This window comes from Argiope bruennichi, chromosome 5 (assembly GCF_947563725.1).
Source record: "Argiope bruennichi chromosome 5, qqArgBrue1.1, whole genome shotgun sequence".
In the NCBI taxonomy this organism is placed as follows: Eukaryota; Metazoa; Arthropoda; class Arachnida; order Araneae; family Araneidae; genus Argiope; species Argiope bruennichi.
Window position 1 is genome coordinate 21,906,214 of NC_079155.1, and position 109,377 is coordinate 22,015,590.

At 28.6% G+C, this 109,377-nt stretch overlaps 1 protein-coding gene across 7 annotated transcripts; it reads left to right on the plus strand.

Annotated features, from left to right (window-relative positions):
- Window positions 1-40,304: 40,304 nt before the first annotated feature.
- On the plus strand, window positions 40,305-98,940 carry LOC129969372 (retinal-binding protein-like). 7 transcript variants are annotated; one of them, XM_056083920.1, is made up of 15 exons: window positions 40,305-40,426; window positions 40,504-40,705; window positions 67,303-67,333; window positions 71,725-71,796; window positions 74,973-75,048; window positions 75,183-75,226; window positions 79,391-79,453; window positions 81,728-81,821; window positions 82,902-82,996; window positions 86,508-86,580; window positions 87,366-87,446; window positions 89,252-89,338; window positions 90,919-91,025; window positions 95,057-95,369; window positions 98,731-98,940. In XM_056083920.1, exons 3-15 carry the CDS (start codon window positions 67,331-67,333, stop codon window positions 98,835-98,837), a joined length of 1,215 nt encoding a protein of 404 aa, XP_055939895.1. In that variant the 5' UTR covers window positions 40,305-40,426; window positions 40,504-40,705; window positions 67,303-67,330; the 3' UTR covers window positions 98,838-98,940. The 7 variants fall into 7 exon arrangements, with proteins under 7 accessions (XP_055939895.1, XP_055939898.1, XP_055939894.1 ...); XM_056083923.1 differs by having other exon boundaries at window positions 40,403-40,705; window positions 90,922-91,025; XM_056083919.1 differs by having other exon boundaries at window positions 40,404-40,705.
- Window positions 98,941-109,377: the final 10,437 nt, after the last annotated feature.

Sequence of the window (109,377 nt, forward strand, 5' to 3'; positions counted from 1 at the left end):
TTCTATGTAATCTTGGAAAACAACAAATGCAAGCCCAACCTTATTGTTAATTTTACTACCATCTGTAAAACAGACAACGGGAAAGTTGTCTTCAATATTATTATGATAACTAATTACATTAAGAGGAAATCTTTCAGCAGGATGGGGAAGTTCAGAAATTTGAAGGAAATCATCTAGACTCTTATGGGCCAGGTTCTTCGTTGCGTTCTTGAATTCATTACTATGGTTTATAAAGATGTCAATAGGTGGAAAGCCGGAGATAGAAAATACAGCTTCGTAAGATATCGTTCGATACCCAGAAATAACTCGTAGCAGTATTCTCCTTTGAATTTTCCTCAAGAGCCGACAATTTATTTTTTTCTTTAGAGCAGTACCCCAGACTCGAGAGCCGTAACAAATAAATGGTACAATACCCTGTTTGTAGATGAGGGATGAGACATTAGATTTGAGACCAAAACTATTTCTAGCAACTCTACTAAGACCAAAAAGAATTTTTTCACATTTATTTGAAAGATGTAAAATATGTTGCTTCCAAGAGAATTTACTATCAAGGACAATTCCAAGATATTTTAATTCCTTCACATAGCAAAGAGGAATTCCATTAAGGGTGAGGTTATTATTACGAACGTGGTTCTCTCTCCTCTCCAAGACCATTACTTTTGACTTGATGGCGTTGAACTCTAATTTATGGTTCTTTGCCCAGTCCGATACAAAATCAAGAGTAATCTGTGCTTGTCCGCTTGTATCGTGAAATGATTTTCCCTGAAAACAAAGAAGCAAGTCATCTGCAAAAGCAATCGTTTCAAAAGAAGAGAAAGCTGCGATTTTTTCCAATAAATCATTTATAATAATATTCCAGAGAAAAGGCCCAGAAACAGATCCCTGAGGACACCCTCTTTGTAAAACCCTCTCCTTTGAGGAGTGACCTAAGGACAAGCTTGCAGTTCTATCCTTCAAGAAGTTAGAAATGACGGCAAATAAATTGTCAGGGATGTTTGCTCCTTTTAATAGATGCATAATAGCAGGCCACCAAGCATTATCAAAAGCACCTTTAATATCTAAGAAAACCAGGATTGTATGAAGGTTTTTCTTTTTTCCTTTTAAAACAAATTTATTAAGGTTTAACAAAGCATCTTCAGTGCACTTTTGAGGCATAAAACCAAACTGATTTTTATTGAAATAATTATCTTTATGCAAACGCCAAGCTAATCTGTTAATAATAAGTCGTTCAAAACATTTACCGAAAGTTGACAGTAAACTGATACACCTTAGGTTCTCTAAATGCGGGATACAGACATCATTATTTTTGTGAATCAGAATAACTCTAGCTTTCTTCCAACAGCGTGGGAAAATCTTGAGACGAAGACATGAATTAAAAACTTTTAAGAAAAGATCGGGGTGCATTTTGTGTAATTTCTTGATAACTTCGTTAGGTATAGAGTAAGGACAAGGAGACTTTTTTAATTTCAATTTACTTATAACAGAATCAATTTCGTCGATGGTAAAAGGTGGATCATTCGCTACGTTAGTATTTAAAAGAGCGTCGTGTCGTATTTTCTTATGACAATCATCATCATCATTCTCATTATCCTCAGGAAAGGAATGAGAAAGAACAGCATTTATTGTCTCTTCAAAAGAATTAGTTATGGTTCCACATGGAAGAGCTATTCCACTGAGTTCAACTCTTTTCTGAAATTTCTGTTTTATTCCGAAGGTATAAATTTTTTTTCCACACATTAGTTTCATTAATTTCCCCTAAAAATTTCTTCCATGAGCTTATTTTGGCATCCAAAAGTTTTAAATTATATTTATTCCTTAATTCGTGGTATTTATTCTTATAAATTTCTTTCAAAGTGACATTTTTACATTTCTGAAATCTCCGTCTTGCAGCATTAACATGCTTTCTCATGCAATCGATTTCTGTTGTCCACCAGGGAACACTGTGCAATTTTTTCTTTTTAATCGGAATGGACATTTTACAATACTTTTGGATAATGGAAATGAGCTCATGACTTTTTATTTAATGATGATATTATTAGTTAATTAATCATTATTTATTTATTCATTTACTATATTATATTAATAATAATGCAGCTCTATATATTACAAAATTTGAATTATTTAAATTTTGTACTGAAATTACTAAAATTATCTTAATTTAATGATATAATATCATTATATATTAAATGAATAAATAAATAATGACTAATTAAATTACTATATTATATTAATAATAATTCAGCTCTATATATTACAAAATTTGAATTATTTAAATTTTGTACTGAAATTACTAAAATTATCTTAATTTAATGATATAATATCATTTTATATTAAATGAATAAATAAATAATGACTAATTAAATTACTATATTATATTAATAATAATTCAGCTCTATATATTACAAAATTTGAATTATTTAAATTTTGTACTGAAATTACTAAAATTATCTTAATTTAATGATATAATATCATTATATATTAAATGAATAAATAAATAATGACTAATTAAATTACTATATTATATTAATAATAATTCAGCTCTATATATTACAAAATTTGAATTATTTAAATTTTGTACTGAAATTACTAAAATTATCTTAATTTAATGATATAATATCATTATATATTAAATGAATAAATAAATAATGACTAATTAAATTACTATATTATATTAATAATAATTCAGCTCTATATATTACAAAATTTGAATTATTTAAATTTTGTACTGAAATTACTAAAATTATCTTAATTTAATGATATAATATCATTATATATTAAATGAATAAATAAATAATGACTAATTAAATTACTATATTATATTAATAATAATTCAGCTCTATATATTACAAAATTTGAATTATTTAAATTTTGTACTGAAATTACTAAAATTATCTTAATTTAATGATATAATATCATTTTATATTAAATGAATAAATAAATAATGACTAATTAAATTACTATATTATATTAATAATAATTCAGCTCTATATATTACAAAATTTGAATTATTTAAATTTTGTACTGAAATTACTAAAATTATCTTAATTTAATGATATAATATCATTATATATTAAATGAATAAATAAATAATGACTAATTAAATTACTATATTATATTAATAATAATTCAGCTCTATATATTACAAAATTTGAATTATTTAAATTTTGTACTGAAATTACTAAAATTATCTTAATTTAATGATATAATATCATTATATATTAAATGAATAAATAAATAATGACTAATTAAATTACTATATTATATTAATAATAATTCAGCTCTATATACTACAAAATTTGAATTATTTAAATTTTGTACAGAAATTACTAAAATTATCTTAATTTAATGATATGATATCATTATATATTAAATGAATAAATAAATAATGACTAATTAAATAATAATATCATCATTAAATAAAAAGTCACACCTGTAGTTAAATAAATATGAATCTTTAACACACTGAGACTATTCGAAGTTTACTGAAACTATTCAAAAAGTAACTTATTATTCAAATAATATGTAGCATGTGTGAAATTGTAATGTATTGTATGTAGCATGTGTAAAATTGATTATAATTATAATAATTATTCATTAATAAATTCATTTATAGGAAATTCAAGCTACTTAATTCAGATAGCACTGTAGCGATTAATGTGGTAATATCTTATCTGAAATGATAATAAAGGAAAATGTGTGCATGTATGTGTGTGGTGTTCAACTAGGCAGATCATTATTGACTTATAGCTTTCAGATTTTATACCAATATATTCTGAAAAAAAATTGCGATTCATGCTTTTTTTTTTGAAATTTTAATTAATGAATAATAAATGTAGATGTATTTTAATTCGCTTCTTAAAAACATTCATGCACAAAAGTGTTTATTACGCCTTCTAAAATTCCAAAACTTTTTTTATATTCACGTAAATTAAATTGCCATGCAAATTTTTCCAGAATTGTAATTGTTCCATCTTAGAGACGCCTTTCCCCTATTTCAGCTGTAGTCATTAGGAAACCGGCGCATGCGCAGTTTCTGTTGAACTTTGATACGCTTCTTTTTTATTATTTTGTGATTCAGAATTTTGTTATGTCTAATTAGAGATGTAACGTAGAACGATGTTTCTCTGTGCTCGTGTTCGTCAATAAATGTTATTCTGTGTTTTATGATATATTCGATTCATTGAAAACTAGAAATAGATTTTAGATGTAGATCCTAAATAATTAAAGCCACATAATAGAGTTAGAATGGCGCGATTACATTTAGATTTATTTGATGAAAGTTTTGGCGCCATATATATCAATCATTTTTTGTCCTAGTATAATCTCTTGTCTACTACAGAGCTTAACTACTCGGCAAGCACTGTATAATAAAAAATATCAACCGTTGAATCAAAATTTTTAATAATACTTTCTGCATAAATTTCAGCGATACATTTAATTGTAATAATAAAATTGAAACCATCATTTTATTAAACAATTTATTGTGAGATTTTTTTTGAAATGTGGAAAGCTAAAAGTTCTATTTATTGTCCGGTCAATTTACATAAGTAATAAGAAAGGGTTGTTACAGTACCATGAATATTTAGAAGACAGATGACCCCGGTATTATTATGAGGGCATAGGTCTTGACTTCAATATCAAGTATCATTTAACATAAAAAACAGAACAGATATAAGATTATTAAAAGGGCCCAGCATTACTCACTTTACATTCTGAAGTATAAATTACTTTGTAGACTCCTATTACACTCTGAGTTTAAATTACTTTATTGTTAATCGTGAACATGATATTATGCATCAAAGTTCTAAATGAAATTAAACATAGCCAAGTGCACAAGTGAATCAGTTAGGAAAAATTTTAAACTATTACCAAGTAATTTAAGGAATGTTCTGTAAATCGGAATCCTTGTTTTTTTTTTTTTTTTTTTTTTTTTCAAATACAGACTTTTTCTTAAGTTTGCCTCTTGCGGTTGATTTTTCTCGAACAGAATAAACAAAGCTATTTTACTTATTGAAGTCACCAAGGTTATAAAACTCTAATAACAATATACCCTTCATATCATCATTTAAACTTTGAAATGCATGAACTAAATTAGGAAAGTTATAGAACTTCTTTTCCGATTGAAATATATTTTCTTGGAATACAATCAACTCATTTTGTTGCATAATACTTGTCATTGTTTGTCCAGAACATTCATTTCATTATTACCCATTTATTTGAATTTAATTTTAATATTATTTCACAGATTCTAGAATAACAATTCATTCATTCAAGAACGCTTCAATATTTTTTACATCTGTGACATCATAGCGCCTGGGGCACACATTTAAGATACGCCAATTACTCTGAAAACCCGTTTATTTTCTCTACAAATGACTGTTAAATATACAACATGAAAATTTTGACATGTCCTAACTCTTTGATACGTCAACATATGAATAATAAATAGAGCCAGTTTACAATAATACTTAAATCATGAAATTCAAGGTCGGGTGTGACATGTCGTAATTACGCTGATATAATCAATTGTTCTCCTGACTAATGTGAGAGTGAAACTCTCCTTCCGAACTATGTTCCTGTTTGTAACTTAATTATTTATGACTCGAAGACTCAAAGATATTCATTTGGAGGAAAAAGAAAAAAACTAATTTTATGTTAGGTAAGTGGTAAGCCCTGCGGGGTCTATTGTATTCAATATCATTTTGCTTGACAAATGCAAAACAAAATAGTCAAAATGGTTTTCATTGACGAAAACAGTTTCTTATAATCAATTATTAAAGAGAGTTACAAAGAAAATTTAAATGATCTTAGAAGCTAAGCTGTCTCACAGACAAAAACAACGTCTTCATTTTTCAATGTACAAACATCGGAAAAAAATATGTCAAAATGCGAAAAAAATTTTATGCTAATATATTTTTCCAATTTCTGTCAAAATAAAAATAAAACTTGTGAGCTTTGTCTCTTTAATTTATTCATTAGCATCCATTGTTGGATAAGGATTACAGAATTTTTTTTTCCAAACAATCAACTCAATCTGAACATCAACAATCAACATTTTTACTCAATTAGATGCTTTTAATCATTGATATTAACTATCAAATTGAAATGCTATCTCCAATGGTAACAAATCAATTTTATTTCAAATTGTAATGGCATCTATTTAGTTAGCTTTATCCATTCGTTGTAAATCAATTTCTTTTAGAAATTGAAATTTATTTCCAAATATATTGCCTACTAGCCGCCTTTGGCGACCAGCCGGTTCGCCAATCTTAATGTTCGTTTAAATTTTAATAATTAAATAGCTTGAACTTGCGATAACGCGCCAAAGCTGGCAATCTTTATTATGCACTATAATTGAACATCTGCTCCTTTGCTTTTGAACATTTCGCAAGGCCGTTGTTGGCGATTTTTAAAAATTTCGCCAAGCAGGGGGTTAAACTCTGGTCGTACCATTAAATATTTTACGCAATTCCAACTTTAATAGATTCTTCAGCAAAATATTTTAAAACTTCAAATTTTGATAGTCATATAATTCACTCATAATATTATAAAGGCCTTCAGTCATAACGTAATATGTATCTCTCTCATTTTCTGTTAGTTACCGTAGAATTTATGCTTTAAATTAAAGTGTAATTGATTAATCTGCAATTAATATAATAATATTTTTTACAGAAACAAAGCATTTTTTTTAAATAATATGATTACTGATAATAGAGTCACTGAGCGTTTAAACTTTATGAGCACTAAAGAATATCTTTCTTAATTTATGTAATATCTCAAGAATTTGTCAACAAAATTTTCTCAGATTCATCATGAACAGATCTATTAATTACCAATGTTTCATTTTAAACACATCAAACACTAAGAAAATAAAATGAATCGTTTAAAATAATCGGTCGAAAACAGGTTTAAAAAAAATACTTAAAAAACGATGTACTTAAAACTATAAGCATATACAAAAAATATATATAACTAACAGAAATACAATTTAATTACAAAAGCATGCAACTAACCTAAAAATATTTTAAATCATTGAAAACAGGTTAAAAAAAACTACTTAAAAAACGATGTACTTAAAACTATAAGCATATACAAAAAAATATATAACTAACATAAATACAATTTACTTACAAAAGCATGCAACTAACCTAAAAATAATTTAAATCATCCGTTGATAATGGTTGTCATGGCAACATTCAGAACATAAAACGCATGCGTGAATTTTCTTCGCTACTTACGGTAACGCAAATGCGTGAATTTTTCTACGCCAGTTGGGGTAACGCTATGCAGATTAGACATTTTTAATTTCCTTTATTCTGTGTTATTTTAATTCAAAAGTACTTCAGAATGAATCTGAAACATGGATTAATTAACAATGTTTAATTTTAAAGGCATAAAACATTAAGAAAATAAACGGAATCGTTTGAAATAATCCGCCGAAAAACATTAACCCTAGCCTCATTACTGTTGGAAGGAAAAAAAAAAAGCTTTACTCATTTGGCGGAAAAGTTGGCGGTGGGGAAAATGGAAGATTTTTTTGGCGGGAAAGTTAGTTTTTAATTAATAATTAAAATTCTAATTAAAATTTCAAAAAAAAGGGACCCCAGGTGCACATTCCCGACCTCTAAGGTATACATGTACCAAATTTGATAGCTGTATGTCAAATGACCTGGCCTGTAGAGCGCCAACACACACACACACACACATTGAGCTTTATTATAAGTATAGATGAATGAATCGTTATTTGCAGGTACTCAATCTGCGAAATGTAGTGCTTGATTAGAGGTGCAGAACCTGAAAATTTAGCGTTATTTACAGGTACAGAATTTGAATATAAAGGGTTCTTTTCAGGCACAAAGCCTGAGATAAAAAGTATTTTCAGGCACTAGACCTGTGAATAAAGCGCTATTTGCAGGTACAGAACTTGAGAATAAAACGTTATTTAAAGGCGCTTTATCTACAAATAAAACTTATTTACAGTTACTAAGCCTTAGTGAATGAAGTGTTATTTGTATTTGCAGTAGTATTAATATATCAAAATTAGTATATTGTATAGTATTATTGTATACAATCTTCGAAATGTATTGCTTGATTAGAGGTGCAAATCCTGCAAGTTTAGCGTTATTTACTGGTACAGAATTTGAGTAGAAAGGGTTCTTTTCAGGCACAAAGCCTGAGATAAAAAGTATTTTCAGGCACTAGACCTGTGAATAAAGCGCTATTTGCAGGTACAGAACTTGAGAATAAAACGTTATTTAAAGGCGCTTTATCTACAAATAAAACTTATTTACAGTTACTAAGCCTTAGTGAATGAAGTGTTATTTGTATTTGGAGTAGTATTAATATATCAAAATTAGTATATTGTATAGTATTATTGTATACAATCTTCGAAATGTATTGCTTGATTAGAGGTGCAAATCCTGCAAATTTAGCGTTATTTACTGGTACAGAATTTGAGTAGAAAGGGTTCTTTTCAGGCACAAAGCCTGAAATAAAAAGTATTTTCAGGCACTAGACCTGTGAATAAAGCGCTATTTGCAGGTACAGAACTTGAGAATAAAACGTTATTTAAAGGCGCTTTATCTACAAATAAAACTTATTTACAGTTACTAAGCCTTAGTGAATGAAGTGTTATTTGTATTTGCAGTAGTATTAATATATCAAAATTAGTATATTGTATAGTATTATTGTATACAATCTTCGAAATGTATTGCTTGATTAGAGGTGCAAATCCTGCAAGTTTAGCGTTATTTACTGGTACAGAATTTGAGTAGAAAGGGTTCTTTTCAGGCACAAAGCCTGAGATAAAAAGTATTTTCAGGCACTAGACCTGTGAATAAAGCGCTATTTGCAGGTACAGAACTTGAGAATAAAACGTTATTTAAAGGTGCTTTATCTACAAATAAAACTTATTTACAGTTACTAAGCCTTAGTGAATGAAGTGTTATTTGTATTTGCAGTAGTATTAATATATCAAAATTAGTATATTGTATAGTATTATTGTATACAATCTTCGAAATGTATTGCTTGATTAGAGGTGCAAATCCTGCAAGTTTAGCGTTATTTACTGGTACAGAATTTGAGTAGAAAGGGTTCTTTTCAGGCACAAAGCCTGTGATAAAAAGTATTTTCAGGCACTAGACCTGTGAATAAAGCGCTATTTGCAGGTACAGAACTTGAGAAAAAAACGTTATTTAAAGGCGCTTTATCTACAAATAAAACTTATTTACAGTTACTACGCCTTAGTGAATGAAGTGTTATTTGTATTTGCAGTAGTATTAATATATCAAAATTAGTATATTGTATAGTATTATTGTATACAATCTTCGAAATGTATTGCTTGATTAGAGGTGCAAATCCTGCAAGTTTAGCGTTATTTACTGGTACAGAATTTGAGTAGAAAGGGTTCTTTTCAGGCACAAAGCCTGAGATAAAAAGTATTTTCAGGCACTAGACCTGTGAATAAAGCGCTATTTGCAGGTACAGAACTTGAGAATAAAACGTTATTTAAAGGCGCCTTTATCTACGAATAAAACTTATTTACAGATACTAAGCCTTAGTGAATGAAGAGTTATTTGCATTTGCAGTAGTATTAATGTATTAATGTCTTTAATGTCTTTTTTTATGTGAAAAGTCTTTTTGTCCCTTGAAATATAAGTTTCGTATAAATGTTTTCCTGAGCAGAAATACATTAAGACCTCCAATTTATTACAGATATGAATTTTATTTCTCATTCATAAAACGTGATCGTAATTTATTACAAATTAAAGTTGTTTAACCCTTATCGTGGCAAGATTGTTTTTTTTTTTTGAAGAAAAGCAAAAAAAAAATTGTATATATATGTATATATAAAAATGTGTAAGAACAAATATTTCGGCATGTGTATTTTATAATAAACATACATATTTCGGGGTACAAACATAAAAATAAAATAAAACTTACCTTTGATAAATCTGAGCGGCGCATCTTGACGGTTATTTTTTACAACTGATTTAAAATTATGACAGATAAACTACTATTTTTATTTTTTAAGTATAAATAAACGTCTAGAAATGTCACGTGTTTAATAAAACTAAGTTAAAAATTATTTTATAGTGGTAGTATATCTTTATAAAATTGTATGTATGGTATACTATACAAAATGAACATAAGGGTTTTAATGTCATTTTTCCTTCACTGGTATGTACTTTTGAATAACTTTTAAACAGCTTTTTGAGAAACCCGTTTTATTTCAATCAATGTTTCTTTATTCGAAACAATAATTAAAAACGTTGCTGTAAAAAAGAACGATTTTAATGTGCTGAAAGGTTTTGTCTATGTGACCTTGGCATAAAGATTATGTGATTCACGATGAAATGATTGTATGACGGAAACTCTGGTCTATTAAAGATATTTAAATTATTCATAAAGAAAAAATATACTGATGAATACTATTTTAAAATGTATTGTTATGAGATCATCTAAATAATTAGTAAAACTGATAAAAAGTATTGCATAAGAAAAATGGTTGGTTATTCATAGAAATTGATATTGAAAGCATATGAAATGGTTTTTGTAAAAGAAATCGTGACAAGATGAAGTATGGTGGTTTCAATTATTTGACAAAACTTCTGTACCTAAATTTAAATGCGTATGTGATGGGAGATAGAAAGTATTTCAGCTTGCCTTCTAAACTGTAAGAGCAATTTCCATGAAATTTTGTACACATGTTTCTCTTTAGCAGATTCAAAATGCTTCGAAAATAATTATTCTAATTCAAATCTTTGGGAATGATGCGAGGAGTTAAGTTAAATATATTTTTGTTAATCTATCTTACCACATGTTTCCCTTATAATAAGAAAGAGAATTCTACAGAGATATTTAATGGATGCTGTATGGACTCTAGGTCGATTTCTTTGGACATAAGCGAAAATACAAGACGATCATTTTGCGATTCCGCTTTAAATTTGGCGGCCTTGGTGACGAAAATGAATTTTCTTTGAAAGGCAAGAATTTTGACTCTATTTCTTTTAGAAGTCAAGATCTAGAGATTCTTCTGGAGAATTCCATGTGTTATCACACTCTAACTGAAAAAATTTTAAAGTCAAAGCTCTCATTCTCTCTTTGAAGTTGTGTTCGCAGAACATTCTGTTGTTCTTCACTCTGAAAGCTTTTTCGAAGTAATGATTTGAGTTATGAGTGTAAACAAATGTTCTTTTTAGTGTAAGCTTAATGTTTTTGATACCTGTGTTAGAGGTGTTCGTGGAATTGTGCACCGTTTTCCATTATCCAGGGAGTTAGAATTTCACTGCAATTCCCTGGGCCATTTCCTTAAAAGAATCTAACAATAAGATCCATGAAATCTGATTCGCATTATTTAACCAGCTGAACTAAAAATATACTAGGAATGAATATATAACGAATCTTTATCATTATCACTACCCAAATTCATTAAATAATGCTTGTTCAAAATTCTGGGAGAATTTCGAAAAAGCTTGAATATTTTCTCATTGTTCAACTGAAATTATTTTGAACGAGGAGTAAATCACTTATTTTTTGGGTTGAGTAGAGACAAGACGTTCAAAGATATTTAACAAATGGACGAATTAGAATGCATATTCTAGGAGCTTATGAACAAAAATGGCCCAACATGTGAAAATAATAAGAAAATTATCTGAAATGCACTAAGCCGAATAATGAAATAAATTAAAGCCAATTATTATATTTATAATTTGTGAATTATTTTGAGAAATATTCCAACATTATAGGAGTAATTTAATAATCATTACGTTATTTACATAATATTTTTTCTTGTTTCCTTAATGTTTCGGAAAGTGAAGCACGGGAAAATGCTTATTACTAAGCAGATAATAAGTAAAAATTATTTGTTAGTTGCATCTCATCGTAGCAACTTTATCTTGAAAAATTTCCGTAACTCAGGGAAATTTCAAACTAAAATTGAAAAAAAAAAATGAATTTTTGTTCCTGTAATGAAAAAAATGCTGCATCAGAGAACGAATAGAAATTGGCTTATAAATAAAGAACAAATATCTTTTATGTTCTTATACAGTTCACAAAACCTCTCGGCAAGTCCAAAGTAGGACTGAAAGTCAGAATTCGTCATTGCAATAGGTAGAATTACTAAGGGATTCTACATGTTGCAATATTTATTTTTTTTAGGTAATCTATTGAAGTATCGAATAAAAACTGAAATATCTAATCAATTTTTATAAATTTTGAATATCCAGTATCGATTACCACAAAAATTGCTGAAATATATAATTTAAACTTACTTCCGATTTGAAGTAGCGTTAACAATTGCAATTCATAGATCAAATGCTATCACTTTGCTACAAATTTTCAGAAACAATGCAATAATGGCAACAGTGAATTCAAAACAGAATAGTGGTAAGAAGATACCTATTGATAGTATTATAGAACTAAATTTTATTTAGAAATTCAATCCTAATTTAAACATTTGCAGCTGTGCGTTTTATTCAGCAATTACTGAATTATTCATTTCAAAGATTGTAATTGAAAGCTCTTGAATGGTTTGCTGAAAATGCGCAGCTGAATACTGTTGAATGCTAAACAGTTGGAATAATATAACAATGATAATGACCCTTATTCAATTCTCCATCGTGTGTAATCATTTAGAATATAGCCCTGCACAAAGTGAATTCAAATCAAACCATTCATCTTAATCAACAGAAATAATCAAATGTTATTTTATTACAGAAAAAGATTTATTTTCGTGAAATAGAGTTTAGAATGAAATTTAGTGTAATTGTAATATGTCTTTAGAAAGTTCATTCATAAATATATTAAATCGCAATAGCTAGTCAATTCCAGAAAATAACCTGAAAACTTTTGACAAAACTTCTGTAAGTAGAGCTGTTGTCGCCGTTGAGCAACCAGCATATTAGTTCCTCTTTGTATCCGCTAGTTTCTTCATTTAAAATTTTTCCAAAATCGTTTGAATTAAATCAACGATTTCCAAATAGTTTTAATTAAAAGTTGTTCATTTTTAGGCAAAAATAATTGTTTATTATCCTAATAACTGAATTATAATTTCAATTATAAACTGAAAATTAATTATAAATAGAGAAAAGGTTTTTTTTTATGTGGTTATTTTCCAAAAATATTTATTTTAAATTAGCAATTTGCATATAATTTTAATCAATATTATTTAAATTAAACCAGAGATGTGCAAATAAGAACGATCATTTTAATTAAAAGTGATCGTTTTTTTAATCTAAAAATTATTGCTTATTCTCCTAATAACTGAATTATAATTTACCTTTTAAACTGAACCCCCGAGGGGGGCATCTCGAAATGAGGATGAGATGTTTCTGGCATGGTGGTTGGATCTAGCCACCCCAAAGGATACACAAATAGGTGGGGATCTGGCTCCTCCCATCGATGATGGGACGTACTTCCTTCAGGGAGGGTTGTACCGTGGCTGCTGATGGCCCTTAGAACTCAACCACAGTTCCCGCCAGTGTTGCTGTTGCGGCGATCCAGTCATTCAGCCTTAGGGTTTAAATGCGTGTGCTTTCGTGGCGGGTCGGACAGTCAGTTGGTTGACTTACCTTTTAAACGGAAAATTAATTATAAATAAAAAAGAATTTTTTCCCTTTTCCTTAATTTTTCAAAATTATTTATTTTAAATAAACAATTAGCAAAGAGTTTTATTCAATATGTTACTCATCAGTAGCTATAGGCATTTAGACTTCAGAATATTTTAACTAACAGCATTATATTGAATTAATTAAAGAACGATACTCGACACTCCAGCCATAGAAAAAAACATAGAAGAAAAGGTATTTCTGCTAAAACTTTTTAGAAGAATAGAAATTGTTGGACTGACGAATTTTGAAATATTGTTTAGGTGGCTTAAATTTGAGGTATGTATTGTCTCTTGCTGCTGTATTCTAGTCTGTTCCGGTCTCAGTTCCTCACTTGGGTTCTTGCTCATATTGTTTCATTTCATATAAAGAGGTACGTGTTATCTTTAGTACGTGGAAGACCGAACATCCCTCTATAGTATTTTTGTTTGTTTTTGGTATATTCGTGTTTTTTCGGAGAAAATATTTAGATACGAATCACACACTGATTACAAATGAATATTTTTCATTCTTATTTACATATGAACTGGCCCTTTAAATAAAAAAAATATCGTGAATGCACTTAGTTTATCATGTTATTCGAAAAAATCTGCTATATTACAGTATTCATTTTACAGTTTATCTATCATTACTTATATTTTTGAACTTATTTTCAGTTTTTACCACGGTGAAATCGGGTCTTAACGCAATGCAAGAACCACAAAAATTAACGAGATAGGGCTATATGACACTGTATATATATATATACAAAAGTATTAGAATCAAGTTAATAGGAAAAACAAAAAAACAAATAAAAATTAAACCAAAAAAATTATAAAAAATATAAAAAAAGAATCCGGCCTGAAGACTTTACCCTCACCCTCAGGCAGGGATTCAAAGAAAGGGATTTTTTCTGTGAGGAAATACAGACATTGTCTAATAATGATTCCTCGTGACCCGAAAATCCCCTGAAATTATGCTCAAGAGATATACCATTTTAACAGAAAGGAAATACAAAACAACAAATTAGAAGAAATGAACCACAACAAAGTAAAAATACAATAACAAAAATAAGAATAAAAACAAAAAATAGCACTAAAATTAAAAATTAAAAACGTAAAGGCCAGTACATACCATCAACAGTCAAGGAAACTTTAAACTATCGATTTGTGATTCCCTGTTTTTAAAAAACTACCGGTAAATTATGTAAACAGATGTAGGCACCCAGCGCCATCTATTGAGTGATCCAATATGCAAAGAAAGTTCTATTTTTATTTAAGCCAAAGGATTAATCCCAAACCATACCTTGTTTAATTAAAAAATTGACAATACAGTAATTTCTAGGAAATTCATTTTTAATTAAATTTTTAAGGAGGTTGTTTGATGCTTCAATATAAGAATTTTTATTATTGCAAACCCTTTTGATCCTGTTAACTTGTGAGAAAATTAGATTTTTGAAAATTTTAGATTGGAATGTTAGTTACATAGTTTTGTTATTTTAAAGTTGAAAGCATCCCTTTTATCGTATATACCAACTATTGTTTTATCATTAGCAATTTCAATTTTTAAATCCAGAAAGGTAGCCTCAAGTTGATTTTTATTTGTATCTTTTAGAATTAAATCTTTTGGATAGCAATTAGTAATAATATTAGTATTGTCGAAGTTAATCAAAAGTAGGTCATCAATATATCTCCACCCGTTTATTAAATTATATTTAATTATTTTTTTTCTCATAGTAATGCAAACGGGTGGAGATATATTGAGCCATTTTACTACAAACGTACACACACACACAGAGAGAGAGAGAGAGAGAGATTAGAGATTTCCGTAACCTATTCATCTCATTGTTACTTTTTTAAGTATAAAATTTCATGGCAAATTAAAACTAATTGAGCTATGAAACGTTGAGAATCGCTATGTTTAGTTTAATATTTCAGCAAAAATTATGGTCTTGTGTGGCATTTTAAGAAATCATTTACAAATTGAAATGATGCATTGTTGTGCCTTTTAGCTTAAATTATCCTGGAATATTTCATATGATGTAACAACTAACTACCTATTATTTTGAAAATTATGTCAGTTGTCTGATTTGCCATTGTTTAAAACAAGATAAAAATATTGCTCTGTTTAGGCATTGAACGGAAAGCAATATTCTTTTTTAAATATGATAAAAATCTTAAACAAGCATTATTTTTGTATGAAGAAATGTTTAAAATCCTTTAATCATATAATACAATGACTATTTGAAATAAGTAAGAAGAAGCAAAAAATAGATTAATCAAAACCAAAACATTATAATACCCTGATAGCTTAAACTAGAAGTTTCAAATTTAAAATGTTTAACTTTTCCTCTTTCCTGTTTGTAAAAAGAATCGGATTAATCGAATTTTCTCCAGCTTCCTGATTCAGCTGTCTGAAGTTTTATGTTCTTGAGTGTTCGCATGAAAATACGCTATGATAAATGATTTTTTTTCTAGTTATCAGTTAATCAGTGAATTCAATATTTTTCTTTGATTTCATGCAAAATAAAAACCGCTAAACAATGAAGGTAAGAAAACGCTAGAATATATTCTGAATTATAAAGCAATATTACAATGCATAATTATTCCAATTACTGTAATGCATAATTATGTTACAATAATTCATAATATTGCACTTTAAATTTCATGTTACGTATTTACTAACTGTTTTTGTTGATAGCAGATTCGATGAGATTTATTGATTGGGTTAATTTTAATTAAATCTTTTATGCATCATTATATTTATAGATAGACAATCAAATTGCTTCAATTAATAATTCGAATAGAAATTTAAGAAACATTATTTTAGTAATCCTGAAACTTTTTTCTGATAGCATCTAAATAAAACCTTGATAAAATGTGAATACTTTTTCCGATACTTTTCAATGAAATCTAAGCCATTGTTTTACTTATATTAGTTACAATAGATGGCAGCACATGTTATAATTCCGCTTATTACATTTATTAGTTCCAGCTGTTATGCAGAAAAACGCATGTCCGTGCAAAAACATCAGAACTAACAATCCGGATTTAAGAACTTATATCCTAACCATGTTTTATTTTTTAATTTTCTGCTAGATATGAGTGGCAAAAATGTTTGATATAATAATTATGCTTCGATTCGAAACAGGAATAAAATTAAGGAGACAGTTTCTTAAAAATTAGTAATCGTTCATATTAAGAAAGCAGTAGAATTTAAAATAACATCCATAGGCGATTTTTTAAAGGAATAAATGAATGATTAAAAATAGAAGAAAATGTTTGCTTTATTTTTTGCATATTAATACTTTTATCTTTATAATGAACTATGTACTCAAGAAAACGCCCACATCTGAGTAATTTATTGAAAGGAAATAAACATTTTCAGAAAAAATAAATCTTTAAATATCCCCCAAAAATTGATAAGCGGTTAAAAATACTAAATAAATTACATGTTCGATATGAAAACATAACAAATTTCAGTGGGGAGGGGTGGGTGACTTATTTCGTATATTTTATTTTTTTAATTGTCATCGATAATATGATACATATTCAATCATATATCCACTGTTATTCGGCTATATAAATTCAAATTAGTTCAATATATTATATTTAATTTTTAAGCTATTATGTTAATTACCTAAAAAAGTAAGATTAATTACATTATTTTTAGAGTTATTATAACTAAAAATATTGTGTAAACCTAACTGGATTCTAATCAGAATCACAAAGGCCATTTGAAGTAATCAGAGTAATTACAAAGGCAAATTGAAGTAATCACGAAAGTCATTTGAAATCATCACAGAATCTTTTGAAGTAATTACAGTAAAAACAATTGATTACGAAAGTCAAGTTAAAGTAATCTGTGTGATTGTGGAAGACATTCGAAGCAGGCCATTTGAAGTAATTAAAATAATCACAAAGGCCAGCTGAAGTAATCAGAGTAATCACGAAGGCCATTTGAAGTCACCACAAAAGACTTTTGAAGTAAGCCCAGTAATTGATCAATGTGAACAATTGATTACAAAAACAATTGATTACAAAGGTAATCACAGTGATCCTGAAGGCCATTCGAAGTAATCACAAACACCAGTTGAAATAACCACAGTAATTACAAAGGCAAATTGAAATAATTTCGGTAATCATAAAACCAGTTGAAGCGCTTCCTTAAAAATAAAAATTATATATTTCACTTACTTTTAACGGATTTAGTTGTATTTTCACTTTCTCCTATACAAAGTACACGAAGAGAAATTTTCACCCAGGACAAAATCTAGATATTTATTTATTATTTTTTTTAATAAATAAATATCTAGATTCCATGGAATCTTCATAGACCATCTTTTGATCTATATAAACGAAATCGTGTAAATCAGCTTAACGACTAAGATGAAATACATCCTTACACAAATCTGTTGTTGTTGTTGTTTCTTGTATCTTATGGCACTTGACACAGACAAGCCCGCTGTTACGAAGACAGTGATATAAGCCGGAGGGGAAGTGCCTCTTGTTTTTATAGTAGCACCAACTAGGCCAAGAGTACGATTTAGCTACTCAAGCATAACTCCTTAGCTAGCACAACCCCTATTTACAAGAGGGCACATCCACAGATAGAACAATGACTCCACTACGCAAAAGAATGCATTTTAACGACATCTTATCACCTAACGAAACCATCAGCTAACCTTCAACAGGCCTGGTTCTCCAGGGTAGCAGATAACTTTCTCAGTAGGGCCAAGATCAGAAAAATGGTTCAATTCCTGCATGAAGAGTCACAGCTGTTCAGATACTGACCGCCACTCCTATAACATCGGAAAACCCATCTCACCACCTGCACGACAAGACTTCCACCCAGGCCCGGAAACTCCAACCACCAACGCAGCGCATCCTCAAGCTCAGACAACTCCATTCAGCCCTGCATAGCCCATGACATCCCTGCTCCAACCCAACCTAAAACCAACCATTCCTGCACTAACCCAGCCAAGTCGGCTCCTCACCAGTATAACCGAATTCAGCTCGCCTACTCCAATGCAACCCACTGCAGCCTAAAAATATTTAACCCAGCCAACTACAACTCAGCCAACATCAGCTCCACATCATCAGCCCAATCACCATTACCTCCACATCATTAGCTTAGCCATCTGCAACTCTCACTCTCCATGTCCACCTAACTGTTTAAATAATCGTTAAGATTATAGCCGCAGGGGCATGGAGAGGTGTTAAGATAGAACAATGGAAGAACAACCATGCCCAAACCGGGACTTGAACCCGGGACGCCCAGTTCACGGGGAAGACGCGCTACCCCTATGCCAGGAAGCCGGCAACACAAATCTTCCACCCAGGACAAATTGTATATAAATATTTCTCAATCTATACGAAGGTCTTAAATTCGAGTGCGGACAATTCCATCGTATTGACACATTCTACCTTGCCTCGGCGTCCGATAACTTTGTAATAAAAATTTGAGCAACTGTGGTTTTCATGACTTTGTCAAAGGACTACAATTTCTATGTTTTGGCGGAAAAGGAGAGGATAACACATTTATTAAGGAGTAGGAGAGAAAGTTTCGGGGATTCCAGTGCCTCGCAACTAAAAGCAAATATATGTCGATTGGGGATATATAAGGCAGTTAATTACTAGGTACCGAAAGGCTCAGATATATTTTGTGTGAGGGAAATATACATCTCAGAATGATTTGTTAAAAATTTTTATTAGTTGAATTTCAAAAAAAAAAGGCATCTTTTCAATGATCGCCTCCAAAAGTATTATTACGCAAAAAATTATTATTAAAACATTTTAAAATTTAAAAATAAACTTTTTACAAGATATTATATTTGTTTGTATACCACTAATATATATACAGTTATACCACTGTTTCCATAAAATCTAAGCTGCCTTCATCATTTCTAAAAATGTTTGATCACGTGCTCTTTTCCATTGTTTAACGATAAGGAATGAGGATTTTATTTATTCTTTCTCATTCCTTAATCATATTGTTACGAACTTTTATTTCCTCATTAGTTAATATACATGCCATTGTTCAGGATTTCTAATTTAAAAACTTTCGTTAAAAATGTTATAAATTCTTTTTATCGTGTCAAATAATTTCCATCTTCTTCTTTTTAAAAAAATTTAATGAGAATATCGATTGGGCTGGGTGATTTTTAAAAAGACCGACGATAGATAATTTTATCAGTATGAATAAACCAAATTAATAATTGTTAATTTGGCGTCTGACGTTGTCTAAACAATACATCTGACATAATTGTTAATCGGCTTCATTTAAACTTTCTTTTTCGATCTTAATCCAGAATTTTACTAATATATTTAAGAAATAGTTCTTCGTTAGCATATTTGTTCTTTAAAAACAAAAAAAATGAGCTTCAAATAGTGTGCAAATTGTTTCTGTATAAATAGTAAAAAATGCTGCCCAAAAATATTTTAAAAAGTAAAACAAAAGTACAAAAAAAAAAAAAAATAAGTAAAGGTAGAATTTTTCGAAGTCACCAAGTTTATTTTGAATAATTGAATATTAATTTACTACTGTACTTTGAAAATTTGGCAATATTCTTTCTCTTGTTTTAAATGTTTTGTCTTGGTTCGATTTGGTAAAATTTTTAGGGGGAGATAATTCATCGATTTAATTAAATTTATTGAACTTGTCATAACTAAATTCAAATAATATTAAAAGGATGCAAATAAAATATTGTACAAAACTTCAACATTTCAAAAGGTGCGTGAAAATTAGATTATAAAATTTCATCTTTACAAACCAAAATGCAGCCAGTTAAATGAAAGTATGTAATTAAAATCAGCCAAGACTTTAAATTATCCCAATAAAAGAAAACGCAAAACAAGCCGAAAGTAAATTAACTGCAAATGATGTTTCAGGTATTGCAACTAACCAGGCCTTTAGGTCATGACCTTCGAGAATCATGTCCCTAAGAACCCTCCTGTCCACCCTCCAAAGAATTAACCTAAAGTTTAACAATACCTATAAGAACTGCAGTTTAATTCATGCATGGACGCTGGCGTACTATACTTTAAAATAATATCTCATTTGCAGACTCAGTAACCAGCAAACAAGTTTTTATTCATAGGCTCAGTGCATGTACATACATTTTATTGGTAGAATCAGTGCCTTATTTATTCTCACGTTCAGTACCTGCAAATAGCGCTTTATTCACAGATTCACTACATGTAAATACGCATTCTTCGCAGGTTCTGTACCGGAAAAGCACTCTTTATTCTCAAGTTCTACATCTCCAAATAACGTTTATTCGCAGGTTCGTCACCTGTAACCAAGCAACACGTTTTGCAGATTCATCCACAGGTTCTGTAAATTTAAATAACGCTTTATTCGCATCGTACTAAGCACAAAATAGCGTTTTATTCGCAGGTTCTGTACTGCAAACAGCCCTCTATTCAGAGGTTCTGTGTCTGTAAATATGTTTTATTCGAAGTCTATACCTGCAAAGGACTCTTTATATACAAGTTCCGTATCTCCAAATAATGTTTAATTCGCAGGTTCTGCACCTGTAACAAAGCAATACGTTTTGCAGTTTCAGTGGCTGGAACATAATGCTTTATTCGTTCTGTAAATACAAATAATGCTTTATTAGTATCGTAATTCTTTATTCATAGGTATTGTATTTACAAATAATGATATTCTTCTAAAAGAACTTGTTTGGTTTACAATGAATGGATAGTCATGTCACTGACTCTCCCACCCGCCCGGAGGAACACGAATACTGAATGACCAGACAGCCGCAAAGCAACATTGGCGGGAATTGTGGTTGAGTCCTAAGGGTTATCACTGGCCATGGTACAACCCTTCCAGAAGGAAGTACATCCCGTCATTGATGGGAGGAGCCAGATCCCTCACCTATTTATCTACCCACCAGGATGGCGAGATTTAACCACCATACCGGAAGCATCTCATCGTCATTTCGAGGTGCCCTCCGGGAGTTAGAATGAATGGAAAGAGTTATCTAAATTGACTAACTGATCACGCACAATTTGAAATGAAATCGATTTTCTTATCATTGGTGATAGCATTTCAATACGCTAGTCGATTGCAATAATTAATTGGATCTAATTGACTAGCGTGTCTTGAAACTATGCTTTGATATTTCAAAGCACAGTTTCAAGTATACAAGTAACTAGTATTCTAATATTCAAAAACATGTCAAGTATTCCTATTCAATGTATTCAGAAGGCTTTTGAATATTTCGGCAAAAAAAAAAAAAAAAAAAAAAAAAAAAATCAACAATCTTTATCTAATAATTGCCACTAATTAGTAACTGCAAAGACAAAAGTGGCACTCTTTATTTTCTTTTGTCACAAATAGGAAAAATAGATAGTCATAAAAACTGTTTCTAATTCACATATTTTTCTCGGTGCTTTTACACTGAAAAAATAAAAAAAACATATTTTGTCTACGAGACAGTTTAGTTTTTCAGTTCATTTAAATTTCCTTTGTAACTCTACTTAATAATTGATTTTGAGAAATGCTTTTATTGTCAATGAAAATTATTTTACTATTTTCATTATATTTGTAGAACAAAACAATGTCAAATACAATAGAACTCGCGGGACTTATCATTTACCTTGTATAAAAAGGAGTTTTGCTTTTTCTTTCAAATGAACACCTTTCGTTTTCAAGTCGTAAATAATTAAGTTGCAAACAGGAACTTAGTTCGAAAGAAAAGTTTCAATCCACATTAGCTAAGAGAACAATTGAGGATGTCACCGTAATTGCCGCACACTGTAATCGACCTTGAATTTTATGGTCGAAGTGTTATCTTATACTGATTCTATTTATTATTCATATGTTGACGTATCAAAGAGTTAGAATCCGTCAAAACTTACATGTCATATCTTTAATAGTCATTCTTAGTGAAAAAAAAATGAGAGTAATTGACATAAATGTGTGCTACCCCAGGCACTACAGGTTACAATAAGTAGCATTGAACCAGAAAAATTTCGGGACAATTATCAGTATGCAGGTGGTTCAAATAATACGCATCTTCTCGCACCTACCATCTATTTTCTACTACTGTCGAAACTACTATCTGGGGGGGGGAATAATTGAAATTCATTTATTTTATTCTCATTTGATCCCGATGTCTTGCCAGAGCATGTTTTTATTTACAGACAACTTGAACAGTTAAAGTTACCAATTAATTTACGTAATGTGAGCAATTAGAACATTTTAGTTCCATTTTAAATAGTCAGTCCAAGAGCCATGCAGAATTCCCGAGTGATCTAGCATTACATATCATCTACAACCAGATGCCCCTTCCTACTAACAGAAGTTTCCCATAAGACCCTTTAAAACTCTTTTATGAAAAGAGTCCATTGGTGAGAGAGCGTTCGAAGAATGTATTTGAACGAAATGTTAAAGACCGTCTCATCATTGAAGAAAAACATCCTTTTCACTCCATCTCTGATCAAATCCCCTCATCCAAAAAGAAGAAAGAAATATGACATAAATTTAAATGATTTTCAAACTGGAATACAAAATATATTGATGTTCCTCAGTGACTAGAATAATTTAGTGATAAAGATACATCATATCTTGTTTGTGGAAATGTATTTCTCAAGATAAGAGTATGGAGAAATGAACAAATCGTTTGAAATAGTCGCATACTATTAACTGGAGATGTAAAAATCTACATAAAAAGTTTAAGACTTCGTCTGTGATATTTTGCGTCGAGCGATAAAAAGCTGTTGCTTAAGTAAAAAAAAAAGTTTATGTTTACATGTCAATAAATTGACTGCAAGAAGTTTTATCAAATTTTATATCAAAGAAATGTTTATATACTAGCGGGAAAGAGGATAAGGAAAAAGAAACCACATACGGAAATTTAAAATTTCCTTTATTTTGTTTATGTATTATTGCGATAACAAGGAATTTATTTAGTTGAATCAAAGATAACCGTAACAGATTTATAGCTTAGATGCTTATATACATATATTTTACAATTTTACATTGGCTATTTCTTTTAATTTAAAATTAGTGCATCAGTTTTCTGTTTTGGTGTCTTTTTTCAATGCTCCTTATATTCTATCTTATATTATATTCTCCTTTACAAAAGTGTTGTGTTTAGTAAATTTTCTACGAGGTATTCGAAGAAAGGTATTCGAAATGTGTGGGTTTTATTTTGTTAGAGAATGTAGTTTTTTTTTTTTGATGGGGGAAATGCTTAATGACAGGAACAAGTAACAGTCGGATTTAACAGGACCAACTCTAATTTTCTTATTAGCACACATCTTCAATTCGCGTTGTACTCTGTCTCAGGCATATTAATATTCTGGTTTTCCTGTTTTGACTTGGAATGAAAATACACAATATTTGTCGTTTAAGATTCATTTATTGCATTATATATATATATATATATATATATATACAGAGTGTGTCAAACACCTTGACCGCGGCTTTTATTCTTTAAATATTGATCATAGACATATACTGTAAATTACAAAGTTGCGTAAAAAAAGGTGCAAAATTTTATGAAATCGAATAACATTTTCAGGGGATTCAACTTTAAAAAAATACAAAATTTAAATTTTTATACGGCCCCGTACAAAAACATTCCCAATGAGTAAAATGTGCCCCATCCTCTAATAAGATCATGTAAAAAATTTCAGCATTTTATCACAAAAAAGTCTCAAAGATATGAAACTACATAAATGCTGACTTAAACCATTTTTCGATGCTTGGGTATGAGTTCGCAAAGAGGAAAAATCAAGTCGGATGTTCGTGTTTTAGGGTTCGTATACAAATTAACAAATGAAGTGATGATTGAATAAATAAATAATAATTTTGCTATTTATTGGTTCAAAGTATTAAAAATTTGTAGAAATAATAAAGGAAAGATTATATAACTTGTTCAAAATATTTTCCATCCATGAAAATACAGAGCTGCATTCGTCTGATGTAAGCTATGCTATTTATCAATGACAAAGCACAATTAACATAATATAATGACTCATCTGTTTAGAATATGGGACGCACCAATCAGAGTTATATATTTGCATATGCAAATATTTCTAAGTTGTTTTTTTTTTACAAGTTCATTGACTGTGCTATTTTTAAGTTATATTCTGTCATTCATGATATAAAATTTTAAAGCATTTTTCAGGAAGCAAAGATTTTAAAATTTGTCTTTAAAACTAAAGATATGAAGCATATTTTATTTTCTTGTGATGCATTCCTGCGTCGCCTCATTTGCACTGAAGCTGTAGATATTTGCATCTTAATTTGTGATTGAACCTTCAACAACTTTGTTTCAACATATCTTGGAGAGCTTTCATGAGAAAATTCTGAAATTTTGTACATGACCTTATTAGAGGATGGGGCACATTTTACTAGGTGGAAATGTTTTTTTGTACGTATAAAAATTTGCCCGTATAAAAATGTAAATTTTGAATTTTTAATAGTTTAATCCCCTGAAAATTTTAATTGATTTCATAACATTTTGCACCTTTTTTTACACAACTTTGTAATTTACAGTATATGTCTATGATTGATATTTAAGGAATAAATGTCGCGGTCAAGGCTTCTGAGACATCCTGTATATACACATGTATATCGTCAACTTTCATTTCTCAAGAAGCCTCAGTAATCCCTCTCTTCAAAATTGTTGGGTTTAGAAAATTTTCTTCGAGTTTCATTTCCATTTCTTTAGAGGAATGAAACTATATATTATGGAGCAAAATTTTAATGGCAGGAAATATTATCAGTCGGATTTAGTAAGACCAGGAATATATGGAAGATGTTGCAAATCATCCCAATCAAACTGCAGCAGTCAGCTAAGGCAACATAAAATTTTGCATTGCTTTGATGAAAAATGATGTATTTTTGGTTTGTCTATTTTAGCTGTTTTTTGCTACTTGTTCTTTCATTTTATCTGGCTGATTACAGTGTTTAACAAAATCGGTTGTTTTATCTTGAGGAAGGTAGCAGACTAAATCTTACCAATCCCATGAAATGGATAAATGATATTTTTTTCGAGTGAAGTCCATACTTCGAGACAGTTGAAGATTCCATTATCTTAAGAACAAGCGGCTTTTCAATGCACATATTGATACAAAATACAAGAAAAGATCTTTAAAATAGGTAGACAGATCTTTAAGAAAGGATATAAAGTCTTTAAAATAGGTAGATAGATATTTAAGAAAGGAGAGAAGATAATTAAAATAGGTAGCATAGAAGCTCTTTAAAAAAGATAGATATTTAAGAAAGGAGAGAAGATTTTTAAAATAGGTAGACGGTTTTAAGAAGAGACAGAAAATATTTAAAATAGTTAGACATATCTTTAAAAAGGATAAAATATATTTAAAATATCTAGATATATATTTAAGAAGAGATACTTTCATTGTCGTCGTAGAAGCAAATCATAAGCAAGATGCGGTTCATAATATCACTCTCTATCGATATGCGTGAAATTATCCTATCCTGATCAAGTGTACAGAAAATATTCTCATGTTTTCCAATAAAGCTCTTATCTTCCTACCTCCATATAGAATTGGGGACATTGAGTAAGATTGAAAATTCTTTGCATTGCATTAATAAGTGATAATTACCAAATCTAGAAATATGTATGTATATCTAAAATTTTTACTGAATCTATAGCCAAAATATCTAAATACTAGATGCCACTTTCTCGACTGACTAACATTAAAATTTGACTCAAGACAATTGCAGTTTTTAGTTAAGTCACATTAACGTCCTGTATTAAATCAATACAAAACTTATTTTGTGACAGACCTTGCAATTTTGAACTGTGGTCAAATGACGATGATGACACCCCCACATCAATTTTCCGCACCAGACCTGCGAGATGACATTTGGAAAGATTTAACGTGCACCAGACTCATGTACACGGTGGTTCTTCGGTGAAACTGAGTCTCGAACCTGGAACCCACCGATCCCGCAGGGGCATCGCGTCAGCTCGCAAAAAAACAGCGGTAGTCACAAAACAACATACTCATTGCAAAATTGATAGATTTAAGTCAGTGCATTTATGAGAAGCGTTTACATGCTTGCGGAAATACAGATCGACAGACGGTCAACTCTTTAATGGATATGATTTAAAATAAGTATCTATATTCTAGATAATAAACCTGTGCACCAAATTTTATCAACTTAGCTCTTTCCGTTTCGTAGTTATTGAATTCACCTGTATTGATACAACCAAACAAACTGACTTCCTGTGAATCGATTTCGCTCAAAATTTTATGGATATTTACAAATTTGTTCGCATTTCCATATACCAAATTTTAGCTGTTTGTTCAAAACATCGAATTCACAGAGTAATCGAATTCACAGACAGATTGACATAATGAAAAAATTGTGTTTTTCGGTCTCAGGGAATCAAAATCTTAATTAAAATTTGTCAAAATCTTAAGCTTTTATTTTAGATTAAAATGTTTTTTTCTCTACTTTGTATACTAGAAATTAATAGAACGTATAGATACCGCGTAATCCGAAACTGATATAGAACAGATGATGATTGTTTAGATGATGCGGAACAGACATGTTTTTCGACTGTGGCGTCATTTGATTTATCTCCATCAAGGAAGTTCATGTGCAGTATAACCATAATAGGAAGAAACCACCAAAATAGCGCAGTTTCGATGTCTATCTCAACATGATGATTAATAGCACTTTGTTGAGGAACTCTGAATTCATATGCGCGCAACTCGTCAAGTTTTAAATGATATATTTAGACACTTTTAACGAAATCGGCTTCATTATCCTCACTGATAATGAAAGCGTGGAAGTTAATTTAAGATATTTAATTGGAAATGAAAGCCATATATATTCCATTGTATTAGTTGGTAATGGAAGACAGTTAGTTACAAATAGATGAATTGTATTTTTGTTGCATTATATGATTTTACAAATATTTATTTAATATATGTTGTTAATAGACATTCTTTGAGTTAACATGATCATATAATAACATAAATATAATCGAAGAACTCCAAGGCTCGTTGTTGAAAATGTGAATATTTTTTCTTAAATAAAAGATTTTGCTTTTACTATTGAATTAATATAATTTTCCTCATAACTTATATTGAGGTATCCATCTCAAAAAGGAGTTAACAATACTTAGTAATGTTTCTAATATTAAAATATTATTAAGTACGAATGAAAAAAATTAGATATTTTATATTAGATATTTAAGCTAATAAAGTCTGTTTAACTTCCTCAGTTTGAGAATTTTTGTTTCTGTTACTTCAAAAGCTAGTCTTGTTCAAACCATTTTATATATTTTTCTTCCAAAATTAAAAGGAATAGGAAACATTTCTACTAATTTTTCCATAAAGGACTTTTAAAATAAAGTTTATGCAACAAAGTTTTATAGGCAAGTTACTTTCATAAATTATTTTTTTTAATCATCGTGTAGTTCAAATACTACCAAACTAAACAAATCTAGAAGAACGATCTAATCAAAAATAAATTTAATCAATATATTAATTTTTATTTAATTAAATTAAAAACAATAATATGATTACTTAATGGGAATTATGGAATACAAATTTTTGTAATGATATGATCATGTGATTTTTATAACAGAATCATAGAAATTAAGGCAAAGTAATAAAAAATCACATTTTAAATCTTTGAAAGACTCCATAAAAACTGAAATCGTTATATAAGTTTAAAATAGTTTCACTCATATTTTTTTCAAATAAAAAGATTATAATTGTTTATAAATACAATCACATACATCAGCTCTACTCTACTCTATCATTTGTCTTCTTATTTTAAGCAATTTTTATAATCGTTTATATTTTCTATCACCATAAGTTTCAATGGCAATGTGGAACAAATGATTGACTAGATTTAAGGTGTACGTACACACTAGAATATTTTTTTTTAAATTTTAACTTTAAAAATCCAGTTTTGTCACAGTAGGTCATTAATATATATTTAAACTTATTTCAGTGAGACAAAACGATATTACACTAATTACTAATTAATATTTAATAAGCTAATTAGCCTATTTTTTGAAACATGACATCTTAAATTCTAATTTCTACATACACACAATTCTAATTGGAAATTTTGCCTAATATGAGTCTTCATGTTGTCTGCCTCAATCAAGTTATAAAAATATATAGTTTTTTTTTCACAATTTTTTCATCAACGATGAATAGAAAAAGCGAGATATTTTTCTGTCATTTTAACTTTGAAATAGCTATTAAAAATTTATTTCTATGTATATATCTTTGATTGAGGCACCAAACATCCGCTATTTCATACAGATTATTTTGATATATAAATAATTGTATTTGGTTCATTTCTTGTTGAGTTATGATTGTTTGAATGAAGCAACACAGTAGAAAAATATCATTCTTCATAAAATGAGTTTAAAAAAACCGTAACTAGAGTTTTTAATGAAAGCACCTCAAGAAAAATAGTTATAACTCGAGAAATATTTCGAATATGGACAACATCTTGGTATCGTTTGAAAGCTAAAAGATCAGAGAACATTATTAAGCAATAAAAAAATATTCGATATTTTGAATGATTTACGAAGTTTCAAGTGTGTACATACACCTTAAACAAAACCAAAGAGATGAATATTGACGTATTAAATAAATTAGTGAATATGATGCTTACAGTAAAGCAAAGCTTTGGTACAGTACAACGCAAACAAATGTCCTTATTTGATATTTAAGAAATCCTCAAAAGGCATCCAAAATTGTTTTCCCCGTTGGCTTGTTTTTCATTTCGGTTTCGTCATTCTAATGCTTGCGAATGAATTTACAACTTGCGTCTCACTGAAATAAGATGTAAAACCTGTAAGTAAGAATTCGGTAAGAGCATCATCTTCAGCGTACTACTGGATGCTGGACTAGTCTCAGGAAGCACAGTGAGCGCACAAGACTTGACAACACAGATCACGAATGCATCCACTCACCCTAGTATAAACCACACCTTCAGTCATTCTAATCCATGCAGTTTACTGAATCAATGAAGCATTCCAATCATTGATCTTGACTTGAGTAGTAATAAACGCAGAGTGCAAACCTACCAGACAGCGTAGTGAAAACTATACCCTTAGATTCTAATCTATGCAGTTTATTGAATCTATGAAGCATTCCAATCACTGATCTTGACTTGGGTAGTAATTACCGCATAACGCTAACGTACCCAGTCACCCTAGTGTAAACCATATCCTCAGTCATTCTAATCCATGCAGTTTACTGAATCAATGAAGCATTCCAATCATTGATCTTGACTTGAGTAGTAATTACTGCATAACGCTAACGTACCCAGTCACCCTAGTGTAAACCATATCCTTAGTCATTCTAATCCATGCAGTTTACTGAATCAATGAAGCATTCCAATCATTGATCTTGACTTGAGTAGTAATTACCGCATAACGCTAACGTACCCAGTCACCCTAGTGTAAACTATATTCTCAGTCATTCTAATCCATGCAGTATATTGAATCAATGAAGCATTCAAATCATTGATCTTGACTTGAGTAGTAATAAACGCAGAGTGCAAACCTACCAGACAGCGTAGTGAAAACTATACCCTTAGATTCTAATCCATGCAGTTTATTGAATCTATGAAGCATTCCAATCACTGATCTTGACTTGGGTAGTAATTACCGCATAACGCTAACGTACCCAGTCACCCTAGTGTAAACCATATCCTCAGTCATTCTAATCCATGCAGTTTACTGAATCAATGAAGCATTCCAATCATTGATCTTGACTTGAGTAGTAATTACCGCATAACGCTAACGTACCCAGTCACCCTAGTGTAAACCATATCCCCAGTCATTCTAATCCATGCAGTTTACTGAATCAATGAAGCATTCCAATCATTGATCTTGACTTGAGTAGTAATTACCGAATAACGCTAACGTACCCAGTCACCCTAGTGTAAACCATATTCTCAGTCATTCTAATCCATGCAGTATATTGAATCAATGAAGCATTCAAATCATTGATCTTGACTTGAGTAGTAATAAACGCAGAGTGCAAACCTACCAGACAGCGTAGTGAAAACTATACCCTTAGATTCTAATCTATGCAGTTTATTGAATCTATGAAGCATTCCAATCACTGATCTTGACTTGGGTAGTAATTACCGCATAACGCTAACGTACCCAGTCACCCTAGTGTAAACCATATCCTCAGTCATTTTAATCCATGCAGTTTACTGAATCAATGAAGCATTCCAATCATAGATCTTGACTTGAGTAGTAATTACCGCATAACGCTAACGTACCCAGTCACCCTAGTGTAAACCATATTCTCAGTCATTCTAATCCATGCAGTATATTGAATCAATGAAGCATTCAAATCATTGATCTTGACTTGAGTAGTAATAAACGCAGAGTGCAAACCTACCAGACAGCGGAGTGAAAACTATACCCTTAGATTCTAATCTATGCAGTTTATTGAATCTATGAAGCATTCCAATCACTGATCTTGACTTGGGTAGTAATTACCGCATAACGCTAACGTACCCAGTCACCCTAGTGTAAACCATATCCTCAGTCATTCTAATCCATGCAGTTTACTGAATCAATGAAGCATTCCAATCATTGATCTTGACTTGAGTAGTAATTACCGCATAACGCTAACGTACCCAGTCACCCTAGTATAAACCATATCCTCAGTCATTCTAATCCATGCAGTTTACTGAATCAATGAAGCATTCCAATCATTGATCTTGACTTGAGTAGTAATTACCGCATAACGCTAACGTACCCAGTCACCCTAGTGTAAACTATATTCTCAGTCATTCTAATCCATGCAGTATATTGAATCAATGAAGCATTCAAATCATTGATCTTGACTTGAGTAGTAATAAACGCAGAGTGCAAACCTACCAGACAGCGTAGTGAAAACTATACCCTTAGATTCTAATCTATGCAGTTTATTGAATCTATGAAGCATTCCAATCACTGATCTTGACTTGGGTAGTAATTACCGCATAACGCTAACGTACCCAGTCACCCTAGTGTAAACCATATCCTCAGTCATTCTAATCCATGCAGTTTACTGAATCAATGAAGCATTCCAATCATTGATCTTGACTTGAGTAGTAATTACCGCATAACGCTAACGTACCCAGTCACCCTAGTGTAAACCATATCCTCAGTCATTCTAATCCATGCAGTTTACTGAATCAATGAAGCATTCCAATCATTGATCTTGACTTGAGTAGTAATTACCGCATAACGCTAACGTACCCAGTCACCCTAGTGTAAACCATATTCTCAGTCATTCTAATCCATGCAGTATATTGAATCAATGAAGCATTGAAATCATTGATCTTGACTTGAGTAGTAATAAACGCAGAGTGCAAACCTACCAGACAGCGTAGTGAAAACTATACCCTTAGATTCTAATCTATGCAGTTTATTGAATCAATGAAGCATTCCAATCATTGATCTTGACTTGGGTAGTAATTACCGCATAACGCTAACGTACCCAGTCACCCTAGTGTAAACCATATCCTCAGTCATTCTAATCCATGCAGTATATTGAATCAATGAAGCATTCCAATCATTGATCTTGACTTGGGTATTAGTTAAGGCAGAATGCAAACATACGCAGTTAACCTGATGTAAATCATATCCTCAATCATCCTAATATCCATGCATTTATTGAATCAATGAAGACATAGATTGGTGATCAAACATTGCAGTTGACTTAAGCAGTATTTAACTACAGGATCTGCTTGTGAGAATTCTCGATACAAAGGTTAGACATGGGAAGTACTTAACTACTGGAATTGCTTGTGTAAAGTCTCGATACACACCAGAGATTTTGGAACAACTGCTCGAATCACCTAGTTTGGGGGAAAACTGAACTACAGAGTAAATAGTCCATCAAGAGCAAGAGCAACTATTAAAAAATTGTGAAAGAAATACACTAGGTCACTACAGATTACTGTGGCGATTTGAATTGAGCGAGGATAGAACCTGGGACCTTGTGGTTCGCAGCCGAGTAACATGACCACAATACAAAAGCAATTGCTCGGTAGCGTATCTGTTAACTGGCTTATAAGCTTTCACCACAGACTCTCCCTCCAGTGAGTCGAACGATATGGCTGTTGAGTGGTGATGCATTAGCTGTTGATTCTAATGGGCCTGTACCCATTTGAGTAGTGCCAAGCGTTATGGCGAGCGTGTGTGGGTGAGTGGTTGCTGTTGCTGCGTCAAGTGAGTCTGACGACTTTGCGTTTCTACGCCAAGTGAATCTGACGACTTTGGTTTGCTGTGGGTAGATGGCGCCACAACAGCTGTACGAAGGTTGAAGGTTCATCTTTCGAGGTCACCAATGTAGCGAATTGGATTGAGCGAGAATAGAACCTGGGACCTTGTGTTTGCAGCCCAGTAACATGACCACAATACAAAAGCAATTGCTCGTGTAGCGTAGCTGTTAATTGGCTTATAAGCTTTCACCACATTACCGTACCGATGCTTTTTATAAATAAACTTTCAAATTAGCAGTCAAATACAACCTTTCGGTTTAGAAATATATGACATTCGACCAATTTTATTTCATGGTGCCCTATTTGGAGACCAGCAATCATTACCAGCTTAAGGTAAGTGTGAGTGTTATAAAATCAACAGTTAAAGTTAATTCCTTGTCTTATGAATTTATAACTTCATAAATAAATGACACATTCTATTTGGAACATTTATTATTATTTAAATTTCCATAATAATGTAAAGGTATTTGAGACATTGAAGCTTTTATAAGCGTTTAAATTAATTTAATTAAAGTTTTCATTTTAAGCCTTTTTTATATTTTAAATTACTTAATACATTTACTTTATTACAAATTTAAAATTCAATAATTTGATGCTCAAGTCAGCATCCCATTATCTGCAAATTATTTAATCCTAAATATCCAAGGTAAGTCAAACGTAAGGTTTTGCATAATGATCTTAAAATTAAAACTGTATTGAATCATATCAAAAATACTACTAAAATTTTCAACTAATTGCATCTAATTCGTATGAAGATTGGTGAGGATCTTTCTACTTACGCCCAAAACTTTTATAAAGAAGCAGATGAATCATTTTGGAATATTCATCCGGTGGTTTAATATAAATTAAGATGTTGACTGTTGCATGACTCATCTGTGATTCACTCTAATTATCTAATTAGGCAACTTCTTCGCTATAGCTAAGATGGGTAATCTAATTAGATGACCCGAATCACAAGCATAAACAATTGTGTTAAATATGCAAATGGAAGAGGTTTTGAATTTTGCATGAACTGCAAACAAAGTAACCTTTTTCTAATTTTTTTAAAATTTATTTTCTACCACCTGAAACGTGCGCGTTTTGATCACTTATGACTAACTCTATCAACTCTATCCAGATTGGTCAGAAGTCTACTCCCAGAACTTCTATAAGCAAACAGATGTAACAGTTTGGAATATTCATTCTTTTGTTTATCCTTAATTACGATGTTGACTGCTGTGTTAATCGCCTGTGAGTCACAGATTCACACCAATTATCTAATAAGATTATCTCTTGTTCGCTGATATTAAGAAAGGTCATCTAATTATATTACGTAAACAATGATATTAAATATGTAAAAGGAAGAGGTTTTGAATTTTAACTGAGTTGTAAATCAAAGTAAATCGAATAGTAGTTTTTCGAATTTATTTTCTACACACTGTGCGCTTGCTGATCACTTACAAGAAGATTGAATTAATATTAACTGCCCATTAATCTTTTCCTCAATTAAAGATCACTTTCTTCTTAGGCTCGTGTAGAAAATCCTTTTCTGTCGCTCGATATACACGTTTTCCTTATGTGAAAATTCTTCTGAGAAAAACTTTCTCTTTTCAATCAAATCTTTCTTTAATATAAAATTAAATTTCTCTTTTAATATAAAATTTAAAACTATGTTCGAATTCATTTAATTATGATGTACTACTTTAAAGTTATTGAATCAGTTGTACTTAATGACTTACACTACTGGTCAAAAATATTGCAAGTTTCAGAAATTTCACTTTTTTTTTTCAAAAATAAAAGTGATATATTTTAAAGTCAAAATGCTAAATTTGTCTAAAGGCAAGATATAATTAAATTATTGAACAAAAAATATTTAATTTCGAAAAGAATAAAATAGAAACAAAATGTACAGGTTATCAGTACTGGGATCCATTTTGGTTCCCCATAATAAAAAGAAAAAAAGATTTAAGGTTCTTTTGATTAGAAAAGATTAAAAATAGTTCATGTAATCTCTAAAGCATTTAATATTTGGTTAGGCCACTTCTCGCTTCGAGCAGCCATTCTGTTGGACATGGAATCCACAAGGTTATGCAACACTTCTTTCAGTATTTCATGGTGCCAAACTTTAATTATTATTTCTTGAAGTTCTCGTTTTGTTCTGGGATTATTCTCAGTTATTTTATTTCCCATTATACTCCATAATTTCCCAATGGGGTTTAAATCTGGTGAGTTTGCTGGCAATGCGAGAACATTAATAACCATGTTTTGTACATGCAGCATTAACCTAAAATAACGAATGTTTCGATATAAATGGCAGAACTGATCTGAAATGAAATTTAAAATTAATTCTAAAGTTTGTCTTATCTTTTCCGATGTATGGAAGGGTGCTAGATTTTACTGATATATCCATTTCTGCTTTTGAAACTTGTCACGAGCACTTCGAAGCAATTGATCCTCTAGCACACCAACATACTTGTGACCATTCATGGTTCCCTGTATAAAATGTAGTCGTCGAGTTGACTGATATGACATGCACCACCACACCATTAAGCTTTCTGGGTATTTTGATGTACGAACCAGGCATTCTGGCCTCATGTTCTCCCTTGCATTTAGCCAAACGTGGTCGTGCTTGTTAGACATTAAAGGAAAGCTACTTTGGTCGCTGAATATAACGTCTCCATTCCAAAATACTCCAATTTTTGTGCATTTTGGCCCCCTCCAATCGATTTTTCCGCATTGTTTTCATCGGTACTAGTTTTTTTCTTTGTCCTTGTGCTTTGTAACTAGCTTCACAGAACCTTCTGTGAACTGTTCTGGGACAGGCAATGGCAGACGTGGACTCATTCCATTCTCTTGTAAGTATAGCAGAACTTACAAATCTATTTTTACGGCATAATCGTGTTAATGTAGCATCAGCATGTTTAGAAGATAACCTCAGATGGCCTCTTCTAGATTTTTTATCTACAGCTCCTTCGGTTTTGAATCTCTTTATGAGGCGTGAAACAATCGAACTTATGAGGCGTAAAACACGATGAGCAACCTTAACATTTGAAATGTTTTCTTGATGTATCAAAATAACAGCCTGACGATTCTCACAAGTTAATTCAGATATTTTAAAAAGAAATGAACAGTTTAAATTGAAAAGCAATGCACAGCGAATGCACTTCGACAGCGCAACAAACGAAATGAAATCCTTCGCAGTCAGAGGGATTTTATTATAAACTTGCCGCCTATGGTGACCAGCCGGTTCGCCAATCTTAATGTTCATGAAAATTTTAATAATTAAATATTTTATGCAATTCCTAATTTAATAGCTTCTTCATCAAAATATTTTAAAACTTCAAATTTTGATAGTCAAATAATTTACTCATAATAATATAAAGGCCTTCAGTCATAACGTAATATGTATCTCTCTCATTTTCTGTTAGCTCCCGCAGAATTTATGCTTTAAATTAAAGTGGAAAGGATTAATCTGCAATTAATATAATAATATTTTTTACTGAAACAAAGCATTTTTTTATAATCTGATTAATGAAAATAGAGTCACTCAGCGTTTAAACTTTATGAGCACTAAAGAATATCTTTCCTAATTTATGTAATATCTCAAGAAATTATCAACAAAATTTTCTCAGATTCATCACGAGCAGATCGATTTATTAACAATGTTTAATTTTAAATGCATCAAACACTAAGAAAATAAACAGAATCGTTTGAAGTAATCGGCCGAAAACTGGTAAGCCTAGCTTCATTAGTGTGTGTGTGTGGGGGGGGGGGGACTGAAGCTTTACTCATTTGGTGGTGGGGAAAGTGAAAAGATTTTTTGGCGGGAAAGTTAGTTTTTAATTAATAATTAAAATTGTAATTAAATATTCAAAAAAGGAACCGCAGGTGCACATTCCCGACCTCCAAGGTATACATGTACCAAATTTGGTAGCTGTAGGTCAAACAGTCTGGCCTGTAAAGAACCAACACACACACACACACTGAGCTTTATTATAAGTATAGATTACTGGGATAACGCAATCGCTGCAGAAGATTGCTTCACAATGGATTTCGCAATAGTTTGAAATTTCTCCATCACATTTATACTAGAAAATATCGCTTTAAATAATATATATATATTACTTTTTGGGGACTTATTCTCGAAAAAATGTTAAATATCTCAAACTTGAAATACTTTTGACCAGTAGTGTAGATTTTACTGCTCATTGACTGATAATTTTAATTCTAATTTTTTTTTCACTGCAGTTTTTGGAAAATTCTACTTTTTTTTATTTGCACACTCTAACTATCATACAAAAAAAATTCCTTTAAATGTCACCATTGGAGAAAGAAAAAGAGAACAAAAATCTTTAGTTGTAATAAAGATGGATTTCAAAGATACAAGTATTTAGTTTTTTGTCATGATATTGTTCATAAAAATTAAAGTTTTTTTTAATTGACTAAATTTGTCTTGAGTGGTGGTATAAAAATTTTAAAAAATGCAACTTTTGGAAAATTAATGGGAATTTTATTTTATTAACATGGTTATATATATATATATATATATATATATATATATATATATATATATATATAAGTTATAAAGTTTCATGTACACAATAAATTCGGCATATGTAAGAGAAATTAAAATAACACAGATTTAACGTTTGATAATTTGACGAAATCATGGAGATGAAGTTTTTGTTCCACAATTTAAAGAAAATTAAATATAGACAATATTCCGGACGAATCAGCTAACCGCTTAAGACGAATAATTTTAAGTAAAAAGGAGGGTCCACCCTATTGTAACAAAAATTGAATGAGTAATGAAAATTTGAATATCATTGTCCAATTTTAGAGAATTATCTTGACCGTCTAAAACAAGATATGTCAATCATCACGCAGAGTTTGCTCAAGACTAAAACTATGAAATTGTTTATTTTCTGAAATAGTGACATTCAAATTCGGTCAGATTTGATAGAAGAAGCCAGAAATATTTTTAAATTTTTGTTTAAAAGTGCAAAGTCAGTAATATTTCACTGAATATAATTCTTTAGTACCAAAAGACTTCGTAATTTTTTTTCAGGAATACATTTAGTGGGCTGAAACAAAGCAAAATATTATTATTTATGTCTTTGTAATCCTTTTTGAAAGTAAAACTAAAAAAATAGATATTATAAAACCTTTACTGAATAATCGTTTGAGGTTTTACATAAAGTATAAAAATATATGTTGTAGAAAAAATAAGTCACCAATGCTGAATTATTCTTTTTTCTGAACTCTTATTCTTAAAAAAAAACATGTTTGGATTCACCAAAAACTATTTTTGTATCATTTTTTTATAACATTCGCGTTTTGATGTAAAGTTGAAATTTTATAGTAACTGATCGAAAATTTAAAAAAAAAATAATGATAATAATTCCACATTTGATAAAAAGAATAGTCCGTGGCTTCTATAATAGTATAAGTTATATGATTATTATTGTCTGAAGCTTAAAAATATTTTTTCTGAAAACGATATTACGAGATTAAGCTCATAAAATATTTAATTGAAAATTTTAGCGATCAATAATCCGTCACACACTACCTGATCCTCATACAGCTAGTAAATAAATAAATGCAATAATTGATCATGTTAATATTATTTTTCGTGATTTTAATGACAAATTCTCAGGAAGGAGATCATCTGTAAGTGTAGCATTTGTATGTGAACATAGTATCTAAAGAAAGTCCCTTGACGGTTTTCCGAAAGAGACAGTAGATTTAATTTGTACCGAGACGAAAAAAAAAAAGAAAAATTTGCCATCTATCGTCATTTCTCTGTCCAGTTTTATTATAAAACAATTTATTTAGCTTTAAAAGCTAAAATAAAGACAAAGCAAAACGCTTCGTTTCGGCGTTCATAATAAAATATATTCAGAAGAATTAAAGCACGAGCAACTTCTAGAATTTTCTAAAGCTGATTTTGCTTTAGCAAATCCTAGACGTGCATTATATATTATATATACGCGCTCATATTTTGCTTCAGCGTTAAAGTTCATAATAAAATGCATTCAGAATAAATGAAGTGCGCGCAGCTTCTAGAATTTTCCCATACTAATTTTGCATGTATTGCATATATATTATATATACCACCTCATACTTTCATTACAGTTCATAATAAAATGCATCCAGAAGAAATAAAGTACACGCAGCTTTTAAAATTTTCTAATGCTGATTTTGCATATAGTATATTATTTTATATAAGCTCATACTTTCGTTTTAGTGTTAAAGTTCATAATAAAATGCAGTCAGAAGAAATAAAGTACACGCAGCTTTTAAAATTTTCTAATGCTGATTTTTCATATAATATATTATTTTACATACGCTCATACTCTCGCTTCAGTGTTAAAGTTCATAATAAAATGCATTCAGAAGAATAGAAGCCCGAGCAATTTCTAGAATTTTCTAATGGTCATTTTGCATGCATTGCATATATGTTTTATATGCAGGCTCATACTTTCGTTTCAGTGTTAAAGTTCATAATAAAATAAATTCAGAAGAAATAAAGCCGAGAAGTTTCTAGAAACTGGCTGTTTTTGCATATATTCCATACATATTATATATAAACGCTTATACTTTCTTTTCAGCGTTAAAGTTCATAATAAAATGCGTTCAGAAGAAATGAAGCGCACGCAACTTCTACAATTTTCTAAAGCTGATTTTGCATACATTGCATATATATTATATAAGCATGCAAGCGCAACTTCAAAAATTTTCTAATGCTGAAAATTTTTGCATATATTGCCAGTATTTTTTCTTCTTCTTTACTTTTATTTAATCCTTTTCTTCGAGACCTCAAACTTTATTCGAAGTGTATTTAAAAAGTGTGAATGTATTTAAAAATTAGGCATACAAATTGTATTATTTTTTAGTGTGACGATATACAGCATGTTAAAAAAATTATCAGAGTTAGGGATTAACATTCGCTTTTTAGTCCCTAATTTCAAAGTAATTGCAGCTATCAAAGTACTGATTCGTCTAATTAATTTGCCAAACTAACTATGCCAATGGATATCTATGCCGATAAGAATTCTAACTAAAGTACAGCAAGTTAATTGAATAGCATTTAATGTTTGATCTATATAAAAAGATTTTAAGCAAGCAACAAATTTGTTCAAAATCAGTTTATAAGAGAAAGTACAGTTTTTTAAATTTCATATCTTAAATAAACAATTTTCTTCGGGATTATTCCATTCTCTTTAATAATTTCATAATAAGCATAATTTCATAAGAGGCATTCATAATTCATGATAATTTCATGTCATTCAAATTAAAGACAGTTTGACAGAAAGTAAGATTAAAGGCTATTTGTAAGAATTATATAATTTCTATGAGAAAACCTTTAATTACATGTTGCGCAACTTAGCAACTTGAAAAAGGATGATTTTTTGTAATTGAATGACACGCACATAAAGGAAAAAAACCCTACCAGGAAAGTGAATATCTATTTATGTCAGGAACGTATCAGGGCGATTACTGATGGGCATAATGATACCGATGATTTTTTTTTCTCGTTCTTTTAAAATGCAGAGAGAAGTGGATTGTTTTACGTAAAAGAAAAGTATGAATTCATTGTAAGTGATGTTCCATTGTTCTAAATTGATTTTGCATTTTCAACCCTTGTCAATTTTTTTCCCTTTATAATAAAAAGGATAAATGATTTCTGGAATTATCGATGGATCTGGCACGATTTATAACTGTGGGCAAGATCAAATGTGGTTCTTAGAAATAGACAGTTTTCACTGAACAGCTGCAAAATCATTGACAAAGAGCTGTGAGTATAAGCAAGTGGTATACCAACTACTGTGCATTACTTCGTAATCTTGTCATTGCAAAATTATTTTCTGGATTTGGTGAGTATTTCATTATATATATATATGTGTGTTATTATTTTTGAAAATGAGAAAATTTCTGAGCATTTCGTAATTTTTATTTAAAATACTGTAACTCAGTTTTATAAGTAGTGATATATATATATATATATATATATATATATATATATATATATATATATATATATATATATATATATATATATATATATATATATATATATCTTTATTTTTTAGTAAATATACTTATATTTAATAATATATATTATTTATTAGAAGGGTTCTCAATATAACAACTCATTAAATTAATTTTTAAACTCTATTTGTTAAAATTTTATTGAATTATATTTCAGTTATTAATATTGTTTTAATTATTTACTAACAGCCAGTGGCAACCAGCTGTTCACCCATTATTAATGAAAACATTGAATAAAAGTGCTGTTATCACTAAATTAATCATCTTTTGATTCTATTGTTTTGTATTTTGAAGAAATTTAGTACAATTGAGCTAATTGTCGAGCCTGGGGTTTCCGTTTTAGTATGCTTTTCCTTTGGTCCTTTTTAAACGGTGACCCATTAACAGAGCCCCATCTTTCCCAGCTTGGCTTCAGCTTGATTGAGAATTTCACCTTGAAGAAAGTCAGTGGAATACCACCAACTTTCAGCTTTCATATTAAAGCATAATATAAACAGTTTATGTTCTAAATCATTAAAAAGAGTATTAATAAAGAATTTTTTCAATAACTTTTACTGCATTTCGCTATATTCGAATTGTAACTATACTTTTCCACATGTGCAGTATACAACAAGACTGCATTGCGATCGTCAAAAATAAGACATCGAAATTTAGATGAATCTTCATGTTTTAGATTTCTCTTATTTGTGCTTTCCCCATTTTTTAAATGATTTTATACACAAATGTTGCAGCTTTTAGTTTAATTTTTGAAAAAAAATTATAACAGTTCTTTGTATCTTTGTGTGTGTGAATAGGTCATCTCAAAATGCATTTAGCTAGATATATACTAAAATTGATAAAATAATATTAGAATATCGTTATATCAATAAAACTATAAATTTATATTAAAAATGTTTCAATTGGATAAAAACTGGCAATCTATCAATCCATTCTTATGAACACCAACTTATTACTCAGAAAATTAATAAGAATAAATTGCATATGTTAAATGTTTTGTGACAAAAATTTCACTTGTATATAAAATTTGCACCCAAAGGAGAGGAAGGTGTTACTTAATGACAGGAAGGAAGTGTTACATTAATTACTTAAAATTGCTCAAAAATCGCTCCGTTTTGTTGAGTATACTATTAAGAACATAATATTTTATTAGTAAATTTCTTTTTAAATTACCACAGATTTAGAAAATAATTTTATCTAACTTAATTTATTTAATGATTGTAATGATTATTTTTTTTGTAAGTGAATTCTCACTTATTTCCTGGTGTATTAAAGTTTTGGTGGTAAAACCTGGTGTAAAACCTTTCTAAACTCATGTTTTATTGAAGATAATCTACATTTTTAGAATTTTCTGATAATAATTATAATACTGTTTTAATTAAATGAATTTTTTCATCCGTTCCATTGGTTCCATTGTCCTTAGTTAGTTTCAATAATAATAAATATCAAAATTAAAAGGTAAAAAAATATACTTAAAGTAATAAATTCTGCTCTTCATTATTACTTAATAACACTTAAAAAATTTTTATTGTTTATTTGTAGTTAAATTATGAAAATATTAAAATAATATTCTGTCACACACAACGAAAATGCATGTGTAAAATTTAAAGATTTTGATCACAAATTGTTCCAAAAACTGATACAAAATCTTTTTTAAAACAAATGAGAACTTATCGACAAAATGTGTAACTAGCAGATTAATCTAAAATATCTTGGGTTCAAACAAATTCAGTGCAATATTATTTTTTAAATGAAAACTTCTCTTAAAATATCGAATCCATGAAAATGGAGGAAAAAAAATTAAATGTATAAGTTTTAAACACAAATGAATATGAAATAAATAAAGAGGGCTATCATGAAAGAAAATTGTTATCGTGAAAGAAGTCTGCAAAGAAATACATATAAAAAACATTTCCGGTTTAAAAAAATAAATCATAAACCACGATTTTTATTCTTTTCTTACCATGTGCTTATAAAAAAATTCACTCGAAGAATCATCGATCTAGATAGATATAATTTCGTATACTTTCTTATATGATATTGTTGATTTATATGAAAACTGGGACAAGCGTAAAAAGTACTTATCTTTCAAGAAGTGCTTTTTGTAAATACCGACTTGAATTTCTTCACTGTGCATTGATAAACAGCAAAGTTTGTGAAGTTAAAATTATCAAATTCTTTTCGCAGCTGATTTTGATAAACTTAAGCAAATAAATTGAATGAAAACATGCTGTAGGTTTGCTTTTGTTTAAGGAATAAAAGGTAGAATTATTTTCTACTTTGTAGTTTTTAATTTAAAAAGTTATGTTTTGGTACTTTAACTACTGATAAAAATTACTTGCATTTACTGCTAAGTTCGATATCAATAAGATTTTTTTTTCTTTAGAATTGATTCTTTTGTATTTCAGAATATCCAATATGACGCTATTTTGCGATATTTTTCAATGTTTAAATGGAAAGATACAAAAGATTTTGTTTTTAATATCTGAGTTCGGATGCTGCATTGTCATAAATCTGATTTCATTTTCCGAAAATGGAGCTTTTCAGTATTTACTGAAGAGATTAGTGATGAAAATACATCTTACATCTTTAATAAAATAATTTTTCAATGTTTATGAACTTAATCTTATTCGGTATCAAGGGATAGCACTTCTTTGTCGTATGACTCCTTGCTAATTATATTAGTTATATATATTTGGCGGAGATTCACTGTATTTCGTTTAAATCTTATAATGACACCTTTGACAAAAAAATTTTCTACGGAATTCAAGTACTGAATTTACCATAATTTAAAACTTCAAAAATTGTAGCAATAAGAAAGGTACCAATTACTCTCATATGGCCTCCTACTAATCTCGAGTAATTCAATTGTAGAAAACTAGTTTTCTACGATTATTCAGCTTCGGAGTCGGAGGGTTTCAAATTTGAAACCCGATTCCACTAAATATTCTGCTCGTAGAGGGCTTGCAGCCCCAGATAATCTAATGTCATGGACGAAAAGTCCCCACGTTGATGTCGTGTGAATAGGGAAAAGGTGTCATCGCAGTTCTTAAAACAAAATTCAAATTACGAAATCCGTCCCAATAAAAAAAGATCTAGGGCTGATTTCAAATGGAACGTCAAAGTAAATAAACTAAATTATAATCTAGCGAAAATCTGACTCGAAGTGTGTCAATGGTCGTAATATCATCTACCCCCCCCCCCCGCGCGATTTGAAGCAGTATGATTGAATTTAGGATCTTTTTTTAAAATTGTTATGCTGAAATTAAATATTTTATTTCATTTTACTCTTTTCCGAAACCAAGTTTAGACACTCGCTTTCATAAGTGTGCAGAACATAGGATTTCCCGTTTAAAAAATTTCACTCTTTAATTTTTTATTTCTTTATTATTAATATAACATTATCTAGATTCTTAATTAATTTTTCTGAGTTCGTTATCAGGCGATACTACAAGTATGGAATTAATGAAACTAAAATTAAAAAATTAATTCAAAATTAAATTCTGCAAATATTAAAATGATTTATTATTAACACATCATTTTAATTATAAAAATTATCAAAACACATGAAAATGATTTTACACTTCAAAATGATCCTTACACATCGAAAATGATGTAGAAAACTATAAAACTTGTACTTCTTAAAATGAATAATTTTTCTCAGAAAATTCAATATTTGCACACGACAAATTTTGTGAAGTATTTAGGTAATATTATTTCGGGGAATATTAGATATTAGATAATTAAGTATTTCTTTAGTATTGCTTATGCTATATTAAGATATATATTTTTTGATATTGTTGATTTAAGATAAGATATAAGATATATATTTGATTTGATATTGTTATTATATTATATTTCTTTAAATACTTTTTATGGGATTAGTTAAATTACGAGATTAGTTTATTTCTCCTTTCGAAGTAAACCTAATGGAATGTGTTGCAAAAATCAAAATGTTCTATTATTAACAAGTATAACAACAAGTATAATTAAAATATTTCGAAAGTATTGTAACTTCACATTAAAAAAACCCTCCCAATGAAGTAAAAAATAATTATCTTTCTTTTTAGATGAAATTTGATTTTTTAAAACTACTTTTAAAATTTTCTACTACTTTTTCTAGCAATGTTTTGCTTTAAGCAGTATTTTGGACTCAACAAAAAATAATGTACAAAACTGTACATGTGTTTGAAGATGTTTCTAATATTAAAGTTAATATTATATTGTTGATGTTATGTATAATGCAAAACGAGATGATTTAGCACTAAATCACTATGCATGTTGTACATAAAAAAATTATGCAGCTAAATTTTATTGAAGGCATAGTTTTATTGAATCGTATATATAAAAATAAACAAGCACAAATGAATTGGATAGTCTATTTTAAACTGGAAAAAGACAAGATTTCTCCTTAATTGATGAAAAATCAATTAAGGGGAAATGGCCTTTTAACCCTTAACTTTGGAGGTGTGGTCTACGAGCCCGCATTTCATTGACACTGAAATTAAATTTTCTATTGAATGTATTAGTATGAAAAACGGCCAATATATTTTGCAGATAATTTTCTTGATATATAGATATGTTTTAGAAATTTTTCGAAATATATTATCAATGAAAAAAGTAAATGCGTTGCAAGAACCGTTTTCTTCTCAAATTACATGTTACAATAAATAATATTTTTGAAAAAACATATTACTTTTTACTTTTAAAATCATATTTATTTTTACGGTATATGAAGGTATACAGAAGACAATATAATATAAAATTCAACAATTATATGTAAAATAAAAAAAATAACAGTGGGTAAAATTGGCCCTTTTTTTATCGGCTTGTGTGACTTTCATAGCACGGTTTTCTAGGGCATTTTAAACATATAGGTTAAAAACTGGTATAAAAATCTATGAATAAATTTTGTATATATATCTCTTGGTATATTAATATATTTTATAAATTTTTCAAAATGCATTATCACTTGAAAAATTAATTATGTTTGAACATACATATCAACATCAGTTGAATGCGAGCTTTCATCGAAAATCTCTTCTGTACTATTATCCTTATCACTCAAATCACTTTCTGCTTCATTTAAAAGTGTCTGGAGCACTGCTTCATAATAGGATCAGTAAACTGGATAATATTTCGGGCCCAAGTTTTAGCGCCATCTACTAAGCCTTGTGTATCACTGGGACACTAACAGGGAGATGCGGTCTTAGAGACCGCGCTCGCAGAAATAACTGAATTATTTTAAAAAGCATCTGCTGAAATCGGTTGAAAAAGTGCACGTGTATTGAAGACCACAAAACAGGAAGCTACAGGGTCAATCCATTCAATTGAGCTAAAAATAGAATAGGGGTAACAGAAAATCCATCGCTAGCGGTCTCACAGACCGCAAGTCCCCAGTTAAGGGTTAAAACTCTCATTCCGACATACATTTCATTTACTATCGCAAACAAAAATCTAAACAACTTCTGAAATGCTAAAAGCACAGATTTGAAATATTGGCATAATAAGTAAAAGATTAAGAGCAATGAAATAGCTAATATAATAACAATTTTCTTTATGAAACTGTTTGAATTTTATTATATATATATATTAATACTCTTAATGTTTGAACAATTTTATTTATAAAACTGTTTGAATTTTACTCCTAAATCCATTTTTTAGGAAGTTACACATTTTTATATTTGCTTTTAAATCTTATATTCTCAAATTCTCATTTTTGGTAAAATTTTCTTACGAAAAACTTCCTAAATTATACTCTAATGCCTATTTTTCATTCAAATTTGGTGTATTAATTTTTCAATATGTTCTTCAGGTATTGAGACAGATAATAAGTAACCTATTCATCTAGAAATATTTATAGTTGTTTTAATGCTTCATAGTGTGAAAAAAATTCATGTTATTTAATTTTAATATAATTCCCAATATTTAAAGAATAGATAGAAACCCAGTTTATATTTTTTAGTTCAGGAACTAGGTAATATATGTCTTCAGCTGTCTGAAAATTTTTAAGGAAATCATTTGATAAACATCTAAACTAAAGAAAGCTTTATATCTCTTTTTAGCTAAAAAAAAAAAAAAAAAAAATAGGTTTTTTGGCAAAAAAGGGTATAAAGTGGTTTTTTTCCCTATTTCTAAAGGTACTTTTATCATATAGCTAATATATGTTGATTTCATAGAAATTTGTACAATCATTTTGTATGCAAAAATACAAAAGCATAAAATTAAAGTGTTTTTCTAAACTCATCCCGAATGTAATGATGAAACGAAATTAACCAAATCTAAGAGTTAATATCTAAAAAAAATATCCCAAAAAGCACGCAGCTATCACATTTGTCGTCCTCACTAATACAGAAAGCGACCAAATCCCATGTAATAGCGGTAAACAAATAATAACTTGTATAAGGCCTATGGATCCCTGTGATACTAAACAATTCTTTATGCATAGGTAGCATGCCTATAAATAACGCCACTAAATATTTTATCTATAAATAATGTTTTATTCAATACAATTTATACAATGCTGTTCTCTAATTTAAAGTTCATTATTCTAATTATTATGGAATCTTTCAATCATTTTTTTTTACAGTTTTCTCTCAGATGGCACCTCTAGTAGTGGATCAAATTTTAATTAAACTCATTGCCTTTTTATACATTTTCTTTATATCTTAATGCGAATAAAATAAATTTTACGAAAGAACAATATAAAAAAAATCATAAGATTATAAATTTTCAAATTTTTTTGAAAATGACTGAAAAATAAACTGCAAAATTTCATTCTTTACAAGGATAAACAACTTAATGAAAGTGAATCAAAATAATGGTTTTTATTACAAGATTATTTAATATTTTCATTAGCTTTGAATGGAAATACTATATATAAATATAACTATTTTCATATTTATATTTGCTATGAAACTCATATTCCAGAAAAATATAGAAATTTATTTTGGTATTGCCTTGACATTTATGCCTTCCCTTGATGTTTAAGGAAATTATTATGCGCATTTTTATCTATTGCATTCAAAAGATATCTCGATGTTGCGCCATCCAATAAGAATATTCTATGCATTTATTTATTTTTAAATAATCCTGACTTGAATTTAAATTACGTTATTGTTTAAAAAAAAGGAAATAAGTGGAAAAAAAAGATGACAAACAAATTGATATCATTATACTGATAACACATGAAAACTTTCGATCATGCAATTCTGTTTTCCAGATAATAATGATTTAAGAATAATCTGTTCCTGCAAAACACCACAATTACGAAAGATCTTCCGTTGAAAAGGTAATTTTGTATGTTTCTTCAGAATTTTCATGAATATAAATTGAGAGTTGTTAGTTATATAATACGCACGCAAAGTTATTTTTGATCGGTCGTACCAAGTGACATTCTTATCTGAAAGGCAAAAGAGGAAAACCATTCGAGAATTTTCAAGTGAAATCTAGATTAAAGATCGGATTCTTTTTCATCAGTGTTTATCGTTGTGGTATTGAATATTATTCAAGCTTTGAGAATGTTATAAAATATAGAGAATGATTAAAGAATTTAAAAAAAAATTCGAATTTATTGAAACAAATAATCTTTTTCTCTATGATGCAACTTACTCTTTTTAAGATTTTTAGCTTAGGATATTAGGAAAAAAATATTAAAAAAAAACATTTTTTTCCCATCTTATCATATAAACTACGAATAAGTATAAATTAAAATGTGGTTTCGTGGTGTTATATAATGTTATATAATATTTTAAAATTTTATGAAATATTAAATAACATTGTTTAATATTACGTAATATTTTATAATAATTTATTAAGTTGTTAAAATAAGTTTCTACATTAATAAAAAAAAAAAAATTCTTACATATTACACTTTTCCAATTTCAGAGAAATTATTGGAAAAATGCTTTAAGTAAAACAGATTTTTTTAAAAGAAAGAAAGATACAGTTTTTATTCTGAAAAAAAAATGATTATAAATCGATTAATCGAAATATTGTCCATCGCTAGCCACTTATTCGATATTTAGTACTCTGTGGCATTTACATCAATATATCGATTTTTTTTCGTTGTCCTGTTACGAATTCAGTGGTACTCGGGAAAGCCATGATTCTTGATCGAAAGAAATGTGAAACGAGTGGGGGCAATGTGTGGAGAATACTTTGATGTATGATAAGGCATCCCACTTAAAAACCGCCTGCGTCCCCTTAGCCGATTTCAGAACACTAGCCAAGTATTATAGGGCTAGAAAATCATTTTTGTCTTGTCTTTGCGCATAATCTGATCAGTTTTTCTTCAACGCTGGGTCAGTTATTAAATGTTAGTGTCTGAAGAACAATTTATTAAACACTAGTCATCTTAGGACATCAGTAGGTTCATTAGAGATATTGGTTACAGTTAATTTTAGACAAAATGTTCTGGTATAACCATGTCCATGATTATGCCAAATTGTCTGACATTAATGACATGTTATTTAATTGTTTTATTTAACTTATATTTAATGTGTACGTGTTCCTCTCTAATGGAGACAGTATCGTCTCAGCGTCATTACTGCTTCCTAAATTTTCAACAATGGAAGAAACTCAAGCGATAAAATTTAATGGAAGAATGAAAATGGCGTGTATGTAAGTTATTGTTAGAAATCAAGCAAAAAAAATGTCTTTTTTTAAATTTGACGAAATTTAGAAAAAATGCTCAAGATAATTAAATTTGTATCATTAAAAAGACAATTCTTTTAAATTTTAAAATAGCATAAAATTCATTTTCTTGCGATAATATTATTGGAAATAATCAGAAATTCAGCTTAATTTTTAATTAATTAAAATTCCAAAAATAAAAAAGTCTCTAATGTGCGCATTATCACCTTCTGCTCTGTTTTGTGGTGGAGTTCCAGTATGCACACACACACACACACACACGCACACACACACACACACACACACCCACACACACACACACACACACACATATATATATATATATATATATATATATATATATATATATATATATATATATATATATATATATATATATGCGCAGGCAAGCACATGCGCCATGCGCGCACACATACTCATATGTCATTATAGAGATTGGAAATTTATACCAATTTTAAGAGATCGTTTTATCCATAATTGCTTTTCTACAATTTATAAAAAAAAATTCACTGTGTATCTATTTAAACTATATAGGAACTTAAATTTGTGAATAGCTTTTTTCCGTTCATAAATATAAAATTTAATTTTGAAAAATGGGTGTTTTTTTATTATTATATTTATTTTCCAGTATTTGCTGAACAAATCATTATTATCTTCTGAGGAATTCTCATAATGTACTTAATAAAATTAAGTACCCCGTTTTGGATATTTAAACTATCTTGAGTGAAAAAAACTATTTACTAAAAATATCTAATTTTTTCACAATTTATAGTTATAAAATATTTTTAGTCAATATTTAAAAAAAAGAACGGATTCCTATTTCTATTAAATTGATATTCATGACTTTGAGAAAATAAAATAAAGTAATTTGAATGAAATTATTTTGATGTATAAAATTGTGTTGCAGATATGATTTTGGAAAAACCATACTAAGGAAATGACGCTTAAAGATTGAAAGATAGAGATGTTATGAAAATGAAACTGCTTGCTTTAGAACTGCTTATAGAATTATTTTGTCGCGTCAATAACCAAATGTGAAAGTAATAATTTAATGAAATATTATCGTTTCCATTCTTAACAATAATTCTAATTCTTAACCAATTAATTTATCAATAATTAGAAGGAAAAAAAAAAAACGTTGACAAAGTTAGAAAAAAATTTAATTTGTTTGTTTGTTTTATATTTTATTTGTATTTAAAAAAAATAATTTTTAATTTTCTTCAGCAAATGTTTATTAATACAGATAAATAGTTATAAATAATTTAATTAAAATATGAATGGTTAAAAATTCATCTTGTAATATGTCAAATTCTCAGAAAGAATGAATTGAATTATGAGTTTAAAAGCATCTACACATATTTTTTAATCCCAATTTTTTGCATGAAACGAAATTATATTGTGAAAACACACATGGAAATTTTGTCTTGTCGAAATTGAAATACTCTAGTTAACATCTGTTGTGTCATTAATTTCGATTTCACTAAGAATCTTTGGCAGTCGAATTGAAAATCGTTTTAGAAATATGGGATTTACGCACTTTATACCTCTTGCCGTTTGAAGACATGTTATCGTCTAAAATAACGTGAATTTTTGATGATTCATGATAATTTCAAATATATAAAGATTAAAATAAGCAATACATTGTCTAAAAGTTCTTGGAAAAAAAATGACTTTCCTCTTTTAAAAATGGGCCAAACTCAATGGACAATTATTAACATAAGAAGACAAGTATAGCAATTAATATTGTAAACAATACAAAACTCAGTAACCAATAATGTTTTCCTTAACTTCAAGCCAAGAATTCAGATGGCCTAATAGGAAAGCAAATATTAAAAGTAAAGAGGTCCTTGATTATCATATCTGTAAAAATAACTTCATATCTCACTAAATGTTAGTTCAATCCTTAAACAAGTTTCAGAGAATTTAGTCAAACGCTCAGATATAATTTTAAATTCAAAATTCAAAAATCGACATCTTCTATTTTAAAATGCCATGACTCTTTAGTTATTACTAGACGACGGAAGTTCGCACTTTCTATCTACATCCCAATATTTTTTTTTAACTCGATTAGAAAAAAATTAATTCACTTTGAGAAAGAATTACTCGACATAGTTTATAAATTGGTAATTAATCAGAAATATTAACATCAAGTAATGTGAAGAACTTCAATGTCAATCCTCACGAAGAAAAGAAATAGTGGAAATGTGATTCCCTAGACATTTTTTGTACACTGAAACGGCGTGTTCTATATTTAAATTTATTATCTAGTTCAAAGAAACAAGTTTGCATTTTTGGGCCACTTTCACTTAAACTCGCTGGATCAAAAATTTGATATAGATCTAGAATGTTCATTTGAAGATTTAATATTATTTGTCTCACTTGCTGCGTTTTTAGAGATGTTTATATATATACATACAAACAGAAAAAATAAAGCAATATCTACTAAATCTACTAAATATCTACTAAATGATTATCTACCCACTAAAAAGTATACTATCTACTAAATGATTATCTATCCACTAAAAAACGTACACTGTCTACTAAATGATCTATCCGCTAAAAAAACATATACTATCTACTAAATGATTATCTATCAACTAAAAAACGTACACTGTCTACTAAATGATTATCTATCCACTAAAAAACGTACACTGTCTACTAAATGATCTATCCGCTAAAAAAACATATACTATCTACTAAATGATTATCCACAGAAATGTATACTATCTACTAAATGATTATCCACAGAAATGTATACTATCTACTAAATGATCTATCCGCTAAAACGTATAATATCTACCAAATGATTAGTGTACTAATCATTTAGTAGATAGTGTACTAAAAATGTACAATATCTACCAAAAATGAAATTATGCAAAATTAATCAACCATATATAAATTTGATATGAAAAAAAACTCATATAATTCACCAATTCAGTTTAATACGTTTTGATTTATCGCATATGTGCAAGATAGACAGAAAAATAAACCGTAAACTTTTTGATCGATTTATTATACAATCTGTGACATACAATTGAGCATGACGGATTAATTTATTCAATTAATTATTCAAATTTTGAATCACTGCTTTCAGATACAGGCATAAACAGTTTGTCTTCGAGTAGAAAGATTTTCTTGCAATTTGTCAGAGATATGAAATTTTCTTCTAAATACTGCGTACTAAATTTGAATCTGAGATTTTATTGCATGCTTGAGCTATTGTGCTCACAAACCGTCAGTTATAATTCCAAACGTATATTTTTCGAACTCAAATAAATCCTTTTTTTACCTTTTGCTCTCAGAAAAAGTAATTCGATTCGATGCATAATTATTCATCTATATATAATTGTATATATAATTGTTTATACAATTATCTATATATATATATATATAATTGTTTTAAGTTGAATTCTCATGTTTATTTAATTATTTAATTTACATCTTCTTGATATTCTGCAGGTATTTTTAACAATCAAAATAAATAAATGAAACGTAAAAATAATGCACCATTTTGAATGGTGAGTGAGAGTCATTCGAGCGCAAAGGGTTAAAGATCGTAGTGTACAGTCAAAGCTCACTTAACGGACACCTTGAATAAAGAGTGATTCACGTAACGTCCGATTCGTATAACGATTGGCGAAGAGACACCGTGATGTCACATGCTGGATTAGTTCGTATTAGTCTGTCTTGTTTGGAAAAAATCGTTTTATCTAGAAAGAAAAGATTTTGACCACACATCTTAGTCCAGCGTATCTCTTAGAGAGTTCGCATGTGAAGCTTTAAGGTAGGTGAAAACATTGAAAAGTGAACGTTTTTTTGCAAAATCCTGATTTTTTAAAATTTAACATTCTTAATGTCCGAATAAGTTTCTTTATAAAACAGTTAGAATTTTGTTTCTAAGTCTATTTTTGTGAAGTTACACTGATTTTTGTATTTTCATTTTCATAGATTTTAAAGTTATTTTACATCTTTAGATGCCGTTTTCTCAAATTCTTGTCTTTAGTAGAGTTTTCTTTCGAAAAACCTCATAAATTAAAATCTAATGCTCATTTTTTGTTCCAATTTGGTATAATAGTTTCTAAATGTGTTTTGCAATTAGGAAACAAGTAGTCTATTCAGTTAAAAGTACTTTATAGGTGTTTTAGAGCTTCACAAAGTAGAAAAAAACAAGAAAAGGGAAAAAAAATTGAACATTACATGTTATTTATTAATCAGACCTCAATATTTAAAGAATGGATAGAAATACAGCTTCAGAAACTATTAGTTCTATTAGTTTCAGAAACTGGGTAATATATATCTTAGTTATTATCTGCAAAATGTTAAGCAAATAATTTGATAAATCTCTATATTAGAGTTTTTTTTTTTTTTTGCTTTAATCCTTTTTTTTATCTAAAAACTCTTCTTTTACGGTCCTCTTTTTTCCACGTTTTAAATCTTTAGCCACTTTTTGTATTTTTTGGTTTTATAGATGTTTTTTTAATCTTTTTTACACACATATTCAAAAATATAACTATTTTCGAACGTTTTTCAATCCATTCATAAAAATCATCTCGTATACAATCGACGAGATTTTGTCTCTAACTAAAATTAATGGAATTAAAATTAGAGGTGAATAGAAACGATATGGATGAGCTGGTGTAAGAATATAGCCAGAACTACCGATATGCTTGTGAAAACGCATTCTGTGTCACACCAAAAAGCTGCAGAGGAGATTTAGTCAGAAGTGGTATGAATAATAGACTCATCAGAGCAATAACCTTTTAGTGATATAAGGGAGATGCTGAAAGTGTGGAAAATTATTGCATCGTATATTACGAAGCGTCACCCTAATAATGCTGTGACTACACTAGCAACAAATTCTTATAATGATAAAGTTGCTTCTTCTTTTAGCCAAATTTTGAAATGTAGCCTAAGATAAATGTCTTTAGATAATTCTCTTATAAAAAATCCTACATTATAAATAATAAATTACATAATTATATATTAGTATTTTTTTTTTCGGAGTGGAACCCGTCGTTCTATTTTTTTCACATTATGAGTAAGATTCTAGAACGAATTATGCTTGTTTTGGCAGATTCTACTCTATAATATTTATATGCTTCATATTAAATGCCCTGATATGGTAAAAGTAAATGCCCTTACTTGCCATGCTATTAACAGTAAATTTTAATAATTAATAGCATACTTAACAATGAAAATTCCATTTTAAATGAAGATAAAAATGTTATTGGTAAACAGTTTAAATCTGAAATACATCACCGCATGAAAGAATATATTCGTTGTGTTTGATCTTGAAGTTGAGATAAAAGTTTGTAATATGACATAAACATGTATTTTCATCTATTATAAATCACAATTTTATAAATTTATGCTGCTTTTATCATAATATATAAATTCAGCAAATATCTTATCTTCTACTGATAACAATAATTTAAAGTCCATTTTAACATTTATTCTCAAAGAGAGTGAACACTCGATATTAGGGAAAAATATTCATTCATATATTTATTCAATTTGTAATGCAATATTTTTAACCTAGCAGACATTTTTATCCTAATTATTATTCACTGCTCGTTTGCGTTATTGTAATAAGTCTGGCTTAATGCGTGGTTCAGAATAAAAAAAGAAAAAAGGTTATAAGACAGAATTAACTCCTACCAGGAAAGAATAAGATGAAAATACAAATGGAAATAATATAAAATACGTAATACAAATCACTTTAATATAATAAATAAAGAGTAAAAATAATATATTTACAATAATAACCTAAGCAAAAATAATCCAATAAAAAACAACTCAGATTTAAGCATATGACAATATTTGATTTTTTTTTCTTGGACTACATCAAACAGCAGATGTTTGTTACATTAATTACTATTAACTGATTTGTCAAACTTAAGGCTAGCATATATGCAAGCTTTCAAAACATCACATCATAGTTGCTGAAGATATATCGTATCACCTTGATATCGTCAGTGTTTTTAGAGCGGTTTAAAATGAACACTTATAATTGTGTTGAACTTTAATTTGCGACTGTTATTTTAAATTTCCGATAAACAACAAAGTTATACTTTGTTTTGTGTTCTTTTAAAGTCCTGCAAAGTTGAGAAATAAATTAATAAGAACCTGGTATATCTTCTTTCCACTATGATCTCCCAGGATTCTATTGTATTTCGAAGAGATGCCTGAAAAGTTGGGATATTCATTTATAAAAATTTAATATATCTTCCTTCTATGATGGTCTACCAGACTCGTATCTTTAAGAGATGCCTACCAGACTCGTATTTTTAAGAGATGCCTAAAATTTGGGACATTCATTTATAACAACCTAATATATCTTCTCTCTATTACTGTGAAAATTTGGGATATCCATTTATAACAATCTAATATATCTTCCTTCCATTACGATTTCCCAGACTCATGTCGTATTTTCAAGAGATGCCTGAAAATTTAGAATATTCATTTATAACAACCTAATATACCTTTCTCCCATTATGACCTCCCAGGCTCCTGTCGCATTTTCCAGAATGCCTGGAAATTTGGGATATTCATTTATAAAAACCTAATATATATTTCTTCCATTATGGTCTCCCAGGCACCTGTCGTATTTTCAATAGATTTCCATAAGTCTAAGCTTAATCAAGGATTTATGAGTCCAATGCTAATATCTGTTTCTTGGTCAAAAGTTGCCCGTTTAGCCAAAGAATCGGCTATTTCATTGTCAATATACCTATAAGGAAAAAGTTAACAGAATTCATTCTAGATCGGCATACAATAAATCAACATTTGAAAGTAATTTGTAATAAACAGTTATGCTGACAATGATGGTGTGAAATATTTATGGGTAGAAAAGAAGGTGTGCGATTTTAAAGGAAATAAATCATAAGGCAGATTCAATGCACGAAGTTTCTACGCGTGAACAGAAGTGTGTTTTTCCCTTTTACGTATGATTAATCATTAACATGTCAACAATTATATAATCAAATGAAATAGATCGTTTTCCTTGTAGTTCATAATTTGTGTTGAGGAAGCACAGCAATCTTATGCTCATATGAATAACAATGAGTGCCTATTTGACACATGAAGTGTGATTTTTATCAACATTGTTAACTTGTCCATTAACGTTGTCGAACCACAATACTTCTTACAACTGTTAACAGAATTTAATTTTCCTTCTCTTCTCTTTTATTTTTTTCCTTCATAATATATGTCAAATTTCCATACTGAGATTTCATTTTCCTAATGTATTTAAAATAAAAATATCTCTCTCTAACCACAATTCAATTAAGAAATTCTATTGCTGTTTCATAATTCTCTTTCAATTCATACAGCATGATTTTTTAATTATTTTCATTCAACCTAGTCAAATTGCTGCACAATCAGTGACTTTAATTACTGAATTTTTTTTAACGTCAACTGCCAATGACTTTCTCAATCTAGAAGTGAAATTCCAGTGAATAATTTTAATTTCAAATGCGTAAAATATCCATTTCAAAAATATATATAAAAAATAAATCCATTGGAAATTTAATTAATTATTCATTTCAAATATATTGACTCATGATAAAAAAATATCATAATCACGCTCATTAACACAAGCCTCAATTGAATAGAAAAAAGCACCGAATATAATTTCATACCCTAACATTAAATCATTACATAATCAATTAGACACAAAATTACAACAATAAAAAATTTAGTAGCAATTACCATGCATTAGAATTACAGCCTTCCCCTAAACATTGGCCTTCTAGAGAAATTTGCAAAATTCTTTAATCATAATAATTAGCAATTGCGTACTTATAAATAGTCTAACCGAATTCAAAATTCCGAATGCCATTAGACATGATATACCATATTCATCATAATTCGTTAGTTTGAAGAGGTGTGAGACGCGTTAGGATAGAACCTGGGACCTTTGGATTAGCAGTCCAGTAACGATCCGATTATGCTAAAACAGCTGTTCGGGCAGAAGCGCTGTTACTGGCTTATATGCGATTCACCACAGTACTCTCCTTCCAGTGAGACGAACGATATGGCGTTGAGTGGTGATATATTGAGTAGTAGCTGTTGTCTTAATGGGCCGTACCATTAAGACAACAGCGCCAAGCGTTATGGCGAGAGTTTGTGGGAGCCGATGCGCCAAGTGTGTCTGGCGACTTTGGGGTTGCTGCATCACGTGAGTCTGACGATTTTGCTGCGCCAAGTGAGTCTGGCGACTTTGGTTGCGGGTAGATGGCGCCACAACAGCTGTACGAAGGTTGAAGGTTTAGCGGCCGAGGTCACCAATTTAGCGGTAAAGGACGCGTGAGGATAGAACCTGGGACCTTTGGGTTAGCAGTCCAGTAACGATCCGATTATGCTAAAACAGCTGTTCGAGCAGAAGCGCTGTTACTGGCTTATATGCGATTCACCACAAGTTCTTATACCTTGAACATACTACATCCAAATATGAAATACATTTTTATATACATTTTTAGCTAATATAATAATTCCTTTCTTCTTATAAGAAATGGTCTTTATACTAAAAAGAAATTGCTTCCATATATTGGACGTGGATAGAAATTAGTCAATTCTTTATTAATTAAATTAATTATAATTAATTAATTATTTATTAAAAACAGGCAAGGTTAAATGTGCAATTTTGGAAAATGCAATAATTCACTTCCTGTTATAAGAAATGGTCCTTATACTAAAAAATCATTTTCTTTAATTGCATGTAGATAAAATGAAAATTAATTAATCTTTATTCATGTCCATAACGAAAATCATCATTTTTTAGTGAGAATTTTCTTTAATTGATAAAAAAAAATTCCTGGCCAACGAGTAATTGGTTTAAGTAAAAAATTTCATAACATCTTTTTAGGTCCAACATGGGCAACATCCCAATTGTACAGGGTGCTTATAAATGTGCATCCCAACTTCCCAAATCTGTTAAAAGAAAACAAAATAAAGTACAACCTTGTTGTTTATCGGATATCAAAAATAATAATTGAAAGTTTAAATTTAACACAGTTATAATTGTTCAATGTGACCCTTCTAGAAATACGAAGAATACCTAGGCAGTATGATAACTTATCCTATAATGTTTTTTGAGTTCCTGGTTTAAAGCTTTGAAACGATGCAGATATACGCTTGTGACAATATTTGATTTTTTTTCTTGGGCTACATCAAACGGTAAGACGTTTTTCCACCACTATGAACTGACGTTGACAAACCTAAGGCTTGCATATATGAAGCCTTTCAAAGCAATGAAGAAATCTCAGATGGATTATCATTTCGCCTTGATATCGCTAGTGTTAGAGCTATTTATATTGAAAACATAATTGTGCTGAATTTAAATTTGCAACTGATTTTTTTTAAGATCCGTTGAAGAACAAAACTCTACATTGTTTTGTTTCCTTTTAAAACCCTGTTGTTTTTTCTTATGGCACTTGCTACGGACAAGCCCGCTGTTCGAAGACAGCCGATGTAAGCCTGTGGGGGAGCGTCTGTTGTTTTTATAGTAGCGCCAACAAGGGCCAAGAGTACGACTTATCTACTCACGCAGCACTCATTCGCTTGCACAACCCCTTTTTACAGGAGGGCACATTCACACATCTCACAGATAGAACAACGGAAGAACAACCATTCCCAAACCGGGACACCCAAATCACGGGGAAGACGCGCTACCCCTATGCCAAGATGCCGGCTTTTAAAGCCCTGAAAAGTTAAAATATCCATTTATAACAACCAAGTATATCTTCTTCCGTTTTGTTTCGCCAGGTCTAAGCTTAATTCAAGATCTTGGTATTCAATATTAAAACTATTTCTTGATTAAAAGTTGACCGTTTAGTCAAAGAATCAGCTATTTCATTGTCAATATACCTATAAAGAAAATAGTTACACATGATTCATTTTAGATAGACAGAAATTTTCGCCTACAATAAACCAAACATTTGAAAGCAAATTTTAATAGACAGTTATGCTAACAATGATGAGGTGAATTTCTATGGATAGAAAAAAATTGTGCGTTTTTAAAAGAAATAAATTATACTTGATTGAACGCACGGCGTTTTTAAGCGTGAAAAATAGTGTTTTCCCCTTATGATAAATCATTGACATGTCAACAATTATATAATCAAATCGAATGGATCGTTTTCCTTATACTTTATAATTTCTGTTGAGGAAGGGTAACAATGAATATGCTCATATGAATAACAATGAGTGCCTATCTGACACATAAAACGTGATATTTATCTACATTGTTAACTTGTCCTTTAGTATTATCGAGCTGCAAAAATTCTTGCAATTGTTCCCAAGATTTAATTTTCCTCCTCTTTTTTTCTTTTTCGTTATAAAGTATGTCAGATTTCTAAAAAAAGATTTCTTTTTTCAAAACAATTAAAATAAAAATCCCTTTCTTTAACTACTATTCAGTTAGGAATTTCTATTGTTTTTGGAGTCGTATATCAATCACTTTAACAGTAATGAAATTTTGCATAATTCTCTTTTATCTCGTAAGCAACATTTTTTAATCATTTTCATTCGACATTGACACATTTTCTCCTCTATCAGTGACTTCAATCGTTCAATTTGTTTGGACTTCAAATCCAAATATCTTTTGGAAGCTGCAAGTGAAATTTCGGTGGACAGTTTTAGATGCAAATGCCTAAAACAGGCAAAGTTAATCGGACATTTTTAGCTAATATAATAATTCATTTCTTCTTGTAAGAAATGCCCTCTATACTAAAATAATTATAATTCATTAATTCTTTATTAAAAACAGGCAAGAATAAATGTACATTTTTAGGTAATGCATTTATTCACTTCCTTTATAAGAAATGGTCCTTATATTAAAAAATCATTTTCTTTAATTGCATGTAGGTAAGATGAAAATTAATTAGTCTTTTTAATTCTAATTCACGATTCTTTAATTAAATGTAAATAGCTAAAAACCATGATATATTTTAATTATTCATTTGGAAAAATTTGAAATCTATCGACATGACATATAATTCTCAAATATCATTAACAATTTTAATAATAATTTAAATATAAAATTTTGCAGAGTGTTTCAAAATGTATGACACACATTTTAAAAGACGATGAAAGGCATATACTTACGATCAAATCACTATAAAATGGTATTGACTCCAGCAGAATAATGTGTATAGGTTGCTAAAATGCTATAAGGTTGCCAGTTGTCCCCATCTCTCACATTTAGATTTATCTTATTTAATCAATATCCCTATTTACTCTATCACTATTGAGCAATTTGTTTTCTAGGTTTCAACTTTTGAATTTTCCATACAAAGAAATATTTGGTTCTGTCATTAATGAACGTCGATAAAAAGTTTTATTATTATCAACCTACTTTTAACCATTTAAAGTAATTTTCAATTAAATATAATCATTAGATTTCTTTCATTTTTTATGTCATTTTTGTATTGCATCGCTTCAGGACATAATAGTACTAACCATATCACCATTCAATATATGGTTGGAAATCAAACAATGATAGCCTGAACAGTTATTTGAGTGTTTTCTAGATGCATATTTTATATCTTAATTTGCATACAAAATTTTTATAGCATTGCTATAATTTGCATAAAATGAAGTATTCTGTACATTGTTATTAATTTCTCTTCAATATCTATTGGTAGTATCTTTGGTGCTTAGAGGAATACCAAGGCGGTATTCCGCTTTTTCGGGTGTCACAGTAGATATAGTATCTATAATCTAAACTTTGAGTGTCTCAATGTCTTCAACTGGCGTTGCAAACTGCACTCTGTGTAATCTCCAAATTGACACTGAGCAGTAATGGTCGAACAGGCATGGAATCCAAGAACATATTAAATTTTTTCCTTGGTTGACATCCCTTTAATAACAATCGAATGTAAAATCACTATTTCTGCATTACTTACTCTGCATGTTGGACTAAAACAGTATAAAAATACTACAATTCCGTGAAAAATTTTTACAGTATTATTTTCAATCGTTCTTTTAGAATAATGTTTTGTAATACAATTAAAAAAAAACTTTATAAGCACCTTGAATATCATAAAGCCAAGTTGAATTTATAAATACAAATTTTTACTTATGTTATAAATCGTCATCTGTAACCATTTGGTCCATTCATATTTATTATTTGTAATAATTTTAACAATGTTGTTTTTAATGAGCAAATAAATTGAAAACGCTATTAATATTTTATTTCTTACTAATAACAAATTTAAATGTAGTAAAAAATAATTTCCAATGGAAAGAAAATAAAGTGTTATTTTTTTAGAAGAATAGCAGATAAAACTGGAAATTAAGTAACTATTTTGTAAAGAGAAAATTTTAGCTGCTTTTCTTTTTGGACGTAATGCAGATACTTCCAAAAAAAGAAATACCAAAAATTATATAAGATGCAAATACATCCAATACAACTTCTAATAAACAAACTTATGAAATAGAATAGCAACAATTTTAATTTAGATTATCATGAACTCAAAAATTTGTTGGTATATCAAATCTAAAATTAACAGAATCGTAAATTAATTATTCGTGAATACTTATTGAATCCACTGGTATCAGTAATAACTTATCAAAGATCGATTTCAATTTCTGGTTATATTATTGAAGCAAATCGAAATGCATTTTAATTTTAAGTAAAATTATCATTAAAATGGAAGAAGGCGATTCTTATAAGTAAAACAGTGCATTGATGTTATCATTCGAACCAATATTCATGTAATATTTAAACGATAATCAGATATAATCACAAAATTTCACTGAACATATACATTTTTGTAGAATAATAATAATAATTCTACTGGCCATCATTATTTAAATGCTTTTTTTATGTAATGTCTCATTATCTCTTTTCTACTGTTAATATCAATGCCTTTTATTTTATAAAAATATTCCTTCGACATGTGTAATTTGAAATAATTAAAAAAGAAAAAGAAATGCGTAGAATTTATTTTAATATCAATGAAAAGATTATTTTCCGCATTCTAAAACTTTTAAGGAATTGTTTTACGCTTTAAAAGAGTATAAAATTTTTAAAGCATAAGAATTAAAAAAAAATGCCAATATTCTATTTGGCATAATACATGATATAATTTATTTTCGAAAAAAAAAAGTGGGGGTGGGGGATGGTTGGGAGAGAAAGACTTTTTCTAATATTGAAACATTATCGAAACAATGTTATTTCTCATTTCTGAACCTAACAATCATCTCTCAACAGCATGGTGTTTTATTCTTCGTTCTTTTCTTCCTGTTAGGAGGAAACGACTTTTAGTGACCTTGAAGCGACACTAGTAGTAAATGGTGACCTTGCCGCGTCGGATGACATAAACGGTATTCTTGCTCCGACGATAGCGTCTGTTCAATAAATTTACTGATTTACAATAATAAATTATGAGCGCTACATGATACTTTACAAACCTACTTTAATATTAATAAAACATAACTTAAGTAGCATCTTTGGATTAAAAAAGTAATTTTTTTAATCTAAAATTTAATTTATTTTTTTTTAATTTCAAAACTTTTGCATACTTTTTAATAAAGGTGTTATTTCAGAGAACACTTTCCATGACATTGGGTTACCATAGTTACGAAATATTAACTTTTGGCGTGAATATAGCATTCTTGATCCTTGGCGAGTTTTTTGGAAATTAATCCCTGGCATGTGTTTAATAGATTTATAGAAATCGAATTTATGTTTTAGATGATTTTTACCTAAATTGCTGAAATAAAAATTTAACGCAGAACTGCATTTGTGGTCACAAAATCACATATCCAATTTGATATATTTAAATTGCATTTTTTTCGTTATGGCGTTTACATGTTTCTGAAAGCCCCTTGTTGGATTTCGCTCAAAAATATAATAAGTGCCTGCACTACAGATGTTAAATCTCTGTACAGAATCTAATTCATGTATCTTTCTTCGTTTCATATTGATCGTGTTAACTAATATTCGAACAGCCGGACATACAGACTTCTTCTGAATGTAGTTTACTTAAAATTTGATTGAATTCTACAATACTGGTCTACATATCGTATACCAAATTGCCGTATGCCATATATCGTAAAATTAAAAAGAGAGAGAGAGAGAAAAGAAGAAGAAGAAAACCTATCACAAAGCGGTTTTGAATTATCTTTGCCACAGCCAGACATAGTAACAAAAATGCTTTTTTCCAATTCAGGAAGGCCTAACATGGAGTTTCACCAAAATCGGGAGTTCGAATTTTTTGACTTTCTTGACTTTCTTTATATTCTCATACTTTATATTCGCATACCATATTTCGCATATAAGAAAGTAAAAAGAGGTAAAGATGACCAAAATTTGATTTAATTCTTAATAATTAATTTTTTAAATTTATAAAATATTAAATTAAATTACGTTTCAAAGTCCATATCTTCAGCATCTAGAGAATATCTGCAACAAATTTGGTAACTCTAAGTTCAACGCCCTGTTACATATAGATTGCTAAAACTTAGTGAAAGACAGACAGACTCTTCGTCTTCATAATATAAGAGATAGAGGGCTCTTATCAGAATTCTATGATTAAGATAAGCGACTTAAGTATTTGCTGTAAATACTGACATATATTTAAGAGAACGCGTTTGAAAAGTACTCGAAACTGATCGCTGTAGCTTGAATACAGATAAATATTTTTTGGTGCGAAAGGAGAAAAAGACGTGTGTCCTACTCTGAATTATTTGAAGCTTTATCCTGTACTTCTAAATAAGGAAAAGGGTTGAAAAAGAGATAAAAGAAATAATTTCCTTCGCCGGCATATAGAACGAGCATTTTTTCAGGAGACAGCCTTAAACTTTTATCTGGTATGTTTAAGTATTTTAATATGAAATATATATATATATATATATATATATATATATATATATATATATAGTCAAACTAATTTTTAAAAAAATATTGAAATATTGAAAATTACTAAATATATTTCAAATATTGAAAATTACTAATATATATTTTATTTATATTTAGTCTGTAAAATTATTTTATCAATTATAATATAGATCTCATAGCCAGCGAAGAATTTATACTCTATTCTATTCGATAGTGGTAAAATATGAAATTCATTATTACTACAATTTATGGAAATTTTAACATCCCTTTTTATTATTAGGAAGATTTTATAGAAATGATGAATTAAAAATACTGATTATACAATTTAATTTTTCGATTCATTAAGGACAATATTTGGCAAAAAAATATAGTTAAAAAATAAATTATTTATTTAATATATTTGAGACGATGATAACTTTTATTTTATGTTTTCATTTTATTCAATTTATTCTGAAATAAAAATTAAACTGATTTCGAAAACGATATTAAGTGTAATTGTGATTTAATTTCAATAATTCTTCTTACCACTGTGGAATACATTTTCAACACTATTTAAGTAATCCACAGAACATAGATACGATATGCCAATATATATGCACGCATTCGAGTCTTTAATGTATTTTAAATAATTAAAGAAAGAAGCATAAGCTTAAAAAAACGTTTAAAATATAGTTAGTATTTAAAAGTGCAATTTCACGAATTTTATCATTTTCTTATTTCCAAAGTTTACTAATATTATTATAAACACGGATAATCTCCCAGATTGTTTAAGTAGATTTTAAATTCCTCCCTGAAATCAATTGTCTATAATCTCGTGTATTTTCAAGTGTTTTTATAAGCCTTCGAAGAATGGGTTTTGAGGTAGGTGATTGTGTTGAAATATCAATCTTTTGCGAGAATATCAAACATATTTTCCATTTAATATTCTTAACTTCTGAAGAGTTTTCTATATTTAACCTTTTGAGCAGTTTCTGAATATGTTCTTTGACAATTTTTGTTGATCAATATATTTGTATAATACACGTTTCAATGTTATTTTACATTTTTGAATGTTACTTTATCAAATTTTAAATTTTGCTAAATTTTTAGACGAAACACTTAATAAATTAAAACCTAATGCATACTTTATGTTCAAGTTTTGTATAGTAAGAATTTTCAGATAAATTTTGCAGTTTTCTGAACTAAGATTAAGAAATATGTTCTTTTAAAAATATTCTACAGTTGTATTAATGCTTCACAAATAAAAAAAAAATATTAAAAATTTCTTGTTTTTAATCAGTCGAACACCAATCTTTAAAGATAATAGCCTATTTATTTGATCAGAAATTAAATAATAACTTTCTTAAGCTCTCTGTAAATCTTTGAACAAATCTTTTGGTAAACTTTCAAGATAGAAAGCTTTTACCTCATACTTCTTTCTTTTAATCAAAAACCAGAAAACACACAAACATTTTTTCCATGATCTAAAAAAATAGCTTTGGTTTTAAGATATATTTTTCTTAGATGGTTTTTTTAATCTATTATAAGCAAAAATTCAAAAGTATAAACATTTCATAGCATTTTTAGAAAATAAAATCATTCCGAACGTAATCGCATATCTTAATAAAATTACTGATGATTTCAATAAGTCATCGAAAAATATCAGAAACCACAATTTTGTTTTTGTCAATCGGCGCTGAATTTTGTTTTCGTCAATCGATGCAAGTTGACACATTTTAAGTTGTACATGATTGTTATAAATTAAATTCACTAATAGGATGCTCTAGAGCCACTTCTATGGTAACAAATGAAATAAAATTTCACAACTATGTAATATAAATCTTTTAGTTAAAGTATGTGGTAAAATAGGTAAAGTATATAATATTCTCTGTGGGGAAAAGAAAAAAAACCCTTTTTTATCCCCTTTATGTGCTAATATTGCACTAATATTAAATGGGTAAAATTAACTATATAAAATAATCAAAAGTGCATTAAAGTTATTTTTAATTTTTTTTTTTTGATAGAAGAAAAACTTAATTGCTCATTTGACTATTTCAAATTTTTTAAAATTAAACTTAGTTCTAAATATTTGTTGAAAAACGCTTCATCAAATAAGAAAGTAAGGTAGGTAAAAAAAATGTTGCTGAAGTTATTTTTAAAAACATAGTCCCCCCCCCCTTAAATAGTGGTTTTCTTTTGCAATACTTGTTGAATTCAGATTTCCTTAAAACGTCCTTTCACGCAAGATCATTTTAATAATTTGTTATTTTCAAACAATCTCTACCCCCCAGGATCACTAGAACAAACAAAATGCCATATTTGGCAGCAGTTTTATATAATTTTTACATTTATTTTTATTACTTTCAAAATGATATCACTCGATCTCACTGACTTGCAGCCTCACATTTTCTGTCCTTTTCGAGTCATTACGAAAATAATAAGTAGAAGAACAGCATGAAGGAAAATGTGCTGTAAATGAATGGAATGTGTGATTGAAAATAATAGAAGCTTCATTCAATAGGCGTAATATTGTTTTTGTTTATTTTTCACAGGACAGATATGTTATTGTTTTGTTTGTTATCGCTGATTGTATGAAATTATCTTTCCTTTTCCGCAATTCTAGGAATCGTAGATTCTGTTGTAGAGCATTTGAAATCAGTGAATTTTATAATTTTAAAAATAGTGAAATAAACTTTCCTTAATTTATAGAAATAAAACTGCAAATGTTGCCTTATATATTAGAGCGTTATTTCCTGAGGATAATCTCATTTAAAAAAGAATTATTTTTAACAGTAACCAACACTTACATTGCATAGATAAAAGTGAAATATTCTTTCGTTTGGAATCATTGAGCAAGCTCTGAAGCCATCTAAATAAACAAACTGATATGATACTGTATTTTTTTAATATAAGAGGAATTTAATATAATGATTTCATTTCTTTTAGAATTTGTGGAAAATTGGAAAGACTAATAATGGTAGGTACATTTTTTTTTCTTCTAGTTTCTTGATCGTCTGCGGAAATTGCAGTTTTTGTGGTCCATAAAACTTTGCAAGAATTCTGAATGGTGCTTTTCTAACATTTTAAAAACATAATAGTTTGTATATTAAGAAACGTAAGCTTCAAATAACGTGATTACAAGAAAGGCATATGATCTGAGAGATCACTGCTCCTATTATGAAATAAAGGGTGTCCCAAAATTAACGCAAGATTTGAATTTGCCAAAATTCATGCAGTAAAGTTTTGGAATTCCTATTAAAAAAGAAACATTTGACACCTGATAGTTTAAGATTAATATAAATGGCGTGTTACACTATAGAACAACGTGATTTAACTGTTGGACACTGTTTGAAAAATAATTAAAGTCAGCGATAGAACATGACAGAACAACGTGTTAATGAAAGATTTCAATTAAATAAAAAAAGTTTTTTTTCCTGTAAATTTTTATATTTTTATTGAATCTTAAAGAACACAGGATAGGGTTATGTATGGACTAACACATAGTGCAAATGACCGCCACGGCTTTGCTAGCACATACACACTTTTTTGCTAAATTTCCCATGACCATTTTGCATAAAAGTGGCTAAATTTCGTTGAATGGTTTCAAAGCGGTTGAATTTCCTCCTTCAATTCACGCGGGCTTGCGGACTTATTGGCATAGACTTTTGATTTTAAATAACCCCATAAAAAGATATCCAATGGTGTTAAATCACACGATCTAGGGGGTTTCTTAAATTTTAGAACTGTGGCCGCCAGACCTTCATTATTTTTGAAACAATGTTCAACAATTAAAGCACGTTGTTCTACAGTATAGCTTTTGTTTTTACTAACCTTAAACTATCAGCTGGAATGGATTTTTTTTAAATAGAGGTTGCCAACACTTTATTGCACGAATGGCGGCAAATTGAAGTTTTAACTTCTATTATTTCACCACGGGAGTCAGAGAAAAAAGCGGTAGGCGATGATCTTCTATAAAGATCTACATCGCGATAAAAGAAGAAACATCGCGAAGAGTAAAAGGACCAAAAAATTTTCCCTTCAATGATTTTACTAAGTGAATCTGACAGGAATTTCTTTTACACTTGTTGATTTAGGCAAGGAAATTTCAAGTATCTTTGAAAAGTATGTGCGAATACCTAGGAATTTGTATCCCTTCATTCCCGGTATGGGAAACATGGAATTAGCAGTTTCATTAAGTGCCCATTAGAATTGATTAAATAAAAAAGTGGGAATTAAATAATAAGATAACATTTTAGAATGAAATTAACATGGGCTAATCTAAGATAAAAATTAGGAAATTAATAACAATTTAAATTATGTAAAAAATATCATTACACACACACACACACACATCTATATGTGTGTAAATGTATGTACAAGCTAATGTTTTTTTTTTCGATTTTAATGAAATGGAGCACTACATTTTAGGACACGCATGTTCATCGTAAGTTTTTAAAATTCAAATGTTAATTACAAAAACAAACCTTAGTTATTTATTATACAAATTTTAGAAATTTACAGTAGTTCATACTCAAACTATTTTTTTTAACAAAAATGATTTTCATGTCATCTTAAAAATTACCTTTTCAATAATATTAATTTCATTTTCGTATAATGTATCTCTAATTTACCAATTATTTTGAATTTAATTTGATATAAATCTGCAAAATATTTCCTAATTGGTGTGATGAAATTCAAATGCATTTCATTGCTACATCAAACCCTAAAATCGAGAAATTTTGCAAATATAGAATACACAATAATACTCAATACACAATTTCCAATACGATATACACAATAAGATAGGGAATCGCTTTTATTAGCTTCAGAGTAAAATTTTCCCTAAGGTTGTATTCTAGAGTATGCATTCTTTTTAATTTAGAAATAATATTTTTCAGTATTATCAATCAGAAAAGGATAAATTTTAATTAGATTCATTTCATATTAATAGGTTTACAGCAGGAAAGCCGATTTTCCGAGCAAACAAGCTGGTCGCCAAAGGCAGCTAGTATAAAATATTTCAAAATGAGAGAAATTTATAGATTTTTATAGGATAATGTTTTCAAATTTTATTATATTTTTTTTCTAAAATACGCATGTAAAAAATAAGTGTGCACAGAATGAAACCTATGTAAATACCATACAATCCCATAATCAATGATTATACCCCGAGCCCGAGATAATTTTGTGTTATTAATTTGTATTTGTCTTTCCCAAAGTATCTAGAAAGTTTTGTTTTCTGTTATCATTTATTTGGATTCATTATTTATTTATTTATTTGGATATTTCAAGAAAACTTTCCTGATTTTTGTATAAATGTTGACCAGAAAATAGAAATTTTTCCACTGTATAAGGAAATGAGGGCTTTTTATTAACAAATTAATGATTTCAGGCTTGCATTCTTTCTGCAAATAGCAATGCAAAAATTAGACTGCTGACTGTTAATCTCACGAGCTCATTTTGTGAATACATTAACGAGCGCTATTTGGGTAAATGTAGCGTGGTTTATTTTTCCTATTTAATGTTTGCTTATAAGATAACTTTGAGTTATTTAATCAGGTTTATCTTTGTGGAAACCTCCCGAAAGTTGTAGTTTCATTCTTTTTTACTTAATTGGATATTTCTCAAAAACGTTTTCGATTTCGCTCAAGCACGTGATGTTGCTAATGGATCTTACTTCATTGTGAAGTCATTTATAACAAAAGTTTATATTTCTAATGAGACAGTGTTTTGTTTCATTTTTTTCAGTCTTTACATAAATTGGCGAATTTGCAATAAAATACAGCTTAAAACGTTATCGCACTAGAAGGTTTAGAATTTGATATTCGAATTTCCAATTTTTTCCTTGATTAAACTGATAGCTCTTTGCTAGTATAATATCAAAATATTATTAAAAACGCTATGTACCAAATTTCATCTATCAGTTTTGCATTTGTGTTTTCGAGCTTCCACATTCACCTACCCATGAATAGAAAAAAAGAGAATCCATGATTTTATAAATTAAGTTTTAAATCAAGTGAAAATCTATAATTCCGGTATAACATGCCGTAGTATACTCCATTTAAAAGTGTTTCATCCCAGCAGTTTGGATTAAAAACAGAAAAAAAATATCTAATTATCTATCTCTAAAAAATATCTATTACAATCGGTTATATCGATTGCGAAAAAAAAATGATGATTGAAAACATTCTTTTATACTTTATTTGGATCAATTGGATTAGATGCAAAGTTTTTTTTGTGTAAGATTTAATATGAAATGAGAAATACTAGCAGCCTTCAGTGCCTTGCTGTTTGCCCGTTGTATTCTTTACTCATATCATCCGACTTTAAATAAATGCCAATTTAGAGAAACAAAAGAAATTTTTATTTAAAATAGTAGAAAAAGTTAATATTTTTTTTAAAAAATTAAGTATATTTTGATATTTTTTTTTTATTATAACGCTTTTACTTTTTGTACTCGGTAAAGTAATTCGATGCATAGTTATTCATCTAATACAAAGATTTGTGTATTGCTCTAAAAATAAATATACATAATTGATTCAAGCCGAATTTTTTTTAAAAATCAATGTTCCTTTTTTTGACATTCTGTAGCCGTTTTTAACAAATTGAAAAATAAGTAAATAAAATGCCAAAATGATGTCTTGAAAGGTGAAAAAAGGCACCATCCTAGTGCAAAGGGTAAAATTATACTATAGACAGGTTTGTCTGCAAAGTGGTAAAAGAGATTTAAGATTAAAATTCGGGAATTGATCTAAACTGTTATTAAGATTCAAGGCTTTAATAATAAATTTAATTGTAAAATAAAATTTATTTTTAAAAATTTATTTTACAATATTTATTTAAACTGCTGAGTGGAGAAGACAAGATAACGTTAATGACATATTTAGAGAGTCATGATTTTTCATATAAAAAAAAACTTAATAAATTGATTGTTTTTTTAATTATATATATATATATATATTGGTTTATATTGTAAACAAGGACTACTTAAATTATTAATTCAAATAGTAAAGCGGAAGTTTTTTAAATAATTGGTATTTATTTCTTATCTTTAATTTGTATTTTTTAAAAAAAAATTCTATAATCAGTTTCTTTCGGTTTACTGGATGGTTCTATGTAGATTTAAAATTTATTAAATTTAAACAGCTAATTGATAATTAATTTTAGAAGCATTAAAATAAAGAAATGCTATCACAGAAGGATGTGAAATATAGGGTAAGCATATGCCCTTTAGGAGGTTGGAGTAAGTTAAATAGCAAAGTATAATAAATAATAATAAAAGATAGGAAAAATAAAAATTTCTTTCTTTCATGCATGTAGTGTTAATATCTAGTCATCAAATTAAAATAAAATTCTTTTATTTTTTAGGATTTATCTTTTGCCCTGGCCATAACGAGGATGGATAGCATCACCGAAGAAGAAAAGAAAGTTATTAATGAGGTAAAATATTATTTTTTTAACTACCTACTTATTTCTTATGAAACAATATATTTTAAATAATTCTTCTTTCTTAAAAAAATTATACAATTCTTAAAATGCATTTAAAAAAAATATCAAATGAAGAAAAATTTTCATTTAAAAAAGTGTATAAGATGCCTTTTGAATTGAGATCCGCCTTAAAGAATATTATTTTGTAATATAACAGGTTGTTGTTGAAGTAAACGATTATTTTATTATTTCAATTAACTACCTCGTTATTTCTTATAAAATAATATTTAAAAAAATAATTGCTTCTTCAAAAAAAAAAGTTATGGAGGTATAAAAAGTACATGCAAAGAAAACTATGAAATGAAGAACAATTTTTATTTTAAAAAGTGTATAAAATGCATTTTGAAAAAATGAGATCTGCTTTAAAACATAACATTTGTTGATGTGATAAAAGATTACTTGCTTCATTCTATTTAACTTCCTATTTATTTCTCATGAAATAATAATTTTGAAATAATTGCTTCTTTTTAAAAAAAAAAATGGAATTCTTAAAAGACATTTAAAGAAATAAATCAAGTGAAACCAATTTTAATTTGAAAAAGTGAATAAAATGCATTTTTAAATGAGATCCGCCTTTAAGAATATCATTTTGTAACATGACATATTGTTGAATTGTTGATGAGGTAAAATATTCGATTGTTTTTCTATCTAAATTTCTAATTATTTCTCATGAAACAATATTTTTTAATTTATTACTTGTTCTTTTCAAAAAATAATAAATTTATTAAAAATAAATTTAAAGAAATGCATTAAATGAAATATAATTTTCCATTCAAAAGTTTATAAAATTAGTTATAAAATGTGATTAGCCTTTAAAAATATGATTCTGTAACAGAAGAAGAATTCCATTGTTAAAATACACTGTCATGATAAATTGACATAGTGAACATGCTGCCGATAATCTATAAAACGCTGATTTTTTATTGAATGCCGATTCAATTTCTTGGCAAAATATGAAAAAAAAAATTTGAATAAATTATTTATTTTCCATTAGCTTTGTATGTAATATTTAGATATTAAATTAAATTGACTAATGCTACTATAATAGAATATAAGGATGTCATAATAAAATGTTGCAAAATAATAAATGTTTAAAAAAAATGTAAAAGCAAATGTTGTTTAGGAAAAATAATAAAAGCATATCATCAAGCATCCCTTATTTAAAATTTGCTAAAGAAAAGGAAAGTTATTCTAAACAAAGTTTATTCCATTCTCGCGAAGGGAACAACATATGATCCTACTTTCTGTATCAATATAGGAAATGACATTATTTTTAATCGTGAATAATATTATTTTTTTGTGAAACTTAATTCAATGTTACATTTTAAAGTCTACCAATTTTTCATTTGATATTGCACAGAATATCAAGGAAATGAGTGAAATAATAATCGTTTCATACATTGCCTGAAATCACTTAGGCATTCAACTAAATATCTGATTACAAACGTTTCCTGAATTTGACACAACAAATGCCAGTAGAAAATTCAGCGTAGAAGATTTTCTTTTAATGAGTCATACTTCAGATATCCTCAATTAGATAAGGGTAATTGCGGAATAAAACCTGAGTTTTACTCGGTATATTCCAACAGCATACTTATGAAATCGAAAACAAGCAATTCTTTGCTCAAAATTATTTATTTTCCCAAGTTTCTTTATGCTCTACGTCCTTTACTCTGTACACATAAAATATGTTATCCCAATTATCCCAGACATATTGGCGCATGTCATTACAGTTCTGTAGCATATTCAGTTGGAAATATAATTACATAAATAGTACTTTAACACATTCCCAGATGAAAAAAAAAATGAAAATCGAGAGGAACCATTTTTTTCCCTTAATCTCACAATAAATACCGGGGTTTTACTCGCTATATTTCAAAAAAAAAATATTTATAACTAGGAATCCTTGCACAAAACAAAAATATGTCATTTATTTCCCTTGTGATTACAATTTTTTTCGATGCTGCCTTTTCGTTACACTGTGTACATTAAACATAATAGCCCAATTATCCTTGACATACTAGCGCATGCCATCAAGAAATTAAAAGAAGAACACGTAATTAGCTTGATTACAATAAAAATTACAAATATAGCCGTGATTTGTTTTAGTGGAATTTTTCTCAATTGTTTCCCAAGAAAAAAAACCCATCATTATGGCATTAAGGTTAATATCGCCACGCAATTCTTAGTGAAAAGTTCGAGACTGGATATAATCCTAAGTTAAAATCCTATCCATAGATCACCGAAACACGCAGATCCAATATACCCACTTCCGACATAAATATCAAACATCAACAAAATTTAATGGGTAACGTCCTTGTGCTGATGGCATGTGGAGTCAATATTAAGGTTCAAGGCTGTGATGTCATCTCGATAATTAAATTTCAATTAAGTAATTACAAGATCAGTCTCTGAATGTCAATATGTAATTGCAAACAGGAATCGATCAAACATTGATAGATTCTCTTTAAGGTAAACTTCTTTAACTTTATTGCTTTCTTCTTAACTTTATTACTTTGAAGCATTTTCACAAGCCGTTAACGTATCATGATCAAATTTGTGGAATTTGGCGTATATCATGCTGTATAAAATGATTAAAATGTTTACTGTCCTAGCTGCTGGTTGTTGACATTTAGGGTTATGATCATGTGTTTAATGCCATAACTTATGGAAATAATATTAAGTATATCATGCTGAACCTAATGATTACTTTCTTAGTTCATGATTGTTCATGGTCTTGGTTAGATCGTAGTGTTTCCTGTTAAAATTTATGATTGGAATATGGGTTTTATCATGCTGCATGCAATGGGTTAATTGTTACTATTTTAGCTCATGATTACTTTTGAAATGTGCATCATTGAGAAAATACTGAATAAATGGGCGTCAATCAGTAGCAAATGTGTGTTTGATCATTTTAAAAACGCATGTACATAGATCCATTGTACTTGTGAACAGTAACTTCTGGTAGCCATATATTTCTTTGTCAAGATCCTTTCCAACACTTGTTTATGTTCCAAAAATCCCAATATAAGTTTGTAAAATCTTTTAAAAATAGCATGTATAATTCTTTCTAATGTAAAGTGTCTATGTAGTTACACATTGATAATAATTTTCTTAATATTTTTTAGTTGAAAAAACGGACTATAAATGACGTGACTCCAAAATTGCTGGAAGATGCGTCTGTTTTTTACCGGTTTGCAAAAGGTATTTATTACATCTTTGATACAATCACTACAGTATTTAGATATATTTTTCTTTATTTGCATTACAAAATAAAAAGAATACAATTTCCTGCTGCATGCAAAGAGTTTTAAACATTATTTGAATTTCGTTTTCAGCTCGTGATTTTAATCTGGAAGAAGCGGAAGCAATGCTGAGAAGAGTAAGCAATTTTACATGTTTTTATTTCTAATTAATTTTTCTTTTTCATTTCTAAATTTCATGTATTTAAAATGCGATATCTAAATCACATTTTTTACTTATTACAGAAAATTCTGTACTTTTTTTAAAAAGTACAGAATCGTCGAACAACTGTGTGTTCACAATGCGATTTCAATGATTTTCTTATTTAAATTTATTCCTTTAATTTAAATTAAACATCGACTCAAAAGCAGAATTCACATATAGTTGAAAATTTTAAAAAAGTCAAAATATTTCTAAAAAGGTTCTGTAAAGCATATTAAAATAATAGTTAAATAAAATTTAGAAAAAAAAATGTATCATAAAATAAATTTAGAAATTCTTGTTTTAATATACTAATAATTTAAAAAAAAATATTTGAGGTTCAAAACAAAATTATAGAGGCGTTGAGGTTACTGCACAGGGCATATAATTAGCAATTGGATTCTCAAAAATTCCCTAAAATTTAAAATTTCATTACAAATTTAATAAAAAATTTAGCTAGAGGGACTTTATCAATGTCACATATCTAGGCAATTTTATTTTACCTCCAATTTTTTAAAATATTTATATTTGGAAGATATTTTTATATTCAAAAGGAATATCTTTATTTAATCTATTATATTGTTATTTTTTGTAGAATTTTATAAATTTGTATTAAAAAGGTATAATTGGGCAAAAAAAAAAAAAGATATTCAATTGTTTCGATAAGATGAAACAGTAAGATCCTATGAATTTATTATGAACTAGAACATTGTTGCTGAAACAATTAATATTTTCAGCTTATAATAAATTGAATTTAAACAAAATATAAGAAATGAAGTAATAAAATTCAGTAATAACAATATTAACCTTCTTGATTTGCGAATTTGATTTGTTAACGCATATAATTTTCTACCAACAGTTCGATTTAACATATAATGTATTTTAACATAATTTGATAAAAATGCGATTTATCTCAAAAAATCTCGGTAATGAATTTATTCGAATTTTCATTAGATGCTTGAGCTAACTAAAAGCGAATCGACACTGTTACACAAAAAAATATCGAAATAAAACAATAATTGATACTATTACTTAAATAATAGAATTTCGAAATTAAGTGATTAATATTTTACTTAAATTTATATGAAAACAGCGGGTTGCATCAAAATAATATATATATATATATATATATATATATATATATATATATATATATATATATATATATATATATATATATATATATATATATATATATATATATATATATATATATATATATATATATATTAGATAAATCTCTTATCTTAGTCGGAACAAAAGAAATCACGAAATCAAAATTTCTGAAGATAGAGATTTCATCACTTGTGATTCTCTCCAAGTTATTATATAATAATATCTGACTGAACCGAAATAAAAAAGGACATATTAGATAATACTTTTTTATGTTTATTGGAGATTAAAAAAATGAGAATCTGGTAAAAGTTTCTGAAGATAAAGAAAAAGAAATATCAAAGTCCTCTAAATAATCTTTTTAAATAAACATTTTTTTCTGATATATTTTCAAGTATCATCATCTTCTTTATGTAATACCTGCGACATATTAAATAATGGAGATAAGTTTGGTTTAAAGAGTTAGATAACTAAAACTCCTATTCCTATATGAGAACGATTTAAAAAAAAATATATGAATTTGAAATCAATTAAGGACAGAAATCGCATTCTTATCAATATTTATCCTGTGTATAAAAATTATTTTTGCGCAATTCAGGAATCATAGAAGAAATTTTGCTGGATTTCTGTTAATTGCGATTGAAAATTCATGTTATTAATTCATTGGGCACGCAGACGATCCAAAATCAGCTAGCGGAAGTGGTTTCCCCTAAATTTTCTTGCATACTCTGATCAATATGCGTTTATATTATTAACCGCATGCCATTGGGAAATCATAATTATAAAAACACTTATTAACGTCCGATTTTTGGTGAATTATTTCGGCGATAAATCGCTAGGAGGAGTTTAATAATCAATACCAGTATACTCAATACGAATTGTGTAATCCTTTTTTTCTTGCAACTGTTATTTTTTAAAAGACATTTTTTTTTTTTTTCAAATCTGAAAACATTAATAGAAACATCGCTCAGTTTCGGAACTTTATTGATTTAAGTGCTTTTCATTTAGTGTGGCACCAGTTAAATATAAACGCAAACGCACTAAATTTTTCTTGCTAAGAGCACCAAAATTCGTTTTAGTTGTTATTGATAGAATTGGGCGAGTTACCGCTATGATTTCGCATATTTTTACTTCATCGGGTAAGTAGTATAGAAAAAGTATAATAATCGCCAAAAAAATTAGAATTCGAGGTTTCAACGAATCTCCACGCTTTAGACTTCTTGGAGTTCCAAAAACGCATTTCTGGAAAAGGTCCGTCTGTCTATCTGTGAGAAATATAATTCAAAAACGTTTTGAGCTAGACAGTTGAAATTTGATATACTGCTTTAATACTAAATTTGCAGATTTCTTTCAAATTTTGAAGAAAAAAAATCGATCCAGAGGAAGTCCATCTGTCCGGCTGTTCGAATATAAGCGAACACGATAAGTACAAAACGAATAGAGCTACATATATAAAATTCAATATACAGATTTAACATCTATAGTGAACGAATTTTGTGCAAAATCCAACAAAGGTTTGATCATCTGTCGGTCTTTAATTTCAGAAAGAAGAAAACGCGATAATTCAAAAGCGCAGTGACTTAAAAATATCAAATTTGGTATGAGATTGTAGTAATTACAAATGCTACATTTGGTAATTTTTGATTGGTGACTACAAGAGCAGTTTTGTGTCAAATTTTGTTTCAATCGGTTGTAGAAAACATGTTTAAAACACAAATTCGATTGTTGGATATTGTTAAGACCTGCCAGGGATTAATCGCCAAGTATCTCGCATGGATTCAATAAAAATGCTAAATTCACGCCAAAAGTCAGTATTCGGTTACTATTGTTCGCCAATGCCATGCAATGCGTTCTCTGTCTTAACAAATTTATTAGAGAGTACGCTAAGAGGTTTTAAGGAGATCATTCCCGCAGGTTACCTGAAGTTTCTCTAATTGAAAAAGTCCTTAGTTATTGATAATGGCGCCGGTAACGTTAACGTTTCTTTTCAAATGAAATACAACTCCTCATTTTGTCCGTTATTTTGCACAGTACGAAAGCTAGCCAAGGAACTTCAGAGAAAAGTTTCATCTTCATTATACCTTTTATTAATAACTAATTTCCTCTTCAGTGATTGGAGTTGCTTCATGTAGAGAAGTCAATGATATGATTTTAAATGTTTTTCCTGTTCTAATCCATACTTTCATGCTTATCTGCTAGCGAAAGGGATTTCTGTTATCTGGTCAAAATATTATTGATAGTTGAGTGCACGTTTGTTGTTTATTATTTCATGAAAGCTGCTGATTCTATGAATGCGATTTCTTAAAAGAAGATAATGCTAGGACACGTTATTTCTGATAATATGTTTGTAGACTGACTAGTGACTGAATGCTATCTAGATGATAAAATTCTAATAAGTTTTAACATTTCGAAATTTTAGGAGAAAAGCAGATAACAGAATGTTACGCGACAAATACCAAGATAACTATTCTATCCCAGAACCTACGTCTAGAATAACTTCAACATGTGCCTTTGACTCAATATTCAAAACAGAAATATAATGATAGATAATTTTTTATTTAATTTGTTATATATTTTAAATAGCTTTATAAACTAAATCCATGTTCTATCTTGAAGCAATTATGCAGAATTCACATGGCTAAATAAATAATAAAAAATATGCACAAACACGAATACATGCACAGGCCTCATGGATTTTCATATTTAGTTACTCATGGAATCTTATATTTTATTGAAGCTTTGAAAATTATAAACATCTTCCTAGTTAAAATAATGATCTATATTTAATTAAAACTTAAGAATGAAATTTGTAGTAAGATTGTTGCATAAGATGATTTTTTTCTAGTCTTTTATTTATATATTAGTCATAGATAATACTATTTGAGTCTCTAGATCAAACAAGTTACATATAAATCACGTAGATATCTAGCTAATGTTTTAAAAACAGTTAATTTATAATTAAATAACGCTTATTCTCATCATTTTATAGCATTTATCCTGGAGGAAAGAATTTCAATTCGATACTATACTTACAGATTATGAGCCGCCTGAGGTAAGTGTAAACATTTGTTAACGTGACATTTATACACTGAAATCTTGCTATGTTTTTATACATATTTTTGCATTTTGTGATGTCATCGATATAACTCTGTCTTATATGGCAAATTAACATAATAACATTTATAGTCTGGGTATTTTTTTGAATTATATCTGTTTATACGGCAATCGTACTGGAAATTTTTTTAAAAGCTTTACAGAGCAGATTAGTAAACATAAAGCTACAAAATTTGGAAACATTTTTTTCTTAGGTAAAAATTGTCAATAAGAAATGATTAATCAAAATAATAATTCGATTCCAATTAAAAATCAATTAGATAAATTAATGTTTCTTCTCAATAACTTGAGAACAAGTTGTTATGAACAAACCTTTTTATTTATTATTTGTTATAATTTAACGAAGCCGTATTTATACCGAAAATAAAAAAAAAACAGCTGACAATTTATTGAAAATATCAGCGAACGTTCTCAATATTAATAATCGAAAAAAAAAGTAGAAAGCAGGTGTTTATTTGTGTAATGCATAGGCAGATGTTCGAAAAGTTTTATGTCTGCACACATTATGCTTCGTAAGCTACCCAATTTTCTGAAAAAAGACAAATATTTTTTTAAATAAATAAAGTTTGCTTTTCCAATTGATTCCTTTAACATTTCTCTTCTACAAATATTTAAAAATAAAAAAATAAAAATGCAACATCAATTATTTTAGTACAATGTTTCTTCTTGTTTTAGAGAATTTCTAAAATTATTTTAGGCATATTTTGCAACATTACTTTGGAATCACCTTTACATTTTCTTTAATAATATATCATCAAATTTTTCTTCAATGTATGCCATGTACTTCATTAACTCATTGTTTTGGATTGGATATTATTAAGTCTTTACTAAAACCCTATTGGTTTCAATTTCAAAATGAGTCAATCGAAACAGAAATACAAAAACATTTAAATTTTAGGAATGAGTTAAACCTTGGATAAGTGTATCAATATGATAAGTATTTCCTTGATCAGAATCAGAATTTGCCTATAAATAAGAATATATATGTATATATAATTTGAGGCAAGAACTTGGAAAACAATTATTTGGCATATAAGAATATAATAAAATCGCGTTTAAATTATTATTAATAATATATACCCAAATTTTTCTTCCATGTATGAAATGTACTTTATTAACTTATTGTTTTAGATTGGATATTATTTCAGTCTTTACTAAAATCTTATTGTCCTGAGTTTAAAAATGAATCACTGGAAACAGAAGTACAAAGACATATAAATCTCAGGAATAAAATGGACCTACGATAAGTGTATACGAGGAGTGCGCTAGTTAAGAAACTCAATTTGCATATAAATAAGTAAAAATTTATATATTTTGAGAACGAACTTGGAAGACATTTATTTGGCAGAAAGAAATATAATAAAATAATGAAGTTGTCATTCATAACGAATCTAAATATACATACCAAAATAAGACACTCGAATTTCTAGTCTGAAATATTTTAATATGATAATTTTTAAATACTGATTTGTCATGTCTTATATAATCTTTAAAAAACTTAGTTGTAAATTATAACAACAATACCGTACATAAAAAAATATGTATTTAATTAAATCATAATTTAAATTTGTATAAACACAGCTGCAACTGAAGTAATGAATCGTAGAAATGTTTATAAAATATCCTAAAAATAATTTTCAAAATCATTATGAAAACATTTATTGAATTAAAATTAATATTAATGAAAAACTAATGACTGGATCTGTTAACGTGATGTAAAAATAGTGCTAATCCATTTAATGTAACTCTGTATGTTTTTCCAGGGTTAATTTCTTATTATGCTAGGCCACAAGTTCTTTAGAATGTTATTGTTATCATCATTAAATTATACATCAATTTCTAAAACTATTTACTTGCCAGTACATTTCTTTTATTCTAGAAAAATTAGTGTTAAAAACAGTTTTTATTATATTATTATATATTTACATCATGTTTTAAAACAGGAAATATTCGAAACAATAGAAATGGAACAACATTACTTTTAATTAGTTTAAAATGGCATATTGTAGCGTTGGGAAAAAATGTATTAGCTTCTACAACCACTTGATTCCTCCAAGAATAATAAAGCCAACTGCGAACATAGCATTCCTTTGAGCCCTTCAACTACATTTAGCTCCATAATTTTAAATATTAATTCTTTTTTTACCAGCTTAAGATTTGATAATAAGGACTCGATAATAACTACATTAGGATTTAATTATCTATTTTGAAGGTTCTTAAAAAGTATGGAGCTTCAAGCTTAGTTTGTTTTGACAAAGAAGGAAGTGCTGTAAGGCTTCAAGACTGGGGTCATCTAGATGTGAAAGGTATGCAAAATTTCCTTCCAGATTTTTGTAAGTTTAATAAATGCAAATGAAAAGTGGGTATAGTTTTCTATCTAAGAATACAAAGGCAATTTATTCTTATGAAACTGTAACGAATAATTTACATGAAAAAATGGGATAATATAATTACAAATATGAAATAAATAAAAATAATTATATTTTTAGAAAAGTAGCACATTGAGTTTTTAGTATTCTAAATTTTTAAATACAGAAGCTTTTACCACAATTCTTGAAAATTTTAATTACATAATTTAATGGAATATACAGCGTACCCACTATAACTGTGACTTTATAGTTAACCTCTAAACAGAAAAAAAGTATATGCTTGCAGTTGAAAAGTGCTCTAAAGGAAGTAAAAGATTGTATTTTATATTGCTTGAATTTAGAAATGTACTTCTGAAAAAATTATGAAATCTAAATTATTATACATTACCTAAGTACTTATTAATATTCAATAAAATATTGTTGACAACTTAACATTCTAAACAAATAAGTTCTAATTTTTTTTATAAAATAATTATCTTTATAAAATTATTTCAATAAATTATAGCCATATATCACACAAAGTGAGTGAGTGTATAATCATGTTCTGTAGAGTTCCTCAAATAATTCCCTTTTTTCCAATTTAATTTATTAATTAACCTGTCTAAATTATAGAGATAATTACAATTATCCATATATATTCAGAATTACCCCTGTATGTTCCCAATTATCCAAATTCCCCATTTTCTCTTCCCTTCTACTTTTGTTTAATATTCAAAAGTGTGTACAGTAATAATAGTTCCCAATTACTCTTCCTGATCCCAATTATTCATAAATCCAGTTTTCTTCTCTTGAAACTTAGTTCAAATCGAATATTTATGGAACTATCAAATTCCAAAATTATATGTATTATGTTATTTATTTTTGAGCTTTACATTTAAAAGATGTGAGCTTTTTATTTTCTTTCAATATATATGCTATGTTATTTTATATTTTTAGATTTACAGCATATTTATTTTATACTTATATTTCATTCTATTCGTTTGAACTTTATTTTGCCATGTCTTACACCATTTTCAGGCATGTGCAATGCTGCAACAAAAACAGAAGTGGCAAAATTTTGGGTTTTCCTTGCAGAAAGGGATCGAGCGGAACTGATCAAGAGAGGCGGAAATGTATAATATTTTTACTTTTTTATTAGAAAACAATTATTCAATTTTATTGTTAAATTTCTAAATTATTAATAATTTGCATTTATTCTGCGAAGAAAAATTAAATCTGAATTAAAGTTTAGAATATTTAAAAGTTAAAATATAAAGAGAAACTATTCTTTTTTAAGCTTGATTTAATGTAATTTAAGTTAAAATAATGAAATCCTTGAAGGATTCAATATAAGAAAAGAATTTCAAATTAGTCAAACTGGAGCTGTTTTCATTATGAGGAAATTTTCCCAACATTTTTTCAATAGGTTAGGCATAGGCACATTTCTTGTTACCTACTTGCTTTAACATTTAGCCAATATTCTTTTTTAAAAAATTTTGTTTAAAAGGGATATTTTTAAATAATATTAAATATTAAACATATATAATTTTTGAACAAAAAAAAAACATACAACGGATGCAAAAGTGCAACTATGCAAAAATTTGATCAATCAAATTTCTAAAAAAGATAGTAAAACTTATTCTAAAAGCCACTATTTCCACATATAACCTTTTTCAAAATATCTGACAAAGGTTAAAAGCCTTTTTATTAAATAGGGATATTTGAAGCATTTTTAACCTCATTTTTAGATGAAAATTATTCAAAAACTTGATATGAATAAAAAGATTTAAATTATAATTTTTATATATAATGAAAAAAACTTTTTATATATATACAAGATATAAAAATATTTTTATTTAAACAAGAACTAATAATATTTTTTATGTATAATCAAGATTTTTTTGTATTAAATTAGGCCTTTTTTATAACTCTCTATCAAAATAAATAAATAAATACAGACCAGATTTCACTTTCAGTAGAGTCAGAATCAATTATCAGCATATCATATTTGTTTGATTTATGTTCTGGGTGCGGGTTAAAGTCAAATTTAGCATTTATTTAAAATTCCTTCAAATTTATTGTTAAATCAAAGATTATTATTATTATTATTATTTTTTGGAAATGTTGGCCTTTTTTCAAAGCGTAACAGCCCTGTAACTTTACAATTCTTCATCACTGACTTATATTATAATTCATTTCATATATTGAATAATAAAAAAATGCATGCCACATTCAGGCATATATTTTAAATAGGATTCTAGTAACTGCATTTGAAACATGAGAATTTATTGGAAACAACATTTCGAAATCAAGGAATTTAAGGTTTATGCTTTTAATTTTCAAAAATTTTAGAAATTTGTAGATCATTGAATTTTTTTCCTAACGAAATTCCTTTTTATAAATATTCATTTTTTTAAAAAATATTTTAATCAGTATTTTTTGTGATGAACTGTGCAGCTGTCAACCAAACTTTACAAATTTCTTCTGACATTTGTCTTGAAAATGCGTATTTATAAGCCTGGAAATACATTTATCAATTAAAATATAAATTTTTTCATTGTCTTTAATGTCAGAACTATTGGTAAAGCAAAATACTTCGGGGATTAAAAATTATCTAAATTTGCAATAATGTCATCAGAAGCAAAGATAAATTAAAGAAAATGAAATAGAATAGAAAAGAAACCTAAATAAAACTGCAAAAAAGTACTTATTTATAATATCGTTTGCACTTTTATTTTTAGCTTTAATTTCTATTGAAGTATTTGTATTACAATTATAATTATCACAGAAAAAGTAAAAACTATTTTAAAAATGTATAAGCGAAATGTTTCAAATAGCCTAAAAAGTGCGTAATTTTCAGTCAAAACTGCTTTTTTGAAGCAGATGGGTATTTGAAAATTCTCTAACAGCAGCAATTAGCAAGAATGGTGTATACTTTGACGCACATATCATTAAATACTCATTGTCGTGGTATCTGTATAAATATCCTATTAAATATTGCATTGTCATTGTCAGGGTATATTTTTACTATGTGATTTGTCTTTTACTCGAAGATTTCTGTTTGCTGTTCTACTTCAAATGCTTCCTAACTTTATTACGGATAAATATTATATAAATATTCTAGGTCCTTCCTAGATAATGACATAAACAACAAGTATATCTGATTTCATGGAAATATTTTGTAAGAATTTTAGATTTTGTTGTTTGAAAAGGGAATATTTTAAAAATCACATTTTGGGAAAACTGATTATAAAGGGTTTCTATGATAATGCACTCAAACAAAAAAAATTGGATTTTTTTTTCAAAACTTGCAAGATTTTATATGATATTTTTTTATGTTTTTAAAAAACTTCATTTTTTAAAATTTGAATTGTTGGACAACATTTTCCTCGTTGTTTGCTTAATCTTAATTAACATATATAGGTCAGATGAAATAAATTTTCTTTCCTAGATTCAAAAGCGGCAAATATAAAGATAATTATAATTGGCCATGAATCTATTGTCAATTATTACAGCAACAATGGAAAATAAGTGTTTGGCAATGATTAAATAAGATCTAAATTTGGAACAAGGGCAAAACTAACAAAAAAAATTTAAAAAGTATTCAGATATAATATCTCATATGCGTTAAATGCTATAAAATGAAAAACAAATTTATATTAAATAATGGAAATTTATCCATATCATATCATTAAATACTGTTTTATTTTCAATTCTTAAATTCCTTTCAGGAGTACCTAAATAATCTTCTAATCATCGTAAAAACAAAACAGTTTCATCAGGTTTAGAAATTTAAAATATTCTTCTTTTAGATTAGGCAGCAAAAAATTTATTATTTTTGTTAAAAGAAATCTGCTATAAAAGCGGATAAATTCCTTACAGCATATTTACACAAAAGAAAAATATTAGAAATATTGCATTAATAAATTCCCGATATAATTTTAAAATGTATTACGAAATTTCTTTGTTAATTAAAATTTTATAATTAAACATAAAATCATGCTCTAAATTTTCATGAAAATTAAAATAATTATTAGCATTTTTTAGCGGATTATTAAAAAAAATGAAAAACAATTCCTGAAATAGCTGGGTTTTTCTGTATCAGATACTTAACACCAAATCAACAGAAATGAAACGATTCTTTGATTCGATTCGATTTATAGTTCCCCTCACCAAAGATTATTCTTTCAAATTTCAGTAATTAATTTAATGACTATTCCGTATTTTAATTTACCATTCTCAGTTCTGGTTAGCTAAAAAATAATATAGAAAAAATTCCTGAGTATAAAATATTTCTTTCCCTTCGGATTTCTGGCACTAGTCGCTGATTTTCCATTGTCCTATTCACAATGCATTGCAAAGTGAATGGGGGCGGAGAGAAATGGGAAAAATGAATGTGAAAGCTTCGAAATGAATTAGTTTTTGTGATTTTCTTCCCATAATGTTACTTATTATTTCATAAATGTTATAATTAGATATTTCTGTCTCTATCTCAGTTTTTATTTTCTTGTTTTTCATTAACCTTGTTGTGATCTTGTTATTAAGCTCTTTACTTATACAAAAGATTCACTATAGACTTTTCAATTATTCATTATATAATGTCATGAAAAATTGAAAATAATTCTTATTTTATAAAATTTCCAGCTGGAAAAACCTATATTTTCTCCAGTTTATGATTTAGAGGATATGACATATTCAAAAGCTGTTAACATGAGAGGTAATTTCCATTCTTTTTTTCAGTACATTGAATTTTTATGTCTGCGTTTAATCACGTATTTTGTAACGTCTGGTATTTGCTCTATAGAATCTACCAATATACAGTTATATGATGGAATTATATGGTAGCCAATTTTATGCAAAGTATAATACAGATTTATAATTGTAGTAATAAAAGTTTTATGCTAAATTTCCTCCATATATTGGGTATTTAAACTCATCTTCTATCATCTCAATGTACTTGCAAATGCACTTTAACGAATATTGTTTCCTGAAGTTAATTTCAATTCCCTACTGTCAAAAAGTCCTACTTAACAAAGTCCCTACTTTCAAAAAGTCCTACTTATAAAAGTCAGTACTTTCAAAAAGTCCCATTTACCAAAGTCCCTACTGTCAAAAAGTCCTACTTACCAAAGTCCCTACTGTCAAAAAGTCCTATTTAGCAAAGTCCCTACTTTCAAGAAGTCATATTTACCAAAGTCTCTACTGTCAAAAAGTCCTATCTACCAAAGTCCCTACTTTCAAGAAGTCCTATTTACCAAAGTCCCTACTGTCAAAATGACCTCTTTATCAAAGTCCCTACTGCCAAAAATTCGTACTTACCAAAGTACCTACTATTAAAAAGTCATATTTACCAAAGTCCTTACTGTCAGAGAGTCCTATTTACCAAAGTCCCTACTGTCAAAATTGATTTACAAAACCTGAAAATATATATAAACAGGATAAATAGAATTTTTTCCCTTTAAATGATGGTAATGTGACATATTTTTATCCATCCATTTTCAGGTCTTCAGTATTTATTGTATGGTGTGAAAATGCTTATCGACAATTTCCCTGAATGTGTCAAGACTATAACCATCATAAACGGTAAGAAACTATATATATATATTCCATAATACTTTTATAAAATATTTTTTAGCCATAAAGTGTTCCTTAAATAACCAAATACACTGTTTTCCAAAAATTAAAAAAAAAAGTAGAAATAGGAAATCACTCGATCATAAAAAAAGGAAACTTTGCTACAAATTACCCAGCATAATCCAAAAGGAAAAACTGTCTAAAAAAATCATGAAAATTAGTAGAGCTGCTTTTTTTAAAACCATTGCATTGCAGCCGAAAACAGGCTTTAAAAGAAAGTGAAATATGCACTGAGAAATTTCGGTATAGCCTTGTTTTGGATATGAGCATGTAAAATCAATTATCTGAAAAATTACAGTTTCATGGCATCGACCGAACAAATTTTATGCAGCAATCCTATGCTTCAAAATGGTTGGATGTGAAGCCTTCAGTAGTGCATTGAATGTGGACTTCATTTGCTACACGAGCAATGAGATTCTAGAAAGTAAAACCGAGAAAGAACTTCGTTCATATGTCACAAATAATTGCTATTTAGAGTTAATTCCAAGTAGTACATAACTAATACACCAACCTGTCTCAAATCTTAATTAGCTTGGAATATGTTGTTAGAAATGTAAAAATTTTGGACGTAAATGTCCTATCTAGCTCAAAGGGGGTAAAAATGAGGGTTGAAATTTTTATTTCGCTATTACTTTCTTAATGAAGATAGAAAAAATCCAATTAATCAAATAAAAGCCTTATTAAGAGGAACAACTTTTGTATTTAAGGTTTTTCGATAACTGCATTGTCTTTTAAGTTAGGGTGTGAAACGTGTTTTTCAAGCCCTCATTTTGAATATTCCTAACATCAATAATTTATGTTGCCAGATATTAATCTTGATGTACTTTTACCTTCCAGCTTGCCTGGAGGATTTTTTTTTGTATAAAAAAATTAGTTACTAAATTTTAGCTCAGTAATGGAACATTGTTTTGTTTTATTTATTTTTTTAAATATATTGCATTTTCCAAATTCAAAATTAATTTTAATTTAATTTTTTAATTTGTAATACTTTAAAATTAAATAAGACAGTTTTTTACAGGAACCTCATTGCGTCTGTCACGATTGAGACTGACTAGTGAGCATTATGCTATTATTGTAGATCATTCGGAGACATTTATGCAATTATGAACTCATTATTACTTTATATATTTATCTTAAAATGCACATGCTAATTGGCTAAATCCAACAATTATTCTATGTGCAATAGGTTTCTTAGAATACTAACTGATTTGGAGTAAATGTTGACTTAGTCTTCTGCTCATCTTTGTGAAAAAAGCCTATATTATATATGTCACGTGAATTCTTTAATGTGGAACTCAATGACACACACAAAAAGTTGAGCTAAACCAATTTATTCACTCAACTCTGAACTGAGAACACGATGACTGACAGATCTGCTTTTACACTAGCAGAGAAAGTTCCAGAATACTTTTCTGGAGACAGTGAGAAAAGTCCAGAACACTTATCTGGTAAACTAAAGAAATGTCCAGAATCTTCTGGAACATGAAATAAAGGAAAACATAAAATCAAGAAATTAAATATTTACACAGACTGTGAATCGCATTGTCTCTAGCGGGATTCGAACTTACGATCTCTTGATTAAGAGACCAGTGCTATGACCATTCAACCATGGAGAGTCGACTACATTTTTTTAATGCGGCAATATGTTGTTTCGAGATTGGTTTGTTTTCATTTCATTTAACATCTATTTTATAATTTAATATTTTAAAAATAAAAAATAAGAAATGATTTTCTAATTGTTTCTATATTTTCAGCTCCTTTTTATTTCGCTTGGATCTACGCAGCCCTAAAGCGGATCCTTCCAACTACTGTCACCCAAAAGATGCGAATATTTGGCACTGGTAAAGTGAATTATAGCATTTAATTTTCTTTAATTTTATACTTCAATCCGCCCTAATATTATGCTCAAACATGATAACTATTTCATTCATTTAACATGATAGTGTTTTTTATCCGGTGTGTTATTTATAAATTGTCGTAAAGCGTCGAGTGATGTACCTGTAATAAAACACTCTAAAGAGACATAAATTTGGCATTTTGTGTAATAGGTGCTTATTACCAAAGAGATATTCAAAATATCAGTTATATTTTTAATTAATTAAATATTAATCAGAATTTAACATTTTTTTTCTAACACTTTGGAGCAAACCATCATGCTAAGCAATTTTTACAATATTTTGAAATTAAAAAAGCTTGTTATAATTCTAATTATATTTATGTGCACTTTTGATTTGATGGAACAATATTTGTAAAGGCATATTACTTTCAATTATGGAGACAAACATGATTAAAAATCATAGAAAATGTTCTGCAGAAAAATTTATTGAAATTGGAGCTACTACATTTGGCAGATATTTACATCTTGTGTAATAAGAGCTCGCTTAAAGATGATTATTAAAACTTTAATAAAATGTCTAATAACAAAAACAGCACAAAAATATAATTCTAATTATATTTATGTGAAGTTTTAACTTGATATTTATAAGGCACATTATCTGCAATTACTGCAACAGTTATGATTAAAAATCTATAAAATTCTCTGCTGTGCAATTCATAGAAATTAGATTTTTTTTTTTTTTTTTTTTTTTTGCATTTGGTAAATCTTTATACTTTGAATTATAGGCTCTCGCTTAAGGATTCTAATTAAAAATTATTAGAAAATCTAACGATTTTACTTATAATTCAGGGGCATAATATCACAATAATATAGAAACCATTCTTTCACTAGTTTAAAAGCATTGATTCCTCAGCGATATTTATTCTTTTGCCATACAATTTTAACAAATAATTCTGAAACTATCAATCATTTTTAAAACACAATGATGATGATGGATTCTATAATATTATTATGTATGATGACTCGTACTAAAGCTTCGAACCTCTTTAAGATATTTTTTTATTAATATTGAATTAGAAAAAAAAATCAGGCACATATGAGAAAATTATAAATATTGAAATATACAAAATTTTCAGGGCCGCGGTGGCCTGGTGGTAAGGTCTCTGCTTGTGAGTCGTAGGTTTTTGACACGATTCCATCAAATAACCATCGTGTAAGGGGGTCTGTTGGATGTTAATTCCGTCAGATCAAACGTCCTCCCGCAAGTGTCGTGCGGTGTGGACAGGGGGGGAGGGGGCCAGCTCAGGTGTTCTCCTCGTCATCTGACCGCGGTTCAAAACTACGAGGTCCGTCCCAAAATAGCCCTAGCATTGCTTCACAACGGGACGTTAATATAACTAAACTAAATACAAGATTTTCAATCCAGATATAAAAATCTGTATATGTTTTAATTTTTTATCTTTCTTGAAATATACTCTTATTAATATTTCAAGAAAGTGAATATGGTACTTTTCAAATATGATGATTTTTTAAGATCTTTTTGTCATCACTTGATGACAAAAATTGTTTTCTTTTTGGATTCAGAAGATTGGAAAGAAGCCTTGTTGAATGACGTGAACGCAGACGATTTGCCGGCTTACCTCGGAGGAAACAAGACGGATCCAGACGGAAACCCACATTGTGAAACCATTGTGAGTGTTGCATGATTTTCTTCGATATTTTCAAAATCTGCAAATTTAATTGCAAAATAATTTTTATTTTCTATTTATTATGCTTTCTTTGTTGAATTGTCAATTTCGTTTCCTTGAAAATAATTTTGTTCAATTTCTAAAAGCGGAATTCCATTGGGGGGAAGCACCTCGTAAATGAGGATCAGCAGCTTTCGGTATGGTGTTTTGTTCTCGCCACCTTGGTTGGTACAAAAAAAAGTGCGGGGTCGGTTACCTCAAATCAATGACGGAACTACTTCTCAAGGGAAGAATTGCACCATGGATGGTGATGGCCCATAGGACTCAACAATAGCTCGCTTCAGTTCTGCTGTCGCGGCAGTCCAGTTATTCAGTTTTTTTCCGTGTGCCTTCGGGTGGGTCGGAGTAATCAGTTAAAGGTTCAAAAAGTAAAAATCTAAAAAAATTATGCTTTACGATGTTTGATAAAATATACACCCCTATACATTCTCTTATAATTTAAGAGTATGGAACTTTCTTTGTTTGGTATAATGTAAAGAACAGGGAACTTTTTGGAGCTTTTCTAGTTAATCAGTTGGACGTAAATTTGAAACAAATTAAAATTAATGATCTAAATCTAAAGGGATTGAACTGACTGTTCTGGACAGTGATTCAACAAATGAAAGAAATCTTAAAATTTGCTTCAAAAACTCATTTTAAATATAATTTATTTAACTTGTTCCTTTAATTAATTAATTAATATTATTATCATCATTATTGTATTATCTTCAGACAGAGAATTCAAAAATTGAATTTACTCATTCAAACAGGTTTAAACCGGGGAGTTTCTTCTAAACTTCAATGCCTCTTTCATTTGCAAATACTATGTTTACCCCTTCTATTATTCCAACTCAAAATAATTCAAAGAATTATTTTTCCCATGTTTTAAATTTACAGAGAGAAACTTAAAAATATTTTAAAAATAAATATCAAGTTGGTAGTCAAAAACGTAATATGCAATCTGAAATGTATTCTTTACTTTGATACTTTTTCTGTTAAATCTTATCTTTTTATGAAGAACAAATTATGGGTGGCAACATTTTTGTTTGTAAACAGAAGCCAAAGAGTTTTGGGAAACAAAAATCATTAAATTTTCACCCATTTGAGAAAAACAATATTCTTATTAATCGAAACATAGGATCACCTGCACTATACTTAGAATAAATTGCTCTTGTGGTTTTACAGAAAGTGATTTTAATTATCCGTTGCAATTACTTCAGTAAAAGAGAAGCTACCCACAATAAACAATGTCTTCGTCGAAGGATTAAGTCAATGTACTCTTTTATTACTTCCTGTTTTTCTTCATAATAAGTTAAACGACGCAAAACGCCCTTTTCCATCAAAAGCATCTTTTCCGTGAATTTAAACTCATCGGTTTGGAACGATTTATCCATTTTTCTAGAGCTTTGACACTTGACTTAGGTTATAAAAAGCACCCATTGTTTTGTTTTGGAAGTATTGACATGTATTTCATGAATATAGCTATTGCAAATTGTTTGTTAAGGCTTATTTTATTATCAGTGAACATTGAGTAAATAGGGAATGTTACAAAAGTTATATATTGTAAAACGAGGGATACTAAACTTAAATCGAAGAAAACTTGTATATAGTTTTTGTGGTAAGAAACATGAACTTTGAGTTATATTAATTTATTATGGGTAAAAAGATTAAATACAATTACTTCTTCATTAAATTTTATTCACGAAAAGCTTCTCGACAATGTTTAATTAATTAGTGTAGTGTCTTATATTTTCATAGAATTAAAATGTTTCAACTTTTATAAAGTTTGTCAACTTTCCTGAATGGTACAAATCAACTCGTCTCAGTACCGATGCAAGATTACATTTTTGTGTTTTCTTTTTATAATAGTAAACAATTATTAACTAAATTAAATTTTTGTAAATGTTCATCTAATACGAGAAAAAATATTTAATAATATAAGCAAATAAAAATAACTTACTTCCAAAACTGAATTTATTAAATATTACTAACTATTACACTGTCAACATACCATGGCATCCTCTATTATAGTTTACAAAGAAATAAACATAAATATATTAAGGCATTTTGAATCATTGAAAAGTAAAATCGAAATAAAAAGATTTCATTAGGGAATTTTAAGTAGTAAATTAAGTTTTTCTTTTATAAAATTAACAAAAAAAAATACTTTAAAATACCACTTCATTTTAAAAAAGTTATTGAAAAACCGCATTTAACTTCACATTTATTTCCTTTTTAAGCTTGCATAAATTGAAAGATAAATTAAAATGAGTAAATAATTATATAAAAAATTTATCCATCTAGCATTTATTTCGGTTAAAAATTACTAAATTACTACAATCATTAAATAATATGAAAATAATTATGCTTATTTGTGAACAAAATATTTATTTTATCTATTTGGGTATGAACTATAATAACTATACTTATAATACGAACTATACTCTACATGCCTGCTTTCAGAACTTAAAAAAATTATAGATCCAGAGATTTAGATTTCGTTTGTGAAGGTCAGTATTTTAAATTATTTCAATTTATTGCTAGATATCGAATAGAAAAATAGACACTCTATTGTTTACGGAAATGTGATATTTGACTTTAGAAAAGGTTAACAAATTATCCCATGCCAAGTGTCAATGATCAACATAAACAACAATATAAATAATTAACAGCAAAATTTCCTTTTATTGTTTACTAGTGATTATCATGTCATTTATCAATTATGAGTCAATGACCTTCTTATTTTCCTTATAATATCTTATTTAAGTAAGAGTTCAGAAAGGTATGTCTAGAATTTCTGAAAGAATTGCACAATATCGTAGCAATTCATTGTAAATCAATATGATGCTATCATGAAAATTCCCTCTTCATATTATTTAAGAAGAAATAGTTAAATATCATTAGATAAATTAAGATTGGCAAGAAATTTTTATTTCTATATTGAAATAATATGTTGCATTATGAGATTTATAATTTTTTATACCTAATTTTGCTATGCAATTATCTGAAATAGCAAGAATAACATTTTGCCCAACATAACTATTTGACATTAAAAAAACTGCAATCAATATCCCTGTAAATCTGTAAATGGCAAATCTTATATTTTATGTAAATGAACAAAGCCTTTTTTTTAATGTCTAATTTTATTTGTGCCAGAAACGGCCACATAATTATTCAATTTAGTGATTCAAATTAAAAATAGCATTAAATTTTCCTCTAATTTCTATATCAAATAAAGTATAATTTTGTAATAATAATAATATTATTAATATATATTTCTAATTGTAATATAATGTAAAAATTTAGTATAATTTTCAAATAATTATATAATATAATAATGGAATAGTTTCTTCATAATAATAATATAGTAATATTATCAAGTATTTCTACTTGAGCAGATGACAATTACAAAATTATTCAAATTATGGATTGGCATCATTTTAAAACTTTTAATAGGTTTCGAAGTCGTAAAAAAATTCCATAAGAAATATAATATTAATTGTCATTTATTGAGGAATGTTTGGTAGATGAGAAGAAATAAAAATAAAATTCACACTTTTAAAAAAAGAGCTGCCAACAACAACAGTGAAATAAAATTAATCTTAGAGTAAATTAAATTTTCAGATAGAACATTTAATCCGCTTTAAAAAGATAACGAATTATTGAAAAGGTAACCCAGAGTATTTATTTATATTCATTGAAAGTGAAGCTTCAAACAAGCAGATTAGTATCATTCAAACAAGCAGATTGTTGAAGTGTAGCTTCAAACAAGCAGATTAGTATCCCGATGGCTATTTTTCATCCTGAAAACAAATGTTTAAAAAAATGCAGACGTAATTAAATAAAAATAACATTTGAAACAAAAACATTACATTAAACAGAAAGAAGAATCATAATATCATTCATTATCATTTAAAAACATTTTCAAACTATTCATTTCTTTTCACAGAATTTTGCAACAATTAATGAACTTTATTACTTATTTTATTTCACAGATCCAACATGGGAAACCAATACCCAAGAGCTATTACAGACAAAGTGGGAAGAGAAGATTGGCTCTGGCATCTGATGCTGAAAAACTCACTGTGTTGCCGTTCAACAAAGAAGAAATAACTTTCGAAGTGAAGGAAGAAAATTCTTATATTGAATGGGAGTTCGAAATTAAGAAAGGAGATATTGAGTTTTCTTTGAAATACAAAGCAGACCTTTCCGAAAATTCAGAGACTGTGGAACTCATTCCTAAACAAAGAATCGATACCTCTTTCGAATATGAGAAGGGGTGCTTTAAATGTGACAAAACAGGATACTGTAAGTATAACCTTTTCATGTTTATATAAAGTTTACAGAAAATGTTTGCACAAGAAATAATATTGTTTATAAACTAATTAATAACTAAAGTGAAATAAATTTATAATTTTGCTTATGGTGGGCAACAGATACCAGCTAAGATATATCTTTCGATATTTTTATTTTGTTATTATACACAAAAACATAAAAACGTTGCATTTTTTAGAATTTTTTTTTTTTACTGTTTTCTGTACTATTCATGACACTAAAAGCTCATTATAAAAAATAAATTTAAATAATAATAAAAATATTAAAAAATAATTTATAATTTAAATAATAATTTTTATAAATTTAAATAATAATTTTTTATAAATTTAAATAATAATTTTTATAAATTTAAATAATAATTTTTATAAATTTAAATAATAATTTTTTATAAATTTAAATAATAATTTTTATAAATTTAAATAATAATTTTTATAAATTTAAATAATAATTTAAATATTAAAAAAATAAATTAAATGATAATATTATGAATTTATGTATTCTCCACTCTTTCGAAATTTATTCGAACATTATTTTAAAACAAATGATATCTTTGCATGATTGCCCTTACAAATAATAATTTAATTAAAATGATACATTCATCTTCTTAATAATATAGCTAAAACATTTAGCGATTTTTCTACCTTTAAAAAATATACTAATAGTACTTTCAAAGTAAAAATCACTATATTCAAGCTGTTGGACGATATTTAAACAATACTAATATTCTGAAAATTGAAAAAAAATATAGTGAAGATAAAGGAACAATATTGTAAATCTTCATGAGTTATCAGGATAAATTCATAACAACTTTGAAAACAACTGGTTATTCGATTTTTTTTCAGTTTCCAAAATGTTTTCTATCGCACTAAGTGCGCCATCTATATTCCTTTAAATGCAGTAGAAATACGCAGAATGATTTTGTCGATATCTTTCCTATTAGAAAATGTCTTAATTCTTTGAAACGATGGAACAAGCAAATAAAAAAAGCTGCGCCAAAAAATGACTATTGAAATTTTTGATTTTTGTGTCATTTTTTAACAATCATACAGTTGTACATTAATCAGTGCCACAACTCTCTAACCTGGGTGGTATTGTTGGTTGATGAAACAGAATGGAAGAATTGATAGAAAGATTACATAGGGAATCACTTCTCTTTAAAATATCTTTTTTCCTTTTTAAAATATATATTTTATTTATAAATGGTTATTGAAAATTTGAAATAATAAACTGTCAATAATAAAACCCTTTACATTTTCCGGTAATTACTTTATATTTTACAAATTATTAACATAATTCGAGCTATATTTCAATCATAAATATAATGAAAATGCCATAGAATATTTTAAAAAAGTCTTATTAGTTTCAAATTATAATCAGTAATTTCAATCTAAACTCAAGTCTTGGATGCATACAGTAAGGCTCTGATGAGTTTGTAGTGTGTATGGGTGAGTGGTTGCTGCGTCAAGTGAGTCTGACGACTTTGGTTGCGGGTAGATGGCGCCACAACAGCTGTACGAAGGTTGAAGGTTCATCGTCCGAGGTCACCAATTTAGCGAATTGGGTGCGCGAGGATAGAACCTGGGATCTCGTGGTTTGCAGTCCAGTAACATGACCATGATACCAAAACAATTGCTTGGGTAGCAGAGCTGTTAACTGGCTTATATGCTATTCACCACAAGTTAATGACTGACCTTCTTCCTCAGACTGAGTGCAATTGCAGAGAGGGATAGAGAGTACGTTGAGGAGAAATTATTGTGATGTAATGAATATTTTTGACACTCCTGTACGAAAAATATAATTTTACTCATTATTATTATTTTGATCACAGTTATTGTTTAAAGCATCATTACAAATTTACTTGGCTACAGAATGCACGAGAGCAAATATCCTTTTCCTGAAATAAAAAACCACCTCCAACATATATTTTCAGATACATGTCATGATTCAATTTCAACAGAAAATTGAAATGAACTGTGAAAATATTTCTCGTGCAGATTATCTACATTCTTTCATTTTTAAAACTTAGTCCGTTCTACCTTTCTTCCATTTGCTCTCCTTTTGTTTGATATTAAAAACACTGAAACCATATTCTACCATACTCAGTCAACTGTATCAATATCGAGTTGATAAATGATAAAAACGTGTACTTCAATGTGTATTTATTAAATACTTACTTTTCATAAATGTGTGTTCATTTGCAAACTTTACCACAGCTTCAAAATTCTTAAAACATTTACATATATGATCATGTTTTACTAATTTGCAATCCTAGTGACTAATTTTAATCTAAAATAGTATTTATATATCTGTGGAATGCAAAATAAATAAGTAAATTACCTTTACCATTGCATTAAGATTATTCTGCTCTCTCATATTATTTAAAATAATTTCATTTAGGAATATTCCAAAGTTATGTTTAGATAAATTTCACTCTACTCTTCTAAATACGGTTGATTCTTCATTTTAAATATTGATAAATAGATAGAATTTTCGAATATTCAAAAGTGTCACAGCCTAAGGTAAACGATGTTCTCTAATTTTTGAGTCTCTACAACTATACAAATAAAAAATTATACATATAGCTTTGTCTAATTCAATTTTAGTTAACAAGTCTCTTATTTAATTTTTAGTAATAAAGTATCTAATTTAATATTTAGAAATAATGTATCTAATTTAATACTTAATAATAAACTATCTAATTCAATTTTTATAATAGTAAAGTATCTAATTCAATTTTTAGTAATAAAGTAACTAATTCAATTTTTATAATAATAAAGTATCTAATTCAGTTTTTAGTAATAAAGTACTTAATTTAATTTTTAGTAATAAAGTACATGATTCAATTTTTAGTAATAAAGTACTTAATTCAATTTTTAGTATTAAAGTACCTGATTCAATTTTTAGTAATAAAGTACATGATTCAATTTTTAGCAATAAAGTACTTAATTCAATTTTTAGTATTAAAGTACCTAATTCAATTTTATTAATAAAGTATCTGATTCAATTTTTAATAATAAAATATCTAATTCAATTTTTAGTTATAAAGTATCTAATTCAATTTTTAGTTATAAAGTATCTAATTCAATATTTAGCAATAAAGTATCTAATTCAATTTTTAGTAATAAAATGTCTAATTTAATTTTTAGTAATAAAGTATCTGATTCAATTTTTTGTAATTAATTATCTAATTCAGTTTTTAGAAATAAAGTACATAATTCAATTTTTAGTAATAAAGTATGCAGTTCATTATTTAGTTATAAAGTATCTAATTAAATTTTTAGTAATAAAGTATCTGATTCAATTTTTAACAATAAAGTATTATTTTACTTTTCAGATACAATGGTTTTTGACAATTACTACAGTTGGCTCCATTCGAAAGAGATATACTACAGAGCTAGTATTAGAATTCCAAAGAACGACGAAGTATACGAGTCAACATAACATGCATTTCTCGGATATTTCAAGAACTGAACTTCATAAGAGAGAGATTTAATAATGAGCCTTTGTATTATAGATTCGTTTTTACATAAATATGGATATTGTTTTCGATGCATTTTTTTTATATTTTGATAATAATTCTTTATTCATATGATGTAATAAAGAGTTATTTTACATGTAACATTTTATTTGAGCATATATTTGAGATGAGGGTTTTTTTTTTTTTTCATTTCATTTAGCTTATCATGTTTTTTCATCTGTAATTATTTTATTTTCAATTATTGCTGTATTTTGTGTTATAAATTTCCCTGTATAGTACGAATAAAAGAATATAATTTATGAAAGTATACTGTATGAATAAAAGTACATACAGGGTGGTTATAATTAAAGTTCTACTTTGTAATGGTCATAAAAGGAAACCTACTGGACCAAATATTATAAAACTTAGTTCAAAGGGGGTCATGGAAATTTCTTTTCCTCGAAATAAAAGTAAAGCATCAACAGGGGGAAAATGTCGCTGTATGACAAAATAGGGCATGAAGACATGGGTTTAAAATGTGTTTAATCTTTTCTGAAATGTGTTACAAAGCATGTTCAAAGTATATTATCTCAAAAAGCACTGTTTTTAGTGATAATCTAAACAGTTTGTTGGAACTGAACGATACAATATACCGACATGTGCGTAACATTCCTCCTGATATGCTAAGAGTTATTGTTGAGAATGCTGTAATGCGATTTAACTTGCTTTCAGAAAATGCTAGAAGCCACATTGAACATGCTTTGTAACACGCTTCAGAAACGATTAAATGCATTTTGAATCGATTTGCTCAAACCCTCGATCTTGCTAAACCGATTGCCAACTAAACCGTCCTATTTTGCTTAAAAATATTGCATACAGTGCTATTTCTCCCCTGGTGGTGAGTTTTTGAACTTTTTTTTTTTTTGGCAGAAAAGAAATTTCTATGATCTCTTTTAAACTATTGTCAAGTTTGATAGCATTTGGTCCAGTAGTTTTCCTTTTATGGTCATTTCAAAGTGGAACTTTAATTATAACCACCCTGTATATTATTAAAATATTTGCAATATAATCGGAATTAACAATTCGCAGAACGATTAATTATAAGGGCATCTTCTCTTTTTCCAAACAGCCCAGAGGATTACATTTCCTATCATAAAACCTGGTATCCGATGTATAGCGATATCAGTTAAGAAAAAGAAAGGTCAGACTTATCGTTCAGGGAAAATTGTCCTTACTATAGTAGCCGTGATTTTTAAATAAAGGACCTTTTCAACTGTGACTTTCACTAAACTTTATTTTTCATAAAATTCTATTGCCGTTAGCACGATGACTCAAAAAGTAATTGGAATAATTATTTATAAATTTTGGTATAGGTTTCACACAATATTTGTCAATGAAATGAGCAAGTTAATTTCAAGTTATTTGTCAATGAAACTTTGGCAAGTTCATGAAATACTTTTTCTTTTACAGGCCATTAATCAAATATATACTGTTTAATATCAATTAAACTAAATATATACCGTTTAATATATCAAATTTCAGTAGTAAATTAATAGATAAAACGGACATTTACACATATTTTCCTTTCTAATCTATTTGCATTACAATATTTTTCTTAAATATTGCGTTATTTTTATCGATCATTATCCCGTGTAATTAATTTCTAAAAAATATATTTGCGGTTTTACAATTTGACATAGAGTATTAATTGTTTTAGTCAAATTTCATGGACATTTACTGTAAATTCCGTTTTTTAAAAAAATATTATATCCATGAAAATAATTCTTATTAATAATTGACAACTCATTTAAAAATAATAAAAAAAGATTATTAAAACATCCACTTATTTTACATGTTTGTTCCGAACGCAGTAGTTTGCTTTAAATTAGAAAAAAAAAGGAATAATACGAAAATCCACTTATTTATGAACATTTATTACTTCGCTAAGTTATAAATTTATTAATTCTAGGCCCAATACTGTATTTTCATCGAAGGAGATTTTATTTATTACATAATTTACAGATAGATCTAACCTATTAACACAATCATGATAAAATCCAGATGATGTTGAGGGATATTTATCGAATACGTTGAATAAAAACCATTAAATGTAAATGGAACATATGTTTCAACGACAATCGTGAATACCACAAGAATGATGCTTGGCCATCAATCTCAAATATTGATGTTGTGACTTATGGCCCTTTACATGCCCGCTCATAGCTATGCCTGCGATTTAAGCCGAGTGAGCGACTCTTGTTTTTTCAGTACCACCAACAGTATGACTTAGCTATTCAAGCGTCACACTCGCTTGCATCATTTCTTTTTACAGGGGAGCGCATTCACACACCTCACAGATAGAACATAGAAAAACAACCATGCCCGAACCGGGACTGGAACCCGGGGTGCTCAGATCACAGGGGAGACGCCCCCCCCCCCCCGAGCTAGAACGCCGGCTCAAATATTGATGAAAATATCAAGGGAAAGCGATATCTCGAGTTTTATAATTTCAGACTAATTGCCTAGGAATGGTTGAATGTTAGCATTTGAGAAAATTAATGCTGAAAAAGCAAATAATGGTTAAAATATATATGTGATAAAATTGCCCGAAAATCCAGTACATTCAGTAAAGAGAGTCCGCAAGTTTGATAATAATTTGATTACCGCGGTACTTTGCTTCTCTTAACATCAGAATTATACTATTGCATATATATTTATTTCGAAATGTGACATGATAATTTGGATGTATAGTTAGAAGACTTAAAGAATATATATATATATATATATATATATATATATATATATATATATAATATAATGACAGCTTAATGTTTGTTGATTTCTAGGGGAAATTTGATAATTTGAAAGGAAGATGAAATATGTGCTGTGTTCCAAATTTAAAATGGTTTGAAAAAAATATATCATTGCATCACAAATTTTGTAAAAATATATAAATAAAATAATAAATGAAAAAATTTCGTTGATTTTGAATTTTTAAGGTGAAAAATTTTAATATGATAATTTTAGAGACTTCTGCTCGCTGCCGATTTCTCACATAACGATTTTTACTAACCTCAGTTTATATCAAAGAATGTCATTTTTAAAATATTATCAGATAAGGAAATACTGCTTTGAGGAGATAATATCCAAACAAAGTAATTTTTCTTATCCTAACTTAATGATTAGCAAAAGCGCGTTGCAGCAAATTTCGATGAAAAAAATTAAGCTGATGTGAATTTTATCACAAGAATAAGAAACATTTCGAAAATTAATTTGTAAAACTGTATAACAATTAGAGAAAATATTTCATTAAAATAAACCGATATACTCGATAATTTAATTGTTTTGAACTTTAAAGTGACGTAAGCATGGTTTTTGGGAGATAATATGTTTGGAAAACAAAATTAAAAACAAATTAAACATAATAGAATTTCTTTTCCAGTGAGCATATACTATTCACAAATTAAGTGTCAGCTAGGTAAAATTAGAAAATTAGATCTGATGGTTCTCTCTATAAAACATTGCAACGGCGTCCTGGCATAGGGGTAGCGCGTCTTGCCCGTGATCTGGGCGTCCTGTGTTCGAGTCCCGGTTCGGGGATGGTTGTTCTTCATCTGTTCTATCTTTAAGATGTGTGAATGTTCCCCACGGTAAAAAGGGGTTGGGCAAGCGATGTGATGCGTGAGTAGCTAAGACGTTCTCTTGGCCCTAGTTCGCGCTACTAAAACAAGAGACACTGCGTTGGCTTAAAATCGCTGACTTCGTCAGCGAGCCTGCCCATGGCAAGTGCCATTATAAACATCAACAATATAACATTGCGTTTTGTGATTTACATATAAAGTAAGTAATTTTTACGTGACACAATTTGCAGAAAATAGCCTAGTTAATCATATCGTATTAATAACTTTTTTATGTCCTCTCTTAGCGGTTTTATTACGTGGATATGAAACCGTTTTTACAAGCTAGCTTTCGCCCATCCTAATCATATATATAACAAGTTCTAGCTGTTACATTAAAATATAAAATATTCATTCAATCATCTTTGTAGGTGATGTACACATTTATGTAGCATTACAAAATCGAAGGCCGTTTAGTTAATTATAATTTCATTTTTAGTATCATTAGATTTATAATTAAATGAAATTTTAGCTTCAAATTTGAAACAAAATCAATATAGTATTTTTTCTTATATGTATCAAAGAAAATGTATAGTAATCGTCAGAAAATTAGAACTCGAGATTTTGACGAATCTCCACCTTTCAAGCCTTCCTAAATTTGAAAAACACATTTTTGGAGAATGTCCGTCCCTCTTTCTTTTTATCTTTGATGATGAATAACACAAAAACACTTTAAGTTAGACGGATAAAATTTGGTGTGTGGTCTTTGCATCAACAGTTGTAGATTTCTGCCAAATTTTGAACAAAATACATTTAGAGAAAGTCTGTCCTACTGTTGAAATGTAATCTAACAAGTTAATTACAAAGCGAAGAGAGATAGAGAGATAAAAATCGGTACACAGATTTAACATCGACTGTGAAGACACCCGTCCAATTTTGAACAAAATCTATTAAGGGGTTAACCTTTTCCGGTCTATCCTTCCAGAAACATATAAACGCGAAAACTCAAAAACACAGTGAGTTAAATATATTTAATAGGATTTTGTAACTCCAAGAGTAGTTTTGAGTCAAATTTTGGTTTCAATCAGTTAGGATAAACACATCGAAATTAAAAATTCGATTTTCGGATGTTAAAAACTGCATGCCAGGATTTATAACCAAATAACTCGGTAAAAGTTCAATGTAAATGTTTAATTCCTGCCAAAGATGAATATTTTGTAATTATTGTAAGCCCTGTAAGACGATCCCTGGTATAACACTCTTAATAGAGAGGACGCGAGAAAGTTTTCGGAAGACTTCTCCCACTGGTTTGATATAATAATGCCAAACAATTTACTGCTACAGCTTAATTATATCCTCGGATAAGACGGTCTTGAAACTAAACTATAGCTTATTATTGGCATATCATTGGTTTATCCTTGATCATATCAAGGATAAACTATCCTTTATCATATCAAGGATAAACTATCCTTTATTATATCAAGGATAAACTATCCTTGATCATACCAAGGATAAACTATCCTTTATCATATCAAGGATAAACTATCCTTTATTATATCAAGGATAAACTATCCTTGATCATACCAAGGATAAACTATCCTTGATCATATCAAGGATAAACTATCCTTTATTATATCAAGAATAAACTATCCTTGATCATATCAAGGATAAACTATCCTTGATCATATCAAGGATAAACTATCCTTTATCATATCAAGGATAAACTATCCTTTATTATATCAAGGATAAACTATCCTTGATCATACCAAGGATAAACTATCCTTTATCATATCAAGGATAAACTATCCTTTATTATATCAAGGATAAACTATCCTTGATCATACCAAGGATAAACTATCCTTGATCATATCAAGGATAAACTATCCTTTATTATATCAAGAATAAACTATCCTTGATCATATCAAGGATAAACTATCCTTGATCATATCAAGGATAAACTATCCTTTATCATATCAAGGATAAACTATCCTTTATTATATCAAGGATAAACTATCCTTGATCATACCAAGGATAAACTATCCTTGATCATACCAAGGATAAACTATCCTTGATCATATCAAGGATAAACTATTCAACTTTCTTCTCTTTTATCTAGTGAGAACATCATGTCGCTTTGGTCAGGGGGTTTTGAAGCTCGAAATGGCGTAGGTAATGAATAAAGCATAAATGACAATTCCCAACATCATCTTTTAACCGCATATATTTTTTTACCTGCTTTTACCAGTATTGCATTATTATTATTATATATGCTTTTTTGAAAGCAGATGCGTTTTTAAAAGGTTGACGTAGAACTGTGACATCATAGTTGTTATTTAATCTCAAAGTCGGTAGAGCTCCAAAACTTTGTTGTTTCTAACCGGTTTAAACTGGTTTATGACTTAAATTATATAAGACAAATCATGATTTAAAAAATAATGATGTTCTCACATGATAATTCGAAATTTGCGATCGTAGATTTCATTTTAAGTTTTATATATTTATATCTTTCCTCTCTTTATTCCACACAATTTTGTCTAGTTGTATTGTTCTATCAAATAATCTTCTTGAATATACATTTCATTATTTTTTCTTTATATGAATTTGAAGAATTTTCTTATAATAACCTTGTAATAACGGCTAATTTAAATATATTAATACATTAAATACTAATCTCTTATGTATCTAGTAACATAGTTCGTTATCTTAAATACTTGATGAAATGCTTTTAAACTTACCGCATTCATTTGCATTTTTTCAAAGGAAAATAAGATATGATCAAGTAATTACAACAATTTACTCTTTGCATTTTCATTATAAATTTAAAAAGAATTATAGTAAGACAATTGCACTGCTATTGAAATCGATATTTCGAATTTTAAATTTTAGCCGTCGGTTTTGGAGATAGAAGCCAAAACTATGATTTTTGTAATTTGAAGTAGAATCTGGCAGAAGCATAAGTCAGGACGGAACAACCATTGTTGCTCTTAGAGAGAAAGGCCTAAAATCTTATAATCAATTTATTCTCAAGATAACAAGGGTACTTTGAAAAATGTTTTGTTAACCCTCTAAGGGTTCCACAAATCTTACCTAACATATCATATAGAATAATGACATATATGACAAGACAGATGTTTCCAAATTTTAGATCACGACGCAATAGTAGATCCTTCAATTAATTTAAAATGTGTCACAGAATCATGAATGTATATGTAACTTTTCACAATTTACAGAAATTGGATGTGGGTTGAAATCTTTATCAACCTACATGGTAGCAAGAATACCGAAAAATAGCACAATATGCAAACAAGCGACTCGTGACGAATGATAAGAAATTAAACAGATTAGTTTTCATCGAAGAACGAAGATTAAAAGAACTGCTGATCAAAATAGAAATTTCACACTTATTGCCCGTCTGATTTTTATGACAGATGAAACCCTTAAGAGAAATTCTGCTTCTGTTGAAGTAATAAAATCTTTATGGTCACAAAGGCTTCTGCAACAAGATTAGCTTGATAGTATTGTGGGAATGGCTCTTAAAATTATTTTTTCTTCTATAAGAATTATAAAAATATACCAGAGAGTTTGTTTCTTCACTAATGTCAATATCATATCCGAAATAAATTAGAAACACTACAAGTGGAATAAGAATCATTGCAAGTGAAATTAGAAACATTACAACATTACAAGTGGAATTAGAATCATTGCAAGTGGGATTAGAAAGATTACAAGTGGAATTAGAAACATTACAAGGAGTTGTAGCAACGAAAAATACTGAATTCTTGCTAAGTAGACATTTTTTTTAGATCAAGAGAATATGAGAGACCAATACGATTCAAATTTAATTCTGTAAAATAGTTTTGGCTGGGTTTAAATTACGAAAAAAAAAAATTTGCAACCATGCCAGCTTCAAAAAAAAAAAAAAAAGTGGTAACCCAATCTCTTATTACAATAGACTATGCTGGCGTCCTGGCCTAGGGATTGCGCGTCTTCCCAGTGATCTGGGCGTTCTCGGTTCGAGTCGTGGTTCTGGCATGGTTGTTCCTTACTCTGTGATCTATCTGTGAGGTCTGTGAAAGAGCCCATTTGTGAAAAGAGACTGTGCAAGCGAGTGTGTGAGTGTCATCTTCATACGAGCTAAAAGTCAGACTTCTACCCTCTGGAGCCTTTTCCCCTTATTGCACAAACGGCTTAAGTCGCTGACTTTGTCAGCTGGTTTGTCTATGGCAAGTACCAAAAGTAACAACAAAAATAGATTATTTTTACCATAAAAATTGCCATTTATATTAATATAATGAATAAATTTGCAATTAATTCTGACATTTCTATAATCTTTTCAAAACAATAAAGTAATAATTTATCGTTAGATTTATTTTATTTTCGCAAATGTTTCTAAAATTGAAACTTTTGACCCAAAAACGTTAAAATTACATCATTCTCCTCAGTACCAATTTGCTTGGTCATCCATAATAACTAAAACTGTTATAGACACAGATACATTTTGAAAATGTGAAGTAATAGTTAATATAATTTAGCCTTTTTACTGAATCTATCGGGTCATGATTTTCGAATAATTTGGTGATTACTCCCTGGTATGCTGATAATAGTATCCAAAAAACGAATTTGTGTTTTAGACACGTTTTTCACAACAGATTGAAACAAAAAATTTCTCACAAATTTCACTTACACTCACAAATTTCAACACCAAATTTGAAATATTTAGGTCATTGTATTTTTGAATTATCACGTTTGCTTTTTTCCAAAAGTATAGACCGACAGACAGTAAACATCTCAATGAATTATTTTCAAAAATTGACAAGTGTCTACACTATAGATGTTAAATCTTCGGACCGAATTTTATCTATCTAACCCTTTTCGTTTTGTAATTATTTTGTTAACTTATATTCTAATAACAGGATAGACCGAATTCCTCTAAACAAATTTTATACCAAATTTGATAGAAATATGCAACGTAAGTGTAAAAACTGTGTACCAATTTTCAACCCTCTAGCTCTAATCGGTTTTCAGTTATGTTTGTCATAGACAGACAGACGGTTATTTTATAAAAATATGTTTTTAGAACGCAGGTAGGTCTGAAACGTGGAGATTCGTCGAAATCTCGAGTTCGAATTTTTTGACTATAGCTATAATTTTTCTCTACTACACATACGAGAAAGTGAAAAAGTTAAATTCTTGCGAAGTAGATACATTTCGATCAAGAGGGCATGAGAGGCGATTAAGATTCAAATCTAATTTCGTTCGATACTTTCTACTGGAGCCTTTATAAATTTTGAAAATATGTGCAGAATTTCTAAAAAAAAAAAAAAAAAAAAATCTTAAAATTATCAAACAGTTTCTTGATGCCGTAGGCGATATTTCACCATAAAAATGACCGTTTATATTTATTTGATGAATAAAATCGTAAACAATTTCTTTGCCATCCAAAAGAAAGCTGACAATTCCATAATCGTTTCAAATAAACAAAGAGATAACTTATCATTAGATTTTTATTTTATTTTCACAAAATTCTCTAAAATTGAAATTTTTGGCATTAAAACGTTATATTTACGTCATGGTTCTCGCTACTAATTTGCTTTGTCTTTCTCAACAACAACAATATTGCTATAGACACAGATATATTTAGAAAATTTGAATTAATAGTTGAAAAGAAAATGTCTAATTGGTATTTGAATCATCATCAAATTATTAGTATGAGTTAATATAATTATAGTATGCATCATCAAAATATAGTATGAGTGAAGAGAAAAAAATGAAGAAAATGAATGATAAGAACTTTTTTTGGCGGCCAAGAGGGGCAGGGGAGGGGAGTCAGACGAAGCTATTCAGGCAATTTTTTAAAGCAAGAATTATACCACGTACCAGCGCAGGGGAGGGGAGTCAGACGAAGCTATTCAGGCAATTTTTTAAAGCAAAAATTATACCACGTACCAGCGTTTGTTCAATGCCCTATCTGGTTGGTAGGGCGTTGGATTCGTATCCCTAGGGCTGTGAGTTCGTACCTCGCCGGCTGAAAACTCTCCGTGTATGCTGTGGCTGATGTACGTTATAAATGTGGCGTAACCTCAAAGTCCTCCGAATTGAGACAGTATCACTGGGGCACTGGATCAGAGGTGATTGTCCTCTGATTCAGGTCTAAATTACGATATGTGAATGAAATGCACCAATGAAGTCCGTCCCGTGAAACACGTTGAAATGTATGGATAGCTAAGATGTACTCTTGGCTCTAGAAGACACTAATGAAACAAGGGACGCTAAAACTCAACTTAAAATAGTTTACTTCGTCAGTGAGCTTGTCTATGTCAAGTGCCAAAAGCAACAACATGACAAGAACTAAAAAATGGTATTTGGGATTCCCTTCCCATTATTTTCAAAAATAATGACCTAATACCCACTAAAATCCCCCAAACATGTTACAGCAAATTTGATAGAAAAGTTACTAACATGTTCTCAAGTAAAATACTTCAAATAATTTTTAGAAGGCAAAAAAATTGCGATCTTTATCGACCATAAGCCATTTATCAATGCATTTCGTCAGAAACTAAAGAAAGCAGTTTTATTTTCTTCTTATATTTTTCATTATCTTTAATCTATTTTGTTTTGCCAGACACCAAACAAACGTCATTGAATTCCAAAGTCCACTTAAATGGATTGGACAATTCATGATTGAAGTTCAGGAAATTTCTATTAAAAGAATCTCATTGTTTAGGATAAATGAATTAGCATATTCAGTCAACAAATGGTTTTGATACTATAAAAAAACAGATAAGGAGATAAAAGAAATTCTTTCTTTCCAGAACTTTTCACAAAGATTAGAAATGGATCCTGTATCTAGCTTCAACTGTGATAATTTTTTTTGTGTGTGAAAGTTACGCAAAAAATAAAGTAAAAT

Excerpts from the sequence above, each read along its gene's own strand:
- LOC129969372 (XM_056083920.1), top strand. Across the intron at positions 75,227-79,390 it reads CGGAAGCAATGCTGAGAAGA|CATTTATCCTGGAGGAAAGA; the intron begins GTAAGCAATTTT and ends ATCATTTTATAG. Across the intron at positions 91,026-95,056 it reads ACCCACATTGTGAAACCATT|ATCCAACATGGGAAACCAAT; the intron begins GTGAGTGTTGCA and ends TTTATTTCACAG.